The sequence below is a fragment of the Homalodisca vitripennis genome, chromosome 4, assembly GCF_021130785.1.
Source record: "Homalodisca vitripennis isolate AUS2020 chromosome 4, UT_GWSS_2.1, whole genome shotgun sequence".
NCBI classification, from domain to species: domain Eukaryota; kingdom Metazoa; phylum Arthropoda; class Insecta; order Hemiptera; family Cicadellidae; genus Homalodisca; species Homalodisca vitripennis.
This window is the reverse complement of record NC_060210.1, coordinates 186,414,084-186,525,078: the sequence shown is the minus strand read 5'-3', so window position 1 is coordinate 186,525,078 and position 110,995 is coordinate 186,414,084. Positions and strand designations below refer to the sequence as shown.

General features: G+C 32.8%; 6 protein-coding genes across 9 annotated transcripts; 1 reads left to right on the top strand and 5 right to left on the bottom strand.

Annotated features, from left to right (window-relative positions):
• Positions 1–5,182: 5,182 nt before the first annotated feature.
• On the bottom strand, positions 5,183–15,180 carry LOC124360770 (testicular acid phosphatase homolog). Of its 3 annotated transcripts, none has more exons than XM_046814649.1 (7): positions 14,879–15,180; positions 14,643–14,747; positions 13,068–13,307; positions 12,632–12,844; positions 9,251–9,377; positions 6,786–7,012; positions 5,183–5,364 (listed from the first exon to the last, which is right to left on the bottom strand). In XM_046814649.1, exons 1-7 carry the CDS (start codon positions 15,059–15,061, stop codon positions 5,206–5,208), a joined length of 1,254 nt encoding a protein of 417 aa, XP_046670605.1. In that variant the 5' UTR covers positions 15,062–15,180; the 3' UTR covers positions 5,183–5,205. The 3 variants fall into 3 exon arrangements, with proteins under 3 accessions (XP_046670605.1, XP_046670607.1, XP_046670606.1); XM_046814651.1 differs by having other exon boundaries at positions 14,639–14,747; positions 14,879–15,021; XM_046814650.1 differs by having other exon boundaries at positions 13,068–13,314; positions 14,879–15,021.
• Positions 15,181–19,028: 3,848 nt separating this feature from the next.
• On the bottom strand, positions 19,029–30,795 carry LOC124361537 (prostatic acid phosphatase-like). Its single transcript, XM_046815601.1, has 7 exons — positions 28,915–30,795; positions 28,585–28,689; positions 27,537–27,776; positions 26,611–26,823; positions 23,494–23,620; positions 21,254–21,480; positions 19,029–19,678 (listed from the first exon to the last, which is right to left on the bottom strand). Exons 1-7 carry the CDS (start codon positions 29,083–29,085, stop codon positions 19,520–19,522), a joined length of 1,242 nt encoding a protein of 413 aa, XP_046671557.1. The 5' UTR covers positions 29,086–30,795; the 3' UTR covers positions 19,029–19,519.
• Positions 30,796–32,600: 1,805 nt separating this feature from the next.
• LOC124361536 (prostatic acid phosphatase-like) lies at positions 32,601–44,069 on the bottom strand. Its single transcript, XM_046815600.1, has 7 exons — positions 43,798–44,069; positions 42,718–42,822; positions 40,580–40,819; positions 38,024–38,236; positions 35,844–35,970; positions 34,507–34,733; positions 32,601–32,860 (listed from the first exon to the last, which is right to left on the bottom strand). Exons 1-7 carry the CDS (start codon positions 43,966–43,968, stop codon positions 32,702–32,704), a joined length of 1,242 nt encoding a protein of 413 aa, XP_046671556.1. The 5' UTR covers positions 43,969–44,069; the 3' UTR covers positions 32,601–32,701.
• Positions 44,070–50,040: 5,971 nt separating this feature from the next.
• Positions 50,041–78,718, bottom strand: LOC124360767 (testicular acid phosphatase homolog). 2 transcript variants are annotated; one of them, XM_046814646.1, is made up of 7 exons: positions 78,456–78,718; positions 76,753–76,857; positions 75,403–75,642; positions 71,219–71,431; positions 70,593–70,719; positions 69,235–69,462; positions 50,041–50,204 (listed from the first exon to the last, which is right to left on the bottom strand). In XM_046814646.1, exons 1-7 carry the CDS (start codon positions 78,627–78,629, stop codon positions 50,140–50,142), a joined length of 1,152 nt encoding a protein of 383 aa, XP_046670602.1. In that variant the 5' UTR covers positions 78,630–78,718; the 3' UTR covers positions 50,041–50,139. The 2 variants fall into 2 exon arrangements, with proteins under 2 accessions (XP_046670602.1, XP_046670601.1); XM_046814645.1 differs by lacking the exon at positions 50,041–50,204 and adding an exon at positions 67,301–68,169.
• Positions 51,555–59,937, bottom strand: LOC124360768 (lysosomal acid phosphatase-like). The gene is made up of 6 exons (XM_046814647.1): positions 59,695–59,937; positions 58,618–58,722; positions 57,237–57,476; positions 53,917–54,129; positions 53,073–53,200; positions 51,555–51,684 (listed from the first exon to the last, which is right to left on the bottom strand). The coding sequence occupies exons 1-6, from the start codon at positions 59,866–59,868 to the stop codon at positions 51,681–51,683; spliced, it is 864 nt and encodes a 287-aa protein (XP_046670603.1). The 5' UTR covers positions 59,869–59,937; the 3' UTR covers positions 51,555–51,680.
• A 2,638-nt stretch (positions 78,719–81,356) lies between the features above and the next one.
• On the top strand, positions 81,357–110,540 carry LOC124361535 (testicular acid phosphatase homolog). The gene is made up of 7 exons (XM_046815599.1): positions 81,357–81,561; positions 83,572–83,676; positions 85,496–85,735; positions 87,041–87,247; positions 88,465–88,591; positions 89,565–89,791; positions 110,337–110,540. The coding sequence occupies exons 1-7, from the start codon at positions 81,412–81,414 to the stop codon at positions 110,493–110,495; spliced, it is 1,215 nt and encodes a 404-aa protein (XP_046671555.1). The 5' UTR covers positions 81,357–81,411; the 3' UTR covers positions 110,496–110,540.
• Positions 110,541–110,995: the final 455 nt, after the last annotated feature.

Sequence of the window (110,995 nt, the reverse complement as noted above, 5' to 3'; positions counted from 1 at the left end):
CAAATCTACAAACAGGAAGTTTGTCGTTCTCAATTTGACAGAAGGCAACAGAAAACTACAAACAGGAAGGTTGTCGTTCTCAGTTTGACAGAAGGCAACACAAATCTACAAACAGGAGGTTTGTCGTTCTCATTTTGACAGAAGGCAACACAAATCTACAAACAGGAAGTTTGTCGTTCTCATTTTAACATAAGGCAACAGAAATCTACAAACAGGAAGGTTTTCGTTCTCAATTTGACAGAAGGCAACACAAATCTACAAACTGGAAGTTTGTCGTTCTCATTTTGACAGAAGGCAACACAAATCTACAAACAGGAAGTTTGTCGTTCTCATTTTGACAGAAGGCAACACAAATCTACTAACAGGAAGGTTGTCGTTCTCAATTTGACAGATGGCAAGTGAATTCTACTAACAGGAAGGTTGTCGTTCTCAATGTGACAGAAGGCAAGAGAAATCTACTAACAGAAAGGTTGTCGTTCTCCATTTGACAGAAGGCAGGAGAATTCTACTAACAGGAAGGTTGTCGTTCTCAATTTGACAGAAGGCAAGAGAAATCTACTAACAGGAAGTTTGTCTTTCTCAATTTGACAGAAGGCAACACAAATCTACAAACAGGAAGTTTGTCGTTCTCATTTTGACAGAAGGCAACACAAATCTACAAACAGGAAGTTTGTCGTTCTCAATTTGACAGAAGGCAACAGAAAACTACAAACAGGAAGGTTGTCGTTCTCAGTTTGACAGAAGGCAACACAAATCTACAAACAGGAAGTTTGTCGTTCTCATTTTGACGGAAGGCAACACAAATCTACAAACAGGAAGTTTGTCGTTCTCATTTTGACATAAGGCAACACAAATCTACAAACAGGAAGTTTGTCGTTCTCATTTTGACTGTAGGCAACATAAATCTACAAACAGGAAGTTTTTCGTTCTCATTTTGACAGAAGGCAACACAAATCTACAAACAGGAAGTTTGTCGTTCTCAATTTGACAGAAGGCAAGAGAAATCTACTAACAGGAAGTTTGTCGTTCTCATTTTGACAGAAGGCAACACAAATCTACAAACAGGAAGTTTGTCGTTCTCATTTTGACAGAAGGCAACACAAATCTACTAACAGGAAGGTTATCGTTCTAAATTTGACAGAAGGCAGGAGAATTCTACTAACAGGAAGGTTGTCGTTCTCAATTTGACAGAAGGCAAGAGAAATCTACTAACAGGAAGTTTGTCTTTCTCAATTTGACAGAAGGCAACACAAATCTACAAACAGGAAGTTTGTCGTTCTCATTTTGACAGAAGGCAACACAAATCTACAAACAGGAAGTTTGACGTTCTCAATTTGACAGAAGGCAACACAAATCTACAAACAGGAAGTTTGTCGTTCTCATTTTGACAGAAGGCAACACAAATCTACAAACAGGAAGTTTGTCGTTCTCAATTTGACAGAAGGCAACAGAAATCTACAAACAGGAAGTTTGTCGTTCTCATTTTGACAGAAGGCAACACAAATCTACAAACAGGAAGTTTGTCGTTCTCATTTTGACATAAGGCAACACAAATCTACAAACAGGAAGTTTGTCGTTCTCATTTTGACTGTAGGCAACATAAATCTACAAACAGGAAGTTTTTCGTTCTCATTTTGACTGTAGGCAACATAAATCTACAAACAGGAAGTTTTTCGTTCTCATTTTGACAGAAGGCAACACAAATCTACAAACAGGAAGTTTGTCGTTCTCATTGTGACAGAAGGCAACACAAATCTACAAACAGGAAGTTTGTCGTTCTCATTTTGACAGAAGGCAACACAAATCTACTAACAGGAAGGTTGTCGTTCTCAATTTGACAGAAGGCAAGTGAATTCTACTAACAGGAAGGTTGTCGTTCTCAATTTGACAGAAGGCAAGAGAAATCTACTAACAGGAAGGTTGTCGTTCTCAATTTGACAGAATTCAACACAATTCTACGAACAGGAAGGTTGTCGTTCTCAATTAGACAGAAGGCAAGAGAATTCTACTAACAGGAAGGTTGTCGTTCTCAATTTGACAGAAGGCAAGAGAAATCTACTAACAGGAAGGTTGGCGTTCCCAATTTGACAGAAGGCAAGAGAAATCTACTAACAGGAAGGTTGTCGTTCTCAATTTGACAGAAGGCAAGAGAAATCTACTAACAGGAAGGTTGTCGTTCTCAATTTGACAGAAGGCAAGAGAATTCTAGTAACAGGAAGGTTGCCGTTCTCAATTTGACAGAAGGCAAGAGAAATCTACAAATAGGAAGTTTGTCGTTCTCATTTTGACATAAGGCAACACAAATCTACGAACAAGAAGTTTGTCGTTCTCAATTTGACAGAAGGCAACAGAAATCTGTATGCTCAGGTGGACGAACAGAATCCAACTAAGGATGCATACTTATATACTCTACATACTCACATTTACGTATTTGACATTTTAAACATAAAAAAAATAAACCTCACAATAAATTCAAAAAATGTGTTTGGAAACGTACTGATAATATATTTAAAATTAGATGTCTTCCATAACGATGCTATAAAAAATAAGGCCACAAAAGTGCATGATGCTTAAAAGCTTTGTAATGGGGAAGATCATCTTACAACAGTTGACTCTTCAGGGTGTTTTGTGGCTAAATTGTATAATATATATTTATTATATACTTAAGTAAAAGTCTCTTTGCAGTATACTTGTCTCACATTAACTTTAACTGATCTGAATTGTGTAAGTTAATGTTGTTATATTAATAATTTAGTATACATATAAATCATATAAAAACAGGAACCATATTATTGTGTTGTAATAAAAGAATTGTATGTATCATAGGCAAATTTCACACGGAATCTAATTACTAATCTAAGTATGAAGAAGTGATTGGCATTCGTATCCCACTTAGTTCATGTATAAAGTTTGTTAAAGAAGATTATTAAATATTCTAGACTATTTAAATAGTTACTTTAAGTTTTAACTAAAGAAAGACATTTCTAAATTTTCAGATTACTTCAATTCTAAACTTTTTTACAAGTTACTAAAACTATTTCTTAGGAAAACTCTAAAATGTGATGTTTTAAGGTTTCATAACTATCCCAAACAATTGTGAGCAAACGAAAAATGTATGTAATTTGACTATCAAGATTACTTATGAATTTAGAATTTCAAACATCATAAGAACTTTTTAATATTTTGTTCAAGAAATTACAAGTTAAAGTTGACATGGTTGTCATGATGGTATTGCTTGATATGTCAAAACTAAGAATGGATTTCTCTTACTTACCACTTTTCTCAGTCTGTGCTAACGTTTAGGTTGCATAAACACTTTTTACACGTCCCTTGAAGACATTTCTAGGGAAGGCTTCTTGGAGGCAGAAACTGGAAACCGCAACAATCCATCATTAACACTTCTACTTCATGCGAACGTAGAAACATGATTATTATTTTTGCTCTAAACAGAAATCGTGAGGCATTATTTTGGTATTTTTTATCTTGGTTTTTATGTATTTAGTATAAAATTATTACCCATACGTTTGTCTTATCGATATATTTAAATGGAAAGTTTTAAGATGGATTAAAAACTCTCAGTTTTCCTGAGGTTTAATGATCTAAAGGAATCTCCCCTTTTAAAAAGGATATAATGTTTTTTAAACCAAATATTTGTTATTTGGTTTAAAATATATTATATTTATTGGTTTACGTTCGTTTGTAAAACATCACAAGAGAAAAACACAACAACACCACAAGTTATGAACCACAACAGTTCACACCAAAAGTAGCCTACTTTAATCAAAAAAGTGTTATGACACATACATTGGCTTGCAAAAATAGCACCACAAAATATTTCAAATGTTTAGATTTTTTCATATGTAAATACTTTTATTGTTACTCTAAATGATGTAGGTAGTTAAAATAACTGGAAATGTATCACAATTAGTAAGATGCTAATCAGTCAAAAATCAATAACCAATGTAGGCCAACTTTTAATTTTAAAATCTATAATATGTTATAGAAGCAAAGGAGCTGAAACAAATAAGGTGTTAACTATTTCAGATTTGATTAGTTACATTACTATGTAGCAATAATTCCAGATTGAAAGTAAAGGGCGTTTTTGTGACTGTATTTGTAGCGTAGGGTGAGGATACTGATAGTTATATATGATTACTGAGTGACAACTTTAAATAATAACCTATACTATTCTTAGAAAGATAATATCAGCTTTACGATTAAGTCGCATACAATTTCAATAATTATTTTTATATTCATGTTAAATCGTAACCTGATTGCTGGATTTTACTCCGTTTTCAATTTACATTTACTAATACTAATAATACAAAATCTATATGTTCCAAATAATTTTAATCGTATATTTTGAGTGCCAGTGAAGTCACTTCTTCATTTTGAAACTTAAAATTTTGACTGAAAAAATAATAAAAAAGTCCTGATTCTTTAGGAATTAATAATTTATTTCTTTTGTTGTTACAAAACTACAAAAATTGTATAACAATATACAGATTTACGTGTCATTAACAATTATGTTTGTAAAAAAATTCAATTTTGCTTGTGAGATATGGTGTAATGGATTGAAAGAAGTAAAATACATCAAACTAAAGTAATGATATTGAAGATCGTGATGCCTAACATTTCCCGATATTCGAATTTTTAAATCGAGCCTATTCTGAAGTCTAAATTAATGCTTTTCTTTAATATAAACTTTTACCATTAGTATTCATGGATTTTACAATACTATTACTCAAACACACTAAAAATAGACCAAAACGTAAACATTGTGTGTAAGTTGCGAAATTGCATAATTATTTTATTGTACGTAATTGGTAAATTGTAACTTATTCGTACCAAAATGAGGGAAACAAGTGTTTTTCAGGAAATTTACCAGGACATTCAGTGACACAAGAAATGAGTGATCTGCAATATGATCTTTTCCTCAGGTAACCTAACACTGTGTCTGTACTTTTCAATCCTTCCATTATCAAAACAAACTTTAAACATATCATCAAAATTTATTAAATTTAAAAAAATTAGTAGTTTGTATTTTAAAGTCGTTGCTAACCTTTGCATATGTTGAAATAACAAACAAACCATCATGATTTTAGCGTTTTACTTTTGGAACGATATATGCAAATAATCTTTGTATCACGATTAAAATTAATGGGAATGAATTAAAAACCAATTCGAGAATTTTATCCTTCATTTTTAATCTTCAATAATCTGGCACTCCTTTTTCCAATCTGTGATGTTGTAGTATTTCTCTGTGAGGTTCAACAGACGACGAAGATCACATGGAGAGTTACAACCTGGGATTTCGACGTGTGAAGGCTCCATGTCCGAAGACGTTCCATCAATGTGCAGCACCTACGACGTGAACATTGTTACACAATTTCATCTTCCGCAATGTACAGCACATGCAACATGAACATTGTTATACAATTTCAAATTCCACAATGTACAGCACCTGCAGAATGAATATGTTTATACAGTTTCTCTTCCACAATGTACAGCACCTGCAGCGTGAACATTGTTATACAATGCCATCTTCCACAATACACAGTTACACAATATCGCCTTCCATTTATACATAAAAACAGCGATATTGTTACATAATTTCACTTTTTATCTCTTTACAGCTTCTACATTGAGGATAGATTCACATTCTATCTGTGTGTAGCACCTCCAGAGATGCATATTCATATCAATACCGCTAAACAGAATAAAATATTTTAGCTATAATAATTAAGTCGCAACTGTAAAATTTTGTTTTATATTTTAATATATACAATTCTCTCTACGTGAAAACAAATCTTAGCTAAAAAAAGTATGCGTCTATCTGTGAACTGATAAATAATATAATAACTGAAAGCAGAACGGTGTTGTACAGTAGTTGGTTGTTGAAGATTTAGTTTGTGGCTCTTATGTTATGTTTTTTAAAGGCCTTAAAATTCCAAACCTACCTAATTAAATAAGTCCTATTTCACTGTCAATTAGCTTTCGGCTGGTTAAACAAGGTGCAAACTGTGTATTGTAGGGTTATTTTTACATTTAAAATACTTTTTAGTTACAGCACATTAAGAAACTACATCTGAATATTTAAATTATTATTTTTATAGCTCTACGAGGAATAATATGATTTTAACATTAATTTGGGCTTTCTTCAAATCAGGCCTACAGAGAACCAGTTGTAGATGAGGATGCATCATTTTGCAGTATGTGTACGATATATGATAGAAGGATATTGTAAGAAAATATTAAACATGTTTAATTCTTATCTCGTTAAAATGTGTCATGTTCATAAGTACCAAATATATACCTTTTTGGAAAAAACTAATAATTTTGTCTATTCTACAGTCTTACAGTAAGTATGTAAGTAAGTGTTCAAGGCTATTTTACTCTGAAAAATATTAATACATACAGAAGCCGATCGGAATACGTCAACGAACTATAAAGTGATGACATAATATGCTATGAATTGAGCAAGAAAGAATCGAGTTCCAACCACCGGTGTTTTCCAACAAATGCCTAATTAACAGATGCTGGTTGTTGGTGAGTCACCAGCAGTTGTATACAAAATGGGGAGAAGTGGTTAAGAAATTTGAACACATATATGTTTCCCCCCGTATCAGTTGCTTTGGAAAACATCCAGTTTCCTTAAATTATTAGGGCTTAAACCCCAAGTCAGTTTCTATTACAAGGCGAGAAAGTCAAAACCAAAATTATCATTCATTAAGGTTGGGATTCCTTCATTGCTAATGAAAAATGCCAGTATTTCTAGTTCTCACCTGCACGTAGAAAAGATCCGTTTGGAGGTCTTTGTGGAGTTCAAAGATTAATGCAGACCCAGTTCTAGTGCTCAGGAGCCCGGACTGACCATCCGCCAGTCCCAGGATACCTTGGAAGCCCAAGAGGGTGAAATCGTGCCCGCAATAGTAAAACATCTTTCTGTCTGGAATAAGAGTGCCCTCAACCTTTGACCTCATCAGATCCACCAATTCCTTGAAGAATAAACCTGAAAGTCGTACACAAAAGATAATACTATTTATAGCATCGTCGAATTACTAAAATCGATTCTAAAACCAGAATATCAATTTAACCAAAACCACCCACTGTATAAGTTACTCCACGTGTAAAATTAATAAAATAAATCCTCATCGGAAGACATTCTTTTTCTCAGACTACTGCTAAAGCTTTTATTTTATAGTATGCAATTTATTTAACAAATATTAAAAAAATTACATTACCCAAATTACATATACATGATAGTTACATATATATTATTCTTTTATTCTTGTCTAGTAACTATTTACTCTATTTAATATTTCCATAAGTTAGTCACCTGAATCCGATATTACAGCAAATTAATTAATGTACAGACTATCAAATCCATATTAGTATACAGGCAGTCCGAACACATGCGTTAAAAGAAACGTTTTCATAAATTATGTATCACCTGTTCTGACACACACGGATTTTAAATAAATGTGCATCTTTTAAAATTTACTTTTTTATAATTATCTATTGACAAGACGCAAACAAATCTGCCGCTCAGATGCAACTGACAGTTTAAAAAAATCTAAAACCTGAAAATCAATACAACAATTTCCAAGTGGTGCGAAATGCGATATATTTAAACATACCGAACAAATTAGTAGAGAATGTCTTATTTTACCAGGCAAAATTATAGCTAACTTGAAGGTGACTTCCGAAGCACCATCAATGGCCGGGCAGGCGCTATTTGCAAGGACAAGATCGCTCAGCGGTCACCCATCCAAGCAGTAGCCACGCTCAATATTGTTTGATTCGGTTATCTTGCGATATAAGCAAATTTTACTAGGTAGGTACTATAGCTAAATTACTTATGATTGTCTATATGTAGGTTGAATATATACATTCTGTATATATTCAGTAGCCTATATCATTTGATTTAAATGTTCACAACGCCATGACGTAACGTCTTATCTTCTGCATCACATGTTATAGTTTTCTCTGTGTGTCGAACACAGTATATTGTTTACGTTTACGTGTCACAGTTCCTTGGTCTCAAGTAAACGTTTAAATCTTTCATCCTCATTTTTCAGTTTCTTACTATGACTTTGCTACGTTCATCGTTTTGGTTTTGGTGTTATGTTTTTGACGTGACAACGTCTTAAATTAGGTTGCGGCTCGGAGTCACTCATGAAAAAGTGTAACGCCCGGTAACGTTACGATGCCCGTCCAGTGGGTCCGCCGCACGGGATCCGCACGGGATAAAGCAGATAACTGTGGGTCCGCCGCACGGGATAAAGCAGATAACTATGTTTATTCGTGAAAATGTGGAGTGCTTAGATTCGTCATTTACAACAACTACAACAATAAAGGTAAATAATTGTACACTGATATTTCATTATCGTAAACTATGATTGATTGATTAATTGTTAGATTGACACAAAAGTTGAGAAACTGAGTTTATAGGTTATGTCATACTATTGACAAATGTTGATAGTGTTAAGTAAATTATTAGTTTAAATCACTCTGCAATCAATCGTAATTCAGTCGATTGAGAAGAAACAGCGCGTATTGCTAGTCAAACATTTAAAATAACAAATTATAACCTCTAACCTGTCATAACAGTGCGACCAAACAAACGAACTAAACCGACCAATCACCACGCGCGGAGTTAGAATTTAACTGTGTTTAGCAAGAATTTCAAATTCCAATTTTAGTAAATGTTTTATTCAACTTTACCATTTACAATAACAAATTTTAATTAATTTCAAATTATGTACAATGTTTTAGTAAACAAAATATATTTCTATAGTTAAAATTTGTGCAATTCTTATTTTCATTCAATTCCTTGTTCCTATTGTGCAATTTAATAATATTCATATCAATAAATATTCTACCGAGAAAAAGACGTTGTCACGTAAAATCTTCGCCCGTAAAACCGACTTTACAGGCAACCATAATTTTTTTTTGGTTTACCATGTCTTGCAAGCTTAACCTTGGTTTTGGTTTTGCTACACGAAGAAGAATACAAGTTCTCGAGGAGTTGTGTTTTGGTTTTTGTTATAAATTAAAACGGAAATTTTCCGAAATCCCTATGAGCTTAAGAACGAATGAATTTTAATTTTTATCTTGCAGTTCTGATTCTTGAGGCTGTTTCTGAGGATTTTTTACAAAAATTTTGTTTGAAGTCCAGAATGATTTAATTAAAAAAAAAATTAAGATAGAACGTTAAGAAGGTTAAGAACGTTTTTTATGTGGTTACCTTCCAAATACCTGATCTGCGTGTCTGACCCTATGGCTGCTACCCGCAAAAGTTTCTCAGCCAAGAAGGTAAGGGGTTGTGGGTAGAATTTTTCGGCCCAAGATGGTAGAGAAAGTCCCTCCTCAACCTGTTGGGACATACAAAAGTTATATTTTCAAGTAAATTTTAAATTTTACTTTATAACCTGCGACGAATAAAATACTGTATGTATTTAATGAAGAAAATTTTTGTTTTATATAAAATTATTAGGTCATACTTTGTTGACCTGAAAGTAAAAAAGTAAAAGTGTTTTTATTTTTTTAACTTTAATTTTTTATGGGTAGGGCGGGATTGTATACAATCGTAATATCTTTTTTGTTATAAATGTGTACTACAAATTATCCTATATTTATAACGTCTGAAATTTTATTTGTTTGTAAAAATTATTTTATTTCAGTTAGAAATTATTAACCAAAAAATACTATAGTGTATCGCACACATTAATTTGAATAATGAATATTCCTCACATAAAATATTTTTGAATTTATAAAATCGTAATAGTCTTATGCGTTTAGTATTCGTATCATCTAAATGTGACGAAACCAATCCGTCTGTAGAATTTCTATTTTTGTAAACCCTATATAATTAGATGGTTGTTGCAATTAAATTATTTATAAATGCGATTCGTATTTTTCCTTTAACAACACCTGTTCACATGTCTCTTCACACAGTTATTTTTTAGGTTTTTTAGTTCAAAGAATAATAGGAATTTATATACTATATATGCTACTAATTTTTAGGCACTTTCGTTAAAAATACTTTGAAAATAATTTTGTATTTAATCCTCATTTTTACTTTCACTCTTCTAACGTGATGACATTTATAGAAATCAACAGAAAATAAATGAAATAAGTTTTTTTAATAATGGTGCTCTAACATGGAACCACGCTTTACAACCAAAGCAGTTATTATTTTCTTAAAATACAATTATTTTCAACAAAGTATTATTTTATATTATATAAAAGAATAAAAATATTTGTGCACTTATAATTGTTTTGCATCCCTAGCGGAATTTGAGTTAATCTATAGAAAAATCAAGAGTCCATAATTTTAAAACTCATTAACAGATATTACTAAATATTAATGAAAACACTACTTTTTTTCCAAATTGTTTATTTTTTGGATAAGGCCTTTTGAAAGTAAAGGTTTCATCTTCAGGCAACTACACAATTAAATATTTACACATTGTTTGTTAAAATTAATATTAAAATAACATAAAATTTGTATGAGCTATTTTGAAACTACAGCCAAATCTAAAACGACTATTTCCCAAGAAAATGGATACGATTAGTCGATGATATTTTTGCAATATTTAATAAAAATGAAAACATACACGATTTTATCACAACACTAAATTCGTTTTATCCTACTATTAAATTTACATATGAAGTTGAACAAAACAATAGTATCCCATTTTTAGACGTATTAGTTATTAGAAATGAAACAACGTTTGAATTTGATATCTACAGGAAACCAACTCATACAGATAGGTTCATCATCAATGAATCTAACCATCCATCTGCACAAAAAAGAGCAAAATTTAATTCAATGATTTACAGACTGTTAAATACACCACTTTCAATAGAAAACTACAAGAAGGAACACTAAATTACATCAAATTTATTGCTATGTTCAATGGTTACACTACACTCATTGAGAATATACTAAAAAAAGCTTTAAAAAGAAGAAGTGGAAAAGATAAGACAACATTAAGACCACCTCAAGACACAAAACATGAATTTATTTGCACAACATACAGTACTTTTTCAAACCAAATATACAAAACTTTTAAAAAGCATACAAATAAAACTGTCACTCACAGAACAAGCAACAAATTATCCCAAATTCTAGGAAACCCTAAGGACAAAATTTCAAATGATATTAAATCGGGAATTTATGAAATTGGATGCGATGACTGTGACAAAATTTATATTGGACAAACAAAAAGAACAAAAAAACACGATTTAAAGAGCATTTATCACACACAAAATATGGAAGAGTTGACAAATCTGCTGTAACCAAGCACTGCATTGAATCAGGACACAGAACATCGATTAAAAATCTAACATTAATAAAAGAAATAACAAAACCAATGAACTTGAATGCTTGGGAAACACTATACATAAACAGAAATAAAGAAAAACTCATGAAAAATGAAGAGGGCCCTAATGGAATCTTCTTTCTTCTCAATTTATTCAAAAATTAAACTCTAGTCAAATCTAATTTTTCATACTGACTGAAATATATCCAAAATTTTTTCCAAAATATTAATTTTAACAAACAGTGTGTAAATATTTATTTGTGGAGTTGCCTGAAGATGAAACCTTTGGTTTCGAAAGGCCTCGTCCAAGAAATAAACAATTTTGAAAAAAGTAATGTTTTTGTTAACATTTAGTAATATTTAAAGAATTTTCCAATTTCTCCAAGAGTCTACAATCATTAACAGATGTCAAAAAACTTTAAACGTCCGTAAATAGGATTTTTGTATTTCTGATTACGAAATTTAATCGAAAATTTTCCGTAGTTCTAAAAATACATTTAAAAATATTAAAATATGTTTTATGTAAATTTCGTAACCCTTGTAAATTATTTTATTATATTTGGGCCTAGGTGAGACCTACTAATAATTCTTTTTAATGTTAGAAGGAAGAAATTGGAGGCACCCTATTAATTTCACGTATTAACAAATCATTTTTAAAGTTGCAGTCCAGTACTGCATAACCAAACAATAGAATGAAATCAATTTATCACATTTAACTTTAACATGAACTTAAAAGAAAAACTAAAAATTTGCATCTATTCCCGTAAGGACCTTCGCGCTGTTTCCGATGCATTATGGATGTGTAAGGAAGGATTTAGGGCACTAATCTCAAGTCATGCCCTCTTGGAAGAAGGGAAAGCCACCTCTGAACCAGCCTCTCCAGTCAAAGCAGGCAAGGAGTGGCACACCCTTATTTCTACGCCGGTTTGACTCTTAGAGTACGAACCCTACAGTCATCTCCCGCAGTAACTAGACCTGTCGAATTACACTTGCGTCCCAGAATTTCAAAATTTGAAGTTAGTGATGTACTGATCCTGGACATCCATAAGGTTGTCTATATTTAAGTGACACATTGGTTTTGCTGTACTCTGTGTGGTTTCACAACTGGAAGGTGTAAACTAGCCAGAAGTGAACCCTCTGAGGAACTTAAAAGTTATATATTTATTGTTAGTGATTGCTACACAAAATTCCAGCTATGTAAGAAAATTAATAAAGATACGTAAAAGATTATCGAATTTAATTCTTAATTAGGTTACATGTAAGGTTACAAGGTATGTTATGACATTTCAGCAGGGGCTTACCATTGTATAGAAAGACTCCCACATTACAAAGATTGCTAACGAAATGGAAACAGTGGTATCCAGGGTCTCCAGTTGGTCCATTCTGGTGTAAGGGTTGACAAGTTTGAAGAATTCTATAATATCACTTCGATATTCTTGTTGGAATTCAGCTATTGCCTTTTCCTTTGCGACACGGAATTTGGGACACCATTTGGTTTGAGACACGTTTGCCATCTGAAAGTAATTTTAAAAACAATTAAAAATCGATAAATTTTAAATGTTACATAAGGTGATAACAGAGAATAAAATCCTTTTTTTGTCTTCAATAACAGACTTATGATGCAATTGAGACGTAATAATTATATGAAAACAAAATATAAATATATGAGTGTGTATTGTTGTAACTTTTAAGGTATACTAGTCATGTATAAATAAATCAATGGTTCTGATTACAAACCTCTTGATAATCCACACTACTGTGGAACACCGGAATGGGTTGCCAAAGCAGGGTCTTGTTCCAGACCTGGAAGTCTCTGGGAGGGAACAGCCCGGCCAGGAATAGTTGGGCGCTCTGTATGGTACGTTCGAACGCGGTGCTCTTGGCTACGAAGTCTTCACCGTAGTACAACTCATCCAAAAATCCATTGTATAAGGAACGGATCTTCAGCCCTAGTTTGTACATCTGCATGCGTCCTCTCTGAAAACTTCCGTATATCTGAAAATCTACTCTTGAACTGACAGTTGCCATATATATGACCGGAACTCGAACCCGCATCTCTCACTTGATGGGTGAGTGTGTTCCACTACACCACAGAGCCCTTACTTTTTACGATTCAATTATTTTGTATTTGGCCGTATCTGTCACATATGCGTTCACATAACCAAACTAGCATATGATCGGAAGACCAAATACCTGTAAAACGACTTTTATTTACATTAATTAAATTTGTATGAATGTCAAAAGAGCCTAATTAAATTTTTATAATTTTTCAATAAACACTGAATCACAAAAAGTACTTGTTCCGGCGGAACTCGAACCCAGATATCTCACATTCTGGGTGAGTGTTCAAGCAAGTACATTTTGTGATTCAATGTTTATTGATAAGAAATATATATATATATATATATATATATATATATATATATATATATATATATATATATATATATATTGTTACTAATTGCTTTACAATATAATATTCTACAGAAATCAAACACACATAATAATATTAAAACAGCTAGTCCATATGCCAGCAGTTTTAAAAGTTTGTACTGTTCCCAGAAAATTTAAGAATCATATTTACATCTTCACAGTAAACTCTTTGACTACTTCTGTGTTCAGAGTTAAATTTATTTATACAACTCCTACTTGAATATAATATGTAATTTACAATTTAAACCACAATAATTTATGGTTTCATTGGTGAACTTTTACTTTACAATAGGATAAGTGGCTAAAAAGAACGTGAGTGAAGGAAACAGGAACGATGGCAAATGCCCTGAAAAATCCTGTTTCCTTCACAATCCTTCCATCGACAAAAATAACCTTCAAAGAAGAATATGAGTAATGTGAATATGCTAATTGTCCTTCTTTATCGACAAACGGAGATTTCCCAATTTAAAATAAACGTAAATACAGTATCAACAGTCAAATATAATAGTATACAACGAATACCCCTGTATTACTTGTTGTAACTCAAGGAATATTGTGAATTGACTTAGACAAATACGTGAATATGTATGTATATACTCGTATGAATAGATTCATCACCATTATTATCTTGAGCGGTATCAGTCAATAGTACAACTTCTAAGATTGGTAACCCTTAATTAACAGCTATCTAATTATTGTACTATGAGCAACAGAGTAAACGTCCTTCGACCTCATATTATAATAATACTTCTGAAATGTCTAACCTTTTTCAGAGACTAACATTTAGTGTACTATAAATAGTATTGTATAATTAGAGGTATTGGGTTAGAGAGAGAGAGTTATAGCATATAAAATAAAAAATAAATAAATCGTACATACTGAGGTAAGCTCACGCGGACCATAAGGCCATATAGTGGTGTTTTCGGCACGGTATGGACTGGTTGGGAAGGTTGTGTATGGCCCTCTCTTTCCATGGCGAGAGATCTAAAAAATCATTTCAGTTTAGAGTTTTAGTTTCAATTTCAGTATATTTATATATTTTATAATTAGATTTCCTAATAATATTCACACATCTATAAAGAATATGAACTGTTGTGGCTATGTTTAAAACTTACGACAACCACTAGTTGCAGAGTCGGTGTTGCTCTTGCACCACGTATGTTGGTAACATTGATGGCGGTAGATGTGGCAACACTGTCAATGTCCCTCGGTGGAGGCACCTCATCCGATGCATAGTAAGTTATCAGCAGGGTTGCCAATGTAGGAACACAAATCAAAAGCAGATATCGCCTACACATTTCGCAATCGTTTTAATACGTTAAAAAAGTTAATATCAAACACTTATAATTACTAACCAGTAAACGTTCTGCTATGTAACTAAAACAGCGTATAAGAAAAATGGAACAGTAAGAAATAATAATAAACACGGTACAACAAAGAAGGGAGATAACACCAGCCACATGTTAAAGGTTAGAGATATTAAGACAAGAACACGTTTAACGATGAGAAAACGTTAATAATAGAATTTATTTCAAGATAAAAATTGTAGTTTGTCCCCTAGAAGCACGGTTCTCTATTCCGCCGAAATTGCACCATGGCAAGATTCTTTGAAAAAATAAAAACAACATTTTAAAAATCCGAATTGCCTGATCTTTTTAAATACAAATAACGGTTTTGCAATTTTTATTGTTTATCTTACAACTATTATTTCTAACCTAACATTTACTATTCTTATAATATGGTTACTTTAGTCAAACTTAACGTTTGAATCAACTTAAAACTTTATCGCCTGCCAGATTAGTTGTTTGTAAAAAAATTCTCCTTGTCAAGTAAAAGTACGTATAGTTGTCTAACAAGGCGTTATGTCTTATACAAAATATGTACTTTATAAATCAACATATTTCTTGAAACTTTTTGAATGATTTTTAGATTTATTGGCGTTAATTAAAAAACTGAATTTATTCAACCATAGTGATAACAGATGGAAAGTTGCAAAGCCTGCGGAATTAGTCTTTTGTATAAGTGGGTGAAAAGAGGGATTAAACAGTACGATTCAACATTTTTACAGATACCTCGAGAACATGATTTCTACCACACACATTAGAAAGGATAACATTCATCAACTTAAAGTTTCAAACAAAACCAGCTCTATTGAGTTTTGTTTTTCAGCAAAGAGTTGCAAATAAGTTGAAGATGTATAACATAGTTTTCATTACTTTTCAGACTTTATCAAAGTTTCATGATAATAAGCAAACCACATAATATTCTTTCCTTTTTTAATGCCTTACTCTATAATTAAGCCAGATAGTATTGGAATTCAATACCAGCCCTTCTCCTGGCCAGTCGTGCATACTGTTAATGTTACATTCAGCACAAGGGTTATCTTGTGACTAGTTTATACCTTCCACAAGATCATAAACTGGCTACGGCAAATAACAATATGTAATAATAACCATTAGTGCGAGTGGTATACATCACACACATCAGATATCGTGATGTTGAGGTAGAGGTAACTCTACCGGCGGATATAATTTACTTCAAAAGATTATTGTTAGAAAAATGGCGTTACCTTTGTAAACAATTTTTTGAAAGCCTGGAAGTGAGGGAGGTTCCTTTCAAGTTACCTGGCGTACCGCTTACTATCCTTCCAGTAGAGCCTGGAAGACATCAAGTCTCCCTTATTTCAAAGTAGCTGGAGTAGTTCCCACTATCCTTCCTCACGGGAGAGCACCTCCCTTCCCTATTTGGCTGGTATAGTATGAAAGAGAGAGCCCCACTTCATCAAGGTAGCTGGCGTGCTCACTATCCACCCTCATGGGAAAGCCCTCTTCTTTAAACTTTGATTGATATAGCTGGGAAGAGAGCTAGGCACCCTTCTTTCAAAGTAGCTGGAATAGTCCCCACTAGCCTCATAGTAGTCTTCCTCTTCGAACCCGACTGGTGAAGCCTGGAAGCTAGTCTCCCTTCTCTCAAAGTAGATAGCGTAGAATCAGGGGAGAGTCCTCCTCGTCCAACTCTGCCTGGTAGAGAATTAGCCTCCCTATGTTCAAGGTAGCTGGAATATTACTTACTATCCTTCTCAAGGTGGCTGTACTATAAGATAGCCCTATTCATGCAATTAGAGTAACATCGTACAATGTTACTCTAAAAGCCTGCGGAATATCTAAAGGGTCTAACATTCATAAGTTATACATTTCTTCAGCTAATAATTTTATGGACAAAAAAGGGCGAAACTCGTTTTCTTTAATTTTTTTCCTTAACACTTATGTACAGTATGGAAAGTAAGATTTTTATAATAGGCCGGCAGCTCCTGAGGCCGAAAGATACCAGAGCTTCCTTGATGCCTGGAGATTTTGAGACTAAATACCTACATTTTGAGAGCCTCCAATATTTCAGAGGTTGCGATGTTTCAAGTATTTATTGCACATTCTGAAGGTTTTCAAGAGCCAAATAATAATTTCTTGTGTAATGAACAACAACGAAGATCTACCTAAATGTTGTGATCGATAAGCCATAAGGTCTTAGTTTTAGAGTTACTATCTTCAATTGGTTATTTGAATGGATAATCTACAAGACAGATAAATTATTGTTATCACCATTATAACATATCGTTATCTTCTTTCTGACTCACCAATGCACATTGAAGTTATATTTGTTTACAGCTTAATTTTCCGCGATATTAAACCAGTTTTATGTAGCATGAGGGTATAAATCATTTCCGTCTTATTTTTACCACTGTACAATTTTGTATCATTTTGTATCTTTCTTCTCGCAACTAGATTTGGATTGGCTTTTCAATACTGAGATTTATGGTATAGGTAGTAAACGTAACATATTTTAAAAGGTATTTGAGCATTGTCAAACAATATACTCGTCATGTTGGAAGTGTACCTCATGATGAACACAATACACCCCTTCTTCGAAATAACGTTGCCCTATAATTCCAAAGCTATAAATATCTTACATTGATTGTTTCGCAAAATAGCGACTGTCATACTGAGGGAATTTTAAAAAGAAACAATAATCTGTTAAAAATAATCTAGGAGCTGAGAACCAAAGTGTATAAGAACCCAATCTGGGTTTTCCTTAATGTAGGAACTTTTCCTAAAATTCTATCTATACCTGCACTTAGGTTTTTCTCAGATATTTTTTTTCTTGAGACGCTTAAAAGCCGATCGCAGACACTAATAATAGTGATATAACCATCACTCAATTAGATAAAGAGACTCAAAGTCACCACTTTAAGGATCTGCAGATGATTAGTTTATTCTTATTTAAAATTAATTCCGTGTTAAACACGGTTGATTGTAAGTATGTGAAGATAATACACATATTATCCGTGATAAAGACGTTATTCCATATTCTTCACCCATTAGATATCCTCCTATTTCGACTTAGTGCACCTAAAGATTTCCTTATTTTCTGGAAAAAAATTCTCTATTGATTTCTAAGAAAGGCAACAAGGCCTTTTAGTGATTCAATGTTTATTGAAATATTAAATTCGGCTATTGCCATTTATGCAAATTTAATCAATATAAATAAAAGTCATTTGACAGGTCTTCCGATCACATGTTACTTTAGTTTTTTAAACGCATATGTGACAGGTACTTCCAAATATAGAATAATTGAATCGTAAAATGTAAGGGCTCTGCGGTGTAATGGTAGCACATTCACCCGGCAAGTGAGAGATCCGGATTCGAATCCCGGCGGACCAAGTATTTTTTTTGGGATTCAATGTTTATTGAAATTATGTGTAAATATGTATAATATACTTATATAATATATATAGGGTCTATATATAATATATTTATATTATATATGTTACTAGTATATAGAATACCCATAATTACTAGAATCACATCATGTTAACTAACACAATTCAGATTATCTGTTGCTGTTAAAAAACGTGTTCTGAAAATTATAAAATCATACAATAGATATATAATAATTATAATTTGGCCAGCACAGAGCATTAGTAGCCGGCTGTGGTGTAATTACCTTATGTTTTTTCCCGTAAGAACAATGTGTTGTATCTCGTGCTCTTTTACATCCTTTTTATCGTATCGTTATGGATGGCGTCATTTAGAATATATGATTAATTAGCAACCAAATGTATTTGTGTTTGTTATAAAAATTTTCTTCTCTTTGTTTAAATTATGACTTTTTATGAGGTTTTATGTGACTTTTGAGAGTTATAAAACCTTTTAAGAATTATGCACTTATAAAACCCGGGAATAAATATAGACATATGAATATTAAAGTTTTTTAGTGTAATTCATCTGTTACAACTATTTCATACTTGTATAAATGTTTTTAGAAATATATACAGAATTTTACAGTTCATGCTATATTATTTTAAAGATGTAATAATTATTATTATACTTGTATTGGTTCATTCTGTCTAAGCTATATTTTACAAATTCAGTTAGAATAAACAATATTTCTTTGAACAAATAGTAAGAACTATTGAAAAAAAATGCAATACCAGAACTAATCGATATTGTCTGATCAGCTCAATTATAATGATCTAATTCATTACGATCTCATTTAAACATTTTTGCAAATGTGATTATATATAATAAATATTGAATACGTTAACTATAAAATATAATATTAATTCAGTTAGCATTTTATCACTTAAAGATAATTGAACATAAAACAGTACTAGTGTAGAATTATATTAATTTTATTATTTTTATATTATAAAGTTAGTTAAACATGAGTCTGTTTGTAATTTAAACAAAACATTGAATTCCTTAGTTGTCTATAATTTGACACTCCCTCTTCCAATCTGTGATGTTGGTGTATTTCTCAGTTTTGTTCAACAGCAGATAAAAGTCACAGGGAGAGTCACAGCCCGGGATGTTGATCTCTAAAGGCTCCTTGTCTGGAGAAGACCCGTCTATATACAATACCTGGAACATGAAGAGAAAATCTAAATTTATGATAGAAGTGCACTGACTGATTCGCTGAGAAACGAGAGAATAATTTAAATGGATTTATAATTTTAAACTCCAGTCTCAAGTTTCTCCGCAATAATATAACAGTTCAAAAATAAAACATGTAATAACAATAAAATTGTTTTAAATCCCCTCTACATAACAAATGCTCTTTGGTTAGTTTTAGAATATTATTTTTAAACAAAAAGATCGGATTCATTGATGAAATAATCGAACAACAGATAGAGTATAGTTTACTTTTATTTTATGGCTTTTCTTGGTCCATGGATCAAAATCTTAAAATTTCCAATGAGCGTTTTAAACACCCTAAATTAGTTTTCATATATGTTGTTGTACTAAGGCTATTTCATCGAATATTATACATTGAAATACCTACGTGTATTTATCTCTCTTAACGATGATTGAGAACGAAGCTGTTAATGATGGCGAAATTTAAGCCATTTCAATCACACTCGAGAAGTGAAATACTAAAATACCAAGGTCTCTTTCCTATAATTTAAAACGAATGCCAGGGAAATCGGCCGGGCAGTTCTTCAGAGTTAGTCGTTTGTCAAGTTATTTCGAATTCTCCTAAAACATGGTATGTCCAGTTTGGCACTATTAATATCTATTATGTCCAGGTGTGGCATTAATAATATCTTTATGTCCAGTTTTGGCACTATTAATGACTAGTATGTCCATTTTTGGCACTATTAATATCTAGTATGTCCAGTTTTGGCACTATTAATGACAGGTATGTCCGGTTTTGCACTATTAATATCTGTTATGTCTATGTGCAGCAATAATTATATATGGCATGTCCAGTTTGGCACTATTAATGACGGGTATGCCTGGTTTTGGCACTATTAATTACTGGTATGTCCAGTTTGGCATTATTAATATCTATTATGTCCAGGTGTGGCACTAATAAAATCTTTTATGTCCAAGTATAAGCACTAATAATATCTGGTTTGTCCAGTTTGGCACTATTAATGTCAAGTATGTCCAGTTTGGCACTATTAATGTCTGGTATGTCTAGATTGATGAAGGAAGCTTAGTCAGCCTTATCCTTTAAAACAGACTATAGTCGTTTACAGCCGTAGATATCACGTTAATTGAACTATTAGCAGTATTTTCTTATATTAATATCAATCACAGATAGTACTCGAACTACACAGAACATACTCCAACACTTTACGCATAAACATACACAATTCCTAATACTTGACGCCGGTATCTTATTGTAATAACAATAAACATACTTATAATTATTAATCCTTTTATGGTAGACTACTATCGACCGTTTGAAAGCTTAGCCGGTCGTTTGAAATAGTACATCGGAATACTTATATTAGTATTTTAATATTTTTAATTGATTTGTGTAAAAAATTAATATTAACACACCAAATAGTAAACCTTAACATAAACTTTCATTTTCTAACTGCAATGTAACAAAATAAACTAAAACGTTACAAGGATAGTCTTTAACCCTCTCTGTAAGAGGTGAATATCTGAAAGAAGAAAATACTTCATACTATGTAAGTTTCTAACCTCAACGTAAAACTTCTCAGTTTGCAGATCTTTGTGGAGCTCGAATATTAAGGCAGATCCCGTCCTTGCGTCCAGGTGGCCAGTTGGATCGTATGTCAATCCCAGGACTCCTTGTAACCCCAAGAGGGTGAAATCATGCCCGGAGAAGTAGAACATCTTCCTGTTTGGGCGTAGGGTACCCTTGATCTTCGCGCTCATCAGATTCATAATTTCCTTAAAATATACACCTGCAATTTAAAAGTCTTTTATATTGATAGCTATAGCATTATATAATAACAAACGTGATTTAAAGTGATAGGTATAGGTCTTTTTTTATAGTTTCTTTCTTATAGGGGAAATATCTATATAACAATCAATCCAATACTGAGTTGGCAAAAGATTAGATCTTCGGTACAAAATGCATCATAGCGGTGAAAGTTTTTACGAATTTTCTATATATTATTGAACTTATCTGCCCAATAAAAAAGAGAAAAGCCCAGTTCAAGAAGAAATTATGACTGTTCGGTTTAAAAATACTAAACTCAATGCTCACTCTTATTTTCAAATAATACATTAAGCATATAAATTTACGAAAGCGATTTTATAATTATTGGTGACCAATAATACTATGGGTTTACATAACTTTTGTACCCATTACAGAGAATGACCTGGATCCCTGCATGTGATTCAATTTAGGTACAGATAATTTTAGACTACAATAAAATAAAAAGGAGTTTGAACACAGTGTACAAACACGACAGTTATATATGTACCATGTGTAAACTCCTGTTTAATTTAATTAATGTTAATGTATACTTCCAAATTGTATGGTTTTTTATAGTTTTCACTTAATAATCTTTCTAATGTTATGTCAAAAAGTAAGTACTCATATCGAGGAATCAAATATGGGAAAAGGAAGGTTTAAAAACGTTAAATCACCTCTCATTCGAAGATCTCAGTTTAAATTCTAGATAATCTTTTATGCTAAGAGCCTCACTTTTTTTCTTTTGCAGAGGTGGAAACCATAGCAAATTTAATTTAATTAATACCCATGTTTGTCTCTCAGAGAAGTGTCGAAGTGAATTTTAATGTAATATATTTTAAAACAGTGATCGGTGGAATTTATTTTTGTGTTAAGCGCTTAAGAGCCATTTTATTGAAATTACCTTAAGCTTTACCCCATAATAATAATGTTTACCTTCAAAATCTTTCATGCCCTTTCTCTTGACTACAAAATTATGGCAGATTATCTCTAGATTTTTTCTGAATAACCACTACAAGTATCAAAAACTCTTAAATAATGTCTGTTTACTTATTAATAATATATTAAAATCTCCCATAATTGTGTGACTAAAACCATTATTAATAGGTTACTGAAACGTATTTATAGATTTGTCATATTGATAATTATTACTGATCCTGATTTCACATTTTATTTTTAAAGTACTTCACAAAAACCATTAGTGTTTAAAAGCATATTAAATATAATTAAACCGTGAATCTTCCACAGCTTACTCAAGCTTGCATTGTTCTTAAGGCATGAAACTCAAGGACGCTTTACTAAAGTTGGTTGATTTAGATCTCCGGGGGCTCCATAAGAGGTGTCTTTACCTCCGTTTGTCTGCTGAGGCTAAACAAACTAGCTTCAACTAATTAATTCAAATATTAAATCACTCTTGAAGTGATTAAACAATTAATACTTTACTTCACCATAGTACTTTAGCCTTCTCTAAGGGATATAAATCGTTATATAAAATTCAGAGTAGTTATATCTTAAAAAGATGCGTTGCTATTGCGTATAAATTAGATTAATGTTTGTTCTTAGAGTATAAAACGAAAACGCTTCGAAGCTAGTACAATGTATCACAGTAAAGAACTTTTCTTTAAATTATGTACGTTTTTACACTGTTAATAATGTTAAATTCGAAGATAAATATCTCATGTAACCTTTCCGATGAAAATCAGATGGGGGGTGTTTAGTACACTTTTTTCAACGAGCTGAATCTAAGTTGAAAACACTGTTTTATACACCACGTTCAACAAAGCAATGTAATGTCATCAGTTAGTTTATTGAATACCATTTGAATAGTACACGTAACTTTTATATTGAGAATAAGATAAATAATATATACAAGTTTATTACTACTACATCAAAATACAAGAACATACCACGGTTCATAAATTATCTCATAATAAAACGTGTACTTCAGAAGATAAAAACACATGATTCTCGGTTTTGACAGGTTATAATAAGTGCTCACCTTCTATATATCGTATCTGTGTGTCAGAGCCCACAGAAGCAGCCCGCATCGCTTTGCTGGTCAAGAAAGTCATGTTTCGCTGATAGACTTCGTCCATCCAACTGGGTAGCGGAATTCCTTCTTCAATCTGATGGAGAATAAAGGCTATTGTTAATACTTTGTGCTCACTACATTCATTTTAAGTAAAATGTTCGATGTGAAAAATATTGAAAGTCGATCAGCAGTCAGGACCTTCCGTCATTTGGATATCGACTTAAATTATTATTTCACAATGTACAATTTTAAATTGTCTATTAAAACACTGTAGTAATCCAATAAACCTCTTGCGTAGCAGTTTTATTCTGTGTTAGATAAACAGAAATCACAAATGATCATGTTGTATCATTTATGAGGTTAAAGTGATAACGCATTATATCTTTTAAATATTTAATAAGTATGAACGTGTTAACGTAAAAGGTAGGGGTACGTCACATGTATCGCTTAACAGGCTTTGAGTATTTTTTTCTTTCTTTTTCTTTTTTAGCATAAGATAGGAAGCCTTTTAAGCCTTATTCTGCCCGAACATGTTCAATCCGAAATGTCTAGTCTATAGGTTATTTCATTTTCGAGGTGTCCTGGGACATATAGGCTAGCATTATATAGAAAAGTGTTGGAAACACATCTCGGCAGATAATAGAGAAATTGTGTTGGCATAGTGATTGGCTTCGTTGGCATAGTGATTGGATTTGTGTTGGCTTCTATAACGCTCAGACGAATTCTACGGTTGGACATGCATCATCTTAGAACTCATTCTTATTTATTTAACAAGGAACATGAATTCTTTTTGAGACATTTTGTTATATACATGTTCATATGTATTTTCATTAAGCTGATTCATTGAGATTCAATGCACAACTAGCAATTGCCCGCGGCTTCACACGTAATTCACTGTTGAAAAACAGGACACTATATTCACGTTTTTTTTTTTTTTTTTTTTTTTTTTTTTTTTTTTTTTTTTTTTTTTTTTTTTTGAGAAATTCTAAACCCTCCTGAGATAATTGAAAGCTATTACAGTCTCCTGGTCAATTTTAGATTTACGTTTAAAGGATAGTGTTTTGGCACGCTGATGTCGAAGAGTGAAACAGGTTTTTTATAACATTTGAATTTCCCTCGAGCATTTCTTAATTATTTTTTAATTTGTCGGACGATTTCGATAAGATTTAAACTTTTTTAAATTAAATTGTGGAAGAATCCTTAATCTGAAGACAATAGAAATTAGTGATATAATGCATGGTGCGGTTCAGTACAGTTCAGGAATGGAAGTAAGCTTATCTTAGATATACGCGTATATTATGTTAGTGTCCACGGTTAACAGCTTTAAATAATATGCAAAATTGCTAATGGCTCTTATATTTTACTCTGCGTGTAGGTGAGTACTTCTGATCTGAAAAAAATAGTCGGCGTTTTCTACGCCATAGTTGAGCCATGCTGTCGCGATCAGGTAAACCTGTCAAAAACTGTATACTTATAGCCACTGTAGTTTAAACCAGTCTAAGGTAAGTCTAGTGCCATAGTTCAGTTAGCCTTGTTTCTATTGTGTTTTTATTGAATAAAACTTTTTGGAAAAGGGGAGAAATATTTTGACCCTCCTAAAACTCAAAATAAGGGATTTTTTAAATAATAATAGGTAAGGAATAGGTATTCCAGGGACTATAAGAATGCTCATCAAAATTTCAGCGCAATCGGTTGAATATTATGCGTGAAAGCAAAACAAACAGACACTTTCACATTTATAATATTATTATGATTAGGATTTGTGATAGTTTAGAGTAAGTTTATCAAAAGTATAATTCTTTTTTGCGACATGACAAAAAATCAATTCATTTTACAAACACACAATAATTCAAATAACTTGTAATAAATAATTAAAATTACTTTATGATGTTCATTATAGGTCATATTTATAAAATGCATTAAGGACGGTTTTAATTTTTTTATACGTTGAGCCGCCCTGCGAACCACATCAAAATTATAAAAAGACGCATGCTACACTTACATGTACTTTATTATGAGTATAAGGTGGTCTAGCATTGAAGCTTTAAGTTCTAACAGACATTTATTTTAAAGGCAAACATACATCATAACTTAGCGCCTTAAAATATTGTTTGGCTATTTAACATGCTTAACTCACTCGTAATTGCAGTGCATAATATGCAGGCACTTTGAAAACTTTTATCTTTAGCCTTCTAAATTTAATTTTTAACTTCTTAAACATTTAAATCTAAACCATTCACTAACTCGCCTGAAGACACACAAAAAATGTCATTTAAATCGGTCCAGCTGTTTAGGAGGTGTTCAGTGACATGCGTCAGTTGACATAAGTCCAAAAGATTACGTTGTTTAAAATACACATTAAAATGTTATGTGATTTGGTATGTTTTATTTTTTTTATTCTGCTATTTTCCATTTGCCATAAATTGTTACCCATAAGACCGATGCAAAAATATTTGCCAACCCTCAGCAAAATCCCACGAAATGATACATTCATCACAATCTCACACCAGTGTTGCTTACATACAAATGAAGTTTAATGCAAAATTCAAAGTCTATCTGCCAAATCGTTTTGAGATATTGTGCGGAAGTACAGACAGATACGTCATATTTCGGGGTAGAATTTCATATGCAAACTTCAAATTTTGAATGAAACATCAATGATCATTTCTATGGTGCTTCATTTATAGGATAAATTCTTTTTATATGCTTGTCTGTTATATTTGTCCGCAGGATATTCAGAGAATTAAATGTCCTATAGATTTTGAATTGTGCATGCGACCTCAGCGAAGCCTGTTACAACATGAGGTTGGCGTACTTTCTCCAAGTTGTTACATTGTTATGAACTAGAAAGTACTGTATTAGCATAACCGTATACCAATCTGGTTTTTTTTAGTTATTACTATATAAATTGAGATTTCAGATACACTTTTAGCGTTTCACATGGTAGCTTCCTTCAACTCATATTCTACCCTCCCCCCAGACATTCTTACCACCCTTATGATCCTTATTGGAACCAGCATGAATGTGTTTCTAAATAAAGCGAATTTACTTTTTCTCAGGTTATATGATTCGTATTCAACTTACTATCGGAAAGAAAGACTCCCACATCGTGTACATTGTCATCCAAGACGACTCAGTGTCATTAAAAGACTCATCAAACTCTATTTTTGTGAAAGGTTTTGCGTATTCTAGCAGATCCGTAATATTTTTCCTATATTTGAGAAAAAATTTTGCCACAGACTTGTTCCAGGCTTCATGAAATCTAGGACACTTCGTAGTCAGCAAGGCATAAGCGATCTGAAAAATATAATACAGTTTAATAAGTGATATGATAAGTTGAAATAATAGATTACAATACAAAATTAATTATGTATCTTTTTTCCAGAATTCTGAAAACTAACTATGTACAGACTTTTTTAAATATTTTCATCTTACACAAACTTAAATAAAGATATATATTGAAAGTATGAATTGTAATTTACCATCTCAAATTTTGCTAATGAAGCAATTTCAATAGCTTTGTATATAACGAATCTAAAACTTTTTTAATGCATCCGTATGTGCAGAGATTTGATATAAGTTTCGTTCCTTACTCTTTTTGGTTAGAGCCATATTACTTTTCGTAACCTATATATTTTTCCGTTCTATTTAAAATTGTCTATTTCGATAATTTTTATGTCTTATGAATTACTCAATAATGGTATTCCAGAAGCTAAATTTTGGTTTCTTAAAATGTTTTTATATGAATATGTTACAAAACTATCAATAATGTTTTTGTTAAACAATTATTATTATTTAAGTCAGACCTTCACTTTCAATAATTAAACTTCCTATATGAATGTTTACTTGATATCTCTAGTACGTTACATAGTCTGAAAAACTTGAAGTAAGAAATCTGCAAGTTCAAAATAAAATTACAATCTTCAGTACAATAAAAAAGGTTTATACCGTAGAGTTTACTACGGCAAGTGAATATACTAGTAAATTATTTAATGATCAGTTATACCAACCTTTTGGTAATCTTTGTAAGTAGGATATACCGGCACAGGTTGCCAGGGCAGATATTTGTTCCACAACTGATAACCATGAGAAGGGAACAACCCCGCCAGGAACTGACCAGCGCTTATCATAGTCCGTGCAAACAGAGTGCTGTTGGCTTGGAAGTCCTTCGGATGATATATGCGGTCCAGAAAGCCGTTGTACAAGGCGCGGAACTTCAACCCTAATTTGTACATTTGGACATGACCTCTCTGAAAAAAGTCAATCGATACTATACAGTCCTCTTCACCACTTAACCCCAACAGGTAAGATAAAAATACAAACTTACCTATAGTATTTATTAGACGGATAGAGCCATTATCAGACAGATGAGGCAATGAGAATACTTTTTCACACAGATTGCGCTACATTTATAGTTAGGTGTCTCTTATGTCAAAAGTATGAAAAGAGTTCGTTTTGAACTTTTTTCTTCTTCTATTTTTTGGATCCCTTCGTACGAAAATAATTCTAGATTTCAGGATTCAAATCAGATTCAAGTGTCAGTATCAGATTTTAGATGCTGCACGTAAGAGGAAGGTGGATTGGTGGTAAACTCAACATTCAAATTGATTCAACACTTCCAGCATATTTGAATTATGTGTAGAAAACTCGCTCACTACGAGTTAGCAAACTCTATGAATCGCTGATATTAGACTGTTTCTTTTTTAACTAAAGTAAACAGAACATAAGTAAATGTCTTAATTGTTATTATTATTTTAATTTATTGTTAAGAAACAGGTTTTGAAATTATATACCGTACTGCAGTACTTAAAATTTAGTTTGTTAAGGTTAGCAGAGTTTCATAGACTCATGATTTCAAAGAAATATTTCAATCCTTATCCTCTATGGTTCCCATGAATGAATCAATTATCTTTGGTCAGTAAGAAAGTACAGACAATTTTGAAATCCAATATCACCTATAATTGAAACGTGTTGCTCGATCGCGATTATAGTAAATAATATAAATAAAGTATATGTAAATAACGATTATATATTATTGTTTAATGTTAACATACTTACGGCAGTGAGCGCCATCCAGCCATTAGGCCAATGGTTGGTATTTAGGGGATGATAAGGGCAACTCGGGTAGGTAAATGTTGGACCTCTGCTTCCGTGACGGGTGAACTGTAAAAGTGTAATATACTGATTAAATTACTATTCATTCAGGGAGTAATATGGACTAACTGGGTAGATAAATGATCCAATGATATCAGTAATCAATCTTGAAAATTATCAGTTATATCAAATTGATACTCTCTATTCAAGAAAATGTTATTAGTGGCAAGTTATAAAAAATTATTTAAGGAATTTAAAATGTTATTTTTTATTTTGCAATGTCAATAAACTTACAATGAATACCAGCTGTAATGTTGGTGCTGCTCTGGCGCCAAATGTGTTGGTACTCCAGATTGTTGATGCGATTACACCGTCGACATCGGGTTTAGAAACATCGGTCAAACTGTAAAATATCAGCAGAACTGCCAATGTAGGAACACAAATCCAAATCAAACAGGCTGACATGTTCCTAAGATTCTTAACATTAGAAACAATTTTATATGTAGTTTAATCGCTTTGTTTGGTAGCGGAAAGAAACCAATTTAGTTATGGAGATAAGGAAGGATACTTTTTGTGTGATAAGAGCACAGTTATAAATAAGTAGTAAGCCAAATTTACACCCACTATAAGATAACAGCTAAATCTTCCTTGTTTAGATAGTTATAGTGAATTCTACTACATTACTAACGGCTACACATAGTTTCGCAACCATTCTCCTTTCTCAGTTATTTCTCACATCTAATAAGTGACATGAAAATCTATTCAAATATCCATAGTTATTGTTTCAGTTCTGGTTTTTTCTATTCGAAATTCAAAATTTTAAGTGGGGTGAAGATAGTAAATAATATACTCAGCAATGTCGTAAAAGAATTATTAAATCTGAGATCCCTTGAACGACAACAGGTTTATAGCCATTTGTCATCGTGATATGTTAATAAAAAGAATAGAAAACTACGTTTCTATGCTGGGTAAAAGCCATCGCCTTATTAATTAGTTTTTAAATTGTGTGTAATTTTGTAATAATTGTGTAACCTTATACCTTTCGGATCTTTTTTAAGGATTGTTCAGGGCTCATTTTGAAGAAGAGGATATATTCCAATCATCTAAATATATATTTTTGGTAACTTTCCAACGCTAAATGTTAGAAAACTTTACGCTACAAGTTATATTTTCCCAAGTTCTATTTTTCAACCGAAAATGCCCGAATAATTGTTATCCTTCCAGATGATTCATTATTGATAATTAACTTTCAACAAAGAATGCGTTGTCTTGTTTAATATCACAAGAGGCGGTCTTCATCTTTTGTGTGCTTGACGTTCTACCTTAGGGATTGCCTGTTTTCTATCAGGTTTAAACGTACGGTGTCCTTTTTGCAATAGTACCATCGTAATGGTATTGGTTCTTTCGTAAGCAAAATATAAAGGTTTTATATTATTTGAGTTTAGCTATGTATTCTATTCTCTTATTACCCACGATAGTAATGTGCAATGTTTTTTGTAATGAGAGAGTTTAGTGACTCCTGCAATAACCGAATCAAGTTACAAACTGTGTAGCTGGTCCTTGCACGGGTAACCGCTGATAGATCAATCTTTGCAGTCAACTCTTCTGCCCAAGCGGAGTTTTAGAAGACATCTTTCAAATTTCGATTCCAAGGTTAATTGCATGAAAGAACTTCTTAACCCTCACTTGTGTGGAAAATCTGATTTCTCTAACCCAAAAAAATTGAATGGGCAAAACTAATTTTAGGCAGCTTTTAAGCTACTCTTATACAAATCATATCGAGGTTTTGATGCCTTATGAATCCAATGTATTGTCAGGTTCTAGGTTCCAAAGCAGATATTCTATATTTTAGCTCTTAGGTTCATGGAAAGTGTGAGAGTTAGTGATAGATCACTGAATAATTAATATTGTTCTAATTTCGCGTCTTAGAGCTGTGTTACTATTAATTATATTCTAACTATAGATAGGTCTTCGGTAACTGTTAATTCGAAGCTATACTATGTGAAATAAAAAAGATACCCTAGCTGGAGTAAGAACAAATCTATATTTCGTAGAACAACTTCGTAATTTTTAGGTAAACATTTATCGAAAAGCATTTCAAACTCCATCTCAGTGTAAAACTAAATATATAAAACTACTCTTAAACACAAAAACCTTTTAAGGTCAAATTGACAGAGTTATAGGCTTTAACGACGGCTTAGCCAAATTCTATCGTTAGACATGCCATTCATATCCATGTTTACAATGCATAAATGAAGTTTCATGAAGACTTTTCAAGACTACAGATGAAATAATATTCTTGACATATTTTTCCACATGTATAGTTCAAATTTAGCTTAGAATTCAATATAGTTTAAATTTAGCTCATTAAATTGGGTTCAACATTTTATGGCTTTAAATAGTAAAAGAATTCATGCTACAGTCACCATAAAATGATACTGCTTGTGTTGGGATAGTTAGGATGTAGGTGTTAATACGTCACACAATCAAATCTCTCTGATCTACTGTGTTAGTTCACAAATGTATTTTCTGTTTTTTGTTCTGTATTTCCTTGATACCATCGTGGTTATCCATTTGACTGAGGTATAAATATTCGTTCACTCAAATCTCATAGAGTGACAAACACCATCATCGAACTCAGTGTTTCTCATATTTGAAGCTTCATTTACAGTTTTTAAGTATATAAGTTAAATTCGCTTTCGAGATATCATGTGGGCAAACAGACAGACACCAGTTAAAGTTCCCTCGAATGCCGGTAGAAAGATGAAATCATGGGAGTATAGGTGTAAAATAAATGCCTCCTTCCCCAAAAATATCGTAAAGCCAAAGGTAATATAAAAGCTTCAATAACGTTTATAAGTAAACCATTAACCTTTAGTCGAGTTCCATGTATTTCCAGTCAATGTGTTTTGTAAAACAACCGAAAAAGGAAAAGCAGGCGTAAAAGTTCCCACCCTACCTACCTTCTTGGATTCTCCCCACCCACCATTCAATGTAGCGTTGCATTCTTTTGGTTTACAACCCATATTTTTATAAATATACAAGTAAAAAAAAGTGTAATCTTTTACATTTATTCTGTAGCTAAATTCTCTACAAATATAGTTATATTACTTGCGGTTTCACACGAAGATGTCCTAATACTAGTTACTAACAGCACATATAATGTGGTATTAAATCCCAGGATATTTTCTAAACGCAGGTAGGCGCACATTAGGTACACGTACCTCAAATAAGGTGTACATGGTTTAGAGGATCAGAATATAACCTTTCTTTTTATTACGTTTGGCACGTGTATGAGCATTTCTTTATCTAATCAATTATATTTATGACGAAAGGCTGTATGTCTTTGTAGCCCCGGTCAAGAAAATAGAAAAATATAGGTCTCGGAAACCTACTTCGCCCAAAAAGCTTTTACTTTTAGCCCTTTTCATATACTTCAAGTCTGAAATATTTTCAGTACCAAAGTTGAGTTTGTCTTGTCCCGATAAAGCAAATATACATAGTACACTACACGTAGGGCTAGGAAGCCTGTTACGGTATATGGAAAAACCCACCTACTTGCTATCTGTTTCCGTTTAAAAAAGGGAAGTCCTTATTAAGTTCAGATAAAATTTCAAAATAATCGCTTATAAGGTTTATCGTGATAAAAGTCTTGTTGTTTTTCCAACAAAAGTGTAGGAAGAATGGATCGTTGAGGCATCATACTAAAATGCCATATCACAATTTAAAGGAAGCCCACCAGATTGGAGTATCTTATGTGAAAACATTCACAGCTTTCTTCGTTAGGGTTTATTTTAGAACAGTGTAAATAATTTACAATGCATCAGACGTTTTAAATTTGTCCCTGGCGTAATTTGAAGAAATATTTGAGTGTGAACATTGTATTTGCTATCTGCGATACACTACTTATCAAGCAGTATACTTTGTATTTTATAAAAATTTAAACGTAAACAGATTGTTTAGAAACTAAACTTTACATATTTTGGAATTAAATTTTATTTCATTAGTTTTTTGTATTATAAAATTAATTGTAACAAGAGTTAGTTTCTCATTTAGACAAAAAAAAAATAGAAACAATTCCCTAGTCGTCTATAATTTGGCACTCCTTCTTCCAGTCTGTGATGTTGGTGTATTTCTCAGTGATGTTTAACAGCAGATGAAAGTCACAGGGAGAGTCACAGCTGGGGATGTTGAGTTCTAATGGCGTCTTGTCTGGAGATGACCCGTCTACGTACAATACCTGGAACATGGAGAGAACATATAAATGTTTAATCAAAGTGCGCTGACTGATTTACTGAAAAGCAAAAGGCAAATGCAAATGGCTTTCGTATTTATTATACTCTGATCTCAAGTTTCTGCACAATAATATATCAATTCAACAATGCGACAATAAACCGCTAACATATTATTTTAAACTTCAGATTTTTACTTATAATACAGAACATTTGACATTGGCTATGCTTGGCCAGCATTTAAAGTATTATTTAATTTGTTGATGTATTTTCTATAAATAAATGTTTTGTAAGATTATTCGTAGCACTTTTTGATATTTTTTTATCCATTTTAAGTAACCACCATTTTAAAATTAATTCTATTCCTGTTATTCCTGCTATAATTTTTTAAACCCCCATAATATTTTGTCATACTTCTTATCCCACTAAAGCCGTTAAATTGTATATTATACATTGCAAGGATTTCATCAACAGTTATTTATCTCTCTTAACGATTATTAACAATGAATCCGTTAATTATGGTGAAAGTCATATAAATCACACTGAAGAAGCTAAAAACACAAATACCAATCTAAACCAAACGTCATGAAAACAGTCTGGTAGGTCTTCAGAGTTACTCATTTTTAAGGTGAATTTGAATTCTCCTCTAAAAACATATTACACCATATGAGTGCATTAGAAACCTTTTCAAATGTAAACGATAGTATTATTGTTGGTACAGTTACGGTAAATATTTTGTTACTTGGAGCGAATTCAATTACTCATAAACTTCAGGTGGGAATTCCTGTCTCTGCCTGTTGTCCAGCTACTTGTACATATTTCAAACACTCATTCTGTACATACAAATTACAAATGCCCAGATCAAATCAAATACTTTTTTTTCAGAACAAACAAAAATGTATAGCAATCGTCAAAGGACTATATGACATTTTCTAATTGTTAAAAAATTCACACCACATCGAAACCCCAGTCAAACTTACAGCACTCTTTCTCATACAACATTCATTTTTGCCAATTTTCTCACTGCCAGTTGTCAGTATACTGATTGTGCAGTCGCCCAGTCGTATTTCACAAACTCGTCAGCACTATAAAACGCTTGAGACGCGAAAAAGCGTTCCAAGCGAGCTTTCAACGCCTTGGGCGGCGAGTCATTTTTAACTTATCCTGGCAATTTGTCGACAAATCGAACTCCTGCCTGTGGGACTTAGTGTTCGTAAGCCACAGCCACAGTCCTGTGTCTTTCAGTTTGATAAATATCTCTGTCTCTTGTTTCATGTATGTCTCAACTACTTGTCATGCAAAATTTACATTTAGATATGCAAAGTACAGTTGTCTCTAACATGTAGAGGCTTTGAAGAGCCAACATTGAAGCTTTTTTAAAGTTTCCTTGCAAGATTCTCTGAAGAAAATGTGCAATTATACTGATTACTTGATGCCGGTGTCTAATAATAATGACTAATAAGCATGAAAATAATAAATCCTTGTATGCCACATTATTATTGATCATTCGAAGATTGTTTGACTTGGTACAAACACTAAAACTTATCGTTCCACTTGTACGAGTATTTAACTTTTCCTTCAATTTGGTAAAGTAAATTAAAAATGCTACAAGGAGTTGTCTGAGTTAATACTTCATATCCTGTAAATTTCTCACCTGAACGTAAAACCTATCAGTTTGAAGATTTTTGTGGAGCTCGAAAATTAAGGCAGATCCCGGCCTGGATTTGAGGAGGCAAGATGGATCGTGGGCCAATCCCAGGACACCTTGTAACCCCAGGAGGGTGAAATCGTGCCCGGAGAAGTAGAACATCCTCCTGTCTGGGCGTAGAGTACCCTCGATCTTCGCTCTCATTAGACTCATCATTTCCTTAAAATATACACCTGCAATGTAAAACACAATTTTACATTTATAGCCATAAAAATCATAAGACTTTAAATTTCAGATATAGACTTTTATTTTCTGTAATAACGGAATATGAAAATAAAACACTCAATCCGGCACATACATCATATAAGTGAAAGCCCTTGAAATATTTATCATATTTTATAATCAGTGGCAACCTCTAATATTCCTCGTAAGCCTAAAAAATAGTTTGATTGTTTTATTTAGAACTACTAATCTGTATTATTATTTTTATTTAAATTTTGTACGTTTTCACACTGTTAAAATTTTAAATCCTCATAATAAATCCTGATAAATATCTCATTTGATCACTCAGGGTGGGAGGTATTAGAACAATTCTCTCTAATGAGCTGAAACCAAATTAAAAACACTTTTATGCTCCAAATCCACATAGCAATGTTATGTCACCAGTTAGTTTCTTTACGAGCATCGTGCATGTTACTTGTGTATTATAAATAAAATAAATAATATTTATACGTTTATTAATAATTCATCAAAATACAATAACATACCACGGTCCGAACACAGTTAAAACTATCTATTTGATAAAAATTTTACAACCAAATATACTAAAACAATTATAGCACAAAGTCATAACAATTACTAAACAAACTTGTTTGGTAGAATATGAGTATTAGAGTACTATTTTTAAATAATGAGATAAAATAGATTCATAAAAATTAAGTTTCATTACGTTACCACATATTCCAGCTAATAAAGTAGCCAAGAAAAGCTGTTGGGGGTTATTAATACTGAATTATTTAAATAATAATAATAATCTTTTTCAAATAAAGTATTTTAATACATTGAAAATTTGGGGGTTCGGTACCCCTTGGGCCCTCTCGCTGGCTATTTTTTGATTCCAGATATTTTTTTAGATAAGATTAAGAAACTATTTTTATGTGAAATTCTCGGGTAATTTTGGGTCTAATCAATTAACGAATGTAACAAATTACTACCTGTATAGTACAACCAAAATAAGTTTGTCAAAGTCTGACTGTAAAAAGGATGTCACATTATGCATCATATTTTACTAGCGGTATCGATTGTGTTAATTAATGTTTTACAAGAAAATATTAATAAATTACCCTCTATTAATCTAATCTGTGTGTCCGAGCCCACAGAAGCCGCCCACATTGCTTGGCGGGTCAAGAATGTCAAGTTTCGCTGATAGACTTCGTCCATCCATCTGGGCAGTGGAAGTCCTTCGTCAATCTGTTGAAGTATGAAGGTAGTTAGTTAATAATACTCTGCCTTTACTACATAAACTTGAAGTATATCTATACCAGCTATAAAGTATTAAGAAGTAAAGATTTGACGTACTAAAAATGCTTCATATAAATTCTTTTATTTTACCTAATTATAAACTGCGGATACATTTAATTTTTACGTATATGTCATAAATAGTTGAATGGACAAGTAATTGTACAAACCTTGTTAAAAGTTTGCCTCAATTATTCATTGCAAGTGCAGTTTTGTAAATATTTATTTAAAAAACTACAGAGATTGAAGAAATGTATTGGAACTAGTTCGAATTACAAATGAACTTTGTATTTGTATTATTGCATACTTTGTTCAAACAGTCGCCAAAACTGCTAGTGTAATTTTACATGCCATGTGTAATTTAAAAGGTAATGAATTAAAAATATATTAAATGCAGATGTTATGGATTATTAATTTTGAAATACATTGAAAATTGGTTCAAGCAGTCAGGACCATCTCACATCTCTGTCTCTTGGAAATCTGCTACAATTATAGATGTTATTATTTTTCTTTACAATGCACTAGTAATAAAATGAAATCTTTGAAATCTTAGTTGTTTCACTCTGTGTTAGGTAAAACATAAATCACGAATAGTCATGTTTATATAGGGTCACTATTTATAGGATTAAAGTGATATCATAATCACGTTGAAGTATAAAATTTTAAAAATAAATGGTAAGAATAGACACACAGATGGTGTAAAAAGCTTCGCTGACGTCATCTGTAGAGTTTTATGGTTATTTCATTACCGAGATGTATTCAGACAAATACGCAGACGATCATACAGAGAAGAAGTTTTTACGTATATCTCCCGGCAAACAAAGGAGAAGTTGTGTTAGCTTACTGAGATATAAAATACAAAGACACTCAGCTAAATTCCACGTTAGACATGCACCATCTTATGAATATGATCTTGTTCTTATGTATGTAGAAATAAAGTTTCATACCAAATTTAAAGTCTACAGTTAAAATATTGCAACATCCACTTTTTTATTTAATAAAACATGCCAACTATTGAAATATAGGAGTTTTTGTTGGGGTAGTCAGGCTACATGTGTGTAATATGTCCTATGTTTGCAATCTAGTTTGTGTTAAAATTTATTTATTCTGCTGTGTTCTCTTTGCCATCATGGTTAACCATAAGACCAATGTAAAGATATTCACTAATACTCAGAAGTGACACGCCCATCATCAAACTCGGTGTTTTCTGCATAAAGATTAAAAGATTAAGCTTCATAAAGAATATCAAGTACATCGATGAGTTTATTTTTTTACGGACAGACAGACATCAACTAATTATTTAGCGCCTTGAGTGATTTCTGTAACGCTCAGCCATTTTCTTTACAATTGATTCTCGTACATTTTCCCAATTACTTAGCTCGATCATAAATAATTATAAGGATCTTTTCACCAATATGATCTTATTTATAATGTGTCCACTCTAAATAAAACCCGTTTCAAACAAATTGATATCACTTACCACTACAAAAGTGATCAACGCTGAACTGAGAGCAAATTTCGTACAGGCAATAATAAACGTATCCAATCAATAACTTATTACCTAAAAACTATTTTGCAAGCCTCATTGGACATACTTTCCTTCAGATTATCATTTAGTCAGTTATTTGGCATAAGTTTTCTAATCTAAACAACGAATAGACATCAGGAGAAACCAGAGCACTAAATCATTATGACTATTTGCTGAAGATTTAAAAAAAATGTTTTCTCCTAAGTACTATTTCATTAATCGCAAAGTTTTAATTCCATCAGTCTTTAGAAGCATCTTGAAAAGTTCATAATTTTGTGAATTAGAAATAACTCTATTACCCTAAATTAAATCTCATCTGGTTGATAAATTTATGATTCAATTTTGGTGTTTGACAAGGCGGCTTCCTTCAACTCATCTTGTTTAATAAGACACATCGTTATCGGTGCGTCAAAAAATGCGTTTTAAAACAAAAGAAAATTTACTTTTTTCGGGTTACATGATTCGTATTGAACTTACTACCGGAAAGGAAGACTCCGACATCGTAAACATTGTCATCCAGGACGACTCTGTGTCATTAAAAGACTCATCAAATTCAATTCCTGAAAAAGGTTTTGCGTATTCTAGCAAGTCTGTAATATTTTGTTTATATTTGAGGAGAAACTTTGCTACAGACTTGTTCCAAGCTTCGTGAAATCTAGGACACTTCATGGTCAGCATGGCGTACGCGATCTGAAAAATTTAACACAATCTGGTAAATAAAATGGTGAAAACGTAAAATATTATACTACACTACACAATTATGAGGGATACAGGATTTTTTCCAGACATTTGCCATCGTTCAGTGATACAATACAATCAGCGACTCGAGTTTTCCAGACCTGTAATCCGACATCCTCATCAGGTGAATGACTAACCTAGATAATTACAATTAGGTAAATTACAATCTAAGTTAAAGCACACAAAAATACAAGAGCATTGTGACATGCATAAATCTTGAACCACAGCAGCTATGTTGTGTGTCTATTCCATGCACACTAAATGTAAAACATGCACTTAATAAAGAGCTAAACTCTAATTATTGTATTGTTCTTCATATCCATTGTCAAAAACAACTTTAAACAAAGAATGCGCAATTAAATATACATATATATATAGAAGTTATATATATATATATATATAGAAGTTTAAAGTAAAATTTGAATTTCACTTGATGATTCTATATTTTGTGCCTAAAACTATTTAAACTCATTAAAAAACCCAGCAAAAACATTCTTTTGTATATACAGTAATGTAATTTGAAAGTTTCTTATGCTAAGTGGTTGCAACCGTATTAATTTATTTAACCTAGATATTTCTCCAGGTAATTTAAATTTATTTCGAGTGAATGATATTTCCGACACCAAGTTGAGTTTCACTTGTTGTCTGTTGTTGTTGCACAAGAAAGTATGTCAAATAGTGTATATTATACCGATTTTAATTTACTCCGGTTTTAGAATTTTTGTTCCATAGATAATTTTTTTCTTTTCCCCGATGAAGAAATAATATTCATATACAAGCCTGGGAGGCCTACTTCAGTAAATAAATAAATAAATAATAATAAGATGAGTTTCACAATAATATTAAAATTTATAGCAAGAGCTAGATAGTAATACTTAATATTTGCAAGACATTTATTTATAGTTATAAGTCTATTTTTACTACAAAACTTTAAGTTTTCTTATCTGGATATTTTCTTACAACAGAGATGTCCTAAAGCAGTTGCAAAAGGGGTTGCAATAAGAGTTTTTGTTATTATCAAGCTTACTCTATTCTTTCACACGATAAATGTAACCAAATTAAAATAGAGGTAAATTAATTAAACAGATGGACGTACTGTCATAAAAAAATGTTATAACAGAACAGTTGATCACATTTAAAAGGCTCTTTAAATTGATAATTGACAACTTTAGAGACTAAGCTAAAAACTTAAGAATGTTTATGTATAATATCAGTACAATCGGTTGAATAGTTTACGCTCGAAAACAAAAAAAATAAACAAAGGCACTCGTATTTAAAATATTATTAGGATTATCCCCCTATTTACCCTTGGTGTCTCGCTAAGTTTGGTAAAGTGAATTGTCTCCCGCGAATGTGGACTATTCAATCAGTGCGGAATCTGTAGATCCCCTCCTCTCGGAACTCTCTCTGGTTTAGCGCGACTCCTCTTTTGGTTGTAAAGTAAATTAAAGAAACCTTAATTTCCAGGCGAAGTTAGGGCTTAATCTGGAGACCAACGGCTTAAAGATGACTTCCGAACTACCACCAATAGTCGGGCAGGTGGGCAGCTTGCAAGGTCAGGATCGTTCAGCGATCACCCATCCAAGTAACAGCTACGCTCGATGTTCCTTGATCCGATTATCTTGCAATAATCGTTGTACCCGATATACTGCATTATTGGGAAAGCATTGAACTGGTTGCGCTCTTAACAGAAAATTCATATTCATGAATGACTTCGTTTCGCACATTCACTAAAATTTATCCTATTATTATCTTGTCGCGTTAAATTTTAAAGTGTCCGACTGTTTCATCAAACATGTTCAGAGTACGTATTGTTAAGTTATTAACTTGTTTTTTTAATTATCCTCTTAACGGCAATAAATCTTTAGTTTACATTCATGGTAACGTTATACAGTGTTAAAAATTCAATAAAAGCAAAAACAAAATTATAAACTGCAGTAGGATAAAAATAGACATATCCGAGGGAGTGTTTACGATCAAGAATTCAGTGTGTAAGTTAAACTAATTGTACTGCACATAACGTACCAATGGCGGTAAGGGCCGATGCAATAAAATTGAGTTTAGCTCCATGTCACCTTCCGATCAGTGCAGCGTCTTATCTGGCTCTGTCACTAACTTTAATTGATTTCTTGCATGAGTCAAATGTACAGTACAGATTTCACGAGTCAAGTATGCGATAGTTTCAGATTTCAAACGATACACTGAGCAAAATTTGATGTGGAAGGTAGTCTCAACATTCTAAATATTGTACTTTTGTTTTTATGCTCTTGAATTAAAAGCACCAATACAGCAAACCTTTTGGTTATCCTTGTAAGTAGGGTATATCGGCACGGGTTGCCAGGGTAAATATTTGTTCCACAATTGGTAGTCACGAGAAGGGTACAACCCCGCCAGGAACTGACTCGCACTCATCATAGTCCGTGCAAACAGAGTGCTGTTGGCCTGTAAGTCGTCCTTGCGGTATATGAGGTCCAGAAAGCCGTTGTACAAGGAGCGGCACTTCATCCCCAGTTTGTACATTTGGACATGACCTCTCTGAAAAAATTACTTAATTGAAAGAAAAAATCAGTACTACATATATAGAGTGCTGGCTTCCACTGAACACACATGTATATAAATACATGAAAATAAATAATAAATAAACAAATAAAGATAAATAAGATATAAAAAAATACATAAAAATCAGCTGATAAACAAAGAGACATGTTAAGTATAACCTACTCACAAGGAACACTTGTGCTAGAAATTTGAGCAAAAAAAAAAAAATATATATATATATATATATATTAACACACACACACACACACACACACACACAGAGAGAGAGAGAGAGAGAGAGAGAGAGAGAGAGAGAGAGAGAGAGAGAGAGAGAGAGAGAGAGAGATGATGATGATGATGATTATGATGATGACTATGAAAATATTATTAGGCTACCTACGAAAACATTTTCTAAAACTGTTTGAAAGTCCTTTAAGAAAATTAAGATAGCTATAGATTGGTGTGAAAGTTGATTATAACCAAAATTTATAGCCAGGCTTTAAAAAAACAAATTGACTTCCTAAATAACTTCAAAATCATCCCAATCATTGCTTTCATCCTGTACGCTTTACTAAATAAACGATGTGTAAAAAACCACAAAAAATTTAATATTTATGCAAAACAAGTAGATTTCATACAAAAAGTATCAAGTTAGCTTTAAATGTGTAGTACATTTAGCTGTGTTCTTAGTTAAACTTTTCCTTATATTGTTAGAGTGGCATTGTAAACCGTACCTCAATATAGTCTAAGTAAATTTATGTTAACTCAAACTTTTTTACATATAATCTATAATGTATACTGTCGTACAGTAACAAAGTTACAACATTTTACTAACATTGTTAGACGAGCTTTTTTATTGGTTTCTTATTCAAATACGATTTTGGTTACCACTTGCGACTCTCTTTAATTTTTATTCTTTTAACTAATTTCTAAAGACACGAGTAGACATATTACAGAACTTTTCTCTAATTCAAAGACCAAACAGTTTTTTATCATATACTGCAATATTTTTGAAAATATTTTAAATTCTAAAGCTTAACAGATTTTTTTTTAAACTTCTGATTTCAATTAAATGTACTGACCCATAATTTCTGTGGTTCTTATAAATAACAAAATTATTTTATGTCTGTATATTATGCTCCTTCAGGATTTAAAGATATAATTAAATATATAATATGGGCAACTTGATTATATATTTAATATTGATTATGTTGATATATTGACTATATTCAATTATTATGATAGGATATAAATAATATTTATGTAGTATATAAACTTATTTTGTATTATTATTTCTTACATATATATAGTTATATATACATTCATTCTTATGTGCAATGGATTTGTTGTCAATCCAACATATCCATTGCATAATCATCGTTGTTCGTCTAAAAAACAGGATGAAAAATTGGTTTCACAACACGCATTAGGTAGGCCACCAACAAAATTTTGAACAATGTTCTTCACTGAAAGGTATTTGAAAAGTACCTGAAGATGGAAACAAAATTTACTTAGAAAATTTAGAACAGGCACATCAGTTAATATTAAAATCAAAAGTACCCTTTGGTCTAAATAAAAGATGAAATGATAAATTGTTTTTATTATATTTTTCTAAATTCATTTTCTAAATTCTTTCTCTGTTCATGATATTCCTTTGGTGTTAATCACATGTTCAAAAAATCCTGTTTATTTATCTATGTAAATTTTTATTTATTTACTTTTGTAAATTTCGTTTGCTGTTTTGTTATTTTTTATTATACCTTTTTGAAAATGGCAAAGCCGAAATATTAAAGGACATTTTATACCAAGAAATCCAATAATTGTTTTATATATATATATATATATATATATATATATATATATATATATATAGTTATATATAGTTATAGACTTACGGCGGTGAGCTCAACCCAACCATTAGGCCAATAGTTGGTATTCAGGGGATGGTAAGGGCTACTCGGGTAGGTAAATGCAGGGCCTCTAATTCCACGACGGCTGAACTGTAAAAATATTCCAAATTCTGAAAAAAAACATTTTAAGAGCATTTTTAAGTTTTTAAGAAAGCACTGTAGAGCATTGCTAAAAGTAACATTTTGAAACGTTCCTTTCATTTTCTACAATATGTGACATTAGTTTAAATATTATATGCACTTTTTCTCCGTACCATCGACCCTATACCTACTGAAATTCCTTATATTTACCTGAGAACCAAGTGGACAGGCAGGATAAAGTTTAATAGGGGATTCGCCTCTCCTTCCACAAACGTATTTAGAGAATAATTGTCGCTAGTAAGAAACTAAAGGTCCTAGAAATGTTATTGCTTCCTTCAATTTTTAAAAGCTCTCAGGAAATGAAGCCTTAAAAATAACTTTACAAAATCTGTTATCAATAATAGTAGTATAATTCTCAAAAGGTAGGTTTATAGGGATTACTCAAGAGATAAGTTGGAGAACAAGTTGTTGCAAGTGTCAAGACATTAGGTTAATATTTTGGCTTGCTAAGTTGAGACACTAAACATCTATTTTAGGAATCGCAAAAACCAAAGCTAAATGAAATAAAAAAAATTTAAATCGTATTCCTCAGCTCATTTTGATATCTTTGCCCAATTCACAGATATTGTTACGCTAAAATCATAACAAGCAAGAGGAGCCAAATTATTTGGTGAACTCTGATATAACATTATTAATATTGTTACTGTCTACATATTTTAATAACCAATAAATGGAGTTTTTGTGATTATTATTCAAGATTAATGACTTAAGAATATTTACGAGGAAAATATAAAGATATGTGCAGCCACACACATACAAAACTTTATTTTCATTTACATGATACGATTACAGCGTAACATGAATTTAACAAATTGATATCATATTTCTATTTAAGAAGACGTTACGTATGGAAATTCATTAAAAAATAATAACATTTTTAAATAAAATAGATTGAATAATTGTATTATTTAAAAATAAACTTACAATGAATACTAGCTGTAATGTTGGTACTGCTCTGGCGCCTAGTGTGTTGGCATCACTGACTGAGGATGTGATAACACTGTCGATGTCGGGTTTAGAAACATCTGTCAAACTGTAAAATATCAGCAGGACTGCCAACGTAGGAACACAAATCCAGATGAAACATGCTGACATTTTCCTTAGATTCTAAATATTAGAAACAATTTTATAAGGAGTCTGTCTTTTGTTTGGTAGCGAAAAGCAACCATCTGCATTTAGTTATGCAGATAAGCAAGAATATATTTTTTGTCAGATAAGAGCACAGTTATAAATAAGTAGTAAGCCAAATTTACACCAACTACAAGATAACAGCTAAAGCTTCCTTTATAGGTCGAACCTTGCAGAACTAGCGGGGCTAGAAACTTTTCATTTGTGTGTCTGTCTGTTCGCCCCTATTTTGAAAACTTACGCTATTGTACATGAAGCTTCATTTATATATAAGGATCGCTGAGTTCGATTATGGAGCACGTCACTCCACGGGATTTGACTGAGCGTTAGTGAATATTTTTACATTGGCGTTATGTGTAACCATAATAGTGACAAGAGAATAACAGGATAAATAAATTTGTACAGAAATTTTTAAAAGAGATTTGAATATAAGACATATTAATATGTGTAGCCTAAGTATCGCAACACAAAAGATCTAATTTCATGGTAACTTAGTGTATAAACTAAGTATAATACATATTTCAATTCTGATGTTAATACCAATTTAATAAACAAAATGTGAATATATAATGCAGCACGATATTTCACGAAATATATGTAGCCATTAAATTTTACATGAGACATTTTACACGTGTTGTTCTTCTCGGGGTTTGCTTCTACAAAGTAATCTTATTCTTTTGCATGAAAAGAATTCTCAAATTAAAAATTTCCAAATAATTCCAAAAATTTTGTTGTCAGAAATAAAATTAATTTAATTTTAAACTAAGAATTTAAGAGTAGTTTTATATATTTTATCTTGTAGTAAGATGCAGCGTAGAAACGCTTGGCATCAAATATTTTACATTTATGGAAATATAAATTTGTTTTAACATGCCTCTGCTAATCTTCAATTTGCATACATAACCTTTTTATTTCACATGATAAAAATCGAGGTAAGAGTTCCCGAAGATATAAAATTAGAAAATAATTGCTAGCAACAAATCCCTTTGGGATCGAATACTAGTAAAGATCAAGTATTCGCTGATCTATAAATAATTCTCACACAGCTGCATTTTTAGTCTTGTCAGCTGGCTCCATTTTTAATATTTTACTTACTGCTACCTATAACCCACCTGGTCAAGCTGCCCAGAATTTCAAGACTTTTGTGATGCTGTAAAAGAAGTGATAACAATGTTTGGATTTTAGGAAAATATCTTGATGTGTGGAGGTCCAAACCTACTTCGTGCTCTTTGGGAAAACCAATGAAAATTAAGTTGTTGCAGGCAAATAACCTCTTAAAGAAAACATGCAAGTGTTTGTCAATTGAGGGGGTAACCATGCTAGGAATGCCTCTAGTGTTACTTTGGATCTAGTCTTCTCAACAGAAGCTTCTTTAACCGTGACTGATTCAATAGATCCTATAATAAACATTCATCTCCACCACTCGCCTTTGGATATCGTAGTTCCAAGTTTGTGCTAACGTTAAACATTGTGTGCCGAATTTCAGAAGTTTGATTTTGAAAAAGTACGAGAGCATATGTCCAATGCTGTTGCGCTACAGCCAGATGAACATTTTTAAGACGAAAATTAGAATTTTTAGAAGTTTTGTCACTCTGGCATAGTAAAGCAATGTACTCCAATAAAAAGAATTCGTAATCCTCCGTACGCAAGATGGCTTTCAAAGAAATTAAAATACCTAGTGATGCAGATGAATCTGCTTCACAAGAAATACAAAACTGGTTTCAGTAGTATTGATTATTTACAATTTTGATCAGTCAAGGAACCAATGCAAGGTCGTCAGACGAGTGTTACCAGCAAAATCTCAATTAAGTTGAAGAAGATACTTCAAAATACATGTGTACTTTTTGGAATTTTACCAAGTCAAATAAGTTTTCTGTTAATGTTATAAAATTCATGCACTTGGCTGATGTAGTGGATTTAGATTGTTTAGACATGTGCAAACTATTTGCAAAAGGTTTTCACTAGTCTTAACTTTGCTGTCTCAGAATAATCATAGGCGCTTTTATGATAATATTTAGACTTGGTCGGGGTGCTCCTGAAAGAAGAGGTGAAGAAGAAGTTGGATGCATTGGACTCAGAAAAGAGCAGTGGGTTAGATGTTGGGTTAGTGTTGAAGTACCCTCCTCGGTACTCCAACACTGTAGTAATTTACTTGCTTCACCTTTAACTGACCAATGTAATGCGTTGTGTGTGTCTTGTTCAGGTCAATAAAGGTTAATTTCCACCATGGTTATTCCTCTGGCCGGTTGATAACGACTAATCTTGCGATTTTCAAAGACTACATGAAGGAGGCCTTTTGCAAAGCTAACCTGGTGACACCATTTATAGTGACTTCTCGAAAGCCTTCAACAGAATGGACTACGCAAGCTAAGATGATATGGAGTCGAAAGGCCCATCCTGGAGTGTTTGGTTCCTGGTACACCTCGTACTTTACTCTTAATCGGATATGAATTAACAATATTTTCGATCAGTTCATTTCATCATATGAGTACCACAGGGTTTTCATCTAGGTCCCTATCAATGTAACATCTACACATCTCATGTCGTTACCTACCTATCTGCTAACGCCTTAGTTCTTGCAGATGACATGAACATGTTTGTGGAGTTTGAGAATGAAGATAACTGTGTTGCCCCTCAAGAGGACATTGTAATGATAAAGACGGTGTCGGGAGAACTATATGACTGTCAACATCAAGAGAGTTTCGTGGTCTCTTTCAGAACAAAAAAATTGCTTTGATTTTCAGTAAAACCTTCTAGACAGCACCATCGAAAGGGTTGGGTGGGAGATCAATAGAATTTTTCCTTAGGCCATTAGAAACATATGTTTCTGGTTTAAATTTTCTAGGATATTTCTGTTAAATTTTATTGAATTCACAGGCTGAGGGACAGACAGATGATTTTCCCTTTGATCCCTTGATCCCAGAATTAATAAATTTCTTTATCAAAGCTGTTCTAACAATAATTATCAAAGACAGGGACGATCGACGATACGATTCCATAAATTAAGACCTTTTCGGATCCTAAATAACAAGTGTTAAAACCTTGTCGGATCCTACATAATAAGAAATAATACTAACAAGTACTGCATTAAGACCTTTACGGATCCTTAATAACAACTATTAAGACTAACGAGTATTAAGACCTTTGTCGGATCCTAAATATCGAGTATGAAGGCAAAAATTATTTCAGTAAGGGGACCTTGTGGTTTATAAAATATTTTAATCAATCATTCCTATACATTTCAAATAAATAATAAATGTTGCATACTGACAGAGAAATGTGCCTTTCAATATTTTGAGCCTAATTTAATTTTGAGACCTATTTTACATCATATAGTAATACACTCATTATATACATATGAAAAATTTTGAAATCCTGTTTTATAGAATAAAAGTAACTATTATTTTTTAAATCAGGCTAGCAGTAGATTATTTTAATTATAGCAGGTTTTACGAATTCAATCCAAATCATAAACATTTAGTACTTGATATTACACAAACAGTTAGCACAAATATCAAATTTTATAACCAGCATACCTTTTGGTACTCACACAACAGTAAAGATTTTTAAATATCTCTTAAATTAGTGTCGCAAAGAAACTAATAACTCTACTTTTTATTTCGTGAGGGTTTTTGACAATAAAGCTGTCTTCATCACACACCTCACATAGGGTTTGTGATCCTAAATTAAGTGACATTTACAGATTAAGTAATCAATACAAGCTCTATCTTCAAGTTAAAAGAAAAATATTCAATACTATATCAGACAAAAATCTTTGACCACCTGTATTTTATGAAAGATCGAGTTAAGGTTTACTAATGAACCGAATAAACAATATCAGGAACTAGTGATAGCAATAAATTTATATAAATTAAGTGACATTTACAAATTAAGTAATCAATACAAGCTCTATCTTCAAGTTAAAAGAAAAATATTCAATACTATATCAGAAAAAAATCTTTGACCACCTGTATTTTATGAAAGATTGAGTCAAGGTTTACTAATGAACCGAATAAACAATAGCAGGAACTAGTGATAGCAATAAATTTATATAAATTAAGTGACATTTACAAATTAAGTAATCAATACAAGCTCTATCTTCAAGTTAAAAGAAAAATATTCAATACTATATCAGACAAAAATCTTTGACCACCTGTATTTTATGAAAGATTGAGTCAAGGTTTACTAATGAACCGAATAAACAATAGCAGGAACTAGTGATAGCAATAAATTTATATAAATTAAGTGACATTTACAAATTAAGTAATCAATACAAGCTCTATCTTCAAGTTAAAAGAAAAATATTCAATACTATATCAGACAAAAATCTTTGACCACCTGTATTTTATGAAAGATTGAGTAAAGGTTTACTAATGAACCGAATAAACAATAGCAGGAACTAGTGATAGCAATAAATTTATATAAATTAAGTGATAACAATATATGTATAACATTTTTATAACATTGTATACATATTATTCAAAAATATTGAATGTACCTAAACAGATATATTAACAATAGGACTTTGTGTGTGTGTTTCATATTAAACAAAAGCCCTAACCACTAATGATACACTTATAAATAATGTCTGAAGTAAAATTAAATACCTTAGAGATTATGAAACATTTTAAACTACATACAATAATAATAATAGGACTACCATTGGTTCATTCGACATTGACTGTGGTAACGAATTTTAAATAAAAAAATAGCGTATCATTTAAAGCCGAAGTACAATTGAAAAGAATGCGAAAAGAATGCCAATACCATGTTTTACCTAAAACAATACTGATTAGGCTATATTGTTCCGGAAACAAGTTTAGTTTAATTAACTCGTAAATTTAACGCTCGTTATAATTAAAAAAACTTATGATGTAAGAAAACTATGTGAGACATGTATTTAATGCCAAAAATGACAGCCTAATCTTAATATATTTATGACTAAATAAGCTGATTTTTAAATCCGATCGTACACATTACTGGATTTATAGACCCAGTATATCCAGTACGTACTTTCATGTTGGTTCTATATATTAAGAATGTCTTATACAAATTCATTTATCGCTCAGACAAAGAAAATGTTACTGCACACATTATATAGCACAATTTAATATTTTTAATATAAAATTTTTTATACATTTCGGGCAATACCGTATTAAAAAATAGGTTTTAAACAACTTCATAACGATATTATCAGTTTTTTTATGCAATACTACCCATTTTGAAAAACTCCATGAGCATATTCTTTTTAAATGGCATTTCAAAGAATCCTGAAATAAATAATCGATAAGTTACTATCAAGTCACTGGAGGAAATTGCAATCTCTTGATCCGTTTTAAATTTAAGTTTAAAGATTGAGCCCTGAAGTCGGAAAGTGAAATTGTTTTCTATAATTATCTTCAAATTTCTCGAATATTTAATGATATTTTACTCGGTCGCTCCAACGATTCTAGTAAGTATTGAACTATTTTAGCCCATTGTGGAGAAATCCAAAGTCTAAATGGAGATTAAATTCGAAGCCCTTAGCTTTCAACACACTTACGATGTATTAAATGTCGCATTTACTGTAGTTGATTACAGTCCCAATGCTACATATGAACCATATTTAGCATTTTCTGCATGCAATATGACATTTGCAAAGTGAATCTGACATATTAATAGTAACAAACATATACTACTTGTATATCTTCTTTAAATGTCTATAATTATTAAATACATTATTCTTGACTTTAAAAGGTGATTAAAAACGCATTTATTACATATTTATTAATCCAAAAAGGAAGTTTGCAAGACCAGTATGGCGGATCCCGGGGGGATTTTCGAAATAGGGTTAAGCCTATATGTTAACTATACCCTATAAGATTGTCCATGTAAAATTTCAGTACAATCGGTCTATTGTTTATTACGTGATTAAATAACACACGCACGCGAGCGCACGCACGCCTATCCATCCACACGTAAACGCACTCTTACCATTATATTTGTATATAATAGTATATATTCTCAATTAATTTAAAACTGTTGGTTATCAGCTGAGATTAGTATTGGTTATCAATACTTTGGCACTCTTTCTCCCAATCTGTGATGTTGGTGTATTTCTCAGTGATGTTCGACAGCAGATGAAAGTCACAGGGAGAGTCACAGCCGGGGATGTTGATGTCTAGGGGTTCCAAGTCTGGAGAGGCTCCGTCTATGTACAATACCTGGAGTAATAAATCAAAAAGTAAAGTACAGGGAAAAACTTTCTGACTTTAATTGACAGTTAACAATTGTTCGTACTTATCATATTGTACGTTTACGATTTATTTCTATTTTCATTTTTTTTTCATCTAAGGATTTAGTGATCTTTTCTTTTTATATATATCTATCGGATATTTTTCTCAATTTCAAAGGATCGATCATTTTTAATTAAATCTCTTGTTGATTAGATTCAATCGCTGTAGTGAAAATAGAACTGATACAAAATATAATAAGATTTTAATATTACTTAACGATGGGAAACATCCGGAAAAATCCTGTTTCCTTCACAATCCTTCTATCGTCAAAAATAAACTTCAAACGTAGAATAAACCAATTGTTCTAGGTATTTTTCAGCCTTGAGTATTATGCACTAAGTATCCCTTTTAACTATACACATGAAGTTTGAAGGGAGGCTTTATATGGTTAAAATGATTTTTTTTTAATCTATGTTTCTAATTTTAACTGTATTTATCCTAAAGTAACTTTCTAAGTTCGGTTATTGAAAATCCTCAGGTATAAAATTATAAACTCTATGTAATTCTGCGTAATATAAAACTTTAAATGGCTGCTAGTTAAGAAACTGCTACATTGAAGACAATGTAGTTAATATTTTCATTTCATTGTTTTTGTTCCATCAGAATTTTTAAACTAAGTGAAACTAACCTTAAATACCATGCAATGGTTTGTCACGTGGGAATAATTTAGGTTATATGATGATATGCAGATTTAATAGTTGTTGAAAAACTATCGATACATCACTGGACTTTTTAAAAACCTCTGAATTATATCTAACACAATAATAATATTTAGTTTAAGAAATAGTTTGTTACAGTACATATAGTGTTCAGGTGTTATGTTTTCGAAAATAAGTTATGCCATATTAATACAAAATCAAAACCCCTTTTTGATACGTCTGAGATTTTACGAGGTTAAAGTTATCCCCGCTTGCAAACGGCAACAGTAATTTCTTTCAACTAAAGTACTACTATTTTATTTCAATCATCATATAGAGAGGAGCTAACCTTTTAGAAGTCAATTTTGAACATCCAGCAAGGAAATTAGACAGAATAATAGTCTATTATGCATTGAAAAAAGCGATCTGAAGAAGGTTATACAACCACGGGTAGCATTTATCAAAGTGAAAGAAAAAGTGAAAAAATTAAGTTCTGTCACATACATTTTTTTTTAAACTATTTTTAAATTAGTCATTTATTACCTGAACGTAGAAACTGTCAGTTTTTAGGTTTTTATGGAGTTCAAGAATCAAGGCAGATCCCGTCCGGGTGTTGAGGCGGCCAGATGGATCTTGGGCCAATCCCAGAACACCTTGTAACCCCAAGAGGGTGAAATCATGCCCGGAGAAGTAAAACATCCTCCTGTCTGGGCGTAGGGTACCCTCGATCTTTGCTTTCATCAGACTTAAAACCACCTTAAAATATTCACCTGAAATAAGAAGATCGCGTTTTTTTTAATGAGAAGTACAGTCATGTTTATGTCACGTACCCAAGATCAAAGGATTTGATTAAATGCGAATGTTCAGTTCAGATCCATGCAGCTTACGCTTAGTGCAGCAACTGAAGTATGGGACTCTGTCACATACTTGACTCCTGGGATCTGGGCAGATGTGACGGTTCCTTCACCGTGCATTGGTATTCTCTTTATCTGGATTACACTGGATGGTTTCTAGGAAGCCTAATATACCGTTTTTGTATTCTAGATGTATATAATGTTAAAATTATGCAGGGAATACATATTGACCTTATTCATAACCTACTTTTTTATTCCTTCAGATCCGCATAGACTCGATATTTAAGGAGTAAGACTGAGGTTTGTTTTTTCATAGAAACATGCTAGATATATTTTTTGCAGCTACATGATAGATTAGTTATCCACGTAAGGAATAGATCGGTTTGTTTTCTACAAAATTAGAGAGGACTTGTACCCCCGAAAAATTGGTAAAATATGACCCTCTTTACTCTTACCGATGGTAATATGGCTGATTCTGTCAACACAATATTGCCTATTAAACGTCTAATATGAGGCTGAGATTATTTTCACCACGAATTTACTCAATAAAACTTGGCTATCTTTCTAGGACTTCGGAAAGTTGTTGTAGTTTTTATTGTGGTTGCAACCCCATTGCAGTCCTTATAAAATTTCGTTTTATGCTAGCCATCTCTACTTGGTTCGATGGCTAGAAATTCGATGGAGTTAAATTTGCACTGTGTAGAAAACTATGTAAATTAATGGAAGGAATAAATATATATTATATTCTATTTTATGCATGATTGACCTTCACGAAAATACTATAGTTTTTTATTTACGTTATGAGCCATATATATGCCAAAATTCAACTTTATAGGATATCGGGAAGTTGGAGAGCTAACGTTGAGTGAGTGAGGGCTTTGCCTTATATATATATATATATATATATATATATATATATATATGTGTGTGTGTGTGTGTGTGTGTGTGTGTGTGTGTGTGTGTGTGTGTGTGTGTGTGTGTGTGTGTGTGTGTGTGTGTGTGTGTGTGTGTGTGTGTGTGTGTGTGTGTGTTGGATAAAAAGGTAAAATTTTACATATGTAAGTGTAAAATTATAATGACTGAAATAAAAATCAATATTCAAAATGTATTTTTAGTTTTTTGTTTTAGTATTTATTTTTTGTAGTTAATGTTAGTTTATTTTTATATTTTAGTTAATGTGAATTTAATCAGTTGTGAAACGTCTTTTATTTGTGATAAATGCAATAAAAAAATAAATAACTTGTGATAAAACTGTCACTCCCAAAAGTAATTTTACGACAAATATCATTTCAGTATATTATTACCCTCTGCATATCTTATCTGAGTGTCCGAGCCCACTGAAGATGCCCTCAGAAGTTGATCGGCCAAGAAGGTTAAGGGTTGTGGGTAGATTTTGTCCGTCCAAGAGGGAAGAGGAAAGTCCTTCCTCAATCTGTTGGCGAATAAGTTGTAAAATTAACATATGATGCTAAAATATACAAATGAACATGTAAGCTATAGTCGCCATGTTAATATAATTAACAATTATCTGGTTTTTAAAATGATGTATTCAAATATTGTTAGTAAAAAGTTATGAATATATTCTTACTGTAGCTTAATAAAACTTCAAAAACCATTAAAATCATTAAACATATGTAATATCGTAACGTATGTGTATTTACTGGGGAAAATGCTCAAAATGAAGCTATTTTGCTGTTATAATTTAGCTGTTTTGGTGGAATTACTGCAAGATTTTAAAAAATTTCGTTTTCGACTCAGCCAATACCGTCTCGCATGATTGGCCCAAATTTATAACTATTTTGGAATACATCCGAAATCCACGTAACTAACTTTGGAAACGACCAAAATTGCCTGCGATTAATCTCTGCAAAACTCAGCAGAGCCTATGTATTTGTTTTTATAAATATATTATTATCTGTTCAAGTTAGTTAATTATTTTCATACAGACTTACTACTGTGTAAACAGACTCTCACATTGTGCAAATGGCCATCCAAATTGATTCGGTGCTGTTGAATGACTCTGCAAGATCAATTGAGGTATATGGTCTAACAAATATATATATATATATATATGAATAAAAAGGAAGTTTTCGGTTAGAATGCCTCTATTACTGTACTCTCATTGTCTATATTTCTTACAGAACCTACCGCTGTATAAACAGACTCCCAAATTGTGAAAATGGCCATCCAAATTGATTCGGTGCTGTTGAATGACTCTGCAAGGTCAATTCCTGTGTATGGTCCAACAAATTCAAGGAATTCGGTAATATTTTCCTTATATTCATCTCTGAATCGCCCCACAGCCTCGCTCGAAGCTGCTTGAAATATCGGACACTCTTGAGACCCTATCATGTACGCAATCTGAAAAATATATCACCCTACTTTATTATGAATATTTAAAACACGATACAACTGTAATTTAAATATTACAAGGTCACATTACATTTCTAGAGATTGTAAAGCAATCATAAGCACAGTACATACTGCACATGTACACAGGAGTGCACAATTTTTTGGCAATCGATTTAGACAAAGGTGTTATAAAGGCTGTTTTTGTTATATCTTTATAACCATTTGGTGTACGACAATATTTAACGATGGAAATTTAAAAATCAACTAAGATAGTGGTTTTCCTTATAGGAGTTCTGCAATACCCAATTATTTTGATTTATACCAAAATTACTATTGACTTTATTTACATTTTCAGCAAATATATGAATTAGAAAGAGAATAAATAATGAGAGGGACAGTGGTATCTCAAGTACCGAATCCGTTACACACCTGCTTTGGTGAACCCAGTTTGTTATTCCCCATTTTTAAGGTCTGAATTCTATAATAACTCTGGATTTGAAGACCCCTAGATCTGGTATTTTTTAATTTTATTTGTAAATGAAATGTATATAATTTAAATTACTTATCTTTAAGATCAGATCATAAACAAACATATTTAAAATTTAATATTTCATTCAAACTCGGATGTAACATTGAATGAAATTCAGATAGAGGCTTTAAACTGTACTTTCAATATATTAATTGAAACAAACTCTCCAATAATATAAAGTTTTTTTTATTTTGGTGAGGCCTTTCGTACTCAATGAGTACATCTTCGGACTCACACAACTGAATGAAAGTAATAATAACAATAGTAACATAAACAATTTTGTACTAAATAAAAACATATGTCATTAAAAATACAAAGAGGTAATATTCTATGACAGCACAGTATGTTATATGTATATATAAACACAAAAATAAAAACTTTATATTATTGGAGAGTTTGTTTAAATTAATATATCATTTCCAATAAAACAAGAGCTTCAAGAATGTACTTTCAATATTGAACTTTCATATGTTTTATCACTTACATTTTATCCAGATAGTTATTTTTTATTTTAGACCTGTGAGAATAATGGAAAGTTAAAAAATCTGAAAACACTTGAGATTTAATTAATTTAAAATAAAGAAAGTTTTTAGGCATAATTTATGGTTTAAGTTACCTATCATTAAGTTAATTTAAGCTTAGTTAAAAATCAAATAATCAAAACTAAGTATTTAGGAAGCTGAATAATTGTAGAACGGCGCGCTATTGTGTAAGGTTACACTAAAACTTGGGCAAAAACTTCATATTACGAGCGTACTTGTCGTACATTAATTAATGTTTATTCACTTTTGTTGATTTTCTAAATGGTTTTATCCAATAAGACTTACAAGATAGAGAATTTTATATTTTTGTTATGTAAAAATACACGTGGTAACATATTTTACACCAAATAATTATTGGAGAGTTATTTGAGGCTTCTAATTACTTTATATTATTTACATGTGTCATTCTAATGTAAAAATTAATAACAATTATTGTATCTAATACATTATTTACAATAGCGTTAGCTTTTAACGTGTGAACTACAATCCTCAGAATCCATTAATTCTTCAGTATTTATCAATTCTCAAGTATGGATATATGCATTTACCGCGAAGGATAGCTAATGATATAACATTTCTTTGGAAAACAGCTTAATTCACTGTCCATTCTATTATTTTTCATTTGGCCAAATAAATAAGTAATATTATGTTGAACTCCCGTTTTATTTTACTCAATTTTATTTTTATTTTATTTATTCTACGATTTTATCATTGCAATCTAGATTACTTAGAAGATAAATGAAAAATATTCAATATCGCTAAATCCAATAAATAGACATGTACCAACATCAAACTCTATGTTCCTCATATAGAAATGAAGCTCATGGAAAATTGTATAGGTCCTATCATTTTACTACTTTTAGACTTCTGTATTTAGTAAGTAAATAATCGTCACTTGGCATTTTGACCACTTTGCTTCGGTAACAACCACTGAATACAGTTGAAAATGTTTAAATGGATAAAGCAGTAAGTAAATAATCGTCACTTGGCATTTTGACCACTTTGCTTCGGTAACAACCACTGAATACAGTTGAAAATGTTTAAATGGAATAAAGCAGTAAGTAAATAATCGTCACTTGGCATTTTGACCACTTTGCTTCGGTAACAACCACTGAATACAGTTGAAAATGTTTAAATGGATAAAGCAGTAAGTAAATAATCGTCACTTGGCATTTTGACCACTTTGCTTCGGTAACAACCACTGAATACAGTTGAAAATGTTTAAATGGATAAAGCAGTAAGTAAATAATCGTCACTTGGCATTTTGACCACTTTGCTTCGGTAACAACCACTGAATACAGTTGAAAATGTTTAAATGGATAAAGCAGTAAGTAAATAATCGTCACTTGGCATTTTGACCACTTTGCTTCGGTAACAACCACTGAATACAGTTGAAAATGTTTAAATGGATAAAGCAGTAAGTAAATAATCGTCACTTGGCATTTTGACCACTTTGCTTCGGTAACAACCACTGAATACAGTTGAAAATGTTTAAATGGATAAAGCAGTAAGTAAATAATCGTCACTTGGCATTTTGACCACTTTGCTTCGGTAACAACCACTGAATACAGTTGAAAATGTTTAAATGGATAAAGCAGTAAGTAAATAATCGTCACTTGGCATTTTGACCACTTTGCTTCGGTAACAACCACTGAATACAGTTGAAAATGTTTAAATGGATAAAGCAGTAAGTAAATAATCGTCACTTGGCATTTTGACCACTTTGCTTCGGTAACAACCACTGAATACAGTTGAAAATGTTTAAATGGATAAAGCAGTTCCACTCGAGAAGACTTACAAATGATTAACTATCTCAACAATATAGGTAAAAGAGCTTTTAAAGATGGGCTTGCAAAGCTCTACGATAGTCTACAATAATGAAGTATCTCACCGCCTTTCTTGTAATTTTTAGAATAACCCTAAATGACCATTTAATATTTTAACTCAATAAACAGGACTGTACAATATTTCAGCATTAACTGATGTATAAAAAATAGGAACTTTTAACTCGCAATAAAAAACTGTGCTTGCTATTGAATACTTACATTGTAGTGATCCTTGTAGGTAGGGTATATCGGCACAGAATTCCAGGGAAAATATGTGTTATACAAATGTAGATCACGAGAAGGAAACAACCCCGCTAGAAACAGACTCGCGCTCATCATGGTCCGTTCAAGCAGAGTGGTGTTGGCTTGGAAGTCCTTGGGGCTGTATATTTCTTCCAGAAACCCATCGTACAACGAACGAAATTTCTTTCCAAGTGTGTACATTTGCAAGTGACCTTTCTGAAAGTAAAATCACTAAATAATCGTCTACCATCTAAAACTGTTTGTTCTAAAATGTGATTCAGAGTTCCCCAAAAGTTGAATTCTGGATGGTATATGCCTTCCAGTTGAACCTACACCGGGTACAACAAAAACCGATGTGTTACATCTGAGCAACTCTATGGATCTCTAGGAGTGGTACAGGTATGATCACTCACCGCAGATGTCGAGGTGTTAGGGTGCAGGGGTGGCTTGATAGGTGTTATCTACTACGGAGGATGACTGCTGGCCATGGTGGCGCACCTTTAGTTTCCAATGCTATTGATAGACACGTAGGAGTGCTTTCCCCTGCATCATTTCACAGAATAAGATGTAACGGAGATGATATTCCTCATTTCAAATGCAACATGGCTGTAATATATCCCCCTATCCCTCCTCATAGGATCTGGACAGTACACAACCATTACCACCAACTTACCCATCCTGAATTCTGTCACTCCGGAAGTAAGTGCAAAGATCCTTTTAGGACTAGATGGAATGAGAGGTTATCTCAAGTGATGGACGAAACAACCAAAACATTTGGTTAAGCCACCGTGTTCTGGGACTCTGCCAGGTTTAAGAATGAAATCAATTTTACAATGTGATTTAGCTGCATTTAGCTCCATTTCCTCTTCCTCTTAGTGCAGCGTCTGAAATCTGAAACCCTCAGGGACTAGACTCCTTTTGCGTTTCGCGACCAAGTTCTATCTAGTTTCTAAGTAGCCATCCTGTTGATGTTAAAACGCCCTGCTGCTCGTCTCTTATGTCTAGACTCGATGCAAAGACTCAGATAAAAACCTGGGGTTAAAAAACTTCTTTTTTAACTTTTTTCGGGTTAAAAAACTTCTTCATCGCCGACTTTTTTATCTATTCCGACGTGGACCTTAGGATTCCAGGAGTAACTGAGTGTCACATTTCAGACGCTGCACTGAGCTGAAAGTACTTAACTCATAATTCACATTGTATCAACCCTTTTCACCATACCAAATGCAAAAATTCATACACTTCTTCAATAACTTACCTGTTAGGATATGAAATGTTGATCCCTATGAAAGACTTTGAGTAGTGCAAGGATTGGAAGCAAAAACACTATTTGTAATTTAATATTCAAGATCAGACTTACATCTGTTAGTTCCGCCCAACCGTTGGGCCAGTAAGTGGTATCCTGAGGCTGGAATGGGCTGGTTGGGTAGGCAAACCCAGGTCCTCTGCTTCCGTGTCGAGTGAACTAGAAATATCACCAGGTGATATAGAAGTTTATGTGGCTGAGCGTGGGGTTGTAGTAAAATACGCACTACTTTTTAAACGAGTGGTACTTATTTATTCTACTTATAAGAAATTTCATTTTCTATTACGCACTACCTTGTCTTTTCCTGGCTTTACTACGAGGATTTGTGTGCGACTACCATAATAAGCTACTGTATATAAAAGAAGGAAATCCAAACAAAATTGGAGAGTATTCTAAAAGTTGTAATACTGAAACAAATCTATGAGTACACTACTTGTAAGTTGTCGCTCAATTCAAAAAGATATTAATTTGTAACATAACAAATGTTAGTACCATTTATGTATACAAAAAGTCTCAAGATTTTGGGAAACAAAATAATTTAACTCTTAGATTACTTGGTTATACCATTATGAAAGGACATGATTGCTATTCCTTTAGTTCACCAATGTATTAGGAAAATACAAGAATATTTTAGAAGATATTTATAGGAAACATAAAAAATAAACATATACGAGAGCGTATCATAGGACAATAAAGGACGTAAAAAGGAAGAAGGGGGGGGACAGACTACTCTTTTACTCGCTGACCCTAAAATCTCCCTTGGAAGTTCAAGGAAACTTTGTACAAATATCGAGGATCTTTTTATAAAAGTTCGGCATTTTGCAAACTATTACGTATTTCTTATAATTTTTAGTTTATTTTTTTGTAGGTTAAATGGTAAATTCAAACACAGAGATGCAGTAAAAGTTGGATAATTTGAATATTTTTATTCGAGGTTTTGTGCAGTCGGAGATTTTCATGCAGTCCCTTAACATCCCTATACATTAACTAAAGATATGTTAGATAATTCGAATTGTTTTGATTCTTGAGATTTGAGTTATTCATCTTTAACTAATTAAGCTTTTTAAGAAGCTTTCAACTGGAAAATTCTAAGATACGATTAAAGTTTAAACAAAATTATGCAATGCTCACCACAATAACAAGTTGCAACGTTGCTGAGGTTCGTGTCCCTGTTGTGTTGGTAGGACTGGTTGGTGTTGAGTTGAAAACATCTTTATCCACTGGAAAAGACTCGCTTGTTTGCTTATGAGCCACTGCCAGCACCGCCACCGCCACAGTTGAAAAGAAGTATGACCCTCTTGACATATTAGGACTAAATGCACTTGTATTTTCACAAACGATCCAAAAGGATACAACTGCCAGGAAATTGAAAACTTGCATTTAGCTTTATCTATATCTTAACTTACAAAAAATATCTTGATAAATTGCAACGTAACCTACTATAGACTTAATTAGTTGGGTAACTATCAAAACTGATAATTGCAGATAAACGTGCCAGGTTTACCATTTAGTATAATAATTGAAACCTTTAGAAAACCGGTTAAATAATCATGCAGTGCCTCTATGACTGCAAATAACACTATTATGTCGATTTAATTATACAGTATGAGCGCATTGCAATTGTCCTCTTGGTATGTACCTAAAAGATTTGCTCATTCTTGCCTTTTTTGGACGAGGTAAATTGTTATTTAGCCATTGTTTACTCTAAAGTTTTGTTTAGAGTCGTACTAAAAAAATCCAATTTCGTCACCATTTATAACGTGAAACCCAGTATCTCTTTGAATTCTTCCAAAAATATCTAAAAATATTTCCATTCTTTATTTCTTCCTGTTCAACAGTTAGATTTTTGAACCGACTTTGCACAAACCTTTATCATTTTTAATCCTTCTGTAAAAACTTTAAGTAGGCCTACAGTATTGTGGTTTAAATCAAGTTGTTCAATATCATTTTTGTAGTCAGTCGTTGACCATTACCCCAAATCTCAGATTTTTATAAAATTTTTATTTTTTTGTCACGATAACAGTCTTCCACAGCAAGGTTCATCCTGAACCGTACATCTAAAAGTTATTTTAGCCTGAAAAAGATCCACAAAATTTCACTAATCAAATTTTATACAATTATTTGAAATGTTTGTGTACAAACAAAGAGTTTCTTGAGTGTGCAATTGTGTCGCAGGCTGACAATTTGAAATACCTGGGAATCTTGCTGGATAGGGAAATAAACTTGAAAAACACGTAGACATGGTAAAGGAAAAACTGGATATTATCTTAAGAACCTTTTATTTTCTGCAGAATATGTGTACAGAGAAAGTTGTAAGAATGTTATTTTTTCATTGGTAAACAGTAGATTGGAATACGGATTATTACGGAACCTATGAAACAAATTTAAACCCTCTTTTAATGCAACAAAAGATTAGTTAAAATCGATCGATTACTTAAAAGAAAGTGTAAATACGAGCCATCCTTTATCCATTGTTTATAAGTTAAAAACATTTTCCAATAACATATTTGTTTGTGTATAAGGTTTTAAAAATGTTTTATGTCACTAGTGATAATTTGCCAGTATTAATTGATATTTACAAAATTTAATTAAGGCACAAAGACAAAATACCAGTTCCAAAACCCAAATTAACCATTTTTAGAAACAGTTATTATTTTCTGGGACCGAAAATGTTTCATACAATACCAAAAGAAATATATGATTCAAAAATATACACATTTTTTCGAAACTATTGAAATTATGGCTATTAAATTATGGAGGGTTGGTAGGCCTGGTCCTATCATGTAAACACGCAACAATCGACGCTCCACAGTTTATTTAATTTTGAATGGTTTTATAACTCTGATAATAGTGTTTGACCTCGGAATAGGCGTAATTAACGTAAATCTATTTTTTTTTTTAAGTGAATAGGACTGCTTATCTCCTCCGTGAGTAATGACTGTGTGTACATCTAACCAAAGAACTAACAAGGTTAGACTTGTACTCTGCCAAACAATCCACGTTTAACATAACTTGGAGCGGCGCGGCTAGTCAATCACCAGTAATCACCGACAAGACCAGCTCCAGTGGCAACACCCGGTAAGCGTCACGGACTACGACCCACAGATTCCTGGTTCTAATCACGAGTCTGACAGTTACTTTTTGCCCCCTCAGTAGACTCTGAACACCAAACAAACCTGTTGTAAATAATTTTAATTCCACAAAACTATATTTGTTATTCATTGACCAGATTTTATTGTTACTATTTCCATTTAAATTTTATCAAATTGTTTATCTATTTTATTTATTTAATTTATTTAAATATTTTTATTTTATATATTTAATTTATAATAGCCTATATTTTATTTATTTAATAACCATGACATTTACCGTTGAGAAAACTAAGTCTGGAAGCCCCTTCATTATTTTCAACAATGTGAAATATAGACAAAAAAGAATTCTGAGGAATGGTGATGTTTCTTGGCTTTGCTTGCTGGGCAAAAATTGCGGTGCATCTAATCAAAACTGATGCAAGCATGACGAGAGTGACTGTGTGTAACGACAAAACACACTGGCGATCACGCAGTCACCATGAGTTCCCTCTTGTCGCCGCTGACCAGGCCTCGTCCTGCGGCCGCTTCGTCATCCTCCACTCCACCCCGCTTCAGCTGCGACATCTGCACCCTCCACACGCCGCCGACACCCGCCACACCGCCTGCGCCTGTCTGCTCCACGCCCGACCCTGGCCTCACACTGGTCCCCACCACACCTGGTCCAAGCGGACGAGATTAGCATCGCCCCAGTATCAGCTGAAGACCCAGCAACGGAGGTTTCTCGTCTTAAAAAGGAAATTGAGCGCCTTAAAAAGTGAATTTAAGATACTTCTGGATCACACCGTTGAGTCAGACACTCGCTTGCTCCAGTTCACTGACCAGATATTTACAATGAACACATCCCGCGTCGACCAGACCGCCCGCGCCTCCGCGCGAGGGTGGACCGTGGCGTCCAGTGTGACCCGCCCTCCTATCCACCTGAAGACCCCGTGCCTGTTTCCGTGGACTTTGGTGCGCAGTGTGATCTGTGGTCTACCGCGTGTACGCGGTGTGTGCTGAGATCACTGACATTCTTAATAGCCTTTAAAACGACGATAGAAGTACTTCAGGCAGAAAATCAATGCCTGAAGAATCAGCTGAGGACATGTGAGGATGTGGATGTGACTCCTACTCATCCATGGATAGAAGTGAGACCTTCAAAAAAAGTAGCTCCAACCAAACAGAAACAAATTTCTCAAGTTCTGACTAAAAAAAACAAAAAAAAATGCCTTTCCATGATCAAAAAATTAAAAATAGCTCTAAAATCCCCAATCCAACACTCAATCATAGTAAACCTTTACAGAAAAATCGACAGGACGTCCCAAACCCCTATCCTCACTTCCGTTCCATTAATATCAGAGGTGATAGCCACTCTCTCGCCACATCTCGGGACTTGTGAAATCCATGACCTTCCTCCCGCCCTCTGTTGGTGACATGTGCATGCCCGGCGCCGGCCTGCTGGACATCTTGAGAACGGGCCATACTCCACCTCGGTCCGGGACCCACTGCGAGGTGTTTAATCGCGGGCTCAAACGATCTGGCAGTGGGCAAACAGCACGTCATTTACCGCCACCTGGAGGCTCACATCGCTGCCAGACCTGCCAACACTGAACTTGTTCTTGTCACCTTACCGCTTCGACATGACTTGGAACCAGATCACCCCATCCATGATGAGACCGTGCTCGTGAATGCTTACATTGAGGAGTTGGCTGTCCGGCACAACATCCGCGTGGTAAACTTCAATAACATCGGCCGGAGGCATTTCACGAGGCACGGTCAGCATCTCTCAATGCGGGGTAAGCGGCTACTGGCGGGGATGGTAGTGAAGACCCTTGCACTGCTGAGACCCAAGGTGTCTGCGCGCCGCCGCTGCAAATCGTCGCTGCTGCGCCGGCCCCCACCGTCCCGGCTCCTGCTGCTGCTGCCAGCGGGGAGTTCAGCTGACACCCTCCATCAGTCTCCAAGACTTCAGCACGCCACCTACGCGGAGGCACTCAGGGGGTCACCAACGCCAGGCAGTGTTGACGAGAGTGGACGCTCTCCTGAACAAAAAAACTTGGAGAACATTGTCAGAGTGAAACCGGTATAGGAATGATTTCGGATCCAGCCGTAAAACAAAACCAAACACGGAAAAATCTTCAAAAATCTCAAAATTCCAAATTCACAACCGAAAATTTGAAATTTGTTCATCAGAAATGCCCAAATTGCAACCAACAAAATTGATGAATTGGCAGTCATGTGCGAAGAATTAAATCCCGATGTGTTTATAGTATCTGAGCACGGTTTCATAGATGACAACATCCATCTTTTCAAAATTCCAAATTTTGAATTGGCAAAACATTTCTGTCGAAATCGTTTCAAAGGGGGCGGTGTGGCAATTTTTGTGAAAGCATTTTCAAAATTTGAACCTTTCAAAATTAACAACATGATTGAAATGAATTTTGAAGCCGAAGGCATAAAAATCACGTCAAACTGTTTGGGAAAAATAGCAGTCATCGGGTTATACAGATCACCCAATGGCTGTAGCAACTCCTTTTTTGAAAATTTTGAGCGACTTCTTAATGACCTGTTTTTAAATTCTGTGAAGTTCCTAATAATGGGAGACTTTAACATTAATGTAATGAATCCCACCGACCCCCTAACCCAGCGGCTTCGCGATGTTTTAAATTCTTTCAATCTAAATTGGTCCGTGAATTCACCGACACGAGTGACCGCTACGACGAGTACTGCCATCGACAATGTTGTCACAAACATTCCTGACATCACAGTCTCTGTTTTGAACTCTGCAATCTCTGACCACTTTGCGCAGGGGGCCGTGATCCGTGGGTGCAAACTTGAAAGTCAAAATTCAAAATTTAAAATTGCAAGAGTGATTCGGCCCCAGAACATTCGCCACTTAAACGATGTTTTGGAAGCTGAGCCCTGGCAATTTTTGGATAACTCTGGAAGTGTCGATGACATGTATGTGGCATTCAGTGATAGTTTCAACTATTATCTGGATGTTGCTTGTCCGTTCAGAAGGACCAAAGTCAATCACGCACCTAAAAAAAGGCACGTGGTTGACAAAGGGAATTCTTGTATCTCGAGAAAAGCTTAAATTCTTTCACAAAATTTTTCATTGGAACCCAAAACGAACATTTCAAATTTTTTTTCAGAAATTACCGAAGGATTTATAAAAAAGTCATACGAGCTGCTAAAGCCTATGATGTTAATAAGGCCTTGGGTAACTGCGAAAACTTCTCGAAAACAGCTTGGAAAATCATAAACGACTTTTCTCGTGATACACACCAGATAAAAAAACACAAAAGAAATCGCAATTAAAATTGAAGACAAAATTGTTGAAAACCGAGCTCAAGTGGCAGACGAATTTAATAAATACTTCTCTTTCCGTGGCTACAGTGGGTTCGGCATTAACTGAACCTCGGTTTCACGAGGAGGAGATGCTGTTGTATCGGGTTGCATCCATGGCCATGGCTCCTGTGTGTGAAGGGGAGGTTGCACGAGTCATACAGGGACTCAACTCATAAAAAAATCTTGTGACGCAAAACGGGATGTCAGTGTGGCTACTCAAACACTGCTTCAGGCATATATTGAGACCACTCACAAAATTGATCAACTTTTCTTTTGAAAAAGGAACCTTCCCATCACTTTTGAAGACATCCAAAGTCATTCCGATCTTCAAACAGGACGATCCTTGCCTTGCAAGCAACTATCGTCCAATCTCAATTCTTCCAGTCTTCAGCAAAATTTTTGAAAAAATTTTCTATGAAAAGCTTGCAAGCTTTCTAGAAAATAAACAATATCCTAAATCCGGAACAATTTGGATTTAGGAAAAACAGATCCACAATAGACGCGGTGAACAAATCTTTTGGACAATGTTGTCGATGGATTGGAAGGACGAGAAACATGTGCTCAGTATATTCCTCGACCTATCCAAAGCGTTTGACTGTGTGCATCATGAAACACTTTTGCTCCAGTTGGATAAAATGCGGCGTTCGGGGTCTCTCGCACTTATGGCTCACTTCTTACCTCAAGGATCGAGACCAGTGCGTTTGAGGTATCGAACGTCCGTCTCAAACAAAATTAAAATGACCCATGGTGTCCCTCAGGGCTCCATCCTTGGGCCTCTTTTGTTCCTAGTTTACGTCTGCAGACTGAATTCAGTGATCCAGCATGGAAAAACTGGTTCAGTATATGCTGACGACACAACTCTCTGTATCAAAAACAAATCAACTCAAGACCTGGAAATCACATCCTTCATGGAACTGAATGCATGCATTCAGTATTTTGCTGAATTGAACCTGAAAACAAATCATTCAAAAACAAATGTCATGTGTTTTAGCCTCCGACAAAATGATCACGAAGTTCAGCCTGCCGTGTTTGTGGATGATGTGCTTTTAGAGGAAAACTAACTCCACAAAGTTTCTGGGAATGTTCCTAGACAGAGGACTGACCTGGGCTGATCATGTTGACAATGTATGTGCTAGAGTGGCCTCAGGCATATATGCCTTGCGGCACCTGGCAAAGTTCTGTTCCCCCAGAGTTCTGAAAATGGCATATTTCGGCTGATTCATCCACACTTTACTTTACGTATGGATGAGACTCTGGGGAGGTTGTGCCAAAAACAAAATGGAAAGAGTTTTCAAGCTCCAAAAAAAGGCAATCAGAATCATTGCAAATTTTAAATTTACAGAGAGTCGTGTAGGGAATCTTTCAGGGAGTTAGAATTGCTGACTTTGCCCTGCCTTTATGTTCTGGAGGTGATCATGTACTGCAAATCAAAGTGTGTGATTTGGTTCGTGGCGGTAGCGTTCACCACTATGAGACGAGAGGCAGGGACAACTTCCGAACTCGGCAATACAGACTGACATTATCACAACATCTCCTCAACAAGTTGGTGTCAGACTAATAAACAAGCTCCCTGAAAGTGTCAAACTTTCCGCCAATCAACATCAATTCAAAACTCGTCTTAAACGCCTTTTGGTGTCCAAAGCGTTTTATTCTGTCGATGAATTCATGGTCAGCCGCTGGGATGTCTAAATTCTAAATTTAACTTGGATCTGAAGTCAGTTTGAATGTGTTTGAGTGAATGCATGAATTGTAAGTATGAATGTGTTTTAAACGTCTAAGCCTGTGGTTTATCTTACTTACTTCTGACTTTTGCAATACAATGTCCATTGTCAAAATGCAATAAAGAGATTGATTTGATTGATTTGATTTGATTTGATTAAGTAACCAAATATATATTTTCTTCTGCATACTATTAGTTAAAACTATTTATTAGGACCAGAGTTGCACAAAAGTATAGATTTAGATATAACGCAGTCATTTGATAAACGGGAGTTATTCTAATCAAAATTAATTTAATTTAGCACGAAGGAACCTCTGCACAGGCTTTTCCTTTAGATGCCTTAACATATATTCATAAAAGTATGTTTAGTTAAAATATTGGTTAGTATGATAATATAAGTAAATTGTTTGTTTTTTGTTAATTTTGATATGAGTCACCATGCAAGTGGTATACTGAAATGTGTGTTAATAGTTAAATAAAGTTGAAGTGATTCTTAAATTATTAGTTTACAAATCTAGCAAATTTTTAAAAATAGGAACGTAACACTTTTAAAAATAAAGATATTCTCATTCTTATATTCTTTTAATTAGCATTTTAAACCATTCTGAAATAAGTAATAGATACGTTACTATCACACCAAAGAATATTCCAATTTTTTAATCCATTTCAAATTTAATTTTAAAAAATTGAGCCCTGAAGTGGGAGATTGAAATTCTTTTCTATAATTATCTCTAAAGATTTCTCGAATATTTAATGATATTTTAATAAATCGCTCCAAAGATGCCAGTAACTATTGAAATATTTTAGGCCAATGTGGGAGACTAAAGTTTAACTACTTAGCTTTTCAGTTATAGTGTAATAAATATCGACATTTGACTGTAGTTGATTAAAACCTCAATAAAAGCAAACCTAGAAAAAGAAAGCATTTGCACGTAATAAGACATTTACAAATTGTATCTGACTGACGAACAGGAACAAACATATACTAACACTTGTTGAAATGTCTATAATTATTACATTTATAACAATATTATTCTTGACTTTGGCAGATGATTAAAATCGCATTTACTATCTGCTGATTCCGCCAAAAAGGAAGTTTTCAAGTACAGTGGAGCGTACCGGGAGTGATTTTTGAAATAGGAATAAGCCTATATGTTAACTAGGTAGTCTAAGAATGTCCATGTGAAGTTTCATTACAATCGGTCCAGTATTTATTAAGTGATTAAGTAAAACACACACTCACGCATACATTATTAGATTTTTATAAGTATATATTTTCAATTAATTAAAAACTGGTTGAGATTACTAGTGGTCAATACTTTGACACTCTTTCTCCCAATCTGTGATGTTGTAGTATTTCTCAGTGATGTTCGACAGCAGGTGAAAGTCACAGGGAGAGTCACAGCCGGGGATGTTGATGTCTAGGGGTTCCAAGTCTGGTGAGGCTCCGTCTATGTACAATACCTGGAGTAATAAATAAAAAATTAAAGTACAAGGAAAAAACACACTGACTTTAATTAACAGTAAGTTGTCGTGCTTGTCGAACTATATATATATATAATATATATATATATATATATATATATATATATATATATATATATATATATATATATGTGTATATGTATATATATATGTATATATATATGTATATATATATATAAAACTATTTAATAAAAATATAAATTAGACAAATTTGTCTTATGTTTCTGCATTGAGCAGGCTATGTTAAATCTTCAGTCAGAAAAAATGTATATGTCTAAAATTATTGTTTAAAAATTCTCTAACTTTTGTAATTCCTAACGGTCTTTTTCCTAAAGCAACTTTCTAAGTTCGGGTATTTAATATCCTCATATATTAAATTTCATTCTTCGTAATGTCAAACATTAAATGGCTGCTAGTTTCTTCATATTATTCAAATCTTTTATTGTTTTTTCCATCAGAATGTGTAAACTGATATATAGTGTAACTAACCTTAAAGACCATCCAATGGTTAGTCACGGGGGAAGAATTTAGGTTATATAATGATATACAGGTTTATTTCTTGTTACTATACCATCGATGCATCCCTCGATTTTTGAAAACCCCTGTATATTATATCTTATAAAATCATAATATTTAGTTTAAGAAATATTTTTTCACAGTCCTTATATTCTTCCAGTAGCATGTTTTCTAAAATAACTTATTTCATATTAACACAAAATGAAAACCCCTTCTTGATACCTATGAGATTTTATGAGGTTAAAGTTATCCACTCTTGCAAACAGTAACTTCTTTTAAATAAAGTACTACTATTTTAGTTTAAGCATCATATAGAGGGAATTTATCAATTTAGAAGTCAATTTTGAATGTCCAGCCATGTAACTGGATAGAATATCAATATCTATTATCCATCGTAATAAGCGATCTAAAGAAGGTTCTACAACCACGCGTAGTATGTGTGAAAGTAAAAGTGAAAAAATGAGGATTTCTTCAATCCGTTCTTTTACATCATATTTAGAAACTAATCTATAATTAGCTCATTTTTACCTGAACGTAGAAATTGTTTAGATTGTAGGTTTTTGTGCAGTTCAATTATCAAAGCAGATCCCGTCCTGGCGTTGAGGCGGCCAGATGGATCTTGGGCCAATCCCAGGACACCTTGTAACCCCAGGAGGGTTAAATCATGCCCGGAGAAGTAGAACATCCTCCTTTCTGGGCGTAGAGTACCCTCGATCTTTGCCTTCATCAGACTTACAACCACCTTGAAATATTCACCTGAAATAAGAAGATCGCGTTTGTTTTTAATGAGAAGCACAGTAATATTTATTTAACGTACTCCAGATCAAAGGATTCAATTCAATGCGAATGTTCAGTTCAGATCCATGCAGCTTACGCTTAGTGCAGCAACTGAAATCGGACTCTGTCACATACTTGACTCCTGGGATCTGGGCAGATTTGACTCCTAGAGATTCACATTGAATCAACTCTTCCAACTATAGCTACATTATGTGTAGAAAACTCGGTTCCTTCACCGTGCATTGGTATTATCTTCATCTGGATCACACTGGATGGTTTCTAGGAAGCCTAATGTACTTCTTTTGTAGTCTAGATGTATCTAATACCGAAATGATGCAGGAATACATTTTGAGCTTATTCAGTGCCTCATTTTATATTTCCCCAGATTCACATAGACACCACATTGAAGAAGTCAAGTTTCTTTTTCATAGATACATGTTAGATATCTTTTCTTCAATTTCATGTTAGATTACTTATCCAACTATGGAAGAGATCAGTTTGCTTTCATCAACTGAGAGAGGCCTTTGTACCCCTTACAACCTAGTAAAATAAGGCACTCTTTACCCTTACCAATGGCAACATGGCTGATTCTTTCAACACATTATTGCCTATTAAACGTCCAATATGAGGCTGAGATTATTTTCACCAAGAATTTACTCGATAGTACTTGACTATCATTCTAGGACTTCAGAGAGTTTAAAAACAAAATGTAGTTCATGTAGTTGTTGCAACCCCGTTGCAATACTTATGGATGATGTATCTGCACGAAAATGCTTTAATTTTTTTTTTATTTACTCATATATATGCCAAAAGTCAACTTTCTAGGATATCGGAAAGTTGGAGAGTTAGTTTTGAGTGAATGAACGTTTTGCGTTTTATATATAGAGAAGTAAAATGTGCTTGATAAAAAGGTAAAATTTACGCACGAATGTGGACAATTCTGAGGACTGAAATAAAAATCAATATCCAAAAGTTATTTTTAATAAATAATATCGATATAATCGGTTGTTAAATATTTATTGTGTTGAATCAATAAACAAATAACTTGTGATAATACTGTTACCCCCAAAAGTAATTTTAGGTTAAATATCATTCCAGTGTATTATTACCCTCTACATATCTTATCTGAGTGTCCGAGCCCGCTGAAGACGCCCTCAGGAGTTGATCGGCCAAGAAGGTTAAGGGTTGTGGGTAGATTTTGTCCGTCCAAGAAGGGAGAGGAAGTCCTTCCTCAATCTGTTGGAGGATAAGTTGTAAAGTTAACATGTTTTTCTATAATATACAAAAGACATGTAAGTTATAGACGCCATGCAAATATAATTAACAATGATCTATTTAACAAATTATTTGTTCGAATATTGTTAGTAAATATTTATGAATATATTCTTACTGTAGCGTAATAAAACTAAAAAACCATTAAAATCAGTAAAAATATGTAATATTGTAATGTATGTATATTTACTGGGGGAAATGCTCAAAATGAAGGAAAACGTTACCTGTTTTGGTGGATTTGTTAAAATTCCTTTTCGACCCAGCCAATACCTTCTCGCATGGTTGGCCCTATTTTATACGTATTTTGGGAAGATATCCCAATTCACGCAACTACTTTTGGAAACGACAAAAATAGCTTGCGATTAATCTCTGATAAGCTTGACCGATGTATTCGATTCTATAAATATTAGTGTTTAAGTTAGAATGCCTATATTACAATACTTTCATTCCTTACAGAACCTACCACTGTATAAATAGACTCCCACATTGTATAAATGGCCATCCAAATTGATTCGGTGCTGTTGAATGACTCTGCAAGGTCAATTCCGGTGTATGGTCCGACAAATTCAAGGAATTCGGTAATATTGTGCTTATAATCATCTCTGAATCTTCCTACAGCCTCGATCCAAGCTGCATGAGATTTTGGACACTTTTGAGCCCCTGTGATGTACGCGACCTGGAAAGTATATTATTATACTTTAGTATGTGAATATTTAAAACACGATACACCTTTAATTTTAATATTACAAGGTCACATTACATTTCTAGAGATTTTAGATCAAGCATAACCACATTATATACAGTACTGTATATGTAGACATAAGTGCAAATTGTAAAATATATAAACAATCAATTTAGACTAAGGTGTTATAAAGGGCTTTTATTTTTACATCTTTGCTTAGTTTATACTCTTTGTTGTTACTATTTGTGTGTTTAAAATAATTATTTGTTAGAAATCTAATATATACAGTTATTTATATACATCTTGAAGCTATCTAGTAAATATTGTTGTTAACTTTATGTTGTAATTTGTACTTTTGTATGTACTAGTTGCTTGTTTATACATTTGTGTAAATGGCTCTGACCGTTGATAAATAAATAAATAATAACTGATACCATTTGGTGTACAACAATATTTGACTATGGAAATTTAAAAATCATCTAAGATATTGGTTTTCCTTATAGGGGTTCTGCAATACTCAATTAATTGGCTTTATACCGAAGTTATTATCGACTTTATTCACATTTTAAGCAAATACATGTATTAGAAGGAAAATAAATAATTAGAAGGACACTGGTATCACTAGTACCGGATCCGTTAAACATCTGCCTTGGTGAACCCAGTTTCTTACTCCCCATATGTAGGGTCTGAATTCTCTAATAACTCTGGAGTTGAAGGGATTTTTAGAATAACTAGACCTCATTAAGAGATTTTTTAAACATTGAAAATTTTAAAATGAAATAAATATAAGTTAATATAAATTATTTATCTTCAAGATTAGTTTATAAATAAACATATTTAAAATTAAATATTTCATACAATCTCGGTTTTAATAATGAATGAAATTCAGAGAGAGAAGATTTAAGAGATAATAAATAAATAAGATGTAAGATTTGGAAAAAAAACATCTATCCTAAATTAAAAGTAGGATTTTTTTAAAGAGTTCAAATTCGAGTATTTTATACTAATACCTGGGCAAAAACGTCATATTAATTGTCGTATAGTTAAATTGTTATTCACTTTTGTTGATTTTCTAAAAGGTTGTATCCTATAAGACTTAAAAGTTAGATAATCACAATTTTATGTTTGTTTAAAAATAAAAATACATGTTGTAACATATTATACACTAAATAATTATTGTAGAGTTTTAATATATAATGATAAACCTGGCGCCTCCACCATATAAGGTTTTTTTGTTTATATTAAGGTTGTGAAATATTAAAATATATTAAGAGCAAGGGCTGTTGTGAGAGGATTTAAATAGTAGGTTTGATTGGCAATACAATACAATCAAAATAACCAACACATATTTTATTTTAGTAGCATCTCAATATATTGAATTAAATTTTTAATAACAATATATATCATCCACAGTCATATTGAACACAAAACTTTAATTCCAATCATGAATAATGTTTAATATTGAATTATTTATTACAATTTATGTTTAATTTATTTAACTATAACATGTAATTGTAAATTGTTTAGTGTTTCAATAATTATGTATTCATGAATTAAACGTGAGAAAACTTTCTTTTAAAATATCTAAACATTTACATAAAATTACATGATTAAAACAAATGAGTGACTATACCAAATTGAGAACCTTTACATAAAGTATATGGAATAGGAAAATATTAATTTCAATATTAAACTATTAATTTGATTCTACACATGATAATCGTTTCTTTTTATCACTTTAGGTACAGGTACCTTGAAGTTTTAAGTGAGACATATTAAATTAATTAATTAATCCTGATATATAATATTACGTTCCTAAATTTAAATACAAGATTTTTTTAAACTTAAATTTTGTTTGCACTTGCCACTATTTCGCCTAAAATATTTTTCCCCGCACACAAACACTGGCACTCCCGAAACTTGGCTTCCCGAATCGACGCTCTGACTTTTTCATCTCCCTCGTTGTTCCTGATTTTTGACGTTGCTCCCTGCCAGCTCTCCTGACCATGCCTATGCCAAATCTCACCATCGTAATTGACGAGTAACAATTGTTTATATCAGCATGACTGGGTCTCTTACATCGTCGCATGATTTTTAGAAATAAGCATTTCCGCTGCTTAAACAAGCATTCCTGTTTGTTCATCGTCGGTGTCTGGGCGGATGTGTGTATCCAATTACATCCGGAAGATGTTTGTTTCGAATTGTAATACTAGACTTCCTTTCCAGCAACTATCTGTACATTGATTCTATAAGTTTTGTTATACTAAGAATTACGTATGTCTTACATTCCCCTGGCTTAATGACGATTCTACCTACGAATCGTACTTATTGTCTAATTTAGGTTATCCATTGGGTAGTCTCGTTCATGTACTATAGGTTTCAGGAATTTTATTTTGATGTTGTTAATGTGGATGAAATAGAGCGCTATAAAAAGAAGTACTGTTAATATAGAAGTCCAGGCTAATAAAATGTGCAAAATGAGTTCCGTGTTGTTTACTATGTTGTTGTCGTCGTGTTTGAGCTGGAAGTGGTGTTGTCTTTGTAGATTGTGAACGAAGTAGGTGGGTGTCGATAAGGTCCATTTTTCATCTAAGGTTTCTTGGAGGTGTTGGAATTCTTGTCTTGTTTCCGATTCGAGGGGTAATATAGTTATGGAGTGAAATTTTGACCAATAAATGGGCAGGAGATGTGTTATTTGATAGTTGTCAGGGTTTTTTTGGAACCACATGGTATTATTGTGTTTATAAGTGTTAATTCTTCGTGGTGTAGTGAACATTCGCAGGGTAGGATGATTTCTAGAGTGCCTGTTGTTCGGTTTTTGGATGTAGTGATGGGTCTTCCGATGTGAGCATACTGCTTTCAGGTTTGTTTGGTTGTTTATTACGAGAAATGAGTTCGGTGAGACTTGTGTTACGAAAGGCATCAGGTTTACGTTGAAGCAGGTGAATGCGCAGGTAGCTCGGAGAGTAGGTAGTGTTGTTGTGTTGAGAATGCTGCGTAGACATGTTAAGGACTGATCACTTTTAACTGTTGCCCTGAGAATCAAGCAAAGTGGGAGTGTATTTTGGTTACAACCCTTTTCTTCAGGATGGATAGCTGTGGTGAAGTCTTGAGTGCGTATGACGATGGATTTTTCATGTGTAAAATAAACAAAAAAACCTTATAACGGGTATATGCATTTACCGTGAAGGATAGCTAATGCTTGCAACTTTACTTTGTAAAACGTCGTAATTCACTTTCCATTCTATTATTTTTCATTGCACCAAATAAATAAGACATGTCATGTTGAAATATCGTTTGATTTTACAAAAGTTTGTTTTTAAATTTATTTATTCTACGATGTTATCATTGCAATCTGGATTACTTAGAAGACGAATGAAAAATATTCGCTATCGCTAAATCCCATGTACCAACATTAAACTCTATGTTCCTCATATAGAAATGAAGCTCATGAAAAATTGTATAGGTCATATCATTTTCGAGATATTGTGCGGACAGACGGACAGGCAATATGAAATTGCAGTCCCTCGAATGATATGCTTCGTACACGCACAGCCAATAATTTATAATATTTCTTACATCCATCATATACCACGATGGAAATCTTCCTACGTATAGACTTCTATATTTCAAGTAAATAGCCTGGATTACTTGGTTATAATCGTCACTTGGCATTTTTAAACTTTGCTTCGGTAACTTCCACTCGAGAAGACTTATAAATGATTACCTATCTCAACAATAAAGGCAAAATAGAGCCTAAGAGATGGGCTTGCAAAGCTCTATGATAGTCTTCAATAATGAAGTATCTCACCACCTTTCGTGTAATTTTTATAACAACACTAAATTACTTTTTAATATTTTTAACTCAATAAACAGGACTGTGAATATTTTAGCATTAACTGATGTATAAAATATTGTGACTTTTAACTAGCAATAAAATACTGTGCTTCCTATTGAATACTTACATCGTGGTGATCCTTGTAGGTAGGATATATCGGCACAGTATTCCAGGGAAAATATGTGTTATACAAATGTAGATCACGAGAAGGAAACAATCCCGCTAGAAACAGACTCGCGCTCATCATGGTCCGTTCAAGCAGAGTGCTGTTGGCCTGGAAGTCCTTGGGGCTGTATATTTCTTCCAGAAACCCATCGTACAAGGAACGAAATTTCTTTCCAAGTGTGTACATTTGCAAGTGACCTTTCTGAAAGTAAAATCACTAAATAATCGTCTACCATTTATAATTGTGTGTTATAAATTTGACTCAATGTCCCCAAAAGTTCAATTGGATTCAATTCTGGATTGTTTAGGGCTTCCAGTTTAACCTACACAGGGTTTTAGGACTAGAATAATAGGTTTCCAACTTCTTGTCCGAAGTGAAAAGAAAATGTTTAGGAACACTTTTTATGGAACTAATCATAAATAATTTATGCTAGTGAAATAATTACTTGAATGAAAACGGATTTCATATAGGAAGACTTGTGGGTTAAATAGATGCGGACTAAATATACTGCATAAACAATGTAATAAAAACATAATAATCACGTATTACAAAAATGGAATGCTTTAAAATACTTTTAAAAAGACGCGAAATAATAACATGCACTTAGGGGGTTTTTTACTAAAACTTTAGAAATAACCACAATAATTACAAACAACTACTCTATGATTTAACTGATTTTTAAATAAAATGTTTACAAAATAAATGGAGATGAATGTTGGAACAAAATGGTAAAGGCGTATCTCAAGTGATGGACGACACAACCAAAACATTTGGGTAAGCCACCGTGTTCTGGGGCTCAGCCAGGTTTAATAATCAAATCAACTTTACAATGTAATTAAGCTGGATTTACCTCCATTTCCTCTTCCGTTTAGTGCAGCGTCTGAATTCTGACACCCTCAGGGACTTGACTCCTTTTGCGTTTCGCGACCACTATAACAGACTAAACTGCATAGTTTTATCTGGTTTCTCAGCAGTCTTCCTGTTGATGTCAGCACATCCTGCTGCTCGTCTCTGATGTCGAAACGATGCGAATCGTCGGAGATTTTAACATCTTAATCGCTGACTTTTTTTATCTCTTTGGACGTGGACCTCAGGATTCATATTTCAGACGCTGCACTGAGCGGAAGGTACGTAACTCATAATTCACATTGTATAAACCCTTTTTACCATACCAAATGCAAAAATTGATACACTTCTTCAGTAACTTACCTATTATGATATGAAATGTTGATCCCTATGAAAGACTTCGAGTAGTGCAAGGATTGGAAGCAAAAACACTCTATGTAATTTAATATTCAAGGTCAGACTTACATCTGTTAGTTCCGTCCAACCGTTGGGCCAGTAAGTGGTATCCTGAGGCTGGTATGGGCTGGTCGGGTAGGCAAACCCAGGTCCTCTGCTTCCGTGTCGAGTGAACTAGAAATATCACCATAATATAGTATTTTATATGGCTGAACGTGCGGTTGTAGTAAAATACACAATACTTTTTAAACGAGTGGTTTTTATTTATCCTACTTATAAGAAATCTTATTTTCTATTACGCCCTACCATGTTTTTGCCTTGCTCAACTACGAGTTGTCGGACTACCATAATAAGCTACTGTATATAAAGGAAGGAAATCCAAACAAAACTGAAGAGTGTTCTAAAACTTGTAATGCTGAAACAAATTAAACAAATCCTACAAGTACACTACTTGTAAGTAGTCACTGAATTCAAAAAAAATATTAATTTGTAAAATAAAATTGTAGTACCATTTATATATACAAAAATTCCACATATCGGTAAACAAAATAATTTGTAAAATGTATTTAGCTTACTTGGTTATAAGGGGTTTAGTGTCAAAGGACCCTAAAGAACATAAAGATGTAGAGGGGGCAAGGCTACCCTTTTACTCGCTGACCCTAAAAGACAGAAATCTTCCTTGGAAGTACAAGGAACCTATGTACTAATATCGAGGATCTTTCTATCAAAGTTCGGTCTTTTGGTAAAAATAACGTATTTCCTATAATTCTTAATTTATTTTCTTTGGGGTTTCAATTGTTAATATCGAACACAGAGGCAGTCAAAGCTGGATAATTCAAACATCTTTATGCGGCGGTCCCTACGTGAACAAAGATATATTAGGTAGTATTTATTTATTCTACTTATAAGAAATCTCATTTTCTATTACGCACTACCATGTTTTTTCTTGGCTTTACTACAAGGGTTTGTGTGCGACTACCTTAATAAGCTACAGTATATAAAAGGAGGAAATCCAAACAAAGTTGGAGAGTATTCTAAAAGTTGTAATCCTGAAACAAATCTATGAGTACACTACTTGTAAGTTGTCGCTTAATTCAAAAAGATATTAATTTGTAACATAACAAATTTTAGTACCATTTATGTATACAAAAATTCTCAAGATTTTGGGTAACAAAATAATTAAACATTTAGATTACTTGGTTATAAAATTATGAAAGGACATGCTTGCTATTCCTTTAGTTCCTAATGTATTAAGAAAATACAAGAATATTTTAGAAACTATCTATAGGAAACATAAAAAATAAACAAATACGAGAGCGTATCATAGGAAAATAAAGAACGTAAAAAGGAAGAAGGGGGGGAGGCAGGCTACTCTTTTACTCGCTGACCCTAAAATCTCCCTTGGAAGTTCAAGGAAACTTTGTACAAATATCGAGGATCTTTTTATAAAAGTTCGGCCTTTTGCAAACTTTACGTATTTCTTATAATGTTTAGTTTATTTTTTTGTAGGTTAAATGGTAAATTTAAACACAGAGATACAGTAAAAGTTGGATAATTTGAATATTTTTATTCGAGGTTTTGTGCAGTTGGAGATTTTCATACAGTCCCTTAACATCCCTATACATTAACTAAAGATATGTTAGATAATTCGAATTGTTTTGATTCTTGAGATTTGAGTTATTCATCTTTAACTATTTAAGCTTCTTAAGAAGCTTTCAACTGGCAAATTCTAAGATACGATTAAAGTTTAAACAAAATTATGCAATGCTTACCACAATAACAAGTTGCAACGTTGCTGTGGTTCGGGTCCCTGTTGTGTTGGTAGGACTGGTTGGTGTTGAGTTGAAAACATCTTTATCCACTGGAAAAGGCTCGCTTGTTTGCTTATGAGCCACTGCCAGCACCAACACCGCCACAGTTGAAAAAAAGTAAAACCCTCTTGACATATTAGGACTAAATGCACTTGTATTTTCACAAACGATCCAAGGATACAACTACCAGGAAATGTAAAACTTGCATTATTAGCATTATCTATATCTTAACTTACAAAAAGTATCTCGATGAATTGCAGCTTAGGAACGTAACCAACCATAGACTTAATTAGTTGGGTAACTATCAAAAGTGATAAATGCAGATAAACGTGCCAGGTTTACCATTGAAACCTTTAGATAGCCGGTTAAATAACTATGCATTCCACTAATGCCTGCAAATAACGCTTTTATGTAGATTTTCTATACAAAATGAGCTTATTGCAATTGTCCTTTGCAAAAATGAGCAAAACGCAGATTTGCTCATTATTGCCTTTTTCGGACGAGGTGCATTTTAATTGTGCCATTGTTTAAAGTTTTTTTTCGGGTCTCAAAAATCCAGGATTCATCACCGTGGAAACCAGCATCTCTTTGAATTCTTAAAAAGAAAATATCAATAAACTTCCATTCTTTTTGTCTTTCTGTTCAACAGTTAGATTTTTTAACCAATTATGCCCAAACCTTTATCATTTGTAATCCTTCCGTAAAAACATGTCTTGTGGTTCAAATCAAGTTGTCTACATCGTTTTTGTAGTTAGTCGTTGATCATGTAACCCAAATCTGATTTTTATAAGTCTTTTATTTTTTGTGTCACGATAACAGTCTTCCACAGCGAGGGTCTTCCTGAACCGTTCATCTGAAACTGATTTATATCATCTAAAAACTGGAGCTCTCGACAAAGTATCGTCACCATAAGCTTTCTTCAATTTTTCAAACATTACAGTAAACGTTTCACCAAAGTTTAAAACAAAATTTGATTGCATAACGTTGCTTGTAACTGTTCTCACTCATGTTTGGAACGCATATCAAAATCTTGCTTTGCTATAAATTTATTTAGAACTCACTTCATAATAATAGACTAGTGAAATTACAACTCATTGTTGATCAGATATTTGGCTAAACAAATGAATACTTGTCAGAGTTACAGTGTTGCCAGTTTGATAAGACTTTTTCTTTAGCTCAATACTCAAGATTGTTTTTGCTAATTTTAACTCTTGTTTACCAACATGATACTTATTACTATATGATATTTAAGATTACAAAAAACATTGAAGCAGCATAATACAGATGAGTATAACTAAATACACCTCAGTAAAATGCATTAAAATTTAAGTTTGCAAAATGTTGTTTTAGTTACGAATAAAATACATTAAATTATATTATATCCTCTAAATGTCTACTAAAGTTACTGAAATCTGTTATACAATTAATACTAAATGCCTTGTTTGGTTGTTCATAAAGTTTTTTACTTCTATTTCCTTCAAAAAATGCTTTAAATTGAAATCTTATGATCGAGTGGAAAGTATCCAAATTTGTACAGAATTATATAAACACTATTTTCGCCAATACTTTCCTTTCTCATTAAATCGCTTAGCTATTGACAAAGAAGTGCAATTGATTTCTTACTAAACTGATAATAAACATATAATGAACCTCACACAGATAAGTCTACAAGAAATTGTTAATAAGTTTGCGGTAACTTTCACTTAATATGTTCATTAAATAATTTATTGCCTTCTGAATAGGACGTCTCGGATGTTAATAAACTTAAATTAATTTTTAATCAGTTTTACTCGTTATTCCAATTGAAATATACGTATTCTTATTAAATATCTTGTGAATTAATGAATTTTTTTGAGTCACTTAACATTATATTATCATTCACTCCCTCTCCAGGAATGTTAACTTCTGGCTGGTTACCTTCCAGTTGAACCTACGCTGAGTTCAGCAACAACCGATGTGTCACTTAAATCTGGGCAACCTAATGGATGTCCAGGAATGGCATATCACTTGTGAACTGTAAGGTTGAGATTCTGGGATGAAAGGGTAGATAGATAGGTCTAGTCTACTGCGGGAGATGACTGTTGGTGGGGCTCCCCAAGTATTAAGGGATGTTGCTAGTCTAGAAGTAAGGACATTCCGCCCCCTGCCTGCTTTGACTGAGATTGGTTCAGAGCTAGCTTCAACTTCTTCCGAGGAGACATGACTGAGACTATTGCCCTAAATCCTTCCTCATGGACTTTGCAGGAGGCGGCTCGTACCCTCACACTTAAGTCCGTAGCAGCGTTAAGGTCCTTTAAGGACTAAGTGCAGGGTCTAAGCTTTTTATTTTAAGAGAACAAAAAATAATTATTTACTCCGTCTCACGATTAGGTTTTGTAAGGAGCAAGCAAGTTACATGAAGAAGATTTTCAACCAGTGTTTTTAAATCCACAAATGGATTTCAGATTAATATATTTTATTGATATTACTTTCACTAACTTTGCTCTGCAATTTAGTGGACTTTTTCACTCTCTAGTAAACGTATTCGAGAACATATTATTTTCTTTCAAACACGCATATTCACACACAATTATTTATCATATGTCGTATATTCTTAAATATGCTGTTATAATGTGTCAATGAAAATTAATTCAATTTTGTAGTAATATATATTTTCTATATGAATATAATATTATAAGTATTTTATAATATACTAGAGTTTTTTAAATTCCTAGTTTTATAATCCAGTGTAATTCAGCTGTACGCAAGAAAGTGTAGCTGTTATCTTGTGCATGGTGTAAATTGGACTTACTAGTTATTTATTACAGTGTACGCTTATCTGACAAAATTGTAGCTCTATCTTTTACTTTTACATCAGTCTCTACTTCCAGTTAAAAATAACATCAAACTCTGTAAAGACTCGTTTATCATATTGAAAATGTCGGCAGGATTGCTCTGGGTTTGTGTTCCTACACTGGCAGTCCTGTTGATATTATACGGTTTGACAGACGTGTCTCAACCTGATGTCGACAGTGCTACCAACATACATGGTCCCAGAGCAGTACCAACATTGCAGCTCGTGATTGTTGTAAGTTTATTGAAATGATTATGTAAAAACACATTTAATCATTATTATGTACAATAAATCTATCTTTCACTACAATGTGTTTCAAGATTGTTAGTCCTTTAGAAGGGAAACATATCCGTGATCATCCATTGATTATAAACATTCTTACCGACAAGTAGTTAATCTTGTGTCTGTTCTCATAGTATACTTTAGAAAGTCGAGAAGATGTTTATAAAATAATTAGAAACATAGGCCTATAAACGTTGCAGATACCAAAAATTTACAGTTAGAGCTTATTTTACCACATCACCGTCAACCATGCTAGTCCAGAAGCCAATAGCCAATCCTCACTGTAGAAGTACACAACCTAGTTTTTAATGAAATCGATGGATAAATTTCACTCAGTAAAAAGAATCAATCGGCAGTCACGTTAGTTCTGATGGAAGTATCAATAAGAGGGTATGAAAAGAGTTAAAAATATTTAAAAAATTTTTCGCAGTCCGAATTTTTTAGCTTGACATACAGTTTATAAAAACTAACCGTCAAGTACTTAAATAAATGTTAAACCAGCTACAGATTGCCATTTACAGAACATAAAAGTGGCAAACTTCAGTCTCGTTATCTAATGGTGATATAAATATTAGTCTATTTGTGTCTGAAGTGTACTAGCTATAAAAATTTGATCTGAGAAAACAATTATCGTTTTGTATTAAGTCTTTTTGACTGATCTTTAGCCAAGTCTATCACTCGTGGGTTGGAAATTGTTCATCTCTGTCGGCCTGCCTGCATGTCAGTCTGTCTATCTGTCTGTTTGTCCGTACGATATCAGGGAAACGAACTCAGCTATAGATTTAAAATTGTACACGTAGCTTCATTTACGTATGAGAAACATTGAGCAAAAATTTTTGCATTGATCTTATGAGCAACCATGATGGTAACGAGAAAATAGCAGAATAAATAAATTGATAACCAAACTCAATACGCCAATAAGAGATTGATGCATGTTACATTACCCCATACAACATTATTTAATAATTTAATATCGAGTTTAGCTCCAGTTCACCTACCTTTTATTGCAGCGTCTGGTATATCACGCTGTCTTAGACTTGACTCGAGGAATGTTTGAAGTCATGTTTGTCTGAAGAGATCTGAAGAATCTATAAATTGGTGAAGTAGTAGTCTCGTTGTCTCATCAGGTACACAACTGAGTGCAATTACGATGTGATAGACACGGTCTCTAGCCACGGTGGATCAACCTTGTTTTGTAAACATAACGTAGGTACGTTGGAAGGGTTGATTCATTAAATTTTGAGTTTAGCTGCAAGTTCACCTTCCTTTCATTGCAGAGTCTGGTATATGGTATTATGTTGTAGTGACTTGGTGTGTAGGCTTATATTTTTTTAAACGCTGATATAAAAGCCAATTTAATGAACAGACATCTGAAAGTATCATGTGGCAAGATATGTTAAGGAAATTTGTATATGTAACTTTTTAATTTTGCATGAAACTTCGTTTCTATTAATTGTATGATGCGTCATTTAGGCGTCAACTTCATTTTTTGTGATTGTTTTTCTATCCTTTCATGCATAACATCTGCATGATCTCAGGAAATCTCGAGAATTGAAATGGGCTAGATTTAAATTTTGCATAAACCTCAGCGAAGCCTGTTACGATAAATGGTGTGGCCTACTTCTAACTTTGTATCAACATGAAAAGCGCTACTAGAAAGTTATTTTACAGTATTTTAAATCACCTACTGAGGCAGAAATCCTATTAATATTTCTGTTTAATTAGACCTAAACTAATTACCTATTAAGTAAACTTGAGGTAGAGCCGCACTAAAGGTGTTTAATACTTCTTTGAAATTTCACCTTTGGAATGATGCAAAATTCCTCTGCCGATTACAAGAAAACCACGTTGTGTGTTTATACAATAGAAATTCACTCTTTGCTCCCAGACTATACAATCTGCTATATTTTGTATAGTGTCATGAAAGAAAATAGCAATTAATTAGTTGTAACCATATTCCAGTTCACGCGCCATGGCAGCAGAGGTCCTGTATTTGCTTATCCGACAAGCCCATATCAGGCCTTGAATACCACTTACTGGCCTAATGGATGGATGGAACTCACAGAAGTAAGTGTGAACTTAAATTTAATTTAATTATATGGTTTAAATTGGATTCTTATTTTATTCATACGATTTATGTAATAAAATTATGGAAAATATCCATAGATTACGAAGATTATATATCGTAAGTTTAAGAAGAAATGTCGAGGATGCACAAAATAAAATGTTAACTTTCCTTGAAATTAAAAAAGTAAATACAACGTTTACCTTATCTTCTTCTCACTTTATTTTGCAATACTATGACCTAATTCTTCAAAAATATTATAACCAACATAAATTTGACAATTCCTAGGTTATTTTTTAAATAATTGACTGTCTTATGTCATCATTTGCCTAGACATTGTATATTTATTCAGGCTTTAAAAACCTAAATTTCAATTTAAAACCTTCACTGTCATATTTTTAAAGAAATCTTGTGCCATAACTCATGTTTATGCTTCAAGGCTTCTTTTTGCAGTGTTCTGGACTTTTCTACCTCTTTTTTCTATTGTATAGTATTGGTTCATTAACTTAAAAAATGTGCAAGTAGGAGCTTACTTAAATGTATCTATTAACAAGTAATGTGTTTCCTATAACGTTTTTTATTTTCACTAATTCAGGAACAGTTTTAGAAAAGAGTTTACACAATGAATTAAATTATTTAAAACTTTTTAAATTTTTTAATTCGTACTGGGTTACCGAGAACTGTCCATGCATGCAGAGAACAGTTACTTTCAATCCAGATGTGTTGATTAGTTATACTCTATGAGCTGTCAAATATTAAATCTGGACTATTCCACTCCATCTCCCATAGAACTCCTATTGAAGTTCATAGATCACTTCATACCATCCACGAATGGTATTGTGGTAAAAGCCTGTAATCATATACTTGGACAGTCAAGTAATTGTCAAACCAAAGAAAATAGAGATTATCTATTGCATATTTGCAATAATAAATAACCTGCCACTCAGAACGTAATTAAATTACAAAGCTCCCATGACGTACTTTTTTACGTATTTGACTGTCTTATTACTTAACTTCTGTAGTAGGTGTTTAAGCAGACATTGAATAAAAAATGTGTACAAATCCCTAAAAGATTATAAGTTTTTCTGAGACTTGTCTATAGAGTTTACTGGATGTCCAATTCCAACTACACTTGGTGAGGAGGGAGTTGTGGTTGCTATCAAAATATCTCTTTAAGATACCAGTGCTTTATCTGGAGGCATTTATTGGAAGAGTCTATACCGAGGACCGCGTACTTGGAATCTAGAGCATTCTGTTTGCTTGCATTTATTTCTCTCCTTGCGTTCATTAAAGTTTCCTCAACACTAATCTTGAACTTTACTTGGCGAAAAGGAACTTCCCGAGATTTTTGACAACATTTTGCTGAACTGGTGGACTAAAGGTCCCCATTGTGACAGGAATGAGTGCTCCTTCATTTTACTGGAATACGAGAAATAGTTCTCTTTTAATATTTAGACCTATGTGTGACTTGAATCTGTCTGCCACAGCTCCATCTAGGAGAAAATCACCATTAACTACTACACCATTGTTCTGATCGAGTACTCGCTTATGTCATCGATATTAACTATAATTAAGTCCACTGCTATTCTAGCGTAATCTCGTATTATTTTTATACTTTATTACAAAGTTTTGCATTGATTAAATGTATGCTCTTGAAACTTCTGCTTCCTCCAGAACTACTCATATATCCATAGAATAATCAATACTTATTCACCTGAAATTTAAAAGGAATTGTAATTCCTTCTACCCAACATATTGGCTTTTAGTGGAGAGAATTACAGACAATTTAATGTTTATAAAAGACGATGATTTTATTTTCAGAAAGGTCACATGCAACTTTACTTGCTTGGAAAGAAGTTCCGCTCCTTGTACGATGGATTCCTGGGAGAGGTATACCGCCAGGAGGATTTCCGAGCCAACAGCACGTTGTATCAGCGAAGCTTGATGAGCGCGAGTCAGTTCCTGGCAGGGCTATTTCCTGCCCGTGGCTCCCAGATGAGAAATGGATATCTACCCTGGCAACCTGTGCCTATATACCCTGTCTATGTGGATCGTCATGAGGTTTGTACTCAATGGATTCTCTGCACGCATTCCGTATTCGTGGTGTTGTTTATTTTTATTTTTTTTTATAAAAAAGTAGTAACTAAACTTTTTAGATGCTTCAAAAGATTCCATGATTTATGCTTGTTTTAGTTTTATTATTGGAAGCTGCCAGCGAAGGGGACGTACTTTCTGGGCGATATCTCAAAACATAAATGACTAATATAAATTGTACATGAAGCTACAAGATATATGAGGAACACTGATTTCGATGATGGTGCATGTCACTCCATGTGATACGGTTGAGCGTTATATTTTTACATTACTTTTATAGGTAAACATGATGCAACAAAGTTGCTGTATGAATACGTTTCTAACCAAACTGTGTACAATAATGTGAGATTTTAAAAGTGACACTTTCATTTATAGACCAAAAAGAAAATATAATAGATTAGAGAAAGTGAGAAAATTCGGAGGTTTCATTTCACTGTAGTGCACCCTTATTACAATACCCTCGCTAGCTTACAGGAACTGTTATTTGAACACTGTCATAAAACCTAACTTACTGAAAATATTTGAATGTTGAAAGATATCGGGAAAGATATTTCATCAGTACATTTTCTTTATAGACAAAAATGAGTTATATGATGCTGTATGTCCAACCATGAAATCTACTTTGTCTGCCGGAAGGATGTAAACATTTTCCCTATATTTCATGTCTGTCTATCTGTCCACAGGACATTGGGGAGTCGGATGACCCCCTGGGTCAAAATTTTAAATTTTTATTTTTTTGCTAAATTTAGTTTTAAATATATTCCTATTTATTTTAAAACAAATTTCATGCAAATCCGTTGAGTCAAACTCAACAAGTTTAGATTTTTTCCACTTATGTACCTTTTTCTCAGGAACCACTAAAGATATCTTTACATTTTTTTTACTTGATGGGAAAATTAAGGAGCGCACTTTGACGCGGGCTTTTAGCACAATTCTCATAAAAAAATTTTATTACAGCTTTTTTACAAACAAATCTGTAATTTTTTTAATGTGTTTAAAAAAAATCCTAACCATACTAATTTTTTTAATAACTTAAAAACCCCGGGTCAAAATCTTAATAAAAGTAACTACAAAAAAAACAGGTTGATATCTTATATATTTTTTTAGAAAAAGGTACACAAACTTGATCAAATTAACATTGGCAGCATAGACTCCCCTTAAGAGAGTGAAATAAGTTATATAGATTTACATTTTTGCATTCAAACTTAACAAAGTCATATGGTGTGGCGTTCTCTTACCTTGAGTATTAACCGATTGTAATATATTTTTCAGATTGCATACGTCAAGAATAGTTACAGATGTCCGAAGCTCCAAGCAGTTTGGAAGACGGCTGTAAGAAGATTCCTACATGATTATCAGCGTAATATTACCGATTTACTTGAATTCGTTAAACCTTACACCGGGATTGATTTCGCACTTAACAGCACTGAGTCAGTTTGGGTGGCAATGTACATGATGTGGGAGTCTATTTACACAGTGGTATGTTCTGTATGGTAGTCAAACATGTATAGTATAAGTCTAATATAAGAATAAACCCTCTTGACAAACTTCGCTTGTTTTTAAATCATTTTTATAACAACTCATAATGAACTAGTGTGGTACAGTTTAAAGAGGTTGCCCAAAAATTATTGCTATTCCTTTATTAAAACCTTGGTATTTTTCTATAAAACTATATATTGTACTGTGGATTTACAATATTTTTATTAGAGCAATATCATCTACTTTTCAATTTTTTAATGTAAATTTTACATATTGCAATAGTATGTGAAGTATATATTTTATGTAGAATAAATAAACTCAGTTTCAATGTGGATGTCGATTTGGTGAATATAAATGTTTAGCATTCAACAATAATGGTTTCAAAATAGAAAAAAAGCTTTTAGTGAAATTGTTACAAACAATAAACATAAAATAGTACACCAAGCACTAATGGGATCTTGGTTTACTATCCTCATAGCCTAAACATTTATTTATTACATACATAATTTATATATGCTATACAAAAAAGGATAAAGTAAAATCTATAACAATATACTTAAATTGTGCATTCAAATTGTGACTAAATCTAATGAGCAAGCCAACAACAATCAGTATATAACAAAGAAAATATTATACATAAAAACAGCTTCTTAAATTTTGTACCTCTTGTCCACGAAGACTGAATTAATATTCACCATGAATAGATCTACTTCCGACTAAAATTATCATAGGGCTCCATCATATTGTATTTTCACACTTGCCTTAAATAATTCAGTTTTTGTCGCTAATAAAATATTATGGAATAATGCATAAGTATGTTAGTATTTCATTGGTACCCACAAAAACCATGTTTCATTCTTCGCCTTCAGATGGAGTTCCAAAAACATTACTCTAACTTAAGTTACAATTATTCATAATCGGATCAGGAGATTAAAAAAATGTTCAGTGGCCATCACTTATTATCAGGAGTATTTATTATGCCTTTTATAAAGGATATGCCTGTGACGTACCTGTTATTTAAGAAGAAATTACGTGGAAAGCTTCTAGTTACCGTTAGTACTTTGATAAATTTTGAGAACCAATAAGCTAAAATCAGTTTTCGATAATTAAATTTGAATTAACAATTTTAATCGTAATAGACAACATTGGTTTATTATATGTTGTATGTTTCAACATTTCAACATATAATTTTAACATCAGTATTTATCCTCCGACAGGTCGAAGAAGGACTTCCTCTCCCCGCTTGGACGGACAAAATCTACCCACAACCCATAACTTTCTTGGCCGAACAAAATCTGAGAGCGGCTTCGGTGGGCTCGGACACACAGATTAGATATTTGGAGGGTAATAACGGTTTGACTTATGTTTTAGAAGTGTTCTAGAAATATTTCTAATCAACACATTTATTACAGTTATGGATATCTAATGGTGACTTATTGAATGGAATAGTATTCAACAAAACTACATTACAAAACCTAATTAGGATTATATTATCAGAGTATTAAAATATCTCCCATAAATAATGATATTCATGTTTTTTCTTAACAATTTTAACTACACACACATTAAGATGTGTTATTTTAACTGCAACAAGCACATTTATAAACGATCATCATTTCTTAACTCAAATAAGCCCATGTCTAACCATTGGTGCAGCATGGAACTTCAGAAAATAACCTTGCAAAGTACTTGGGGTTCTAGTTCTTGGGGTTATTAGGGTTCGTAATGGGAGTACTCCTACAGTTAATCACACATAAGGGATTCAAACATTTAACATATTAACATTCTGTGACACTTTATAGTTGAATGGTGTGTAGATTTTAAATGAGACCCAATTTATTGAATAAAATGTAAATGTATTATAAAGCAAGATATGTAATGTTTACTCTTTTTTGTATGGTCGCCTGCCTATCTATAGTCCGAAGTATATCGAGAATGAAATTAACTTTAGATTTGAAATTTTGCATGCAACCTCAGCGAAGCCTGTAAAGACACGTGGTGTAGAATACATCTACTTTTTTATTATAAATTTCGCTTTAACCGAAGGATGAGGTATATTTACTTTCCAAATACCTGGATTTGAATAAATAGGTTAACTTGAGAATAAGACAGATCAGAACGAAATACCAAAAAACTAAGTCCATTACACCTTATCTTGTAGTCTTTGCTTTTGAAACATTTTTCTCAATTTCCGTAAATAATTTTAAGAAACATTTGCACCAGGACTAGGTCTATATACCATTATATTGTACCAGGTTTATATTGAAATACTGATGTGATAAACAATTTGATAAGTATGACATGTTTATTATTTTAGGTGAATATTTTAAGGAAGTTGTTAGCTTGATGAAGGCGAAAGTCGGGGGCACCCTACGTCCTGACAGAAGGATGTTTCACTTCTCTGCGCATGATTTCACCCTTCTGGGACTGCAAGGTATCCTGGGACTGGCGAAGGATCGATCTGGCCGTCTAAGCGCCAGGACAGGGTCTGCCTTGATATTAGAAATCCACAAGAACCTACAAACTGATCAATTTTACGTTCAGGTAAACAATTTAAAGGGAATACATTTTCCCTTACGTATTTGACTACTTCATGAATCTAAGAAAACGCAATTTGTTACTTTCTCTATCAATTAAATATTTCCTTAGGAATGTTTGGATATGTCTAGGAGAAACTTGTTTCTACTTTTTAATTTAATACAATAGGAAACTTTTGTTTTTGATTGATGTTTAGTATCATAGTGAGTATGGTCTATTATTTCTCAGTCTGATTTCCTAACTACATCATTCAATTGTGAAACTTGTATACGTATTCGTAGTTTTATTGGATGTTGCAGAAGTACTCAGTATAACGTGACAGAAACGTAGACTACTTTAAACTCATTAAATTGTTATCTTCCACTATTATAACTCGCATTTTCCTGTTGAGTATTGCGATTATAATGACTAAGGACAGTTAATAAACCATACTGGGGTATCCTATACGTACCATTAGAATAATGTGAGTAAATCTGTTGTCATTCTTTATTATAACTCGCATTTTCCTGTTGAGTATTGCGATCATAATAACTAAGAGCAGTTAATAAACCATACCGGGGTATCCTATACGTACCATTAGAATAATGTGAGTAAATCTGTTGTCATTCTTTATTATAACTCGCATTTTCCTGTTGAGTATTGCGATCATAATGACTAAGGACAGTTAATAAACCATACTGGGGTATCCTATACGTACCATTAGAATAATGTGAGTAAATCTGTTGTCATTCTTTATTATAACTCGCATTTTCCTGTTGAGTATTGCGATTATAATAACTAAGGACAGTTAATAAACCATACTGGGGTATCCTATACGTACCATTAGAATAATGTGAGTTAATCTGTTGTCATTCTTTATTATAACTCGCATTTGCCTGTTGAGTATTGCGATTATAATAACTAAGGACAGTTAATAAACCATACCGGGGTATCCTATACGTACCATTAGAATAATGTGAGTAAATCTGTTGTCATTCTTTATTATAACTCGCATTTTCCTGTTGAGTATTGCGATTATAATAACTAAGGACAGTTAATAAACCATACTGGGTGTATCCTATACGTACCAGTAGAATAATGTGAGTTAAATCTGTTGTCATTCTCTATTATAACTCGCATTTGCCTGTTGAGAATTGCGATTATAATAACTAAGGACAGTTAATAAACCATACTGGTGTATCCTATACGTACCAGTAGAATAATGTGAGTTAAATCTGTTGTCATTCTTTATTATAACTCGCATTTCCTGTTGAGAATTGCGATCATAATGACTAAGGAGCAGTTAATAAACCATACTGGTGTATCCTATACGTACCAGTAGAATAATGTGAGTTAATCTGTTGTCATTCTTTATTATAACCTCGCATTTTCCTGTTGAGTATTGCGATTATAATAACTAAGGACAGTTAATAAACCATACTGGTGTATCCTATACGTACCAGTAGAATAATGTGAGTTAATCTGTTGTCATTCTTTATTATAACTCGCATTTGCCTGTTGAGTATTGCGATTATAATAACTAAGGACAGTTAATAAACCATACTGGTGTATCCTATACGTACCAGTAGAATAATGTGAGTTAATCTGTTGTCATTCTTTATTATAACTCGCATTTGCCTGTTGAGAATTGCGATTATAATAACTAAGGACAGTTAATAAACCATACTGGGGTATCCTATACGTACCAGTAGAATAATGTGAGTTAATCTGTTGTCATTCTTTATTATAACTCGCATTTGCCTGTTGAGAATTGCGATCATAATAACTAAGGACAGTTAATAAACCATACTGGGGTATCCTATACGTACCATTAGAATAATGTGAGTAAATCTGTTGTCATTCTTTATTATAACTCGCATTTGCCTGTTGAGAATTGCGATTATAATAACTAAGGACAGTTAATAAACCATACTGGGGTATCCTATACGTACCAGTTAGAATAATGTGAGTTAATCTGTTGTCATTCTTTATTATAACTTATAATAACTAAGGACAGTTAATAAACCATACTGGGGTAATCCTATACGTACCAGTAGAATAAATGTGAGAATTGCGCATTGAGAATTGCGATTATAATAACTAAGGACAGTTAATAAACCATACTGGTGTATCCTATACGTACCATTAGAATAATGTGAGTGAGTAAATCTGTTGTCATTCACTATAACTCGCATTTGCCTGTTGAGAATTGCGATTATAATAACTAGACAGTTTAATAAAACCATACTGTACGTGTAATCCTATACGTACCAGTAGAATAATGTGAGTAAATCTGTTGTCATTCTTTATTATACCTCGCATTTCCCCTCTGTTGAGAATTGCGATATAAGAGCATAAGGACAGCGTACGTACCATAAGAATGTAAATCTGTTGTCATTCTTTATTATAACTACGTCATGTTGAGTATCTGCGATTATAATAATGCAGTTAATTGTGTATCCTATACGTACCCATAGAATAATGTGAGTTAATCTGTTTCATTCCTTTATTATAACTCGCATTAGTATTCGCGATCAATAACGATTATAATAAATCCAGGACAGTAATGTATCCTGTACGTACCATTAGAATAATGTGAGTTAAATCTGTTGTCATTCTTTATTATACCTCGCATTTTCCTGTTGAGTATTGCGATTATAATAACTAAGGACAGTTAATAAACCATACTGGTGTATCTATACGTACCAGTAGAATAATGTGAGTAAATCTGTTGTCATTCTCTATTATAACTCGCATTTGCCTGTTGAGAATTGCGATTATAATAACTAAGGACAGTTAATAAAACCATACTGGTGTATCCTGTACCAGTAGAATAATGAGTTAATCTGTTGTCATTTCTTTATTATACCTCGCATTTCCCTGTTGAGAATTGCGATCATAATGACTAAGACAGTTAATAACCATACTGGTGTATCCTATACGTACCAGTAGAATAATGTGAGTAATCTGTTCATTTCTTTATTATAACCTCGGTGTTGAGTATTGCGATTATAATAACTAAGGACAGTTAATAAACCATACTGGTGTATCCTATACGTACAGTAGAATAATGTGAGTTAATCTGTTGTCATTCTTTATTATAACTCGCATTTGCCTGTTGATATTGCGATTATAATAACTAAGGACAGTTAATAAACTCATACTGGTGTATCCTATACGTACCAGTAGAGAAATCTGTTGTCAATCTTTATTATAACTCGATTTGCCTGTTGAGTATTGCGATTAACTAAGGACAGTTAATAAACCATACTGGTGTATCCTATACGTTACCAGTAGAATAATGTGAGTTAATCTGTTGTCATTCTTTATTATAACTGATTTGCCTGTTATTGAATTGCGATTATAATAACTAAGGACAGTTAATAAACCATACTGGTGTATCCTAATAGTACCATTACGAATAATGTGAGTAATCTGTTGTCATTCTTTATATAACTCGCATTTGCCTGTTGAGAGAATTGCGATTATAATAACTAAGGACAGTTAAATAAACCATACTGGGGTATCCTATACGTACCAGTAAGAATAATGTGAGTTAAAACTGTTGTCATTCTCTATTATAACTCGCATTTGCCTGTTGAGAATTGCGATTATAATAACTAAGGACAGTTAATAAACCATACTGGGGTATCCTATACGTACCAGTGTAGAATAATGTGAGTTAAATCTGTTGTCATTCTTTATTATAACTCGCATTTGCCTGTTGAGAATTGCGATTTATAATAACTAAGGACAGTTAATAAACCATAACTGGTGTATCCTATACGTACCAGTAGAATAATGTGAGTTTAATCTGTTGTCATTCTTTATTATAACTCGCATTTGCCTGTTGAATAATTGCGATTATAATAACTAAGGACAGTTAATAAAACCATACTGGGGTATCCTATACGTACCAGTAGAAATAATGTGAGTAAATCTGTTGTCATTCTTTATTATACCTCGCGTTTTGCCTGTTGAGAATTGCGATTTATAAATAACTAAGGACAGTTTAATAAACCATACTGGTGTATCCTATACGTACCAGTAGAATAATGTGAGTTAATCTGTTGTCATTCTTTATTATAACTCGCATTTGCCTGTTGATAATTGCGATTATAATAACTAAGGACAGTTAATAAACCATACTGGTGTATCCTATAAGTACCAGTAGAATAATGTGAGTTAATCTGTTGTCATTCTTTATTATAACTCGGCATTTGCCTGTTGAGAATTGCGATTATAATAACTAAGGACAGTTAATAAACCATACTGGGGTATCCTATACGTACCAGTAGAATAATGTGAGTTAATCTGTTGTCATTCTTTATTATAACTCGCATTTGCCTGTTGAGAATTGCGATCATAAATAACTAAGGACAGTTAATAAACCATACTGGTGTATCCTATACGTACCATTAGAATAATGTGAGTAAATCTGTTTGTCATTCTCTATTATAACTCGCATTTGCCTGTTGAGAATTGCGATTATAATAACTAAGGACAGTTAATAAACCATACTGGTGTATCCTATACGTACCAGTAGAATAATGTGAGTTAAATCTGTTGTCATTCTTTATTATACCTCGCATTTGCCTGTTGAGAATTGCGATCATAATACTAAGAGCAGTTAATAAACCATACTGGTGTATCCTATACGTACCAGTAGAATAATGTGAGTAAATCTGTTGTCATTCTTTATTATAACCTCGCAATTTTTTGCTGTTGAGTATTGCGATTATAATAACTAAGGACAGTTAATAAAACCATACTGGTGTATCCTATACGTACCAGTAGAATAATGTGAGTTAATCTGTTGTCATTCTTTATTATAAACTCGCATTTGCCTGTTGAGAATTGCGATTATAATAACTAAGGACAGTTAATAAACCATACTGGTGTATTCCTATACGTACCAGTAGAATAATGTGAGTTAATCTGTTGTCATTCTTTATTATACCTCGCTTTTCCTGTTGAGAATTGCGATTATAATAACTAAGGGACAGTTAATAAACCATACTGGTGAGTATCCTATACGTACCAGTAGAATAATGTGAGTAATCTGTTGTCATTCTTTATTATAACTCGCATTTGCCTGTTGAGAATTGCGATTATAATAACTAAGGACAGTTAATAAACCATACTGGGGTATCCTATAGTACCAGTAGAATAATGTGAGTTAATCTGTTGTCATTCTTTATTATAACTCGCATTTGCCTGTTGAGAATTGCGATTATAATAACTAAGGACAGTTAATAAACCATACTGGTGTATCCTATACGTACCAGTAGAATAATGTGAGTAATCTGTTGTCATTCTCTATTATAACTCGCATTTGCCTGTTGAGAATTGCGATCATAATAACTAAGGACAGTTAATAAACCATACTGGTGTATCCTATACGTACCATTAGAATAATGTGAGTTAATCTGTTGTCATTCTCTATTATAACTCGCATTTGCCTGTTGATAATTGCGATTATAATAACTAAGGACAGTTAATAAACCATACTGGGGTATCCTATACGTACCAGTAGAATAATGTGGAGTTAAATCTGTTGTCATTCTTTATTATAACTCGCATTTCCCTGTTGAGAATTGCGATCATAATAACTAAGAGCAGTTAATAAACCATACTGGTGTATCCTATACGTACCAGTAGAATCATGTGAGTTAATCTCTGTTGTCATTCTTTATTATAACCTCGCATTTATTCCTGTTGAGAATTGCGATTATAATAACTAAGGACAGTTAATAAACCATACTGGGGTATCCTATACGTGCCAGTAGAATAATGTGAGTTAAATCTGTTGTCATTCTTTATTATACCTCGCGTTTTGCCTGTTGAGAATTGCGATTATAATAACTAAGGACAGTTAATAAACCATACTGGTGTATCCTATACGTACCAGTAGAATAATGTGAGTTAATCTGTTGTCATTCTTTATTATAACTCGCATTTTGCCTGTTGAGAATTGCGATTATAATAACTAAGGACAGTTAATAAACCATACTGGTGTATCCTATAAGTACCAGTAGAATAATGTGAGTTAATCTGTTGTCATTCTTTATTATAACTCGCATTTGCCTGTTGAGAATTACGATCATAATAACTAAGGACAGTTAATAAACCATACTGGGTGTATCCTAATACGTACCAGTAGAATAATGTGAGTTAAATCTGTTGTCATTCTTTATTATAACTCGCATTTTGCCTGTTGAGAATTGCGATTATAATAACTAAGGACAGTTAATAAACCATACTGGTGTATCCTATACGTACCTAAGTAGAATAATGTGAGTTAAATCTGTTGTCATTCTCTATTATAACTCGCATTTGCCTGTTGAGAATTGCGATTATAATAACTAAGGACAGTTAATAAACCATACTGGGGTATCCTATACGTACCAGTAGAATAATGTGAGTTAATCTGTTGTCATTCTTTATTATACCTCGCATTTCCCTGTTGAGAATTGCGATTATAATGACTAAGGAGCAGTTAATAAACCATACTGGTGTATCCTATACGTACCAGTAGAATAATGTGAGTAATATCTGTTGTCATTCTTTATTATAACTCGCATTTGCCTGTTGAGTAATTGCGATTATAATAACTAAGGACAGTTAATAAACCATACTGGTGTATAATATACGTACCAGTAGAATAATGTGAGTAAATCTGTTGTCATTCTTTATTATAACTCGCATTTGCCTGTTGAGAATTGCGATATTATAATAACTAAGGACAGTTAATAAACCATACTGGTGTATCCTATACGTACCAGTAGAATAATGTGAGTTAATCTATTGTCATTCTTTATTATAACTCGCATTTGCCTGTTGAGAATTGCGATTATAATAACTAAGGACAGTTAATAAACCATACTGGGGTATCCTATACGTACCAGTAGAATAATGTGAGTTAAATCTGTTGTCATTCTTTATTATAACTCGCATTTGCCTGTTGAGAATTACGATCATAATAACTAAGGACAGTTAATAAACCATACTGGTGTATCCTATACGTACCATTAGAATAATGTGAGTAATCTGTTGTCATTCTTTATTATAACTCGCATTTGCCTGTTGAGAATTGCGATTATAATAACTAAGGGACAGTTAATAAACCATACTGGGGTATCCTATACGTACCAGTAGAATAATGTGAGTTAATCTGTTGTCATTCTTTATTATAACTCGCATTTGCCTGTTGATAATTGCGATTATAATAACTAAGGACAGTTAATAAACCATACTGGGGTATCCTATACGTACCAGTAGAATAATGTGAGTTAATCTGTTGTCATTCTTTATTATAACTCGCATTTGCCTGTTGAGAATTGCGATTATAATAACTAAGGACAGTTAATAAACCATACTGGTGTATCCTATACGTACCAGTAGAATAATGTGAGTTAATCTGTTGTCATTCTTTATTATAACTCGCATTTGCCTGTTGAGAATTGCGATTATAATAACTAAGGACAGATAATAAACCATACTGGGGTATAATCCTATACGTACCAGTTAGAATAATGTGAGTAAATCTGTTGTCATTCTTATTATAACTCGCATTTGCCTGTGAGAATTGCGATTATAATAACTAAGGACAGTTAATAAACCATACTGGGGTATCCTATACGTACCAGTAGAATAATGTGAGTTAATCTGTTGTCATTCTTTATTTATAACTCGCATTTGCCTGTTGAGAATTGCGATCATAATAACTAAGGACAGTTAATAAACCATACTGGGTGTATCCTATACGTACCAGTAGAATAATGTGAGTTAATCTGTTGTCATTCTCTATTATAACTCGCATTTGCCTGTTTGAGAATTGCGATTATAATAACTAAGGACAGTTAATAAACCATACTGGGGTATCCTATACGTACCAGTAGAATAATGTGAGTTAATCTGTTGTCATTCTTTATTATAACTCGCATTTGCCTGTTGAGAATTGCGATTATAATAACTAAGGACAGTTAATAAACCATACTGGGGTATCCTATACGTAAACCAGTAGAATAATGTGAGTAAATCTGTTGTCATTCTTTATTATAACTCGCATTTGCCTGTTGAGAATTGCGATTATAATAATAACTAAGGACAGTTAATAAACCATACTGGGGTATCCTATACGTACCAGTAGAATAATGTGAGTTAATCTGTTGTCATTCTTTATTATAACTCGCATTTGCCTGTTTGAGAATTGCGATCATAATAACTAAGGACAGTTAATAAACCATACTGGGGTATCCTATACGTACCAGTAGAATAATGTGAGTTAAATCTGTTGTCATTCTTTATTATACCTCGCGTTTTGCCTGTTGAGAATTGCGATTATAATAACTAAGGACAGTTAATAAACCATACTGGGGTATCCTATACGTACCAGTAGAATAATGTGAGTTAATCTGTTGTCATTCTTTATTATAACTCGCATTTGCCTGTTTGAGAATTGCGATTATAATAACTAAGGACAGTTAATAAACCATACTGGTGTATCCTATAGTACCAGTAGAATAATGTGAGTTAATCTGTTGTCATTCTTTATTATAACTCGCATTTGCCTGTTGAGAATTGCGATTATAATAACTAAGGACAGTTAATAAACCATACTGGGGTATCCTATATACGTACCAGTAGAATAATGTGAGTTTAATCTGTTGTCATTCTTTATTATAACTCGCATTTGCCTGTTGAGAATTGCGATCATAATAACTAAGGACAGTTAATAAACCATACTGGTGTATCCTATACGTACCAGTAGAATAATGTGAGTAAAATCTGTTGTCATTCTTTATATACTCGCATTTGCCTGTTGAGAATTGCGATTATAATAACTAAGGACAGTTAATAAACCATACTGGGGGTATCCTATACGTACCAGTAGAATAATGTGAGTTAATCTGTTGTCATTCTTTATTATAACTCGCATTTGCCTGTTGAGAATTGCGATTATAATAACTAAGGACAGTTAATAAAACCATACTGGTGTATCCTATACGTACCAGTAGAATAATGTGGAGTTAATCTGTTGTCATTCTTTTTATTATAACTCGCATTTGCCTGTTGAAATTGCGATTATAATAACTAAGGACAGTTAATAAACCATACTGGGGTATCCTATACGTACCAGTAGAATAATGTGAGTTAATCTGTTGTCATTCTTTATTATAACTCGCATTTGCCTGTTGAGAATTGCGATCATAATAAACTAAGGACAGTTAATAAACCATACTGGTGTATCCTATACGTACCATTAGGAATAATGTGAGTAAATCTGTTGTCATTCTTTATTATAACTCGCATTTCCTGTTGAGAATTGCGATCATAATAACTAAGGAGCAGTTAATAAACCATACTGGTGTATCCTATACGTACCAGTAGATTAATGTGAGTTAATCTGTTGTCATTCTTTATTATACCTCGCATTTCCCTGTTGAGAATTGCGATCATAATGACTAAGAGCAGTTTAATAAACCATACTGGTGTATCCTATACGTACCAGTAGAATAATGTGAGTAAATCTGTTGTCATTCTTTATTATAACTCGCATTTTCCTGTTGAGAATTGCGATTTATAATAACTAAGAGCAGTTAATAAACCATACTGGTGTATCCTATACGTACCAGTAGATTAATGTGAGTTTAATCTGTTGTCATTTCTTTATTATAACTCGCATTTGCCTGTTGAGAATTGCGATTATAATAACTAAGGACAGTTAATAAACCATACTGGTGTATCCTATACGTACCAGTAGAATAATGTGAGTTAATCTGTTGTCATTCTTTATTATAACTCGCATTTGCCTGTTGAGAATTTGCGATCATAATAACTAAGGACAGTTAATAAACCATACTGGTGTATCCTATACGTACCATTAGAATAATGTGAGTAATCTGTTGTCATTCTCTATTATAACTCGCATTTGCCTGTTGAGAATTGCGATTATAATAAACTAAGGACAGTTAATAAACCATACTGGTGTATCCTATACGTACAGTAGAATAATGTGAGTTAAATCTGTTGTCATTCTTTATTATAACTCGCATTTGCCTGTTGAATAATTGCGATTATAATAACTAAGGACAGTTAATAAACCATACTGGGGTATCCTATACGTACCAGTAGAATAAATGTGAGTTAATCTGTTGTCATTCTTTATTATAACTCGCATTTGCCTGTTGAGAATTGCGATTATAATAACTAAGGACAGTTAATAAACCATACTGGTGTATCTATACGTACCAGTAGAATAATGTGAGTTAATCTGTTGTCATTCTTTATTATAACTCGCGTTTTCCTGTTCCTGTTGAGTATTGCGATTATAATAACTAAGGACAGTTAATAAACCATACTGGTGTATCCTATACGTACCAGTAGAATAATGTGAGTTAATCTGTTGTCATTCTTTATTATAACTCGCATTTGCCTGTTGAGTATTGCGAATTATAATAACTAAGGACAGTTAATAAACCATACTGGGGTGTAATATCCTATACGTACCAGTAGAATAATGTGAGTAAATCTGTTGTCATTCTTTATTATAACTCGCATTTTCCTGTTTGAGTATTGCGATTATAATAACTAAGGACAGTTAATAAACCATACTGGTGTATCCTATACGTACCCAGTAGAATAATGTGAGTTTAATCTGTTGTCATTCTTTATTATACCTCGCATTTTCCTGTTGAGTTATTGCGATTATAATAACTAAGGACAGTTAATAAACCATACTGGTGTATCCTATACGTACCAGTTAGAATAATGTGAGTTAATCTGTTGTCATTCTTTATTATACCTCGCATTTTGCCTGTTGAGTAATTGCGATTATAAATAACTAAGGACAGTTAATAAACCATACTGGGGTATCCTATACGTACCCAGTAGAATAATGTGAGTTAATCTGTTGTCATTCTCTATTATAACTCGCATTTGCCTGTTGAGTATTGCGATTATAATAACTAAGGACAGTTAATAAACCATACTGGTGTATCCTATACGTACCCAGTAGAATAATGTGAGTTAATCTGTTGTCATTCTCTATTATAACTCGCATTTTGCCTGTTGAGAATTGCGATTATAATAAACTAAGGACAGTTAATAAACCATACAGGTGTATCCTATACGTACCAGTAGAATTTTTTTTTAATGTGCGTTAAATCTGATGTCATTCTTTATTATAACTCGCATTTGCCTGTTGAGAATTGCGATTATAATAACTAAGGACAGTTAATAAAACCATACTGGTGTATCCTATACGTACCAGTAGAATAATGTGAGTTAAAATCTGTTGTCATTCTCTATTATAACTCGCATTTGCCTGTTGAGAATTGCGATTATAATAACTAAGGACAGTTAATAAACATACTGGTGTATCCTATACGTACCAGTAGAATAATGTGAGTTAATCTGTTGTCATTCTCTATTATAACTCGCATTTGCCTGTTGAGAATTGCGATTATAATAAACTAAGGACAGTTAATAAACCATACTGGTGTATCCTATACGTACCAGTAGAATAATGTGAGTAAATCTGATTGTCATTCTTTATTATAACTCGCATTTTCCTGTTGAGAATTGCGATTATAATGAACTAAGAGCAGTTAATAAACCATACTGGTGTATCCTATACGTACCAGTAGAATAATGTGAGTTAATCTGTTGTCATACTTTATTATAACTCGCATTTTCCTGTTGGGTATTGCGATCATAATGACTAAGAGCAGTTAATAAACCATACTGGTGTATCCTATACGTACCATTAGAATAATGTGAGTTAATCTGTTGTCATTCTCTATTATACTCTCGCATTTGCCTGTTGAGAATTGCGATTATAATAACTAAGGGACAGTTAATAAACCATACTGGTGTATCCTATACGTACCATTAGAATAATGTGAGTTAATCTGTTGTCATTCTTTATTATAACTCGCATTTCCCTGTTGAGAATTGCGATCATAATGACTAAGAGCAGTTAATAAACCATACTGGGGTGTATCCTATACGTACCAGTAGAATAATGTGAGTTAATCTGTTGTCATTCTTTATTATAACTCGCATTTGCCTGTTGAGAATTGCGATTATAATAACTAAGGACAGTTAATAAACCATACTGGTGTATCCTATACGTACCATTAGAATAATGTGAGTTAATCTGTTGTCATTCTTTATTATAACTCGCATTTGCCTGTTGTGTTGAGAATTGCGATTATAATAACTAAGGACAGTTAATAAACCATACTGGTGTATCCTATACGTACCAGTAGAATAATGTGCGTAAAATCTGATGTCATTCTTTATTATACTCGCATTTTTCCTGTTGAGAATTGCGATTATAATAACTAAGGACAGTTAATAAACCATACTGGTGTATTCCTATACGTACCAGTAGAATAAATGTGAGTAAATCTGTTGTCATTCTTTATTATAACTCGCATTTGCCTGTTGAGAATTGCGATTATAATAACTAAGGACAGTTAATAAACCATACTGGTGTATCCTATACGTACCAGTAGAATAATGTGAGTTAATCTGTTGTCATTCTCTATTATAAACTCGCATTTTGCCTGTTGAGAATTGCGATTATAATAACTAAGGACAGTTAATAAAACCATACTGGGGTATCCTATACGTACCAGTAGAATAATGTGAGTTAAATCTGATTGTCATTCTTTATTTATAACTCGCATTTTGCCTGTTGAGAATTGCGATCATAATAACTAAGAGCAGTTAATAAACCATACTGGTGTATCCTATACGTTACCATTAGAATAATGTGAGTTAAATCTGTTGTCATACTCTATTATAACTCGCATTTTTGCCTGTTGGGTAATTGCGATCATAATAACTAAGAGCAGTTAATAAACCATACTGGTGTATCCTATACGTACCATAGAATAATTGTGAGTTAATCTGTTGTCATTCTCTATTATATCTCGCATTTGCCTGTTGAGGAATTGCGATTATAAATAACTAAGGACAGTTAATAAACCATACTGGGGTATCCTATACGTACCATTAGAATAATGTGAGTTAAATCTGTTGTCATTCTTTGTTATAACTCGCATTTTCCCTGTTGAGAATTGCGATCATAATGACTAGGAGCAGTTAATAAACCATACTGGTGTATCCTATACGTACCAGTAGAATAATGTGAGTTAATCTGTTGTCATTCTTTATTATAACTCGCATTTGCCTGTTGAGAATTGCGATTATAATAAATAAGGACAGTTAATAAACCATACTGGGTGTATCCTATACGTACCAGTAGAATAATGTGAGTAAATCTGTTGTCATTCTTTATTATACCTCGCGTTTTCCTGTTGAGTATTGCGATTATAATAACTAAGGACAGTTAATAAACCATACTGGTGTATCCTATACGTACCAGTAGAATAATGTGAGTTAATCTGTTGTCATTCTTTATTATAACTCGCATTTTCCTGTTGAGTATTGCGATTATAATAACTAAGGACAGTTAATAAAACCATACTGGTGTATCCTATACGTACCAGTAGAATAATGTGAGTAAATCTGTTGTCATTCTTTATTATAACTCGCATTTTCCTGTTGAGTATTGCGATTATAATAACTAAGGACAGTTAATAAACCATACTGGGTGTATCCTATACGTACCAGTAGAATAATGTGAGTTAATCTGTTGTCATTCTTTATTATACCTCGCATTTTTCCTGTTGAGTATTGCGATTATAATAACTAAGGACAGTTTAATAGGGGGGGAAGTGGAACCATACTGGTGTGTTATCCTATACGTACCAGTAGAATAATGTGAGTTAATCTGTTGTCATTCTTATTATACCTCGCATTTTCCTGTTGAGTATTGCGATTATAATAACTAAGGACAGTTAATAAACCATACTGGTGTATCCTATACGTACCAGTAGAATAATGTGAGTTAATCTGTTGTCATTCTCTATTATAACTCGCATTTGCCTGTTGAGTATTGCGATTATAATAACTAAGGACAGTTAATAAACCCATACTGGTGTATCCTATACGTACCCATTAGAATAATGTGAGTTAATCTGTTGTCATTCTCTATTATATAACTCGCATTTGCCTGTTGAGAATTGCGATTATAATAACTAAGGACAGTTAATAAAACCATACAGGTGTATCCTATACGTACCAGTAGAATAATGTGCGTAAATCTGATGTCATTCTTTATTATAACTCGCATTTTCCTGTTGCGAATTGCGATTATAATAACTAAGGACAGTTAATAAACCATATGGTGTATCCTATACGTACCAGTAGAATAATGTGAGTTAATCTGTTGTCATTCTCTATTATAACTCGCATTTGCCTGTTGAGAATTGCGATTATATAACTAAGGACAGTTAATAAACCATACTGGTGTATCCTATACGTACCAGTAGAATAATGTGAGTTAATCTGTTGTCATTCTCTATTATAACTCGCATTTGCCTGTTGAGAATTGCGATTATAATAACTAAGGACAGTTAATAAACCATACTGGTGTATCCTATACGTACCAGTAGAATAATGTGAGTAAATCTGATGTCATTCTTTATTATAACTCGCATTTTCCTGTTGAGAATTGCGATTCATAATGACTAAGAGCAGTTAATAAACCATACTGGTGTATCCTATACGTACCAGTAGAATAATGTGAGTTAATCTGTTGTCATACTTTTATTATAACTCGCATTTTCCTGTTGGGTATTGCGATCATAATGACTAAGAGCAGTTAATAAACCATACTGGTGTATCCTATACGTACCATTAGAATAATGTGAGTTAATCTGTTGTCATTCTCTATTATATCTCGCATTTGCCTGTTGAGAATTGCGATTATAATAACTAAGGACAGTTAATAAACCATACTGGTGTATCCTATACGTACCATTAGAATAATGTGAGTAAATCTGTTGTCATTCTTTATTATAACTCGCATTTCCCTGTTGAGAATTGCGATCATAATGACTAAGAGCAGTTAATAAACCATACTGGTGTATCCTAATACGTACCAGTAGAATAATGTGAGTTAATCTGTTGTCATTCTTTATTATAACTCGCATTTGCCTGTTGAGAATTGCGATTATAATAACTAAGGGACAGTTAATAAACCATACTGGTGTATCCTATACGTACCATTAGAATAATGTGAGTTAATCTGTTGTCATTCTCTATTTATAACTCGCATTTGCCTGTTGAGAATTGCGATTATAATAACTAAGGACCAGTTAATAAACCATACAGGTGTATCCTATACGTACCAGTAGAATAATGTGCGTAAATCTGATGTCATTCTTTATTATAACTCGCATTTTCCTGTTGAGAATTGCGATTATAATAACTAAGGGACAGTTAATAAACCATACTGGTGTATTCCTATACGTACCAGTAGAATAATGTGAGTTAATCTGTTGTCATTCTCTATTATAACTCGCATTTGCCTGTTGAGAATTGCGATTATAATAACTAAGGACAGTTAATAAACCATACTGGTGTATCCTATACGTACCAGTAGAATAATGTGAGTTAATCTGTTGTCATTCTCTATTATAACTCGCATTTGCCTGTTGAGAATTGCGATTATAATAACTAAGGACAGTTAATAAAACCATACTGGTGTATCCTATACGTTACCAGTAGAATAATGTGAGTAAATCTGATGTCATTCTTTATTATAACTCGCATTTTCCTGTTGAGAATTGCGATCATAATGACTAAGAGCAGTTAATTAAACCATTACTGGTGTATCCTATACGTACCAGTAGAATAATGTGAGTTAATCTGTTGTCATACTTTATTATAACTCGCATTTTCCTGTTGGGTATTGCGATCATAATGACTAAGAGCAGTTAATAAACCATACTGGTGTATCCTATACGTACCATTGAGAATAATGTGAGTTAATCTGTTGTCATTCTCTATTATATCTCGCATTTGCCTGTTGAGAATTGCGATTATAATAACTAAGGACAGTTAATAAACCATACTGGTGTATCCTATACGTACCATTAGAATAATGTGAGTAAATCTGTTGTCATTCTTTGTTATAACTCGCATTTCCCCCCTGTTGATAATTGCGATCATAATGACTAGGAGCAGTTAATAAACCATACTGGTGTATCCTATACGTACCAGTAGAATAATGTGAGTTAATCTGTTGTCATTCTTTATTATAACTCGCATTTGCCTGTTGAGAATTGCGATTATAATAACTAAGGTGACAGTTTAATAAACCATACTGGTGTATCCTATACGTACCAGTAGAATAATGTGAGTTAATCTGTTGTCATTCTCTATTATAACTCGCATTTGCCTGTTGAGAATTGCGATTATAATAAACTAAGGAGACAGTTAATAAACCATACTGGTGTATCCTATACGTACCATTAGAATAATGTGAGTTAATCTGTTGTCATACTTTATTATAACTCGCATTTTCCTGTTGGGTATTGCGATCATAATGACTAAGAGCAGTTAATAAACCATTACTGGTGTATCCTATACGTACCATTAGAATAATGTGAGTTAATCTGTTGTCATTCTCTATTATATCTCGCATTTGCCTGTGAGAATTGCGATTATAATAACTAAGGACAGTTAATAAACCATACTGGTGTATCCTATACGTACCATTAGGAATAATGTGAGTAAATCTGTTGTCATTCTTTATTATAACTCGCATTTCCCTGTTGAGAATTGCGATCATAATGACTAAGAGAGTTAAATAAACCATACTGGTGTATCCTATACGTACCAGTTAGAATAATGTGAGTTAATCTGTTGTCATTCTTTATTATAACTCGCATTTGCCTGTTGAGAATTGCGATTATAATAACTAAGGACAGTTAATAAACCATACTGGTGTATCCTATACCGTACCAGTAGAATAATGTGAGTTAATCTGTTGTCATTCTCTATTATAACTCGCATTTGCCTGTTGAGAAATTGCGATTATAATAACTAAGGACAGTTAATAAACCATACTGGTGTATCCTATACGTACCATTAGAATAATGTGAGTTAATCTGTTGTCATTCTCTATATAACTCGCATTTGCCTGTTGAGAATTGCGATTATAATAACTAAGGACAGTTAATAAACCATACTGGTGTATTCCTATACGTACCAGTAGAATAATGTGAGTAAATCTGTTGTCATTCTTTATTATAACTCGCATTTTCCTGTTGAGAATTGCGATCATAATGACTAAGAGCAGTTAATAAACCATACTGGTGTATCCTATACGTACCAGTAGATTAATGTGAGTTAATCTGTTGTCATTCTTTATTATAACTCGCATTTACCTGTTGAGAATTGCGATTATAATAACTAAGGACAGTTAATAAACCATACTGGTGTATCCTATACGTACCAGTAGAATAATGTGAGTAAATCTGTTGTCATTCTTTATTATAACTCGCATTTTCCTGTTGAGTATTGCGATCATAATGACTAAGAGCAGTTAATAAACCATACTGGTGTATCCTATACGTACCATTAGAATAATGTGAGTTAATCTGTTGTCATTCTCTATTATATCTCGCATTTGCCTGTTGAGAATTGCGATTATAATAACTAAGGACAGTTAATAAACCATACTGGTGTATCCTATACGTACCATTAGAATAATGTGAGTAAATCTGTTGTCATTCTTTATTATAACTCGCATTTCCCTTTTGAGAATTGCGATCATAATGACTAAGAGCAGTTAATAAACCATACTGGTTTATCCTATACGTACCAGTAGAATAATGTGAGTTAATCTGTTGTCATTCTTTATTATAACTCGCATTTGCCTGTTGAGAATTGCGATTATAATAACTAAGGACAGTTAATAAACCATACTGGTGTATCCTATACGTACCAGTAGAATAATGTGAGTTAATCTGTTGTCATTCTTTATTATAACTCGCATTTGCCTGTTGAGAATTGCGATTAAAATAACTAAGGACAGTTAATAAAACCATACTGGTGTATCCTATACGTACCATTAGAATAATGTGAGTTAATCTGTTGTCATTCTTTATTATAACTCGCATTTGCCTGTTGAGAATTGCGATCATAATGACTAAGAGCAGTTAATAAACCATACTGGTGTATCCTATACGTACCATTAGAATAATGTGAGTCAATCTGTTGTCATTCTCTATTATAACTCGCATTTGCCTGTTGAGAATTGCGATTATAATAACTAAGGACAGTTAATAAACCATACTGATGTATCCTATACGTACCATTAGAATCATGTGAGTTAATCTGTTGTCATTCTTTATTATAACTAGCATTTTCCTGTTGAGTATTGCGATTATAATAACTAAGGACAGTTAATAAACCATACTGGTGTATCCTATACGTACCAGTAGAATAATGTGAGTTAATCTGTTGTCATTCTTTATTATAACTCGCATTTCCCTGTTGAGAATTGCGATCATAATGACTAAGAGCAGTTAATAAACCATACTGGTGTATCCTATACGTACCAGTAGAATAATGTGAGTTAATCTGTTGTCATTCTTTATTATAACTCGCATTTGCCTGTTGAGAATTGCGATTATAATGACTAAGGACAGTTAATAAACCATACTAGTGCATCCTATACGTACCATTAGCATAATGTGAGTTAATCTGTTGTCATTCTTTATTATAACTCGCATTTTCCTGTTGAGTATTGCGATTATAATAACTAAGGACAGCTAAATAAACCATACTGGTGTATCCTATACGTACCATTAGAATAATGTGAGTTAATCTGTTGTCATTCTTTATTATAACTCGCATTTGCCTGTTGAGAATTGCGATTATAATAACTAAGGACAGTTAATAAACCATACTGGGGTATCCTATACGTACCATTAGAATAATGTGAGTTAATCTGTTGTCATTCTCTATTATAACTCGCTTTTTCCTGTTGAGTATTGCGATCATAATAACTAAGGACAGTTAATAAACCATACTTAGAGGAACCAGTAGAATAATGAGTTAAACTGCCGTCATCCACTATTATAATTCTTATATATTTATATTATAAAAACATATCAAACAAATTTCCAAAAATTTACTTGCGAAGCATGGACTGTTATGCAATGATGTCATTAAAATATTGTGTTGCAGTAGAATTTCTTAGACTGCACTCTGCAGATTATTATTTTGTTAGATACCTTTATGTAGAGGTTTCAAAAAGGCCAGGGGTGGCTTGGCAATTTAAAAAAAAATTCTTTTTATAAGTTAAGTCCTGTACATATCATAGGGTCAACAATCAAAAATGTTTTTAACCACCAATGAGTTTTCAGCTTATTTGGGTTTATCCTGAAGGGAATTTGTGGGAAATCTTTAATGTAAGCATAGTCAAGTTGTATTCCATTATAAAGATCTTAATGAGACAAAAAAATTAGTTTAAAACATTTTGGCTACCTAGAATAAAATGGCAGCCCCTCAAAGTTTTAAAATATTGAAACCGAAATTGTCTGTTTAATTCTTTCGTGAATGAAGGTTATCAAAATGAAAACTTATACATTCATTAGGATAAATACGGCTAATAAATTATGAGTCATAAACGTTGCTTCCTTAAACAATATTTGTTATATTCGCAACACTCATCCCAAAAGAGTGAACGCATATTTCTTGTGGCAAATACTTCACTAGATCTTATCACAAGTCTGCCAAATTTATTTTTGAAATGAATCTTTCGATAAACTTTGTGCACAAAATTATTCAGACTATTTAGTGTATAATATTAAAATAAAATGGTGACTATTTTACTATACTAGCATTTACCCGCGGCTTCGCACGTAATTTCCTGCTGAAAGCTATTTGCTCATTCGCTCGTTTGTTTCCTTAAATTGTAGTCATAGAGCGAATCGTTCGCTAAGACATATTAGTGCCCGGTTTCTCCATTTTTGTTCCCTCAGCTAATATATTCTGTATATTCCGTCTCACTACGTCAAAGGAAACTAATTTCAAGTATCCAAAACAAACTTAATTATTTGAATTCGTCACTTCTGCTATCTATTATAAAATTCATTCATTCAGATAGATCATAGTCAGATTACACTATCATATCTACTTGTATTTGCAGCACACTACGATATATCGTATTTTATCCATGCAAATATACAACTCTGCAGTAACTATTTTATAATGAGTAGTATTTCGGGATAAAAATGTGTATATATTGTTTTGATATCCAAGCAATATCCATGCCAGATTCCGTCTGTCGATTTTATTTTGTGTGATTGAATATCAAACATAAAACACCCAAACATACAAACGTTTAAAGATCCAAACATCATTCTTCACAAACTTTTGAATGTATGTCATTGATAGGAGTTTTTTCTAGGCATTCTAAATTCTATTATTTCTTATATGTTTTTATTTCCTTTGTCTTTACTTGATCTTTGTAATAACCGATCCCCTGATAACGTAAAAAGTCACCGTATATGTATTGAAGGTAGAAATGGAAAATACATCAAATAAATACAGATTAACAGTTTACGCTTGATGCTACTAAATAACGATAGTACGTACAGTTTGGAACGTTATTTAACTGTGTATATGTTCCGCTCAGGTATCGTACATAGACGGAGCCTCTCCAGACTTGGAACCCCTAGACATCAACATCCCCGGCTGTGACTCTCCCTGTGACTTTCATCTGTTGATGAACATCACTGAGAAATACTACAACATCACAGACTGGGATAAGGAGTGTAAAATTATAGCCAACTAATAAAAAGACATAAAAATGTTGTTTCATTAAATTAGAATTTCATGACATATATCAATTAATTCTACCGGGCTATGTCAGTTTTCAATATACATTAATATATACAATTTTGAGTAAATAAATTAATATATTTATACGTTTTGCCCCATAATATAAGTTACAAAGTTAAAGAATCACCGTGATTGCAATAATATTCTAAAAATGTTTGGTAAAATTTCGATATTATTATATAAAAATTTAAGAAATTGATCTAAATAGTACATGTTTTTATTTTACTAATATACGCATTAAGAACTAATTCTTCTGAAACAAAATTGTTCACTCACAATTCAACAATATGTTGCTTTGATTTTAACTTAAAATTATTATATATATATATATATATATATATATATATATATATATATATATATATATATATATATAATTATTTTGTATTTGGCCATATCTGTCACATATGCGTTTAAATAAGCAAACTAACATATGATCGGAAGACGAAATAC

What these genes read in the sequence shown, in the direction of transcription:
- LOC124361535 (XM_046815599.1), top strand. Translation starts at nt 81,412, where the DNA reads ATGTCGGCAGGATTGCTCTGGGTTTGTGTTCCTACACTGGCAGTCCTG. An exon ending in CATTGCAGCTCGTGATTGTT is followed by an intron (nt 81,562 to 83,571) that starts GTAAGTTTATTG and finishes ACCATATTCCAG; the next exon opens with TTCACGCGCCATGGCAGCAG. An exon ending in GATGGATGGAACTCACAGAA is followed by an intron (nt 83,677 to 85,495) that starts GTAAGTGTGAAC and finishes TTTTATTTTCAG; the next exon opens with AAAGGTCACATGCAACTTTA.
- LOC124361537 (XM_046815601.1), bottom strand. Translation starts at nt 29,085, where the DNA reads ATGTCAGCCTGTTTGATTTGGATTTGTGTTCCTACATTGGCAGTTCTG. An exon ending in CTTACAAAGATTACCAAAAG is followed by an intron (nt 26,824 to 27,536) that starts GTTGGTATAACT and finishes TATATTTTTCAG; the next exon opens with ATCGCTTATGCCTTGCTGAC. An exon ending in CTGAGAAGTTTTACGTTGAG is followed by an intron (nt 19,679 to 21,253) that starts GTTAGAAACTTA and finishes TTCATGTTCCAG; the next exon opens with GTATTGTATATAGACGGGTC.
- LOC124360768 (XM_046814647.1), bottom strand. Translation starts at nt 59,868, where the DNA reads ATGTCAAGAGGGTCATACTTCTTTTCAACTGTGGCGGTGGCGGTGCTG. An exon ending in CCTACAAGGATCACTACAAT is followed by an intron (nt 54,130 to 57,236) that starts GTAAGTATTCAA and finishes TATATTTTTCAG; the next exon opens with ATTGCGTACATGATAGGGTC. An exon ending in GGGAGTCTGTTTATACAGCG is followed by an intron (nt 53,201 to 53,916) that starts GTAGGTTCTGTA and finishes ATTCGCCAACAG; the next exon opens with ATTGAGGAAGGACTTTCCTC.
- LOC124360770 (XM_046814649.1), bottom strand. Translation starts at nt 15,061, where the DNA reads ATGTGTAGGCGATATCTGCTTTTGATTTGTGTTCCTACATTGGCAACC. An exon ending in GTCCGCGTGAGCTTACCTCA is followed by an intron (nt 13,308 to 14,642) that starts GTATGTACGATT and finishes GGAAGTTTTCAG; the next exon opens with AGAGGACGCATGCAGATGTA. An exon ending in GTAGTGTGGATTATCAAGAG is followed by an intron (nt 12,845 to 13,067) that starts GTTTGTAATCAG and finishes AATTACTTTCAG; the next exon opens with ATGGCAAACGTGTCTCAAAC.
- LOC124360767 (XM_046814646.1), bottom strand. Translation starts at nt 78,629, where the DNA reads ATGTCAAGAGGGTTTTACTTTTTTTCAACTGTGGCGGTGTTGGTGCTG. An exon ending in CCTACAAGGATCACCACGAT is followed by an intron (nt 71,432 to 75,402) that starts GTAAGTATTCAA and finishes TATACTTTCCAG; the next exon opens with GTCGCGTACATCACAGGGGC. An exon ending in GGGAGTCTATTTATACAGTG is followed by an intron (nt 70,720 to 71,218) that starts GTAGGTTCTGTA and finishes ATCCTCCAACAG; the next exon opens with ATTGAGGAAGGACTTCCTCT.
- LOC124361536 (XM_046815600.1), bottom strand. Translation starts at nt 43,968, where the DNA reads ATGTCAGCATGTTTCATCTGGATTTGTGTTCCTACGTTGGCAGTCCTG. An exon ending in GTTGGGTTGAGCTCACCGCC is followed by an intron (nt 40,820 to 42,717) that starts GTAAGTCTATAA and finishes TAATTTTTTCAG; the next exon opens with AGAGGTCATGTCCAAATGTA. An exon ending in ACAGATTAGATTAATAGAGG is followed by an intron (nt 34,734 to 35,843) that starts GTAATTTATTAA and finishes TTTACATTGCAG; the next exon opens with GTGTATATTTTAAGGAAATG.